The sequence below is a fragment of the Triturus cristatus genome, chromosome 10, assembly GCF_964204655.1.
Source record: "Triturus cristatus chromosome 10, aTriCri1.1, whole genome shotgun sequence".
Lineage (NCBI taxonomy): Eukaryota > Metazoa > Chordata > Amphibia > Caudata > Salamandridae > Triturus > Triturus cristatus.
The window spans coordinates 1,239,976,282-1,240,120,460 of NC_140593.1; the positions used below are offsets into that span (position 1 = coordinate 1,239,976,282).

Sequence of the window (144,179 nt, forward strand, 5' to 3'; positions counted from 1 at the left end):
GGTGTACCGGTTGTAAGCCTCATTTCAAGACCCCTTGCATTAACTATTGGTCCTTTTACTGTGGATTCACCATTCTTACTAACATCTAATTGTGGTGAAAACTTGATGGGTTTTGATTTGTTGAAGAAATTGCACATTACGATGTATTGTTCCCCGGTAGGTGTCTATATGACAATGGGTCCAGATGTGGTACATGCTAAACAGTGTTTCTCCAAAGATGTGCCTCTTCCTGTTGAATTTAAGGGCGTGCCACCCACTTTGTGGGTGACAGGCGACACAGACGTAGGACTGCTGCAGATACCGCCAGTTTCAATACAAGTTAGGGAGGATGCTATTTGGCCTCGTATTCCTCAGTATAAAATACTGCATGCCGGGGAGCGATCTTTATTGCAAATTATCCAGGATTTGATCAAGAAGGCGGTGGTTGAGGAGACGACTGCCAATATTTGTAATAGTCCTATTCTTCCCATTCTTAAAAGGGCACCTTTGGTTTCTCCAGATGACCATGAAGATGCTTATCGTTTTGTGATTGATTTGACCGAAGTTAACAAAATAGTGGTTCTCCAGTTTCCAGTACTACTCTTTTGACAATGATTCCTTCAACTGCTACATTCTTCTCTGTCATCGACTTTAAAAATGCATTCTTTAGTATCCCTATTCATCCAGATAGCAGGTATTTTTTGGGGTTTACACTAGCTGGTAGACGCTTCAGGTTCTGTCGAGCTCCTCAGGGCTATACTGAGAGTCCTGGCATTTATAGTCAGGCTTTAAAGTCTCAATTGGATTCCCTTTTGCTTCCTGCAGGTAACGTATTGGTCCAGTATGTTGATGACCTCCTTATCGCTTCTGATACTGAGCAGGGTTGTAGAGACAGTACCGTTGAATTGATATTGTATTTGGCCCAACATGGACATAAGGTGTCTCTTTCCAAATGTCAGTTCTGTCGACAGGAGGTCACCTATTTAGGTCACCTACTGTCGAAGGAGGGTAGAAGATTGACACCTGAACACATCAGTACAATCGTTATAAGGCCCATCTGTGAGAAGTTGGCCTGCCATATGCTGGTCAGTAGTTAAAGTGGCCACCTTGCACCAGTCCAATTCGACTCTTATGGTAGATAGGTTTAAGACAACCTTTTAAAGAAAGCTATCCTAGTGGTAGCTGTGGAGAGCAGCCTTCAGGCTAAGTCTCTGAGGAATGTAAAGCAGCTTGTTTTACCTTATAATCACCTGAATTACCAAATGAAAAGGACACCACACAGGTATATATATTAAATATATATGTATTTATTTCTAGATACACTCTACTAATCTCTTTATGAGATTAGAACCCAGATACACATTCAAATATCAACAGCTCTCAATAAATTAAGCACAAATATGGCTGTAGCCCTAGGGGCGTACCAGACCATATACTAAGAAAATGGGTTAACAAAGTCGACTTGCAAAATGACAAAGCCTAGGGCCTTGGGAATCGCTGGGGCTTCACTTCTGCAGTGTTAGCAGGTAAGTAACAAGCCCACGGGAGACGCGTGCAGTGTCTAAACAGAGCCGCGGGTTTCCTATAGGTTACAATGGAGGAAGTCGCGGTTGGTATTTTAAAGTTTTAGGGCACTTCGAAGAAGTCAACAAGCAAGCCACTTACAGGGTAAGTATTTCGAGGGCCAACACACACTTGGGCACCAGAGTGCACGAGTTACCTCACCCAGGGAAGCCGGGTGCATAGGTGTCTTTTAGTGTCGGGTCGCGATGCTGTTTTCAATGGAGACCAATGAAGACTTGCTGCTTGAGACGACTGAAGAGGTGTCCGCTGGAATCCGAAGGTGTATTGAAGATGAAGAGGACCTGAAAATTGAGGGGACAATGTTCAAAGTCACTTGCCAGTGACCGGTGGCCAGCAAGATGGATGACCACTGATGTTGCGCCGTTTCAGGTCGTCGATGGTGATTTCTCTCTTCGCTCACGAGGTCCAGGAGGGATCGAAGATGACCAGCAGCTGGATTCGGAGTGTCCCACAACGTCTGCAGATGATGACAGTGTCGGCAACTGGATTGGAACCAACAAGCCTTGGCAACTGCAAGTCTCGTGTGAACTGAAGATAGTCAGTGATGCAGACCAGCAAGGTCTGATGGACTTACCCAGTGAGGGTAAGTGAGGGCAGGCCCGGAGCAACCAGGAGAGCCCTTGAAGTTGGTGAGAAAGTCTTCGGGTGAGTCACTAGCCAACAGGCAAGTAACCGCAAAGACGCCTTTGCAGGAAAATTTTCACAGGAGCCCACGGTCACTCGGGATGGGGTAGGCTGCGGCTTTTCGGAACCAGACCTGCTAGGGACTTGGACTACAAATGATCCAAAGCACAAGTTCGTAGAACGTTGTTTAGGGTTTGCACTCGAAATCAGTGCTTGGTTCCCTGGTATTGCTCTTCCTCGTCACTCGTGGGGTCCAGATGCCACAGCTTCGCTGGGGACTCAAAATGGCCGTCGAGAGGTCAGGAAATCCACTTCAGGGGACGCAGGGACTTCGGACTCCGGCGGGAGCCGTGAAGTTTGCAACCGTCGATTGAAGTTACAGGTGCCTGCCAAGCAGGGGAGTCACTCCTTGACTCCAAGGGAGATTCTTCAGTCTTCCAGAGATAGTGGAACGTCGAAGGGCCAGGATTCTTCTTTGTAGAGCGTCGTCCAGGGTAATCTGAATTGCATTGGCAATGCTTGCTATCTTATAGTGAAGATAGGGGAGGGACTAGCTCTATGACCACTCCTCTAGGAGGGTCAGGGTAGTGGGTGGTAACACCCACTTCCCTTTGTCCAGTTTCATGCCTGAGCAGGGGCAGGTAGCCCCTGAACCGGTTTGAGCTGGCATATGCACAGAGGAGTCTACTGCTCCCCCAGTGCAGGACTTCAAAGCACTCTAAGAGTGCACCCACCCAGCTCCAATACACTAAATCCTGTCTGGGAGGTGGTGACACCTCCCTGTGACAGTATACCTTTTGTTGGGCTTCCTCCACTGAGAGTTTCGGTCAGCAGCAGGAGGGCAGCCCAGTGTCTGTGCTGGTGGCATCCATTTTGTGATGCCAGGGCTCTAGAAGATTTCTGCCGTTTAGTACAGTGGGTACATGTCATCCCCTCTAGAAGGGTGGGATCATACTCCCACACCAGTTACTGGTGTGGGGGTATGATTCCAAGTTGTTTGACACCAAACACGACATGTTTTGATGCAGTCATTCCAAAGTTAGCATTTACCGCGAGGTTATAATGTACTTAAGAGTATATGGTTTAACCGCATCCACAAACAGCAGCAGAGAATAGACTCTGCCAGCTGCAGAGGGGTCCTGCTCATGCAGAAGCACCCCCTCACATAGTAAACCAAGCACCCTGCCCTCAGGATTGTTAGGGCCTGCAATAGGGGTGGCTGATAAGTTTATATGTGTGTGTATGGTGAGATATAGGACCCTATACCTCAGTGAGGAGTGCTAGTACTACCTCACACAGGCTGCAGTAGCAGGCCTGTGGTGTCAGATTGTGAATGCTTCCCAGGGGTGGCATAATACATGCTGCAGCCCCTGGTAGGCCTGTGAAGTACCAATGCTCTAGGTACCTAAGGTACCATATACTAGGGCCTCATAAGGTACCACAGTATCGAATCACTAGTGCATCTAATATGCACACCAAGTTGTTTAGAGAGATCAGTGAGACTGGGGCCCTGATTAGCAGGGACCCAGCCAGACTATAGCCAGAAACCAGTGTATACATCAGAAAAAAAGTGGGGGCAAAGTGGGGGCAACATAAGTGCAGATCCTACTCTCCTACACCATCCCGAAGACTCAGAAAGATGTGCGCTCTTTTATAGGTATCACTCCCTACTGTAGGCAGTGGATACCTAACTACTCCTTACTAATCAAACCTTTGCTTGCACTAACCACTAAAGATGTGCATGAGCCGCAGCCTTGGACGCCTGACTATCAGCAGTCTTTTGAGCAATTGAAAACTGCACTTTGTTAAGCTCCAGTACTTGGCACCCCTGATTATCACAAATCGTTTGTGTTGTTCGTTCACAAGATGGCTGGTTGTGCGCTTTCTGTTTTAACACAAACATTTGGAGATAAGCAACACCCGTGTGCTTATTTCTCTGGTGTTCTTGACCCTGTCGCAAGAGACCTCCTTGAGTTGTCTAAGAGCGGTCGCGGCTGTAGCCATCTCAATAAGACAATCGGGTGGACTCGTACTTGATACTGTTCTCACAGTCATGGTACCTCATGCTGTGGATACCCTTTTGAACAAGACAAAGACACAGCACCTCACCAGTGCACATCTGACTGGTTATAAATTAACATTGTGTGCAAAACATATTACGATCAAAATATGTGCCACTCTGAATCCAGCCACGTTACTACCCCTCCCTTCTGAAAGTGATGAAGTTGACAAACATGACTGCATCTTATGGACAGAAAAAGAGACGAAAGGACGGGTAGACTTGACTGATGTTCCCTTATCTGACCCACAAGGGGAACTAAATGTCGATGGCTCTTGTTTTAAACTATCAGATGGCACAACAACTGCTGTGTATGCTATTACCATGCTGCATACAGTAGTTGAGACCTCCTGAGTCCCTTATCAGTCAGCCCAAGCTGCTGAGCTTGTTGCCTTAATATGAGCTTGCGGATTGAGTGGGAGACTGGTTGTCAATATTTATACTGACAGCCAGTATGCCTTTGAAGCTGCGCATAACTTTGGGCAGAGAGAGGGTTTCTTACTTCACATGGCACAAAGATGCAGCACGGTCACCTTATATTGAGGCTTTTGTCTGCTTTGACACTCCCTAAGAAATTGGCCATTGTAAAGTGTAGCGCCCACCGGAAAGTCACTGACGATGTAGGAAGGGGTAATGCATTTGCAGCTCAAATAGCTAAGGAAACAGCTTGGACTAAAATGAAAAGTAGGTTTGTAGCAGGCTCCGCCAGTTGGGTGCCTGAAGTTACCATGTTTGAAGATACACTTGAGAATGTGAAAGAGATACAAAGTGAAGCCACCATGGAAGAGTTAGCAGTGTGGCAGGAAAGCAGAGCACAACTGAACGAGGAGGGATATTGGAGTAACAAGTCAGGAAAACAGAGATGGATGTTGCCGGATGCATATGTTCTTCCTGTAGTCACACTGGCTCATGGCCCAGCCCATATTAGTGCTAAGGGTATTAGTAAGTTAGTAGACCCTTTTTGGCATAATGATAACATTTTGCAAACGGCTGCACATTTAGTGAAGTATTGCATGGTGTGCATGATGCACAATCCTGGTAAAGGTATCCCTACACCACCCGGTAATTTAGCACCACCCACTTTTCCTTTTGAAGTTCTCCAGATGGATTTTATTGAACTGGAGAGATGTAATAACTTGACGTATGTCTTGGTGGTTGTTTGTGCATTCAGTAAATGGGTTGAGGCTAATCCTACCAAAGATAATACAGCCATTACGACTACTAAGGTTCTCCTGAAGGAGTTCTTCCCTCGTTTCGGCTTGCCCCATTTGATCTGGAGTGACAATGGAAGTCATTTCAATGCTAAGATGATTCAATTAATTTGTGATGGGTTGTGTATTAAGCAGAAGTTTCATGCTGCCAATCATCAAGTCAGCAGGTTTGGTTGAGAAGGACAATGGTACTCTCAAACTGAAAGTGGCAAAAATTCAGGCGACCACAGGGTTACAGTGGCCAGATGCGTTACCGTTAGCTCTTTTGTCAACTAGAATGAAAGCTCATTCTAGAACAGGATTGTCACCATACGAGGTCATGTTTGGACGCCTGGCAAATGTCTGGGGCGTCCCGCGCCCTCGGCGGTTTTCTGATATTGAGTATCCATGGCTGATAGACTATCTCTGCCACTTACCAGAAAATGTGCGTTCTATTCACCAACAGGTTCGGGAGTCCCTACCAGCTACACCTGAGGGGCCTGGACACGATATTCAGCCTGGAGACTACATCCTCATACGAAATTTTCAGCAGAAGAAGAGTTTGGAGCCACGCTGGAAGGGACCAGAGCAGGTCCTCCTATCGTCACGTGCCGCAATCAAGGTTGCTGGCCGCAAGTATTGGATCCATGAAGCTCACTGTCGCGGGGTCCCGCTGCCTCTGCCCTATGACCAATGGACGAAAGATGGAGTAGGGGACTCCTAGTGTGAGATGGTGCCTCAGTTTGTTCCTTTCAATGATGCAAGGTTAACCTGGACCAAAACGGATGAGGAAAATGATAATGTGTTGAATGCAGCTGTTCCTCCGGAAATCCTAGTTGTTCAGGAGCCCCTTTTTGCTGGCCCTTCTGTGCCTGGAGTCACTAGGTACAATTTGCGCCCTCAGCTGAAAAACAGTGCACCAAAGGAGAAGAGAGATTAGTTAGGGATAGACTGTGTAAGTTAGGGTGTACTATGTTATAGTACCAACTGAATTAGTCTACGGTGATTTGTGCACTATTTGAACACTGGACAGGATAGCTCAAACGTATCCCCTTGGGGGTACATTATCCTGCTCAACGTGGGACATCTGAGCCGAGGACAGAGCAAGCTCCACCGCCGGTGCTCAAGAGCGCCAACCTTTTGATGGACAATAGGAGCCAGTACCAGTGAGGCTCTGACCGACACTGGGACCTTGTATATTCCCCTTGCTGGCTTTTCGCCCCTTTGTTTATCATTTGCTATGCATCCCTTTGGCAGAATGGTTGCTGATGAAGAGCAGCCAGGGATTTCCCCTGTTTATACACGTGTATTTTGATGTGCTGCTTGTGTGATTTTGCTGTTGCTGATGTTAGGCGGGGTGTCCTGGGTTTTGGACGATGGTCAGCGTGCACCTTCATTATTATGAGTAAGGTTCTTTCCCAAGCTCGAGAGAAAAGAAAACACCATATATTTCTTGATACACACAAAAGAGTCTTTGGAGAAGGTACTGCTTGTTACCCCACGGATTCTGTTACAAGTCTATGGACTGCACATCCTGTCTCTTTAGTGAATTATACATATACCGAACCCCCTGATTTTGTAGAGATAAAAGGAGTGTTTGGATCAGGTTATTCGGGACCATGTCACGGGGGGAGGGCTATCCTGGCTGCGATAACAACACCTATTGTGATAAATTCTATATGGAAGAGCAGAACATGACGTTGGGGGGTTGGCATTACAAACAGTTGACGGCCCCCCAACAGGCAGGTTATTATCCTGCTTGTCCTATTATCAATAGTACTTACACGTCATTGTATATAAATTGTTCTGGATTACTGATGTATAAAGAGACGATCTCTTTGGTAAGAGCGGACGATCCAAGCACTGTCGGAATGAATACTCGATATTCTGCTGTGGATTATGATAGACCGATTTATGCACGCCCAGGGTTTTTCTTTCTGTCAAACGGGACATATTCCAATATGCATAATACAAATGATGTGGCACTTGGTATGGTGCTCTCATTGGGGGTGCCCTGAAAACACAGCAAGCCTAAGGTAAAATGGGTTAAAAGGACTTTAACAAAGGAGTTTTTTGAGGGAGTGACAGATCTTGAAGTCAATAATTATAGGAATGGCATATATTCTCTCCTCCATCATTACCTTTGGTCGTACTGCCATGGCCAGGGGTGAAAAAGCTAGGGAATATTTTGGATGTAAGCTGCAGATATTGTTTAATTCTACAGTAGCAGCTTTGCGTGATATCACCACCCAAATGGAAAGTATGTGGATATATTCCGAACAGACTAGATATGCAGGCGATTGCATCCTAGCTAAGAGAGGTGGTGTGTGCATGGTAGTAGGAGACCAGTGTGTAGTCGGGATCACCAATATGGAAAAGAACATTACCCAAGACATTTTGGGCATTGTAGACAATGTTAAGGGAGTGGAAAGTGGGAACTGGAGTTTCCCTGCTCCCTCCCTCATGTGCTTTCCCAGCGCTCCGTGTTACTCTCGCCTTTGTGTGCTTCCGCTGTGCTCCATGTTACTCTCTCCCTCATAGGCTTTCCCTGCTCTCTCCCTTGTGTGTTTCTGCTGTGCTCTGTGTTACTCTCTCCCTCGTGTGTTTCCCCTGCTCCCTCCCTCGTGTGCTTCTGCTGCGCTCCGTGTTACTCTCTCCCTCGTGTGCTTCCCCTGCTCTCTCCCTGCGGATGACCATGTGATACTTGATCAAACGGAGCTAGGACTTCAAAGGAAATTAAATGTTTTAAGAACTATTGTGAGACAAAGTTTTTAACTGTAAATATGGAAAAAACAAAGGTTTTATGTTTTGGGAAAAGAGATAAGAATTTTAGCTGGTTTTTAGGGCAAGAGAAATTGGAGATAGTTAAGGAATATAGATTTTTGGGTCTATGGTTTGATAGTGCTCTAAAGTGGTATACCCACTTAGAGGCCCAAAAAGCGAAAGCTTTATCATCAATTTGTGGGCTGAAATTTTTTTAACAAAGAATATGGAGACATGTCGCATAGACCCCTGTTAAAGGCATATGTAGCAATGATCCCCTCGCAAGTACTGTATGGGGCAGAAGTTATTTACCTGAGTGGTAAATGTGAGTGGGATCGAGAAGAAGGGAAGATCTTAAAAATGTTATTGTCATTACAGAGTTCCACAATGATTCAGGCCATTAGAATGGAGTTAGGTTTAATAGCGTGGAGCGTTCAGAGCCAAATGTCTTTGCTAAGGTTTTGGAAACTCCAGGACCCAGGTGGGGTGCCGAAGGTCTCACAATGGTGCAGAGAGGAGATTCAACTTAGTAGCCTCAAATGGGCGAAGGATATAAGAAGGAAACTCCAGACAATAGGTGTGCGCCTCGAGGTGAGACTTTCGCAGCAGTCCATGGAAGGAGCCTTCACTAAGAGCACTCTCGGATACCAAGGGCCGATATATTCAGGATCGATGGAGCTGGAATATCTGAGTGTGAAAAAATCAGTTCAGTGTTTAAGGAATTCATGGGTAAACGAAGCCTGGTTTCCGTACCTGGATATCTTGCCTAATCAAGGGCTAAGGCATGAAATCCTAAGATTACGAGTTGGTATTAATCCTTGGCTGATGGAAGAAAAAATAAAAGTAGCAATGATACAGACCGATGGGATTTGTAAATGTGGGTTAGGAACTAGAAATGACATTTTGCACATACTGCTTGATTGTATTTCGGTTTTAGCCTTACGGAAACTGGTTTTATGCCCCATATTTTTAAAATATGAGATAAGATTTCGCGCCCAAGCGGTTCGCCTACTGGCGGAAATGCCATATCTTGATATTGCTATTGATCTGGGAAAATATATGAAAGCCATAAAATGCTTCGTAAGGGAGAAACTGAAGGAGGGGCAGTGATTTTTAATTCATTTTAGTCTTTTCCCATTAATATAAAAGTTTAAGGTGAAATTATAAAAATAAAAAAATTGAATGTTTATAATGAATTACGACTGTATATTGATGCCATTTTTGCTAAGTGTTTTATTGGTAATTTATTTGCTAAAGAATTTTTATTGACATCATTATTCTGGGTTCCTATTGTGTTTAAAGACTATGGTCTAAATAAACAGAGTTTTTCTCTCTCTCTCCCTCATGTGCTTCCCCTGCGCTAGGTGTTACCCTCTACCTCGTGTACTTCCCCTGCTCTCTCCCTCGTGTGCTTCCCCTGCTCTCCCTCGTGTGCTTCTCCTGCACTCCCTGTTACTCTCTCCCTCGTGTGCTTCCCCTGCTCTCTCCCTCGTGCGCTTCCGCTACGCTCTGTGTTTCTCTCTCCCTTGTGTGCTTCCCCTGCTCTCCTTGTTACTCTCTCCCTCGTGTGCTACCCCTGCTCTCTCCCTCGTGCGCTTCCCCTGCTCTCCTTGTTACTCTCTTCCTCATGTGCTTCCCCTGCGCTAGGTGTTACCCTCTACCTCGTGTACTTCCCCTACTCTCTCCCTCGTGCGCTTCCCCTGCTCTCCTTGTTACTCTCTCCCTCGTGTGCTTCCCCTGCTCTCCTTTGTGTGCTTCTCCTGCGCTCCCTGTTACTCTCTCCCTCGTGTGCTTCCCCTGCTCTCTCCCTCGTGCGCTTCCCCTGCTCTCCTTGTTACTCTCTCCCTCATGTGCTTCCCCTGCTCTCCCTCGTGCGCTTCCCCTGCTCTCCTTGTTACTCTCTTCCTCGTCTGCTTCCCCTGCTCTCCCTCGTGTGCTTCAACTGCGCTCCCTGTTACTCTCTCCCTCGTGTGTTTACCCTGCTCTATCCTTCGTGTGCTTCCCCTGCTCTCTCCTTCGTGTGCTACCCCTGCTCTCCTTGTTACTCTTTCCCTCGTGTGCTTCCCCTGCTCTCTCCCTCGTGTGCTTCCCCTGCTCTCTCCCTTGTGTGCTTTCCCTGCGCTCCTTTGTTACTCTCGCCCTCGTGTGCTTCCCCTGCTCTCTCCCTCGTGTGCTTCCCCTGCTCTCCTTGTTACTCTCTCCCTTGTGTGCTTCCCCTGCTCTCTCCCTCGTGTGCTTCCCCTGCTCTGCTTGTTACTCTCTCCCTCGTGTGCTTCCCCTGCTCTCTCCCTCGTGTGCTTCCCCTGCTCTCTCCGTGTGCTTCCCCTGCTCTCCTTGTTACTCTCTCCCTCGTGTGCTTCCCCTGCGCTCCCTGTTACTTTCTCCCTCATGTGCTTTCCCTGCCCGCTAGATGCCTCACAAAGGCCTGGCTGGCCCCAGGGTCCTCTGGGGCACTCAGACATGGGGAGCAGAGTGGAGCGGATGTGGTTCCTCCTACCAGAGAGGAAGCAAGTTTTTCCAGGTTCCTCAATTTTCGGTGTAAAAGAGACAAACCGCTCCGTCATTGCCCATTGGTCACTCTTTGGTCCACGGGTCAAGTGCAGAGACGGCTCTGTTTATTTGAGGTCTGGCTTCAGCTGCTCCTTGTGATTTTCTCTAAACTGCTATGTACAATGTGCATTCGGGCCTTCTACGGGAGCACATCCGCACACAAAGTAGTTCCCTTCAGTGACAGGGGATACTGTGGCAGTATGTGCTTTTTGGACTCAAAATAGAGTTCGAGGTTCAGCTATTGTGTTTCTATATCGAGGGGCGCGCTACAGCTTCTCCTTCAAAATGTATTTCTTTTTAGGAAAAAACCTGATAAAACAACACAAGCATTGAAAAAGCCAAAAGTTCGGCAGCCCGTGGGACTTGCAAAACTACAAATACCAGCATGCATATGTAAACGGGTCTGCCTACGTCAGCAGGAGGACACAAACGTCATGTTCCCCAGGTCCACGTGACTGGATGCTCTGGTCCGTGTTTTTTAGGTCTCGCCTGCGAACGCAGCGCGAAGCGCTGCTGTAGCAAGCGAGATCTATTGTTGCTGACTTGCCTCGGACGGGGGACAGGAGATGTGCACGCGCAGGCTTTTGGCGGATTTGAGTTGGTGTACGCGCCTACAGCCACGCGGCGTGCACATCTCCTGTCCCCCTTCCCTCGCAAGCCAGCATGCAGTTTCACTTTTGTCAACAGCACGTCCTAGGCAGCCTCATGCTATTTAATATTTTTTTAGGTCTCGCCGCCGCTGCCGACCCGGCTGCCTAACGCGCGCGCACACACCTCGTTGCTGACTTGCTCCACGGAGACGGCTTGTTGATCTTGGCACCGCGTGAATAACCTGGTGAGTTGATCACAAAGCAGTTGATCACAAAGCATAGTGCTGACCGTTACGTTTTTGAATGTTTGATCACCAGCCTTTGAAAACAGGGCGCAAGTTTAAAGAACTACTCTGTCTAACACGCAGTCAATACCATTTATATAACCCATGCAAAAGTTGCACACACGCGGCGGGGGTTATTCACAATTTGAGGCAAGCTGCGAGTAGAAATAATAGACGGCGTGCGAGTTACTTGTTTGGAGGGCCAGCGCGTCACAACGTGGGAGGCCTACAACGTCTTTAAATTGGAGTTCTTTTCCAACTACTTGGAGCTGTGTGGTAGGTTTCAGATATAGCACCCTGGGTATTTTGGCAGAATATTGTCTAGGGGCTGCAGACAGAACCCATCGGCTGTCTCCGACTCTCTGGGATGCTGCTCCTCCCAGCCCTCGCCTCTACGCTGCTGCCTTACCTTTGAACATCAACTGATGTGCCGTCTCTGCACGATTTTACCCCCGGGGTCGTCAGTGAAGGGCGATGTTCTTGAGTGATCGGCACACTAGGGCTTGTGCACCACAGACGAGCTACGCTGGCTTTTCTCGTGATGTACTCAGTGTCACAGCCTCGTCCCGGTGCGTCAATCCTGTGCCTTCCAGGCCGCTCACGCCCCCTCGAAAACCTCCGCATTGGGGCACTGTCAGCCCACAGACGCTCCAGTATGCCCCGATACAGATCACAATCGGGCAAGTCTCAGTAGGTCTGCTCCGATAATTACGTCCGTCCGGCGCTCTCCGCTACTTTATTTTCCGTAGCGCCCCCTCCTGCACTTTGTAGGCTGTGTTGTCAGGACTGTACCTTGCGTAGTCGGGCCGAACTTTTGCCCGATTCACTCAGTTTCTCGATCGGGTCACTCCAGACAGGCTCCAGTACAATTTCCGAAGGTCACAGAGGTATTCTCTATGGATAAATATGGGAATTTTGGCTTCAACGTGCGTGTTTGGTCGGAGCTGCTCTACTACGCAGGTCATCTTACTCAGCGGTTGGCCACGCCCCCTCTCATGCAGTCTTAATTAAAAGACAGAGATTGGTTTTGGAAGGAAAGCATTAGACTGGCTAAAGTATTTTCTGAGTGATCGCACCAGCACGGTGCAGTGAGAGTCCTTTGTCTCACCAACCATAGTCTTGGATTAGGGAGTGCCACGGGGATCTGTATTAGGTCCCACTCTTTTTAATATTTATGTGGCAACACTAGCACGAGTGATAAAATCCTATGGGTTTGAGGTCATCACTATGGGACCAAATCCAGAATCCACCAAGGAGCGGTTCTGAGACTGTATGAATGACATTGCCACATGGATGCAGCAAAACTGTCTGCAGCTTAACACAAGCAAGACCGAGATCGTTCTATGTGGTAAAGCCCACTCGGTATGGTCGGATGACTGGTGGCCGAATAGCCTGGGTGTAGTCCCAACTCCGAAGGTTGTGGGCAGAAACCTGGGCATCATGGTGGGTGAGGATCTTTCCATCAAAGAACATATTAACGACATCACTGGCGCTTGCTTTGGATAAAGCGCATGCTCAGAAAACTATCTGCGTGGCTACCACTTCAGTCAAGAGAATCCTTAGTCCAAGCTTTGATAATTAGTTGCCTCGACTATGGAAATTCGCTAATGGCTTCTATGAAACAAGCATTTGCAATGCATTAGGTCTCGCATTTACGCGAGTTTGAGCTATTGACATTGCAAATAACAATGCCTATTGGCATTGTCATTTACAATGCCAATAGCTTTAACTCGTGTAACTGCGAGACCTATTGCATTGCAAATGCTTGTTCTTTGCATGCTGGGGTTTGTAGTCCTGTTTCTCCCATTATAAAACAAGGACTACAAGACCAGGGGCGTGAGACCCGCGATAAATCACTATTTAAAAATAGAAGCCAGGAGCCGAAGGGCTCCCTGCAGGCGGTGTGTTTAAAATAACACTTCCGGATATGGCCCTCTCCGGCCCTCCCGCCCTGACTTCAGTGTCTTCGGGGAGCGGCCCTCGGACATCCGTGGCTGACCAAGATTTAAAGCACGGAAGTGACGTGGACGCTCCCCAGGGCCCCCTCCTGATCTGTAATCTTCATGTTTCCTCTTTTTTATGCACCGAACTCATTCTCACCCAAGATTTCAAAACCGGAAGCTCAGCCTTCGAGAAGCGAGTTCACTCCCTTCCTGCAGCTCAGTCTGTCCTGGGCCTGCTGTCGATCTGTGTGTAAGAGGCGCTTGGTCACAGGCTCCACCAGTAGTGAGACAGCTCAGCGGCTCAAAGCGCCTGTGGCAGAGATCGGAGCAGGCTGCCTCGGTGGATGTAGCGCCTAGTGTCGATCTGTGTGTAAGAGGCGCTTGGTCACAGGCTCCACCAGTAGTGAGACAGCTCAGCGGCTCAAAGCGCCTGTGGCAGAGAGCGGAGTGTACCTGGGAGTAAGAGAGCGGGCTGGGCACAGCAGGCGGCCGCAGGATGGGTGTAGCCAGCAGAGACGCGTGTCCTGCGGGGCACATGTCAGATCGCATTAAGATAGCTCACTCGGTTACTGCACCTGTAGCAGAGACCTGTGTTTGCACAGTTCCCACAAAGCTGACTCGGTTGGTTAACGCGCCAACGGCAGAGGGGGCGTATTGGGTAACACGCATGCGCAATAGCGTGCCGAGGTCCGGGTAAGTAACCTAGCTGAGTCGGTTCATGCGCCTCCTGCAGGGAGCTCCGTGCCACATGCTCCAGTCCTAGAGATAGTTCGTTGTGTTAACGCACCTGCTGCTCTGATCTCTCGCTCTCTCTGCGTCTGTTTAAACTCTGTCTGCAGGTCACGTGAGTGCGAGTGGGATAGCTCAGCGGTCTATGCCCCTGGTGCTGAGATCTCTTTGTAACCTGCAGGGTGCTGTCTGCACGCCCTGGAAGGTCAGCGTGGTGGGTTCAAGCGCCTCCTGCAGGGATGATCCGTGCCTCGCACGCTCTAGTAAAATAGTCCGTGGTGTTACTGTGCCCTCTGCTGCGGCCTCACTCTTTCTCTAGACATAAAATCCACAGATCCCTTGTTTGAGAAGTAGTAAGATAACTCAACGGATTACGCGCCTGCTGCAGAGATAGTCATGTAACCTGCAGGGTGCTGTCCAAACAGTGATAAAGATGCTGAGGGGGATAATGCGCCTGCCGCCTCCAAGGACAGCATGTTCCACCCCACCCAGTGCCAGCCCCCGGGGTGGTGCGCAGTCTGCTCTGGAGCGCGTGCCAGCCCGCCACTCTTCCCCTTCCCAGGGTGCACTGCGGCGAGGGTGTGCCTGTTGTGGGTGTCGCAGGCTCTGCCCGAAGAGGAGGGCCCGGGGCGGGCCAGGTTCAAACCTGCTCCTGTCAGGCAGCGGCTCCCCCCTCCTCCACCCTCCGCTGTGCGTGCTCTCCCTCACCCTCCTCCAGCGAACTCACTCTGCACTCCCTCCTCTGCCGCGCCCATCCAGCTGCCCGGTCTGTGCCAGCCTGCGCCTCTCTGGAAACGGGGTGCCTTCTGACCCCCTCCACCAGCCGAGACCCCGTGTGTGCCACCCTGCGCTGCCGTGTGACCCTCAACCCTCCCGGACCCTCCGGTCCCTGGTGACCCGCGCCCCTCCCGGACCCTCCGGTGATCCTCGCTGCCCTCCGCGGACCCTCGTGTGATCCTCTCCGTGGACCCCGGTGCCCACCCCACAAGATGTCGGACACGGGAGACCGGGGCGGGAGCGCGCCCAGCGGCCTGGAGGCCTTCACCTCCTACCTGAGAAGCACCAAGGGCATGATCCTGGCCATGGAGACGGTAAGTGCCCTGTGGGCACACTGCCCCCTCTCAGTGCACAGAGGGCGCACAGCATGTGCGTGGCAAGTTGGGGTGGGCGGGTGGCACTGTAAAGGGCAAGAGACCCCCAATTCAGGGCTGGAAGTGGGTATAATGAAGGCACATGCCCCAGCTGAAGTGTGGAAGGGGGTACTCTGTGTTTGTCGCCCCCAGTTGAGGCTGGAAGGCTGCGCATAGAGGGGCGCCTAGCCCGGTCCAGGAGGTACCGCCTGTGGGCCTTGCAGGTTTGGGGGGGCACGGGCAGACCTCCTGCGGTGCACCGGTTCTTGGGGCGCTTGGCATCGGATGAATGCCCACACAGTTGGCAGCCATGCCACTCTGGAGTGTTAATAGCCTCTTCCTCCACAGTGGGAGTAAATTAACTTTACAACATCGGGAGGGTGGGTGAGGTGCCGGGCGGGCACCTTCTGGAGTCTGAGAGCGGGGGGGGGGGGCAGCTGTAAGAGACCTGGTCTGGAAAGGAAGGCGCTGCCAGTCTAAGAGCCCTCCTCAACCCGCTGAATCTGGAATTGGTATTTTAAACACAACGCAGTCTTTCCAAGCCCCGCTCTGGCTCAGAGTGACTGGACTTAAAAGCATTACCTTTCAGGGGCCCCGAGAGCCTTTTCAGTCAGAGGTGCTCCCTCCAGCAAGGGGTGCCCCGCCTCTTCCTTGAGCCCCCCCCCCCATTTAATATTTACAGGTGCCCCCAACATAGGTTCCCCAGCGCTGCGGGTTTACCATCGTCTCCTATGAAGCTGACACTCGGCTCATCACCTCTCAGCCACACAACTGCCCCTCCCCCCCCATGGCCTTCTCCCTATGCCTGTAGAGGTCGCCATCGGGATACTATGCACACAAGCGAACATCTGGTCTAGGGCTTGGCGGCCTGGCCTCCTGGGTTTACCATCATCTCCTATGCCGATGACACTCAGCTCACCACCTCTCACCCACAGGACTACTCTCCTACAGCCTCCTCTCTATGCTTGTAGAGGTCGCCATGTGGATACTGTGCAAACAAGCTAATATCTGGTCTAGGCGGCCCCGCCTCCTGGGTTTACCATCATCTCCTATGCCGATGACACTCGGCTCACCACCTCTCACCCACAGGACTACTCTCCTACAGCCTCCTGTCTATGCTTGCAGAGGTCGCCATGTGGATACTATGCAAACAAGCTAATATCTGGTCTAGGCGGCCCCGCCTCCCCGGTTTACCATCATCTCCTATGCCGATGACACTCAGCTCACCACCTCTCACCCACAGGACTACTCTCCTACAGCCTCCTGTCTATGCTTGCAGAGGTCGCCATGTGGATACTATGCAAACAAGCTAATATCTGGTCTAGGCGGCCCGGCCTCCTGGGTTTACCATCATCTCCTCTGCCGATGACACTCAGCTCACCACCTCTCACCCACAGAACTACTCTCCTACAGCCTCCTGTCTATGCTTGCAGAGGTCGCCATGTGGATACTGTGCAAACAAGCTAATATCTGGTCTAGGCGGCCCCGCCTCCCCGGTTTACCATCATCTCCTATGCCGATGACACTCAGCTCACCACCTCTCACCCACAGGACTACTCTCCTACAGCCTCCTGTCTATGCTTGCAGAGGTCGCCATGTGGATACTATGCAAACAAGCTAATATCTGGTCTAGGCGGCCCCGCCTCCCCGGTTTACCATCATCTCCTCTGCCGATGACACTCGGCTCACCACCTCTCACCCACAGAACTACTCTCCTACAGCCTCCTCTCTATGCTTGCAGAGGTCGCCATGTGGATACTGTGCAAACAAGCTAATATCTGGTCTAGGGCTTGGCGGCCCGGCCTCCTGGGTTTACCATCATCTCCTATGCCGATGACACTCGGCTCACCACCTCTCACCCACAGAACTACTCTCCTACAGCCTCCTGTCTATGCTTGCAGAGGTCGCCATGTGGATACTGTGCAAACAAGCTAATATCTGGTCTAGGCGGGCCGGCCTCCTGGGTTTACCATCATCTCCTCTGCCGATGACACTCGGCTCACCACCTCTCACCCACAGAACTACTCTCCTACAGCCTCCTGTCTATGCTTGCAGAGGTCGCCATGTGGATACTGTGCAAACAAGCTAATATCTGGTCTAGGCGGCCCCGCCTCCCCGGTTTACCATCATCTCCTATGCCGATGACACTCAGCTCACCACCTCTCACCCACAGGACTACTCTCCTACAGCCTCCTGTCTATGCTTGCAGAGGTCGCCATGTGGATACTATGCAAACAAGCTAATATCTGGTCTAGGCGGCCCGGCCTCCTGGGTTTACCATCATCTCCTCTGCCGATGACACTCAGCTCACCACCTCTCACCCACAGAACTACTCTCCTACAGCCTCCTGTCTATGCTTGCAGAGGTCGCCATGTGGATACTGTGCAAACAAGCTAATATCTGGTCTAGGCGGCCCCGCCTCCCCGGTTTACCATCATCTCCTATGCCGATGACACTCAGCTCACCACCTCTCACCCACAGGACTACTCTCCTACAGCCTCCTGTCTATGCTTGCAGAGGTCGCCATGTGGATACTATGCAAACAAGCTAATATCTGGTCTAGGCGGCCCCGCCTCCCCGGTTTACCATCATCTCCTCTGCCGATGACACTCGGCTCACCACCTCTCACCCACAGAACTACTCTCCTACAGCCTCCTCTCTATGCTTGCAGAGGTCGCCATGTGGATACTGTGCAAACAAGCTAATATCTGGTCTAGGGCTTGGCGGCCCGGCCTCCTGGGTTTACCATCATCTCCTATGCCGATGACACTCGGCTCACCACCTCTCACCCACAGAACTACTCTCCTACAGCCTCCTGTCTATGCTTGCAGAGGTCGCCATGTGGATACTGTGCAAACAAGCTAATATCTGGTCTAGGCGGGCCGGCCTCCTGGGTTTACCATCATCTCCTCTGCCGATGACACTCGGCTCACCACCTCTCACCCACAGAACTACTCTCCTACAGCCTCCTGTCTATGCTTGCAGAGGTCGCCATGTGGATACTATGCAAACAAGCTAATATCTGGTCTAGGCGGCCCCGCCTCCCCGGTTTACCATCATCTCCTCTGCCGATGACACTCAGCTCACCACCTCTAACCCACAGAGCTCCTCCCTATGTCTTGTTGAGGTCGCCATGTGGATTCCAGGCAAACAAGCTAACATCTGTTCTACTGCTCAGCGGCCCGGCCTTCTGGGTCCACTTCCTAAATGTAAGGCCAAGAGTCTGGGCATCTGGTTTGATGAGAAACTCTTTTGAAAACCAAATCGCTGCACTTACAGGAAAATGTTGCTGGCTGCTAGATTCTAAAAACACCTTTCGCTTCCTGCCAGAGTCCAGTGCAGGCCCTGGCTATGGTCAGGCTGGACTGTTGTAATGCTCTGTACCTCGGGGTGTGCAGAAGGGGGCGACCGCCCACTGTGAATGTACCACAGCCGCCTCTATCCAGCAGGTCTCACCTGAAGCAGAGACCCTCTTTTAAAGCCCCCAACCCCTGCATTGAGGTCTTCACCACCACAAGCCGGGGTATCTCCAGTCCCTTATCAAACCCTATGTACCATCTGGGACCCCAGGACCCACCGGTGCCATGCTGGTTGCCACTCCCAAAGTGAAGTGAGCTGGCACAGGGGGCGGCTTTTGGAACCCTCTCCCATTGGCTGATTCTGAGGTAGCTGCCGCAGGAGTCTGGCCCTTAGCGCTCGGACACTTCATGTGAAGTACCTAGGCGCTTTACAAGCTCCAATATTATTATGAGTTAGTTAATTGACCCACTGGACTGAGCAGAGTGGGACCCCTTGCATGGGGGTGGGAGTGGGGGACATACGAGTAGGACCCCCTCCTACCCCCACCCATGGGAGGCAGAGGGAGAGCTTAGAATGGGTAAATAACTTATGGAGCGAGAGCCCACCACATGGTGAGGTGGGGGAGGGGCCCACGGGGCCCTGCCTAGTGTGCCGGGGCGCCGCCGAGTGTGCCGGAGCGTTGCTGAATACGCATGGGGCGCTGCTCAGTGTACCAGCGTGCTGTTGAATACACTAGAGATGAGGTAGACTGTACCAGGTGCTGCTGAATACTGTAGGGGCGCTGCACCGTGTGTCGAGGCCGCGAGGCGCTGCAGACTGTACCAGGTGCTGCTGAATGTGCCGCTGACCGCGGCCCCCGCAGGGGGCCAATAGGCGGTCGGTGCCTTAGTGGCACCGGTCACCCCTCCCCACCCCCTCCCACCGGGGGGGGGGCGGGGACGCAGACCGGAGCCCCCCTCCTCGGGTTTGGCCGGAAGTGGGCGTGAGTAGAATTACCAACGGCACGTGATCATAGAAAGAATCACCTGGAGGGCAGCAACGGCGGGCATCGCTCCCGCGCTGCCCGGCTCATCAGGCGGGCAGGCGACCCAGGTGGTTGCCTGCCCTTGGATCGCCCGTAAGATAACCCACCCATTACATATTCTGGAATTATGTAATAAACCTGCAGCATTTTGTTACCCAACACCAACTGTCTTGTGTGTGTCATTTGGGTAACCTATTATGGGGGAGGGGGGACAGCGGGGTGCCCCTGGGGGTATTATGATACAGGCGCTGCACTGTGTGTCGAGGCCGCGAGGCGCTGCAGACTGTACCAGGTGCTGCTGAATGTGATACAGGCGCTGCACTGTGTGTCGAGGCCGCGAGGCGCTGCAGACTGTACCAGGTGCTGCTGAATGTGATACAAGCACTGCACTGTGTATCGAGTTACAAAATAAAGGGGTAACCCCAAACACGTCACTAGGACCTGGGTGAAGTACGGTGCAAGAAAAAATGGTCCGAGTGGAAACCAACTCAAAAATGAAATATAGACATCTGTTAAACCATGATGTGCAAATCAAACATTTCGTTTCATATTTGAACATTAGATTCTTATGTTCAAACATCACATTTGTTGAATACAATTATGAAAAAGGTGCCCCAGAGGGGAGGCAGGGAAAGGTGCAGCAATGTGTGAGGGTGAAGGTAAGTGAGGGGGGGGGGGCAGTGAATAATATAAACATCCAAAGCATAGAAAAGCCGACCCGGGCTGGTTCCGGGCGAACTTATTTACAAAACCCTAAAACAACGAATTAACTGAGAAATCCTCCTGCCGCAGAAAAGAAAACATGAAGACAGAAAAGAAAACGGGGGCATGCATATCCGTTCCAGCCCATCGGACGTTGTTGTTGCTGCCCTGTGACCTGCCCCGAGTATCTCGGTGATGCCCATCAGCCAGAGGAGGGCAAAGCAAAGGAGGGCATGGGGGCCGGCCGGGATCGTTTCTCCTCCTGTCCTGGCCTTCACACAGTGCGGGCTACGAAGTGACTCCGGAGCTCCCTCGTCCAGTCTGCGCCTGTGAGGAGGAGCAGGAAGTGAGCGAGGCACAGGGCGAAGGAAGCCAACAACCAATTACAACCAGGAGGTGGAGCCAGCGCCTCCATTACGACCGCCACACGGCAGCCAGCCCTTCTGTCTCCCCCGTCACTCCTGTGCGCTGCTGTAAATGGTGAACCCCTCTCCGCCGGCGGTGGCCGGAGTTTTGCTGAACTCCGTGCTCCAACCGGAGCGCGGAATGGCCAAACTCCGCGAACTCCGCCAGCAGAGCGGAGCTCACCCTTGCAGTGCCGTATGTGCCAGACTCTCCTCTCAATGTGCCAGGAGCTGCAAAGAAAGCGCTGGTTGTGGGGTTGGGCTCACATGCCCTGGGGCAGAGGTGGTTTTGTGGTCTTGTGGCCAGGAGTACCATAGGGACGCAGAACAATTCAAACAGTTTCTTTCAGTGACCCCTAGGTGTGGCTTCATGCGCCAAGGGGACTGCTCAGAGTCTCAGGGTGCCTCTCTCTCTGCCAGCAGTGCCCCCAGTGCCCCAATGATGCTGCTCAGTGTCTCACAGGGTCTTTCACTGTGCCAGTAGTCCCATTAGTGTGTCCTGACACCTCTCCATGTCTCACGGGAGTCACTCTCTTTGCCTGTGATGGCCCTAACTGTGCCAGGCTTCACTGGGCTTCTTTCCTGTGACACTGGCTGCAGAGCCCGGCCCCTCTGGCCTCCCCCCACTGACACTGGCTGTAGAGCCTGGCCTCTCTGGCCTCCCCCCACTGACACTGGCTGTAGAGCCTGGCCTCCCCCCACTGACACTGGCTGCAGAGCCTGGCCTCTCTCCTGTGACACTCACTGCAGAGCCTGACCTCTCTGGCCTCCCCCCACTGACACTGGCTGCAGAGCCTGGCCTCACTGGCCTCCCCCCCCCTGACACTGGCTGCAGAGCCTGGCCTCTCCCCTGACACTGGCTGTAGAGCCTGGCCTCCCCCCCCTGACACTGGCTGCAGAGCCTGGCCTCTCTGGCCTCTCTCCTGTGACACTCACTGCAGAGCCTGACCTCTCTGGCCTCCCCCCACTGACACTGGCTGCAGAGCCTGGCCTCCCCCCACTGACACTGGCTGCAGAGCCTGGCCTCACTGGCCTCCCCCCCCTGACACTGGCTGTAGAGCCTGGCCTCACTGGCCTCTCCCCCCTGACACTGGCTGTAGAGCCTGGCCTCTCTGGCCTCTCCCCTGACACTGGCTGCAGAGCCTGGCCTATCTGGCCTCTCCCCTGACACTGGCTGAAGAGCCTGGTCTCTCTGGACCCCTCCCCCTGACACTGGCTGCAGAGCCTGGCCTCCCCCCTGACACTGGCTGTAGAGCCTGGCCTCCCCCCCCTGACACTGGCTGTAGAGCCTGGCCTCACTGGCCTCTCCCCCCCTGACACTGGCTGCAGAGCCTGGCCTCACTGGCCTCTCCCCCCCTGACACTGGCTGCAGAGCCTGGCCCCTCTGGCCTCCCCCCACTGACACTGGCTGCAGAGCCTGGCCCCTCTGGCCTCCCCCCACTGACACTGGCTGCAGAGCCTGGCCTCACTGGCCTCTCCCCCCCTGACACTGGCTGTAGAGCCTGGCCCCTCTGGCCTCCCCCCCTGACACTGACTGCAGAGCCTGGCCTCCCCCCCCTGACACTGACTGCAGAGCCTGCCCCCCCCCCCCCCCCTGACACTGGCTGCAGAGCCTGGCCTCTCTCCAGTGACACTGGCTGCAGAGCCTGGCCCCTCTGGCCTCTCCCCCCCTGACACTGGCTGTAGAGCCTGGCCCCTCTGGCCTCTCCCCTGACACTGGCTGTAGAGCCTGGCCTCCCCCCACTGACACTGGCTGTAGAGCCTGGCCCCTCTGGCCTCTCCCCCCCCTGACACTGGCTGTAGAGCCTGGCCTCACTGGCCTCTCCTCTGACACTGGCTGTAGAGCCTGGCCTCCCCCCACTGACACTGGCTGTAGAGCCTGGCCTCCCCCCCCTGACACTGGCTGTAGAGCCTGGCCTCTCCCCTGACACTGGCTGCAGAGCCTGGCCTCTCTGCCCCCCCCCCGCCCCTTCACTGGCTGCAGTGTATGTAGAGCCTGGCCTCTCGAGCCTCTCCTCTGACACTGGCTGCAGCGCCTGGCCTCCCCCTCCACTGGCTGCAGTGTATGTAGAGCCTGGCCTCTCCGGGCCTCTCCCTGTGACAGGGCCTGAAGTCGTCCTCCTCCCCTCCCTCCCCACCAGTGATTCATCTCTGCCCCCACCTCTCCTCTTCTATATATACATCCATGTGCTGTAGCTGGAGGCCGGAGGGTGTGCTCTGTCTGTGGGGTTCACAGCCTCCTGCGTGAATGTCAATGGCGCCTCTGAGCTCCCACAGCTCTGTCAAAGCACCTCCACTCGCCCAGAGGGTGCACTCCCCCCCCCCCCCCCCCCCACCTTGCCAGAGCTCCTCGGGACCTGCAGCTGCCGCCATGAACACCTTCACAAAGGCCGCATCTGAGGGGTCATCGGGCCTCCTTGTGTTCAGTCTCCTGGCTGGGAGCAGTCAGGAGCCTGGACTGCAGCAGAGGGGAGCAAAGGCTCACCCCTTGAGAGCCCTTCACACATGCTCAAGAGAGGCGAGTTTCACTGCCTTCAGGCCCTGTTGAGGAGAGATGCACGGGCTGCAAGAAGGTCAGATGCGTTGGTCTTTCCCAGTATTCACAACAAAACAAATGTCATTTATATAAAGCTTACTTCCTCTGAGGAGGCGTTGAAATAATGTAAGTACCACTATTGTATCTTGTATAGCGCTACTCATCCCAAAGCAGGGTGTCGGAGCGCTTTACATTAACACGTGCATATAACACGTACAATAAATTATATGTTTGTTAATGAATGCACAGGATGTGTTACATAAAACAGTGGGGGATTACAAGGTGTAGAAGTCACATATCTTCCATAGCTGACTGTGCTACAGTGATAGGATTACAGCGCAACCGCAAGTAACACATGGTTCAGTGTTCAAAGCAGTAACACACCCCGCTATCTGCATACATTCAAATCTGTCACTTGCACATTGCATCATGTGCTTTGCATGAGACACAATTAACCCTGGGCGTAGTTCGCGAAGTAGCACTTTGCGAAGCTAGGCAAAGTGCAGTTCGCACTACGCGAGCTACGCGTAGCACTTCGCGAACTGCGTAGTACCTTGTTCGCACTGTGCCAGATGTCGTTTTCAATGATTGCACAGTGCGGACAAGCAACCGGCACTGTGCAATAATTGAAAATAGCATCTTGCACAGTGCGAGCTGTAATTTTCTGCTGCTCGAGTAGATTTTTACTCGAGCGGCAGCTTTCTCAACGCGAACTGGTAGTTTCTCATCGCGAGCGGTCGCGAGCATACGCGACCACTCGCAATGAGTAACCTGACCTCCTCGCATTGGGAATCTCGCCTGGAGGTTTATTTTCCATGCTCGCAATCGCCAACTTGATGTTGCTGATCGCGAACAAGGAAAAAGTCTCGCTGGGATGTCATTTTGCTTGCTCGCGGTCGCCAACTTGACGTTGAGGACCGCGAGCAAGCAAAAAATGACCGCAGCACTACGCAACACTACGCTAGCGTGTTCGCACTGTGCTACGTGCAGTTCGCGTAGTGCGAAGTAGCGCGAACTTCGCAAACTACGCAAGCGTAGCGTAGTGCTTTGCCCAGGCTTACCCTCTATGCTACTTTGAGTCAAAACTGAGGCTCGACAAAACACACATCTTTCTAGCAAGTGCATTACCCTCCAGAGTTATCTTACAATTATTATTCACCGAGATTTTCTGAGAACCCAGGGATCTCTGCAGCAGGTGCCTTAACCCCATAAGATATTTTAAAATACCGTCTTTACAACCAATTAAGCAGAACAGATTTACTGTCAGTGTTCTTCTTGTTGCCACTTTCTGTGTGGCAGAGCTTAGAAAGAAATGTATAAATTGAGGCCCAGAATTTGCGTGAGGGTTATGACACACACGCAGAGACACGCACACTCACAGGAAAAGCACAGATACACGCACACTAACAGGAAACACATAGATACACATACACCAACTCATGCACACACACCCCCACACACAGGAAACACACACTTACAGGAAACACAGATGCACACACTTAAAAACACACACAGATATACACACTCACAGGAAACACACAGATACACGCACACTCACAGGAAACATACCGATACATACCTGCACGCACACATACCCCTCACACACACTCTCAGGAAACACACACTCACAGGAAAACACAGATACACGCACACTCACAGGAAACATACCGATACACACCTACACGCACACATACCCCTCACACACACACACACACACAGGAAAACACAGATGCACACACTTAAACACACGCAGAGACACATGCATACTCACAGGAAACACCCATCTACACGCACACTTACAGGAAACACATACATACACATAAACCAGCACACACACCCACACACAGGAAACACACACTTACACAAATATATGATGTTACAACGCATGCAGTTAAACGCATGCTTTTACAACGCAGTCTTTACATCGCAACTACCATTACATCACATGATTTTACAAAGCATGCCATTACAACACATTTTTAAAAACTACTATTACAACGCATTCCTTTACAATGTATGCCATTACAACGCATAATACTTTTAGGCCAACAATAGGGTAAGTGTTGGATAGTGTAGGGGTAAAAATTACTATTCCCACTCCAGTGAGTGCAACAGTAGGGTAAGTGTTCGATAGTGTAAGGGTAAAAATGACTATTCTCATGTACCCCAAATCCCATACTCGCCCTAAAACTAAAAATATCTCCATTACTTACCTTATAATGCATTGTAATGGTATGTGTTGTAGCGGCATGTATTGTAGTGGCATGCGATGTAAAGGCAGTTGATTTGTAACAGTTGCGTTATATAGGTAGGTTCTTGTAATGACTGCGTCGCATAGGTAGGTTGTTGTAATGACTGCGTTGTAATCGATGTTTCCCCACATACACACTCACAGGAAAACACACAGATACATACACACAGACGCACACTCACAGGAAACACACAGGTACACACACTCACAGGAAACACATGCATACTCACAGGAAACACAGATACATGCATACTCACAGGAAACACACAGATACACACACAGAGACACGCACACACAGGAAATTCAGATATACACACACACTCACAGGAAACACACAGACACACGCACACTCGCAGGAAACTCACAGATGCATACTCACAGGAAACACACAGATACATGCATACTCACGGGAAATACACAGATACACACAAACTCACAGGAAATACACAGGTACACACATCCAGGAAACACACAGGTACACGCATACTCACAGGAAACACACAGACACACACACACACTCACAGGAAACACATACTCACAGGAAACACACAGATACACACACACACTCACAGGAAACACATACTCACAGGAAACACACAGATACACACACACACACTCACAGGAAACACACAGACACACTCGCAGGAAACTCACAGATACATACTCACAGGAAACACAGGTACACACACAGACACATGCATACTCACAGGAAACACACAGATACACGCATACTCACAGGAAACACACAGGTACACACATACAGGAAACACACAGATACACGCACACTCGCAGGAAACACACACACACACACACACACACTCACAGGAAACATACTCACAGGAAACACACAGATACACACTCACAGGAAACACACAGACACACATACACTCACAGGAAACACACAGATGTGCGCATACTCACAGGAAACACACAGACACACGCACACTCACAGGAAACACACAGACACACATACACTCACAGGAAACACAGATGTACGCATACTCACAGGAAACACACAGACACACGCACACTCACAGGAAACTCACAGATACAGACACTCACTGGAAACACAGATACATGCATACTCACAGGAAACACACAGATGCACACTCACAGGAAACACACAGATACACCTATACTCACAGGAAACCCACAGATACACCTATACTCACAGGAAACACACAGATACATGCATACTCACATGAAACACACAGGCGTACTCACAGGAAACACACAGACACACGCACACTCCCAGGAAACTCACAGATACACGCACCCACACTGAGGAGTCCGAGAGATACTATCTCCTGGGAGACAGTGGCAGGAGGAGACGCCCAGCACCAGGACCATGTGCACCGGAAAGCTTCTCACATTAGTGAGATAAGGTGCGAGGGGCCACACCAGCTTCAGGACAGAAACTTCCTGAACAGGAAGCAGAAGTGACGCTGGTGCGAGGTGACGACACAGACAGTACCTGTGTGCGACACTTTACAACTTATAAGAACAACCCATTATTAGAGCGGTGAGGGACAGGGGCACTGAGGAGGGGGGGGGGGGGTCATTACCATGTCCTTGTAGGAGGAGGGGTGGGGGTCATTACTGTCTTCGTAGGAGGAAGGGGGTCTCATTATTATGTCCTCATAGAGAGAGGTGGGGGTCATTACCATGTCCTCATAGGAGGAGGGGTGGGGGTCATTACTATGTTCCCATATGAGGAGGTTTGGGGGTCATTACTAGGTCTTCGTAGGAGGAAGGGGTTCTCATTTCTATGTCCTCATAGGCGGAGGGGCGGGGTCATTTCTATGTCCTCATAGGCGGAGGGGCGGGGTCATTTCTATGTCCTCATAGGTGGAGGGGTGGGGTCATTTCTATGTCCTCATAGGCGGAGGGGTGGGGTCATTTCTATGTCCTCATAGGTGGAGGGGTGGGGTCATTTCTATGTCCTCATAGGCGGAGGGGCGGGGTCATTTCTATGTCCTCATAGGCGGAGGGGCGGGGTCATTTCTATGTCCTCATAGGCGGAGGGGTGGGGTCATTTCTATGTCCTCATAGGCGGAGGGGCGGGGTCATTTCTATGTCCTCATAGGTGGAGGGGTGGGGTCATTTCTATGTCCTCATAGGCGGAGGGGCGGGGTCATTTCTATGTCCTCATAGGCGGAGGGGCGGGGTCATTTCTATGTCCTCATAGGCGGAGGGGCGGGGTCATTTCTATGTCCTCATAGGTGGAGGCGCGGGGTCATTTCTATGTCCTCATAGGCGGAGGGGTGGGGTCATTTCTATGTCCTCATAGGTGGAGGGGTGGGGTCATTTCTATGTCCTCATAGGCGGAGGGGTGTCTTCAGAGGGGTTTGGCACTTGGACAGAGGTGAGATTGAGACGTGGTGAGAGGAAAGGGGGGTGCGTATTGTGTGACTGGTACCCTGTCTAAAAAGTGCAGCTTGCGCCATTATCCAGGTTACTGGATCTATGCGGTCAAGGGAGGACCAAATTATGTGGCAGGGCTGACTAATTTATATTGCAAGGAAATGCAAATTATGAGGCATAATGCGGGTCAATTTGTGACAGTATTCGTCATTTTGTCATTTTGCAGGTTAACACTGTCTGGATAAAGATTTCACTTTATTAGCACAAGTTTAACTCCCAAATACAGCAATATGTAACTGAAGGGTGCACAGCAACACGTTGCCATATTTTTTTAACTTTTGATCCTTTTGAGCTAGAAATAAAAAAAAAATGTGATCTACAAATTATAGTTTATGTGACAAATGAGGAAAATCCATAATTATGCAAAATACGGTGCAGAACCGCTTAATGCCAGTGTCTGTGGGCATTATCAATAAACAGACTGTAAACATGACACTTAAAACTGAAATCAAAATGGGGAATAACTGCCCGACAAACCCACAGCAGAAAGAAAGCACCTGCCGAGGCTGAAGTAGGTGACCAATAGTGCGTCGACGTTGCTGCCAAGTGTAATAGTTGGTGTCTTGAGTGTGTCATCTGAATTTACTCAAAGGTCTAGAGGAAAGTGCCCCGCAACAGGATGTGGAAATCTTGATCCTCTTGAACAAAGCCTGGGAGAGCAGGATTTCTAGACCCCTGGTAATAATAGGACTTTGTCGATGCGCCAACACGAGACAGAAATCCCAATGAGTTGCAACAACCGCGCAACCCACTGAGCAGTGATGCACTCTCAAGAACACCAGGAAACCATAGACCTAGCTGAAAGCTTTATTTTGAGATCCTATCCTAGTGCACACAATATGAGCATCAACTATAATAAAAACAAATGGACTGGCAGCTGCAATGGTGACGAGCAGTGTGAACATGAGTAAGTATCCCATCACTTTGGCTTTTCAGCTGTGGAATACTCCACCCTCGTACTTTGGGCTCCCGAGCTAAACTCTGCCACCACTGAAAAGCCTTATTCGCGCTCCAAAGATGGTTCACGCGCTCGTACCTGCTTCGAACAATGAAGTGACTGCGGTTCTCATCCAGGCTGCGAGGAAGGTTGATCGCCCCCGGCAAGTGAGGGCCGAAAGAGCCCCCCGTTCGCCCTCAACGAAAGGAGGGTGAAGCAAGTCTGCGTGCCCCGTCTCGGCTCAGACTCCTGGCAGGAAGCCCCCCTCTGGCCGCCGCACACTCTAGCAAGCTCTGATGACGTCATCTGGCCTTTCTTGGATATTTTAGATTAAACGATTCGCAGAAAGGGGCCGGGCGCCCTTTGGCTTCTTTTCATCCTGTGATTCTCTGCTCTTTGTGCAATAATCATGAATGAGGAATTAAATGTATTATCCATTGTAATGAAACCTTGTCCACAACTCAGCAATGATTATTTTAGCACCAGATGCAGCTCAGACTCCATACTGTGCGCATATCCATATAGGCTCGGTGATCACGGCGCAAGGAAAAGGGTATTAAACAAACATGCGCCCCATATTTGCCTTTCATAGGTAAATGATTCACAGATCCAGCTTGAAAGGGGAACCCCTCGAGGAGAAACTCATTCTATTTATACCAGTGTGCTGTCGGCCATTGCTTCGTCCTTGTTAGCTGCTTCATCCATCCTCCGATATCAGAGGGCGGGTCGGGTGGGGCGATTGGCAGGAATTCCTTTTTTTGAGCATTTAGTTTGAAGTGCTTGTGTGTCAACTAATTTTGAGTTTTTGAAGAGTTTGGTTAAGAAGCCGGATATCTTCAGAGGAAGAGATTTTCAAGTAGGGTGTGATGTGTGGGGGAGCGCATTGAACCCCGAGGGACCCCTAGTGTGACAGGTGAAGAATCGGAAAGGGACTGATTAACCTTGAATTATTACGTTCTGTTGTGGAGGAAAGAGGTGAACCAATCAGGACAGACCTAGAGAGCCCCATCCAACCTTCCAGTCATTCTAGGAGGCGGATGTGTTTAACCGTGTCAAAAGCTGACGATGGGTCAAGGTGAACTAGCAGGTGGGATTCATTTAGATCCAACACTTTTAGCCATCGCCTCCAATGTGCGTGCGAGCCGATTCAGTGCTATGTCCCTGTCGGAAGCCAGATTGGAACTGTTCTACTAGTTGGAATTGTTTCATGTGGTTGGCTAGTTGAGAGTGCACACACTTCTCCAAGAGCTTCTCCGGGGTTGGAATGTACGTGATTGGGCTCAGGGCACAAGTCCTAAAAAAAGAAGTGGGGGTACGCTGACGTCACAACAGGAAGTGACGTCACGAAAGGTGGCTTGCACCATCAGACTCATCACCTCCCCTCGCTCACCCCTTAGATGCGATTGCATCAGAGAAGCCAGCGCGTGAGCAGCGTTCTGAATGAGCTCCGATCTCGCCCCAGAGAGGCCAAAGAGTGAATGTATGGCTCCATTTGCTCCAGTTATCGAGCTCCCGGTAAAATAAGTGCAGGGATGCCGTCCACCCGCGTGGTACCCCGACTCGACCCCTGATTGGGCTGAAGTTGTTAGGGTCCACCTTGTTTGCCATGGGTTTCTTCAAAATAGGAGTAACCTGTCAAGACTTTACCACAAGGCGTTATTTTGGAAATAATGCCCAGAAAGGGGTGAAAGCTCAGAGATACAAGGTGTGGGGAGGTGGATATGTGGAGTGTCTGGAAGGTGCTACATTACTGTCCGCAGTTCAGTTTCAATTTGTAGGTCTCGCCTAGGCAGCACTTGCACTGTCTCTTCGAGATATGCTGTATTCAGGTATGGACTTGAAGCTCCACCCACATTCTGCCCATCTCTTTAATTGGCTCCTGTCCCTGTCCTTTGTAAATGTTAGCATTTCATTGGTCAATAGTCTTAGTAGTCCCTCTTTAGTACCGCCTTTTCTCATCTTGTAATAATCTCCCATGAGGACTTCCTCTGTTACATGTGCTATTACTCGGAAGGTTTTAATTACAGACTCCAAGAGCTATTTTGTTAAATTATTTTCTCCTGCCTGCAGTTGAAGGCAGAACTCGCTCTCTCGCACTGCTTTCTTTTTTTTAGGTCTCGCCTAGGCAGTGCGCATGCGCTGCTCTAGGAGGGCCTTTAGCCATCGGTCTTCACTTTTGAAGCACTACACTCGTGCTTGTGGCAGCATCCACCTTGCGGGAGCAAGCAGCGGCGCGGCCACGTTAATTACAAACATATGGCCGCTGCTCGCTCCTGCAAGGTGGATGCCGCCACAAGCACGAGCGCAGTGCTTCAAAAGAGAAGACCGCCGATCGCGATGCTGCTTGCGTGTACCATCACTTGTTATGTCTAGACTGCGGTTTTGTATTCCGTTTCGCCTTTTCCCACAAAGCGCTTTAAAGTTAGACCTTTTGATTTGCAGCTGTTGTTTACTAAAAGTGCATCTCTTGAATCGTACAAAGGTTCTTGTAAGCCTCTGCCAAGGATGTGCAAGGGAGGTAGGGCGGATGGGTTTACTTCCACGGAGGAAGCAAGGATGAGGTGTGTGCATTACAGGGTTATTCCCGTACAGGAAGCCGGGCAGGATACGAGCGGGGTGCGCACAGCTTTACTCTTTCACTGCAGGCAGAAGCGGCCTGTCAAAGAAAGGTGGGTGGGGGTGCACACACTGTTGGCGAGTAAGCAGGGGCAAGGTGTGTACAGCACGGTTTACTTGTGTACGGTAAGAAGGGATGTGACATGTATGTTACAGTTTACTTTCAGAGAGAGGGCACAAGGAGTGCATTGCAGATTTGAAGCAGGTGGTGTGTATATGACATTTTACTTGGGTAAATTATGTATTTCAGTCTGGAGTTGTACTTTTAGAAAGTAAGCAGGGCTCCGGTGCGCGCAGTACAGCTTTACTCTACCAAGGAAGCAGGAGGTGTGTACTTTACACCTTTACATGTGTGAGGTTGGCAGGGATGTGATGTCCTCCATACAGTTTCATTTTTGCAAAGTGTGTAAATAACGGTTTACCATTATAAATATAATATATGTTTGTCCGTTTTACTTATGTAAAATGAACAGGGCACGCTGTACATCGCTGTACTTTTGTACAGTATGCAGGTATACAAAGGATACATATCAGTTTTATGTGCGTACTGTAAGCAGCGCGTGGTGTGTGTGTGTGTTACCGTCATATTACTAGAGATTCAGAAAGCCAGTTAGGCTTTTGAAGAATGTGCAGTGTCTCCAAGATGGTTAGAGTGTGCCGAGAAAGAGTGAAGGTACTCCTATGTGGATCTGTAAGTGCCCTCACACACCCAAACAGGTGTATAGCATCATCATCGGGCTGGTGCTCCTCGTGGGGGTGGCGCTGCAGTCCCTCACGGGCCCGTTTGACGGGGCTCTTTGTCGGAGATCTTCAAGGAGTTTGCCGCATTTGTGCATGGGGGTGTGTGGGACTAAGTGTAAGTGGTGTGGTGATTGAGTTCTAAAAAGAGCCCAAGGACACTTGCAATTTATTAAGGGTGTCCTCGGGGTCCGGATAAAATATATCACGGGGATGGAGAAGCAATCTCAGTTGCCTGTGTGAGAGGGGAAAATGAAAAAATACAATCCCTCTTCTCTCACCCGTGTAGTGAATAAAGTGAGTGTGTCAAGGGGTCGACATGTTTCGCGCCATAGATAGTCCCTAGTGGATCTGGGGGCGCTTCATCAGGACCAAAAGAGTAAGGTATGTCAAATGGGAGTCGGGAAAGAGACACCCTATAAACCCATGAGTCCTAATTGTAGGAAAGGTAGTTGCAAAACAAGAGATAAGAGACACGTCGTCTAGCGTGTCCCTTGTTACGGCCTATAGAGGAGACAAAAAGCACACATAGGGGGAGAGAAGGGAAAGAGAACACAGTCCAAGGCCGTTAATAACAGTCTAAAGTCATGTGGATAGTATATCTCTGCATGCTGGTGTGTCGGAAAGTGCCTCGGTGGGGAACCTAGCTAGACACAAGCATGCAAGTGGATGGAGAGGGGCAAGGATGTCCCTGGAATGCTTAAAACTAAGACTCCAACATATCTAAGGGACACCACAGAAGTACTCAATTTAATAGAACAATTTGAGGAACCAGAATCGATCACACTGCTTGTCACCCTAGATGTAGAGGCACTTTATACCAATATTCCGCAAGATGCTACCTTGACGGTTTTGGAAAGTGCCCTACGCCAGCTCAACCCCTGGCCATCCTCTACTCCAATCAGTTTCATCTGTGATTGTGCCTCACTTGCATTGAAAGAAAACTTCTTTGCATTTCAAAACAAGATCTATCACCAAGTGCAAGGCACATGTATGGGCAGCACATTTGCGCCGAGCCTGGCATGTCTTTACATGGCCAGGTTCGAAGAAGAACATATCCTCACAGACACCAACCCGTTCACCGGCAACATCCTATTATGGCGCCGGTATATAGATGATATCATCATCTTTTGGAAAGGGGATGAGGATGCCTGTCGCTCTTTCAACACGATCAACCCCTTCCTGAAATTTGTTGGATCACTGTCATCGGATTCCATCCCTTTCCTTGATCTTCTGATATCACTGGAAGAGGGTACTCTAAAAACTACCAATTACAAAAAACCTACAGATAGGAACAGCTTGCTCCTATTTTCAAGTCACCATCCTAAAGCACTCAGGGAGAACCTACCTGTAGGCCAGTTCCTCCGCCTACGGAGAAATTGCAACACCAGAATAGAATTCGAGAAAGAAGCCGAAACTCTATCTACCAACCTGATCAGAAGGAATTACCCATCCAACATCATAAGACAGGCTCGCAAGAGAGCAAGAAACAACCACAGAGGAGCTCTACTTGAAGTAAAAGAGAAGAAGGAAACTGACAAACTAACCTGTGTGACATCATTCACCTCCTACTCCAATAAAATTCAAAAAATTGTCAAAAAACACTGGAAGATATTAGAAACAGGCAATGTATCACCAGGACCAATACCACTGTTCGCATTCAAAAGGACTGAAAATCTGAGGGACATTTTGGTACATACACGTCCAAAAAACAAAAAAACCAATCCGCAACCAACCCTCTGGACACTACCTCCCGTGTTGGGCCATCACCCATGCGGCACATGTACAGTCTGTCCTCAGACGACGGCAACCAAAGAACTGGAACTTGGACTTTCGAGACCATGGCGTCAGAATCGCCACACTAATTGCAATACCAAGAACTGCGTATACTTGATCACGTGTCCCTGTGGTTCACATTACATAGGTATGACAGCTCGACCAATAAAGATACGCATAGGAGAACATAAAAGTACGATCCGTTGCAAACGGTCAGCAACAAGACTACAGGCTCACTTTCTGGAGAAAAATCATCCCCCAGACAGCCTAAAGTGGACCATTATAGAATCTAACCCTCAATGGTCCATAACTACTTTGTTTGAACGTGAACAACGATGGGTCTTCAGACTTAAAAGTGACAGTGGTGGTCTCAACGATAACATACCCTGGGTCGATCTCACTAGGTGAACCCCCAAGTGGGAGCATCACACACATCATCTGTCTTAGACACAACATATATGACATAATATGTTCCCTGAGACTACTACTACTATAACCATACAATATACACAATAAATATATTACTCCCTCACATAACGGTTCCACTCCACCATCTCCTTTTGTGTACTACCCCACTACTAAGACTAGATACTTACAAAACTTCCAGGAGATATTGACCACATATCTCCAATTTTCATCACAGTCAATAGATCTTTATGTCTCCTGCTACACATATATATATATATATATATATATATATATATATATATATATATGAGAGATATCTTTACCACTTTGTCTAATGTCTGGCTCTAATACTAGCTCATAAACAGGACTTTGATACAACTTGCTGCCCCGATATTGCCATCCCCGTCACATTGGCTATCTCACTATCCGATCCCTGTCCATTATGGCTGCCCCTTAAGAACGCCAGAGAACAGTATCGCCACGTAGTTCCATCACATGTCATGTGCACTCCCCTGCTCCAATACCGTAGGGCGCTCATATTTGGATACTGCTGCCCCGAGTTACTGCCGGAATCTCACTTTCTGATCCCGCTCCAACATGGCCGCACTAATAGAACGCCAGACGACTACTTCGTCACCACGTTCCTACGCATGTCACGTGCACCCCCCTGCTCCAATCACGTAGGACGTGTATATTATGGATACCGCTGCCCCGAGTTGCCGTCCAGCAGCCGAAGCTACCGGGTAGGTGTTCCGGAGCACAGAAGAAGAGCACGCAGTGAGTACTTTCTCTAATTAGAATGACATTATCCGTCATAGTGTACAATGATCGATACCGGCCCTCCTTTCCTGACCGCCTCGATCTCGAGGGGCTTTAAGCACCGTTACTGTTCTTGCTAATTGTTCAGGGCAGTTTGAGTATTTCTCTGTACTGCTCTCCTGACCGCCTCGATCTCGAGGGGCTTTTAGCACCGTTACTGTTCTTGCTAATTGTTCAGGGCAGTTTGAGTATTTCTCTGTACTGTTACCGGTACCGGTCCGGTTAACCAGCCGTCTCCACATCGACCGGCCCAAAAGATCATAGCCACTAACCATATCCTTAGCGGCCTATATATCAGAGCCATACCGCCTGTGTGTATTTATTTCTTCCTGGCATACTGTATTATAACGTCATCGGTCCCGATTTGCGGGCCATTTTTTTTTCACATCTGCCTTCACTGCTATTTGGCTAAGCTGACGAGGCCTCACCTGGAACTAGGGAGGGTAGGCACAGCGTTGTTGTGTTTTACGGCATACTCACCCTCATAGTACATGTGGCTTTAAGAGCACAGCAGATCACTTTTGATCACACTCATGAGTCATGATTAATGATATTTGGACACCTCTCCCGTATGCACACTAGTCACACCATAGACCCGCGATGTCACTTTTTAGTGAGCATTCTTGCCACCTAGTCTAGCCGTACACATGGACCACTTGACCACTACTTATTTTAGTTTTAAGCATTCCAGGGACATCCTTGCCCCTCTCCATCCACTTGCATGCTTGTGTCTAGCTAGGTTCCCCACCGAGGCACTTTCCGACACACCAGCATGCAGAGATATACTATCCACATGACTTTAGACTGTTATTAACGGCCTTGGACTGTGTTCTCTTTCCCTTCTCTCCCCCTATGTGTGCTTTTTGTCTCCTCTATAGGCCGTAACAAGGGACACGCTAGACGACGTGTCTCTTATCTCTTGTTTTGCAACTACCTTTCCTACAATTAGGACTCATGGGTTTATAGGGTGTCTCTTTCCCGACTCCCATTTGACATACCTTACTCTTTTGGTCCTGATGAAGCGCCCCCAGATCCACTAGGGACTATCTATGGCGCGAAACATGTCGACCCCTTGACACACTCACTTTATTCACTACACGGGTGAGAGAAGAGGGATTGTATTTTTTCATTTTCCCCTCTCACACAGGCAACTGAGATTGCTTCTCCATCCCCGTGATATATTTTATCCGGACCCCGAGGACACCCTTAATAAATTGCAAGTGTCCTTGGGCTCTTTTTAGAACTCAATCACCACACCACTTACACTTAGCCCCACACACCCCCATGCACAAATGCGGCAAACTCCTTGAAGATCTCCGACAAAGAGCCCCGTCAAACGGGCCCGTGAGGGACTGCAGCGCCACCCCCACGAGGAGCACCAGCCCGATGATGATGCTATACACCTGTTTGGGTGTGTGAGGGCACTTACAGATCCACATAGGAGTACCTTCACTCTTTCTCGGCACACTCTAACCATCTTGGAGACACTGCACATTCTTCAAAAGCCTAACTGGCTTTCTGAATCTCTCTTACTTTATTCTTTAGGAACTGTTACCATCATACTGCTGTTGCATTTAACTTGGGAGCCCTGGTACAGGACCTTTTCTAATAGCTCCTCGTCCCCCCCTCCTTTGTTGATATACCGTCATATTACTACCTGCATTCCGAGGGTTACTTACCCTTCACTTCTAGTTACAAAGCATGGATGAAATGCGCACATTACAGTGTGAATTTTATGAAGTGTGCCAGGCAGCTTTAATCAGGTGTGCGCATTTCAGGGTTACTCTTGTAAGCAGGGCTGTGAGTGCACGTTCTATTTTTGTTTAAAGTAAGAACGGATACATTGTCTAAAATGACAGTTTTACTTATGTACCGTAATTAGAGAAGAGGCGTGTACAAAGCAGTGCAGCTCCCGTAAAGGAAGCGGGGATACGGAGTATTAATGTTAATACTTTGCTGTATATCCATGCTTTACTTCTCTAAAGTGATCAGACCTTGATGTGTGCATTAAAGTTCTACGTCTGTAAGCAGGGATGGGATTAGTTCGCTGCAGCGCCACTTGGGTCAAGTCAGCAGGAGGGACGTGTACATCCCAGTTTCATTGGTGGAAAGTTAGCAGAGGTAACAAGCTTACTTCTATAAAGGAAGAGGGGTAGGAAATAACACGCAACAGAGGCTAGTGAGTGTACGTTACAGCTTTACTCCTGTACAGTCAGCAGGAATATGAAATAACAGGTGTGACCTGAGACGACTGGTAGTTCCCATACCTCTCGCTAAACACTTATAACATCCCAAAGGCGAGACCTATTGGCTATGCCAATGCTTGTTCTTTCATGGCATGGCACGCCTCCGCTGATCTAGTGGCTGCCGGGCCTCTGGTTTGTTACTTGTGGCGCTGAACGCAGCCGCATGTTTTTTTTTCTTCTATTTATTAACTTTCGTGTTTTACAGCGCACCGGGATGCAGTTTCACTTTAATGGCAGCGGTGCCCCTTTCTTTAAACGTGGCTCCCCGAATTCACCTTCATAAACAAATCTATATATGTATATTTTTATAAGCGGCCCATTCCGCGTTTCACTATAATGGGTGCTGCGTCTCTTTCTTTAGACACGGCTCATCTAAAGAAAGGTGTGCGGCCACTATTAAAGTGAAATCGCGGAATAGGGTGCTTTTACATAAAAAAAAACATTTGTTTGTGAACTTGAGAAACGAATGCTTTGTTTTTGTAAAAGTGTCTTCTGCCGCGCTTTCACTTTAATGGCAGCCGTACCCCTTTCTTTAGACGCGGCTTGTCTAAAGAAAGGGGCGCGGCCACCATTAAAGTGAAAGCGTGGCAGGGGACGCTCTTACGACAAACATTTGCAATGCAATAGGTCTCGCATTTGTGAGAGTTTAAGCTATCGGCATTGTAAATGACAATGCCTTTTATTTATCTGTTTTGAAAACCAGCACATAAATAAAGGGCATTGTCGTTTACAATACCAATAGCTCAAACTCTCGCAAATGCGAGAACTTTTGCATTGCAAATGCTTGTTTTTTTGACTTTTCCAGGAAGGAGGTTTGGTTGTTGAATTGATCCAGTAGGTGAAGGGTAGGATTGACTATCCGATTGTAGCTTGACCAGCTCGAATAGATTTTTGGGTCGGTTTCTGGCATTATCCAGCGGATTTCTGAAGAAGTTCGCTTCTGATGTGTTTGTTATGTGTGTGCCTAAGTGATCTAAAAAGCTTCAAGTGATCGAGGGACGGCGCGAGTCTCCTCTTGTGTTCAGCCAGTCTCTGATTGCGTCTTTCTCTATTGATGCTCCCATTGTAACATGGCTTAGAGTCTTTGGTGGACGCTCATTCTAACTGTAGGGGAGCCATTGAGTCTAGGATGTGCGCGTGGTATTGTTGTAATGGTCCGTGAGCTCATGGCCATTCGATGTTTCACCCGGCGGGGGCAAAAGGTTGTTGCTAATGGCTGCCGGATCTTTCGAGTTGATATTTCTTAAGGTCCTTTTCCACTGTTTAGGTTTCTTGAGTTGAGCCTGGTTAGTTACCACCAGGTCAGTGATGAGGAAGTGATGAAGTGTTGCTCGGTCCGGTCACAGGGGACTCTAGATTAGAGCGGAATGGCATTGGCTTTAGCTATGATTAGATCGACGGTTGCACCCTTATTGTGTGTAGGACTGTCACAAAGCTGGACCAGTTTGAGGTCACCTAAGAAGGGTTTAAGGCTGCTCACTGCAGTCATTCGGTCATTCCAGTGGAGGTTAAAATCTCCAAGGAAGATGCGGGTGCCTTGTAGGCTGCGTTGGTTGAGATGATTTCCATAGTTGGTTCGAAGAATGTGACGTTACCTCCTGGAGGATGGTACAGCGCATGCAGTTTGCATAGTGGCCAGCTGTTGCCAGCAATATCAATTCATAGGAATTTGCATGAGGACAGAGCAACGGCTTGTGCCTGTTTCGCTGAGAGACTGCCACGACGTATGCTGGCGAGACCTCCCCCTGGCCTATGGGATCTCTCCGATCTTACGATGCCGTGATTGGGAGGAACTGTAAGCCAAGGATGGGTGCGGAGGAATCATTTAGCCAGTTTCAGTCAGAATTAAGAGGTCCAGTTCATGTGTAAGGATAAGGTCAGCGATATCCGCTGTGTCTCATGCTGCAATTGGCTAGCGTGCATTTCAAGTGAGATATGGTGTCCGCTGAGGTAGTCTGGGCCACGGTGACTCGCATGAGGTTGGAGTTATTAACTGCTCTGGAGCTGGGCCGAGGTCTTCTGTGAGGGTTCCCAGGAATGGTTTGGATTTGTCTGTGTTGCCAGAGGGTGTGGAATTGTATGAGAGGAGGAGGGGAGTGAATGTCTCTGGCAGAAAGGGCTGGGTGGGGTCATCGAGGTAGGGTATGGATTGTAGAGCTTAAGTTGGTTGAGGGAGGGGGTGGGACGCAATCCCAGTGCGGTAGGAAGGGGGTTGGGCATGGCTGGGTCTGCTCTTCCTAGGAGTCCTGTTGGACCATCGATTGTTCGTCGGCTCGAAGGTGATGCTTATAGGTCTTGAATGCGAGACGGATGGGTTTGAGACCTAGTGACGCGTTGTTTGCATTACTACGTCCTTGTAGGAGAAGGGCCATCTTCAGAGGGGTCTTGAATGTAAGAAGGATGGGTTTGAGACCTAGTGAGGAGTCGTTGGCATTACTACGTCCTTGTAGGAGGAGGGCCATCTTCAGAGGGTCTTGCATGTGGCACGTGATGAGACTTAGAAGCGGTGAGGGGAAGGGTTGGGTGTCGGTCACTCCTCCATGTGTGTCCGAGGAGGCGTCTTCAGAGTTGTGAACGTGGGACGAGTGAGAGGGATGTAGTGAGAAGGGTTGGGTGCCGGTCACTCCTCCATGTGTGTCAGAGGAGGCGTCTTCAGAGTTGTGAACGTGGGACGAGAGATGTAGTGAGAGGGGTTGGGTGCCGGTCACTCCTCCATGTGTGTCAGAGGAGGCGCGTCTTCAGAGTTGTGAACGTGGGATGAGAGATGTAGTGAGAGGGGTTGGGTGCCGGTCACTCCTCCATGTGTGTCAGAGGAGGCGCGTCTTCAGAGTTGTGAACGTGGGACGAGAGATGTAGTGAGAGGGGTTGGGTGTCGGTCACTCCTCCATGTGTGTCAGAGGAGGCGTCTTCAGAGTTGTGAACGTTGGACGAGAGATGTAGTGAGAGGGGTTGGGTGCCGGTCACTCCTCCATGTGTGTCCGAGGAGGCGTCTTCAGAGTTGTGAACGTGGGACGAGTGAGAGGGATGTAGTGAGAAGGGTTGAGTGTTGGTCACTCCTCCATGTGTGTCAGAGGAGGCGTGTCTTCAGAGTTGTGAACGTGGGACGAGTGAGAGAGATGTAGTGAGAGGGGTTGGGTGCCGGTCACTCCTCCATGTGTGTCAGAGGAGGCGTCTTCAGAGTTGTGAACGTGGGACGAGTGAGAGAGATGTAGTGAGAGGGGTTGGGTGCCGGTCACTCCTCCATGTGTGTCAGAGGAGGCGTGTCTTCAGAGTTGTGAACGTGGGACGAGTGAGAGAGATGTAGTGAGAGGGGTTGGGTGCCGGTCACTCCTCCATGTGTGTCAGAGGAGGCGTGTCTTCAGAGTTGTGAACGTGGGACGAGTGAGAGGGATGTAGTGAGAGGGGTTGGGTGCCGGTCACTCCTCCATGTGTGTCAGAGGAGGCGTCTTCAGAGTTGTGAACGTGGGACGAGAGATGTAGTGAGAGGGGTTGGGTGCCGGTCACTCCTCCATGTGTGTCCGAGGAGGCGTCTTCAGAGTTGTGAACGTGGGACGAGAGATGTAGTGAGAGGGGTTGGGTGTCGGTCACTCCTCCATGTGTGTCAGAGGAGGCGTGTCTTCAGAGTTGTGAACGTCGGACGAGTGAGAGAGATTGAGAGAGATGTAGTGAGAGGGGTTGGGTGCCGGTCACTCCTCCATGTGTGTCAGAGGAGGCGTGTCTTCAGAGTTGTGAACGTGGGACGAGTGAGAGAGATTGAGAGAGATGTAGTGAGAGGGGTTGGGTGCCGGTCACTCCTCCATGTGTGTCAGAGGAGGCGTGTCTTCAGAGTTGTGAACGTGGGACGAGTGAGAGAGATGTAGTGAGAGGGGTTGGGTGCCGGTCACTCCTCCATGTGTGTCAGAGGAGGCGTGTCTTCAGAGTTGTGAACGTGGGACGAGAGATGTAGTGAGAAGGGTTGGGTGTCGGTCACTCCTCCATGTGTGTCAGAGGAGGCGTCTTCAGAGTTGTGAACGTGGGACGAGAGATGTAGTGAGAAGGGTTGGGTGTCGGTCACTCCTCCATGTGTGTCAGAGGAGGCGTCTTCAGAGTTGTGAACGTGGGACGAGAGATGTAGTGAGAGGGGTTGGGTGCCGGTCACTCCTCCATGTGTGTCAGAGGAGGCGTGTCTTCAGAGTTGTGAACGTGGGACGAGAGATGTAGTGAGAGGGGTTCGGTGCCGGTCACTCCTCCATGTGTGTCAGAGGAGGCGTGTCTTCAGAGTTGTGAACGTGGGACGAGTGAGAGAGATGTAGTGAGAGGGGTTGGGTGCCGGTCACTCCTCCATGTGTGTCAGAGGAGGCGTCTTCAGAGTTGTGAACGTTGGACGAGTGAGAGGGATGTAGTGAGAGGGGTTGGGTGCCGGTCACTCCTCCATGTGTGTCAGAGGAGGCGTGTCTTCAGAGTTGTTAACATGGGACGAGTGAGAGAGATGTAGTGAGAGGGGTTGGGTGCCGGTCACTCCTCCATGTGTGTCAGAGGAGGCGTCTTCAGAGTTGTGAACGTGGGACGAGAGATGTAGTGAGAGGGGTTGGGTGTCGGTCACTCCTCCATGTGTGTCAGAGGAGGCGTGTCTTCAGAGTTGTGAACGTGGGACGAGTGAGAGAGATGTAGTGAGAGGGGTTGGGTGCCGGTCACTCCTCCATGTGTGTCAGAGGAGGCGCGTCTTCAGAGTTGTGAACGTGGGACGAGAGATGTAGTGAGAGGGGTTGGGTGCCGGTCACTCCTCCATGTGTGTCAGAGGAGGCGTCTTCAGAGTTGTGAACGTGGGACGAGTGAGAGAGATGTAGTGAGAGGGGTTGGGTGCCGGTCACTCCTCCATGTGTGTCAGAGGAGGCGCGTCTTCAGAGTTGTGAACGTGGGACGAGTGAGGGAGATGTAGTGAGAGGGGTTGGGTGCCGGTCACTCCTCCATGTGTGTCAGAGGAGGCGTGTCTTCAGAGTTGTGAACGTGGGACGAGTGAGAGGGATGTAGTGAGAGGGGTTGGGTGCCGGTCACTCCTCCATGTGTGTCAGAGGAGGCGCGTCTTCAGAGTTGTGAACGTGGGACGAGTGAGAGAGATGTAGTGAGAGGGGTTGGGTGCCGGTCACTCCTCCATGTGTGTCAGAGGAGGCGCGTCTTCAGAGTTGTGAACGTGGGACGAGAGATGTAGTGAGAGGGGTTGGGTGCCGGTCACTCCTCCATGTGTGTCAGAGGAGGCGTCTTCAGAGTTGTGAACGTGGGACGAGTGAGAGAGATGTAGTGAGAGGGGTTGGGTGCCGGTCACTCCTCCATGTGTGTCAGAGGAGGCGCGTCTTCAGAGTTGTGAACGTGGGACGAGTGAGAGGGATGTAGTGAGAGGGGTTGGGTGCCGGTCACTCCTCCATGTGTGTCAGAGGAGGCGTCTTCAGAGTTGTGAACGTGGGACGAGAGATGTAGTGAGAGGGGTTGGGTGCCGGTCACTCCTCCATGTGTGTCAGAGGAGGCGTGTCTTCAGAGTTGTGAACGTGGGACGAGTGAGAGAGATGTAGTGAGAGGGATTGGGTGCCGGTCACTCCTCCATGTGTGTCAGAGGAGGCGCGTCTTCAGAGTTGTGAACGTGGGACGAGTGAGAGAGATGTAGTGAGAGGGGTTGGGTGCCGGTCACTCCTCCATGTGTGTCAGAGGAGGCGCGTCTTCAGAGTTGTGAACGTGGGACGAGTGAAAGAGATGTAGTGAGAGGGGTTGGGTGCCGGTCACTCCTCCATGTGTGTCAGAGGAGGCGCGTCTTCAGAGTTGTGAACGTGGGACGAGTGAGAGGGATGTAGTGAGAGGGGTTGGGTGCCGGTCACTCCTCCATGTGTGTCAGAGGAGGCGTGTCTTCAGAGCTGTTAACATGGGACGAGTGAGAGAGATGTAGTGAGAGGGGTTGGGTGCCGGTCACTCCTCCATGTGTGTCAGAGGAGGCGTGTCTTCAGAGTTGTGAACGTGGGACGAGTGAGAGGGATGTAGTGAGAGGGGTTGGGTGCCGGTCACTCCTCCATGTGTGTCAGAGGAGGCGTGTCTTCAGAGTTGTTAACATGGGACGAGTGAGAGAGATGTAGTGAGAGGGGTTGGGTGCCGGTCACTCCTCCATGTGTGTCAGAGGAGGCGTGTCTTCAGAGCTGTTAACATGGGACGAGTGAGAGAGATGTAGTGAGAGGGGTTGGGTGCCGGTCACTCCTCCATGTGTGTCAGAGGAGGCGTCTTCAGAGTTGTGAACGTTGGACGAGTGAGAGGGATGTAGTGAGAGGGGTTGGGTGCCGGTCACTCCTCCATGTGTGTCAGAGGAGGCGTGTCTTCAGAGTTGTTAACATGGGACGAGTGAGAGAGATGTAGTGAGAGGGGTTGGGTGCCGGTCACTCCTCCATGTGTGTCAGAGGAGGCGTCTTCAGAGTTGTGAACGTGGGACGAGAGATGTAGTGAGAGGGGTTGGGTGTCGGTCACTCCTCCATGTGTGTCAGAGGAGGCGTGTCTTCAGAGTTGTGAACGTGGGACGAGTGAGAGAGATGTAGTGAGAGGGGTTGGGTGCCGGTCACTCCTCCATGTGTGTCAGAGGAGGCGCGTCTTCAGAGTTGTGAACGTGGGACGAGAGATGTAGTGAGAGGGGTTGGGTGCCGGTCACTCCTCCATGTGTGTCAGAGGAGGCGCGTCTTCAGAGTTGTGAACGTGGGACGAGTGAGAGAGATGTAGTGAGAGGGGTTGGGTGCCGGTCACTCCTCCATGTGTGTCAGAGGAGGCGCGTCTTCAGAGTTGTGAACGTGGGACGAGTGAAAGAGATGTAGTGAGAGGGGTTGGGTGCCGGTCACTCCTCCATGTGTGTCAGAGGAGGCGCGTCTTCAGAGTTGTGAACGTGGGACGAGTGAGAGGGATGTAGTGAGAGGGGTTGGGTGCCGGTCACTCCTCCATGTGTGTCAGAGGAGGCGTGTCTTCAGAGCTGTTAACATGGGACGAGTGAGAGAGATGTAGTGAGAGGGGTTGGGTGCCGGTCACTCCTCCATGTGTGTCAGAGGAGGCGTGTCTTCAGAGTTGTGAACGTGGGACGAGTGAGAGGGATGTAGTGAGAGGGGTTGGGTGCCGGTCACTCCTCCATGTGTGTCAGAGGAGGCGTGTCTTCAGAGTTGTGAACGTGGGACGAGTGAGAGAGATGTAGTGAGAGGGGTTGGGTGCCGGTCACTCCTCCATGTGTGTCAGAGGAGGCGTGTCTTCAGAGTTGTGAACGTGGGACGAGTGAGAGAGATGTAGTGAGAGGGGTTGGGTGCCGGTCACTCCTCCATGTGTGTCAGAGGAGGCGTGTCTTCAGAGTTGTGAACGTGGGACGAGTGAGAGGGATGTAGTGAGAGGGGTTGGGTGCCGGTCACTCCTCCATGTGTGTCAGAGGAGGCGTCTTCAGAGTTGTGAACGTGGGACGAGAGATGTAGTGAGAGGGGTTGGGTGCCGGTCACTCCTCCATGTGTGTCCGAGGAGGCGTCTTCAGAGTTGTGAACGTGGGACGAGAGATGTAGTGAGAGGGGTTGGGTGTCGGTCACTCCTCCATGTGTGTCAGAGGAGGCGTGTCTTCAGAGTTGTGAACGTGGGACGAGTGAGAGAGATTGAGAGAGATGTAGTGAGAGGGGTTGGGTGCCGGTCACTCCTCCATGTGTGTCAGAGGAGGCGTGTCTTCAGAGTTGTGAACGTGGGACGAGTGAGAGAGATTGAGAGAGATGTAGTGAGAGGGGTTGGGTGCCGGTCACTCCTCCATGTGTGTCAGAGGAGGCGTGTCTTCAGAGTTGTGAACGTGGGACGAGTGAGAGAGATGTAGTGAGAGGGGTTGGGTGCCGGTCACTCCTCCATGTGTGTCAGAGGAGGCGTGTCTTCAGAGTTGTGAACGTGGGACGAGAGATGTAGTGAGAAGGGTTGGGTGTCGGTCACTCCTCCATGTGTGTCAGAGGAGGCGTCTTCAGAGTTGTGAACGTGGGACGAGAGATGTAGTGAGAAGGGTTGGGTGTCGGTCACTCCTCCATGTGTGTCAGAGGAGGCGTCTTCAGAGTTGTGAACGTGGGACGAGAGATGTAGTGAGAGGGGTTGGGTGCCGGTCACTCCTCCATGTGTGTCAGAGGAGGCATGTCTTCAGAGTTGTGAACGTGGGACGAGAGATGTAGTGAGAGGGGTTGGGTGCCGGTCACTCCTCCATGTGTGTCAGAGGAGGCGTGTCTTCAGAGTTGTTAACATGGGACGAGTGAGAGAGATGTAGTGAGAGGGGTTGGGTGCCGGTCACTCCTCCATGTGTGTCAGAGGAGGCGTCTTCAGAGTTGTGAACGTGGGACGAGAGATGTAGTGAGAGGGGTTGGGTGTCGGTCACTCCTCCATGTGTGTCAGAGGAGGCGTGTCTTCAGAGTTATGAACGTGGGACGAGTGAGAGAGATGTAGTGAGAGGGGTTGGGTGCCGGTCACTCCTCCATGTGTGTCAGAGGAGGCGCGTCTTCAGAGTTGTGAACGAGGGACGAGAGATGTAGTGAGAGGGGTTGGGTGCCGGTCACTCCTCCATGTGTGTCAGAGGAGGCGTCTTCAGAGTTGTGAACGTGGGACGAGTGAGAGAGATGTAGTGAGAGGGGTTGGGTGCCGGTCACTCCTCCATGTGTGTCAGAGGAGGCGCGTCTTCAGAGTTGTGAACGTGGGACGAGTGAGAGAGATGTAGTGAGAGGGGTTGGGTGCCGGTCACTCCTCCATGTGTGTCAGAGGAGGCGTGTCTTCAGAGTTGTGAACGTGGGACGAGTGAGAGGGATGTAGTGAGAGGGGTTGGGTGCCGGTCACTCCTCCATGTGTGTCAGAGGAGGCGTGTCTTCAGAGTTGTGAACGTGGGACGAGTGAGAGAGATGTAGTGAGAGGGGTTGGGTGCCGGTCACTCCTCCATGTGTGTCAGAGGAGGCGCGTCTTCAGAGTTGTGAACGTGGGACGAGAGATGTAGTGAGAGGGGTTGGGTGCCGGTCACTCCTCCATGTGTGTCAGAGGAGGCGTCTTCAGAGTTGTGAACGTGGGACGAGTGAGAGAGATGTAGTGAGAGGGGTTGGGTGCCGGTCACTCCTCCATGTGTGTCAGAGGAGGCGCGTCTTCAGAGTTGTGAACGTGGGACGAGTGAGAGGGATGTAGTGAGAGGGGTTGGGTGCCGGTCACTCCTCCATGTGTGTCAGAGGAGGCGTCTTCAGAGTTGTGAACGTGGGACGAGAGATGTAGTGAGAGGGGTTGGGTGCCGGTCACTCCTCCATGTGTGTCAGAGGAGGCGTGTCTTCAGAGTTGTGAACGTGGGACGAGTGAGAGAGATGTAGTGAGAGGGATTGGGTGCCGGTCACTCCTCCATGTGTGTCAGAGGAGGCGCGTCTTCAGAGTTGTGAACGTGGGACGAGTGAGAGAGATGTAGTGAGAGGGGTTGGGTGCCGGTCACTCCTCCATGTGTGTCAGAGGAGGCGCGTCTTCAGAGTTGTGAACGTGGGACGAGTGAGAGAGATGTAGTGAGAGGGGTTGGGTGCCGGTCACTCCTCCATGTGTGTCAGAGGAGGCGCGTCTTCAGAGTTGTGAACGTGGGACGAGTGAGAGGGATGTAGTGAGAGGGGTTGGGTGCCGGTCACTCCTCCATGTGTGTCAGAGGAGGCGTGTCTTCAGAGCTGTTAACATGGGACGAGTGAGAGAGATGTAGTGAGAGGGGTTGGGTGCCGGTCACTCCTCCATGTGTGTCAGAGGAGGCGTGTCTTCAGAGTTGTGAACGTGGGACGAGTGAGAGGGATGTAGTGAGAGGGGTTGGGTGCCGGTCACTCCTCCATGTGTGTCAGAGGAGGCGTGTCTTCAGAGTTGTGAACGTGGGACGAGTGAGAGAGATGTAGTGAGAGGGGTTGGGTGCCGGTCACTCCTCCATGTGTGTCAGAGGAGGCGTCTTCAGAGTTGTGAACGTGGGACGAGTGAGAGAGATGTAGTGAGAGGGGTTGGGTGCCGGTCACTCCTCCATGTGTGTCAGAGGAGGCGTGTCTTCAGAGTTGTGAACGTGGGACGAGTGAGAGAGATGTAGTGAGAGGGGTTGGGTGCCGGTCACTCCTCCATGTGTGTCAGAGGAGGCGTGTCTTCAGAGTTGTGAACGTGGGACGAGTGAGAGAGATGTAGTGAGAGGGGTTGGGTGCCGGTCACTCCTCCATGTGTGTCAGAGGAGGCGTCTTCAGAGTTGTGAACGTGGGACGAGTGAGAGAGATGTAGTGAGAGGGGTTGGGTGCCGGTCACTCCTCCATGTGTGTCAGAGGAGGCGTGTCTTCAGAGTTGTGAACGTGGGACGAGTGAGAGAGATGTAGTGAGAGGGGTTGGTGCTGTTGGACATTGGAGGCGTCTTCACATGTCTCGAACAAGGGAGGTGATGAGTGAGACGGAGAGGGGTCGGTGGTCGTTCCCACTTCCTGGCCGCAGGGGGCGTGGCTTCATAGGGTCTTGAATGTCGTCACAGGAAGTGAGATCCCGCCTGGATGGCAGCACCGGAGCCTGAAGGGCACGGCGCAGGGAGGTTTCTGATTGGCCGCCGCAGTTTGCTATTAAGGACGGGGCCCAGGAGGCTGCGGAGGTGGTCAGGGCAGGATCCGTCACCCACCCTAATGACAGGACAGATCATGTATCTTCAGGGTCCGGTGTCTGCCCTGAAGGCGACAGTATGAGGGAGGGTCTGCTGGGGGCATGAGGTGGGGGATTCCTCCGAAGGTGCGATGAAACGGGGGCATGCCTGAGGTCACGGGGCCCAGCTGAGGGTCACTGGGTCCGTCTGAGGGTCCTGGGGTCGCGGGGCCCAGCTGAGGGTCACTGGGTCCGTCTGAGGGTCCTGGGGTCACGGGGCCCAGCTGAGGGTCACTGGGTCCGTCTGAGGGTCCTGGGATCACGGGGCCCAGCTGAAGGTCATGGGTCACGGGGTCCAGCTGAGGGTCACCGAGCCCATCTGAGGGTCCTGGGGACACGGAGACCAGCTGAGGGTCACGGGGTCCATCTGAGGGTCCTAGGTTACGGGGTCCAGCTGAGGGTCACCGGGCCAATCTGAGGGTCCTGGGGTCACAGGGTTCATCTGAGAGTCCTGGGATCACTGGGCCCAGCTGAGGGTCCTGGGTCACGGGGATCAGCTGAGGGTCACGGGTCCATCTGAGGGTCCTGGGGTCACAGGGTCCGTCTGAGGGTCCTGGGATCACGGGGCCCAGCTGAGGGTCACTGGGTCCGTCTGAGGGTCCTGGGGTTACAGGGTTCATCTGAGGCTCCTGGGATCACGGGGCCCATCTGAGTGTCACCGGGCCCATCTGAGGGTCCTGGGTTACGGGGTCCAGCTGAGGGTCACCGGGCCCATCTGAGGGTCGTGGGGTCACAGGGTTCATCTGATGGTCCTGGGATCACTGGGCCCAGCTGAGGGTCCTGGGTCACAGGGATCAGCTGAGGGTCAAGGGGTCCATCTGAGGGTCCTGGGGTCACAGGGTCCGTCTGAGGGTCCTGGGATCACGGGGCCCAGCTGAGGGTCACAGGGTCCGTCTGAGGGTCCTGGGATCACGGGGCCCAGCTGAGGGTCACGGGTCCATCTGAGGGTCCTGGGGTCACAGGGTCCGTCTGAGGGTCCTGGGATCACGGGGCCCAGCTGAGGGTCACTGGGTCCGTCTGAGGGTCCTGGGGTTACAGGGTTCATCTGAGGCTCCTGGGATCACGGGGCCCATCTGAGTGTCACCGGGCCCATCTGAGGGTCCTGGGTTACGGGGTCCAGCTGAGGGTCACCGGGCCCATCTGAGGGTCGTGGGGTCACAGGGTTCATCTGATGGTCCTGGGATCACTGGGCCCAGCTGAGGGTCCTGGGTCACAGGGATCAGCTGAGGGTCAAGGGGTCCATCTTAGGGTCCTGGGGTCACAGGGTCCGTCTGAGGGTCCTGGGATCACGGGGCCCAGCTGAGGGTCACAGGGTCCGTCTGAGGGTCCTGGGATCACGGGGCCCAGCTGAGGGTCCCAGGGTCCATCCGAGGGTCTCTAAGTACAAGCGAGGGTCCTGAGGTCCCTCTAAGCGTCCAGCTGAGGGTCCCGGGTCACAGAGAGGCAGGGCTCTCACGTTTCCAAGTCCATGTGCGAGGAGTTCATTCAGTGGAAGTTTTGTGCTGCATTCTGGGACTTGTAGTCATGCCTGGTTTAACAAGCATTGGCATAGCCAATAGGTCTTGCCTTTGGGACCTTATACGTGTTTAGCCATGCAACAGTTGCATAACTAAATACTTATAAGGTTCCAAAAGAGAGACCTATTGGCTATGCCAAGCGTGAGGCCGCGAAAGTGATCGCGATCAAACATCAAAGCGGCCGCGAAAGTGAAAGTAATCGCGGTAAAGCGCGGCGCGCGCGCACATGCACTGTAGCTCTAGGCTGGCCTGGTAGCACTTTTTGGAGCCCTCTCGATAAGTCTCGCCAGACCAGCGCATGCGCTGGGTCAGGCGAGACCTAAAAGTCGGCTTAGCACTACACACCCCAGATCTGAGGGAAACGGCAGAACTGGGTGAGCCACTCACAGACGTTGGAACTCAGTCACATCCCCGACAGACCGAGAGACACACTGACAGCACCCGATATGCATGGATGACGCACACAACGATAAGAAACACATACTGCTAAACACACTGATGGATACTCACTGATAGACACGGGGATAGTGACACACACACTGATAGAGAAACAAGCGGATAGTAATACACACTGATAGACACACACTCACACACACACACACTGACACACCCTCTCGCTCCCCACACACACACTGATGGACAGCCACAGTGATAGACACACACACTGATGCAGACGCACTGCTAGAGAGGCACGCGGATAGTAACGCACTGATGGGCAGTCACACTGCAAGAGACACGCGGATAGTAACGCTCTGACGGGCAGTCTGTCACACTGACAGGCAGTCACACTGATAGAGAGACACGTGGATACTAACTCACACTGTGAGAACCCTTCATAGATGCACTCACACGGATGGACAGCCACAGTGATAGACACACACACTGATGCAGACGCACTGCTAGAGAGGCACGCGGATTGTAACGCACTGATGGGCAGTCACACTGCAAGAGACACGCGGATAGTAACGCTCTGACGGCAGTCTGTCACACTGACAGGCAGTCACACTGATAGAGAGACACGTGGATACTAACTCACACTGTGAGAACCCCTCATAGATGCACTCACACGGATGGACAGCCACAGTGATAGACACACACACTGATGCAGACGCACTGGTAGAGAGGCACGCGGATAGTAACGCACTGACGGGCAGTCACACTGCAAGAGACACGCGGATAGTAACGCACTGACGGGCAGTCACACAGATAGAGAGACACGCGGATAGTAATACACACTGATAGACACACACACACACACACACTGACACACCCTCTCGCTCCCCACACACACACTGATGGACAGCCACAGTGATAGACACACACACTGATGCAGACGCACTGCTAGAGAGGCACGCGGATAGTAACGCACTGATGGGCAGTCACACTGCAAGAGACACGCGGATAGTAACGCTCTGACGGGCAGTCTGTCACACTGACAGGCAGTCACACTGATAGAGAGACACGTGGATACTAACTCACACTGTGAGAACCCCTCATAGATGCACTCACACGGATGGACAGCCACAGTGATAGACACACACACTGATGCAGACGCACTGCTAGAGAGGCACGCGGATAGTAACGCACTGACGGGCAGTCACACAGATAGAGAGACACGCGGATAGAAACCGTGGCCCCTTCTGCAGGGGCCCCATAATCACGCGCCACTGGTGAAACATCACTAAATTATGTGGCAGGGTCGCCTGAGGCAAGCAGCGCGGAAACGTGAATTATTTGGGAACTATTGAGGCAGTGTGCCACATAATATGCCGTTGCAGGCCGAGTATGCGGCACGTTCTGAGGCACCGGTGCCTTTTTGACATCTCATCACTCGCATCGGGGCAAACCTAGGATTGCCGCCTGACTCCATGGCCCCAGGCCGCTGTTTTCAGTACTAGGCGTTCATTTTACAACCTAGTGCATTATGGGCGTTGTAGTCCAGGCTTGCCTCCAAACGCTGACTTTCACCGGGAAACCCTCGTCGTGGAAACGGGGTGTGTTCATGACACGGAGCGAAGGGACCGCCCCAGACAACATAAAGCGAAACATTACAGAAAATGAATATTTCTTTAATCTCAAACGCTGCATATTCCGCAGATGGCAAATGAAACTATTTCCCAGCAATGAATGTTTTTCGCTTGCAAAGAAGGACAGCAGCAAGACTGTGTATCAACAGATTCCCAGAGTAAAGCGCACGCCGTGTGACCCTCGGCAGAGAACAGACCTCCGTCTGCGCACTCTTGTGATAATAAAAGGTGCGCCTCTTTTATTCTGCCACCGTGGCTGGTGCTCTCAGCGGGGACTGCCCTCTTCCCAGGCAGACCCCGTTACTTCACACATGTGTGCTGTCCGTGTCCCGGGAGGAGGCAGAGCCCCGGCTTCAGACCTTTCAAGGAGATGGAAAGTTTCCCGGGTGTGTCTGAGCCGCCCCCTCTCCAAACAGCGGCTCTTTGAGTGAACATGAACGCACACGCAGAGACGCCCGGTGAGACAGAGGGGCCTTCTCTGCACCTCGGCTGCATTACTCAACATGTCGAGTTTTAAGCTGCCTCAGACGGGCCTGAGACCAGACTCTCAGCCGAGGTGTCGAGACAGGGCCGCGGATCTTCCTTTAAGTGAAACACAGCGCAGGAAGGGGGGGCGCTGCCCTGTGTCTGTGCGCACTCCCAGGGAAGAGACGGCCTGTCCCAAAGAGCACCGCAGGAGCCCAGGGGGGTCTCCAGCTGGGACGTCAAGCAGCAGCTTCTCAGACACTGACCCCTGTTGACAACTTTGTCTCCAGTCTAGAGAGACAGACTGGGGTCTCACTGACAAGGGCCCAGGCAGTAAAGAGACGGACAGGGGTCTCCCTGAGATTGCCTCGGGCAGTGTAAAAGAGACAGACTGGGGTCTCCCTGAGATTGCCTCGGGCAGTGTAAAGAGACAGACAGGGGTCTCACTGAGATTGTCTCGGGCAGTGTAAAGAGACAGACAGGGGTCTCACTGAGATTGCCTCTGGCAGTGTAAAGAGACAGACAGGGGTCTCCCTGAGATTGTCTCGGGCAGTGTAAAGAGACAGACCGGGGTCTCCCTGAGATTGCCTCTGGCAGTGTAAAGAGACAGACAGGGGTCTCCCTGAGATTGCCTCGGGCAGTGTAAAGAGACAGACAGGGGTCTCACTGAGATTGCCTCTGGCAGTGTAAAGAGACACAGGGGTCTCCCTGAGATTGCCTCTGGCAGTGTAAAGAGACAGACAGGGGTCTCGCTGCGATTGCCTCTGGCAGTGTAAAGAGACAGACAGGGGTCTCCCTGAGATTGTCTCGGGCAGTGTAAAGAGACAGACGGGGGTCTCCCTGAGATTGCCTCGGGCAGTGTAAAGAGACAGACAGGGGTCTCACTGAGATTGCCTCTGGCAGTGTAAAGAGACACAGGGGTCTCCCTGAGATTGCCTCTGGCAGTGTAAAGAGACAGACAGGGGTCTCTCTGCGATTGCCTCTGGCAGTGTAAAGAGACAGACAGGGGTCTCCCTGAGATTGTCTCGGGCAGTGTAAAGAGACAGACGGGGGTCTCCCTGAGATTGCCTCGGGCAGTGTAAAGAGACAGACAGGGGTCTCACTGAGATTGCCTCTGGCAGTGTAAAGAGACACAGGGGTCTCCCTGAGATTGCCTCTGGCAGTGTAAAGAGTCAGACAGGGGTCTCCCTGAGATTGCCTCTGGCAGTGTAAAGAGTCAGACAGGGGTCTCCCTGAGATTGCCTCTGGCAGTGTAAAGAGTCAGACAGGGGTCTCACTGAGATTGCCTCTGGCAGTGTAAAGAGACACAGGGGTCTCCCTGAGATTGTCTCAGGCAGTGTAAAGAGACAGGGGCCTCCCTGAGATTGCCTCGGGCAGTGTAAAGAGACACAGGGGTCTCCCTGAGATTGCCTCTGGCAGTGTAAAGAGACACAGGGGTCTCCCTGAGATTGCCTCTGGCAGTGTAAAGAGACACAGGGGTCTCCCTGAGATTGCTTCTGGCAGTGTAAAGAGACACAGGGGTCTCCCTGAGATTGCCTCTGGCAGTGTAAAGAGACAGACAGGGGTCTCGCTGAGATTGCCTCGGGCAGTGTAAAGAGTCAGACAGGGGTCTCCCTGAGATTGCCTCGGGCAGTGTAAAGAGTCAGACAGGGGTCTCCCTGAGATTGCCTCTGGCAGTGTAAAGAGACACAGGGGTCTCCCTGAGATTGCCTCTGGCAGTGTAAAGAGACACAGGGGTCTCCCTGAGATTGCCTCTGGCAGTGTAAAGAGTCAGACAGGGGTCTCCCTGAGATTGCCTCTGGCAGTGTAAAGAGACACAGGGGTCTCCCTGAGATTGCCTCTGGCAGTGTAAAGAGACAGACAGGGGTCTCACTGAGATTCATTGTTCGCTGAAGCTAGTGTAGGTGATCAAACTCTACGTATGCCGGTGCCAGGCCGCTGCTGTGGCCTCGCTGGCTCCGGGTAGAAGATTTGGCCCTGTTGCGTTGTTAATAGACCCTTGCCGCTTTGAGTCGGATTATTTGACCCTTGGACAGTTCTAGCAGACTTGAGCACCATCGTTGTCTGGCCCGTTGTGGAGCAATGAGAGTTAGGTTTGTCCCTGGCTGTCTTGGTTTTTCCAACTCTCTTTGGATTAGGGGGATCGGTGGAAAAGCGAATGCACATGTCCCTGACCAATCTAGTGACGGGGCATTCCCTCTTGACCGGTGGTGATTAAACTTGGAGGCAAAGAACCGTCATTTCTTGTCCTGAGTTGTCGCAAACAGGTCTATCACTTGTGTCCCCAGAGTTTGAAGATGTATTGTACTGTTTTGAGCTTCAGTTCCCACTCGTGGGAGCAGCTGTCTCGCCTGCTCAGTGGATCTGCTGTCGTGTTGCCCACTCCCGGTAGGTGTATTGCTTGCAGGCTGATACCTTGAGGTACTGCCCAGTGGCAGATCTGTTGTGCTAGTTTGCTTAGCGGAAATGATTTCGTACCTCCCGGTTTGTTCAGGTAGAACCTTGTGGTGTTGTCTGTTTGAATCTAGACAGTCCTCTTGCGAGTGTGTTTCTGGAACGCACTGTTTTCATTTCCAGGTAATTGATGTGTTTTATGGCGTCGCGGTCGCGCCACTGGCCTCCTGTCATCAGTTGTTGGAAGTGGCTCCCCATCCGATGAGGATGCGTCTGTAGTGATGGTCACAGAAGGAGTTGGATTCGTGAATGGTCTGCCTTGTGATATGTTGCTGGATGCCCATCATTGTATCTCTGCTTGCCGCTTGGGCGTAACACTATATCCTCCCACCTCCCTGTGGCTTGAGACCAGTGGTTGGAAAGCCGTTCCTGGAAGGGGCACATATGTAGGAGGGCATGAGGGACGAGTGGGGTGCATGACGCCATCGTGCCCATCAGTTTCATGTCTCTCCTCACTGTCAGAGGTTGACCCTTTTGGTAGAGCGAGGTTGCTTGTTTGATGACCTGTATCCTCTTTTGCGTTGGGTAAGCTTGTGCGAGCTTTGAGTTGATTCTTGCACCTAAAAATGTTTTCAGTTTCTGGCCGTATGGAGGATGTCTTGTGATTTCTCGAGAATCCTAATCTTTGGCTTGTGTGGACCGCTGTTGAGACATTTCTGTTTTGTATCTCCCTCATATTGGTGGTACCGGAAGGACGCGTACAAGTGCCGAAAGAATACGATTGCATTCTGTCCATCAATAGTTCTTTTTGCATTTGTCACCCCGAGTGGGACGGGTATGCTCAGACATGGGTCCCGTGCTCTCCATGCCACTGGAGTCAAGCTATCCTGGCTGAAGAGGGGTGAAACCCCGAAACCGGTCCCAGGATGCTTGTTTCCAGTCCAGGGAGGACCTAGCCTGGCAGTTCAGGCTGGACTGTTCCCATGAGGCACAGGGTCAAGACTGATTTGCATATGGCTGGGTCCAAACTGGAATGGCATGGTGAGCAAAACAACCATGGATTTAGGCCCAGATCTCTGTACTGGGGTGAATGTATGACATTGTTCTGCATTCTGTCCATCAACAGTTCTTTTTACGATTGATGACGGGCAGAATCTTTAGAGCACAGTGATATATGTTTAAACTCCGAGAGCAACAACTTACATACTCTGTCTCTAATTGAAGGACACCGTTGGCCGATTGGTTATCCCGATTGGTTTATCTCAATTGAGGTGAACCCATGACTAGGAATCCGTTTAATCCCAAGGAGATTTCCCTGAATTTACTCAAGGATTATTAGCAATACCGGACGGGCCAGCCCGGACGGCGGATAAGATTGGTTGCTTTTACATATACACGTTGAGAGTCATTATTACAGTCTTGAAGATGGTTTAAACTAGGATGATACGATCGAAACGCGTCGACGCCATTGACCCATAATCCGTGTCTTTGGTTGGCACAACAGATGAAATATCTGGAATTCATCGAGTTCCATCCTTAACTTAGTCCCGTCGTGGATAGTTTTTGTTGATGACAAAGTGTATTGCCTTGTTTGTACTCTTTCTTTCATTCTTTTTATTGTCTTTTTCCTATTATGTTCTGTATTCTATATTTGTAGTACCTGTAGGGCACTCCTTTGTACTTGTATGTAATATATGTGATCTGATTCTCTCTGATATTGGGTTTTATTTGTAATGAATTGATTATATTTTTTTATATGTTTTAAATAAATCTATTTGTACAACTCCATACGTGCATCTGCGTAGTGGCACGCTATATTTCCAAAGCATGGTATGCTCCACTTTGCGCTTTCATGTATGAAGTAAGGTGTGTGTGATTGATGGATGTGAGGGATCGTTTGTAATATACGGTCTACCAAAGGAAAAAACAACGTTTTTTGAGTCAAACGGGGAACCCTATTCCGTTGGCGTAAAAGGGGTCCCTCTCATTTGCTCCCGGTCTGCTTTTATAAGCCAGTCGTCTAGATTAGGGTAGGCTTGTATTCCATCTTTCTGCAGATGTGCCACGACTGCGGCTAGGCACTTGGTGTAGACAAATGGTGCTGATTTTATTCTGAAAGGGAGTACTTTGAACTGGTAGTGTGTTCCTTCGTGTAGGTACCAGGGATATTTTCTGTGGCTTTAGTTCATGGGATGTGTAAATGGGCGTCCTTGAGGCTTATTGTTGCCATGTAATATCCCCTTTGAATTTGTGGGATTATTTCTTGGAGTGCAGCCATTTTTAAATGTTGCGTCAAAATGAATTTGTTCATGGCTCTAGGTGGATGTCTCTCAATTGCGAGCCATACCGGCGTGAATCCTGGTTAGGCAGAAGCCAGTAGGCCCCCTGTTTTGCTAGAAATGCAGTTTGGAAGGTTTTGAAGTCTGCAACATTTAGGCCTCCCTGTTGTTTGTCTAGTCTTAGTTTTTTCAGGCTTATTCTCGCTTTTTTGTCCTGCCATAAAACTATATAAATCGTCTTATCTATCTTGCGGTGGAAGTCATCAGAGAAGAGGGAGCAGACCCAGCAGAGAGGTGATCATCGGGGTGATCATCATCATCTTAACTGTTTCTATCCTTCCCCCCCCCCCCCATGTTATAAATTTGGGGGACCAGGACTCTAACAGTGTCCTCGTCTTCTCTAACAGTAGCTTTTCATTCTGGGCAAGTGTGGTTCTGAGGTCTTTGCCGAAGTGTACCCCTAGGTATGTGATGAAACCCGTTTGCCATGCTAGGCCCGAGTTCCCCAATATCTCTCTAGTGGTGTGGATGTTAAGTGGTTTGCACTCCGACTTATCCTTGTGGCGCTTGTATCCAGAGCGTTTTGAATTTGTTCCTATGGTTTCCATCAGAGCCGCGATGGCGGTCCTGGGTCGCTCTGTCACTATGAGGATGGTGTCCGCGTGCGCAGCTAGTTTGACTGTGACCTCATTGATGGTGATCCCCCCTCACCTCCTCATTGGCCCTGACATCCCTGATCAGGGGTTCCAAGGCCGGCAGGAATAACTCCTCACAGCCAATAAACACATACATGCTTCCAATCCAATACTCAAAAATACCAAACATGCCCTGCTTAAAATAGATCAAAAAATGGAGTACAGTGTAAAAAACTAAATGTGGGCAAACACCAAGGTTAAGTACAGGGGAAACCTCTCTCCATAGACACATGGAAGATGCTAGGAATCTGCTACCAGCGCAGCTGGAAGAGGGGGGAAGCCCCACCACCTTCACCATGTTAAAAACGAAGCATAAACTACCGGACATAGAACTGTACAACTTCCTGAAAATCAGAACAGCCATGACAAAAAGCGAAATTAGCGAAGCACAAGCCATCAATCATTAAATACATGACGGATCTCAACAGAATAGGCCATCTGGGAGCGCATCCCTACAAGCTACTGCGCCCCCCCTCCCCCAAAATGAATGACCAAGCAGCCACATACTGGGAAAAACAACTCGACACCACACTCTGCGAGAGAGAACTCTATCTCCTCTGGGCCTCCCCCTCACAAAACAAAATCTCCTCAGTATTAGCACAGACACAATTCTAGCTACTACACAAGACTTACTGGACTCCGGCTTGCCTGGCGGCGCTGGACCTCAGGGAAAATGACCCATGCTGGAACTGCGACAAAGAAAAGGGGGACCTAGCACACCTTATCTACTATTGTCCCAAAGTTAAAAGATTCTGGGAGAAAATATTCACCTTCATAAATAAAGCGTTGGGGTGCACACTAAAGTCAGATGTCTCTACCCATACCACCGCGCTCATGACGGCAGAGCTAGACTCGCAACACGACAGAGACCTATTGGATCTCTTACTGACAGCGGCAGTGAAAATAGTACTCACCAAATGGAAAGACACAGCCAAGGCAACTTTCAAGGGTTGGCTCAACTGGGTGACGTATCGGAGGTGCCGACGGCACTGCCCTGCGGAACTCACCATGGAGACAAACCTCCAGGGGAATGTGGGTTTCCTTGGACGAGTCCCGCGACCCCTACGAACCCCCGTGAGCAGACCTAGAAAAAGGGCCCAAATGGCCTTAAACACCCCCACAAGACCAGAACGCAAACACCAAGGAAGTAAACTTCTTGTATACCATGTCTTCTTTTCTCTCCCTTATTCTCTATCCTTTCCCTTTTCACTCATTCTTATTCTCTTAGCGGGACAGTGGCTAGGGGGACAGACAAACAAATGTACTGTGTAACTGTATCCTCAACAAACACAGCCAGTGTGGGCTGCCACCTGTAACGACAAAGCGTTGATGACCATATGTGTAAAAATCAATAAAATATGTTGGAATTTAAAAGAAAAAAGAATTTGTTTATGAACCTTCGGTCCAGGATTGGCCTTTGTGAAAGGTCTTGTCTGGGGACCAGGAAATACGGAGGGTAGTTTCCTTTGTAAAGGTCTTGCTTTGGCGCAAATTCGATTGCTTGTTTTTGAAGAAGCTTCTTGATTTCTGAATTTAACTCTGAGTTCTGATTTGAGGAACTTTTTTTGTCCTGGTGGGCGGGGGTTGCTGGTGGTGTCTTTGTCAGTCTATGCAATACCCGTATTTTACTAAATGTAATGTCCAATTGTCTGTGGTGATTTTTCGCCACTGTTGTAGGTATTGTGATATTCGGCCTCCCACTAGTGTTGGGTGTGGGGGTCTTCTCCTGTGCACGAGTCAATTTGATCCATTCCCTCTTCCTCTAGAGGGCTGGCCTCGAAAGGGCAGCTTTGGCTGTTGTTGCCAGTTCTGGTACCCGGCCTGTTGATTGGTTTGTTGACCATTTCCTTGGCCCTGTTGTTGGTGAGACTTTTGCTGTCCTTGAGCCGTTTCCTCTCTTCCTGTGGGTTTTCTTCCGTTAAACCCTCCTCTTCTGAAGGCCCCTTTCTGTTGCAGGCTCCCATGGCTCTTGCAGTCTCGTTGTCCTTTTTAATTTGCTGGAGACATTCATGTACTTCTTTTCTGAACAGTGCGTTCCCTGTAAACGGTCTGTTAATGATGGAGGTTTGAACCTGCTGCTTAAAGCCGTAGATTCGTGCTCCGGCGTGCCATCTTAGTGTGGTGCCTTTGCACATGTCTGCTTGCCGAGTCTGCTGCGTCTAGCGCCGATGTAAGGCATGTGTTTGCCATGTTTCTGCCTTCCTGGACAATAGCTTTAGCCCTTTCCTTGTCCTCCTCGGGTAGCTTGTTGATGAGCTCCTCGATGTCGCCCCATTGCTGGTAGCCATACCTGCTCAGCAGGGCGTTGGAGTTTGCGATGCGCCATTGAGTCGCTGCCTCTTTCTCAATTTTTCTGCCCACCATATCCATTGGCTTGCTTTCCTTCTCTGGAGGTAGTCCGCTGTTAGAGAGGTCATTTGCCTCCTTCTTGCTGTGGCGACAGTAATGGAGTCAGGTACTGTCTTTCCTTGGATGTACTTAGGGTCCTTGGAGGAGGGTTTGTACTTCTTTTCGACCCTTCGTGTCACCCCTTTGGCTGAGGCGGGCGCTTTGAAGGCTTCCTTGCCTTGATCCAGGATGCTTGGCCGCATTGGAAGGTACCTTGTGCTCTTGTTGGCAGGGGCTAATGTTTATCGAGGACACTAGTTTCCCCCTTCTCCTCTTCGAGGGCGGCCCTGAAAGCGCTAGCTGCTCTCATTAGAAGGCCGTTGTAGAAGGCCATGTCATCCGGAGGGGAAGCCTTTGAAGGATAACCGCATATCTCCTCCTCTGGGCTTTCTGTGTCAAGGTCGTTCCATTGATCCTCGAAAGTTTCAGAGGATTCTTCTTCCTCTGGTGCGTCGATGTACTCCTTAAGGTCGGCAGCGCGTGGTTCAGGGGTTGGAGGTGACTCGAGGATCTCTTCATCTTCCCCTTTGGCATCCTCTGTCCCTTCGGCGTCGACATTGTTGGTGTCGACAACGGGAATCGTGGGGAATCCCTTGAGCGATGCGTCGATCTCCTTTGTCTTCTGGAGGTGTGCCGCCATTTTGGCTTCAAGGTGTTTCTTTTTCTTTTTTACCTCGAGGGCTTTCTCGGTGTCTGAGATGGAGATTTTCTCTTCTTGGGAGTACTGGACTCTGCCTTCGAGGGCTGCGTAACTCCTTCCTGGGGTTCGTGTTTGACCCTCAGTTTTGGTGCCTTGAGAGATCATCCCTCGTCTATGTGCTTAGGTAGGGTTCCATGGGGTTCCTTGGATCGCAGCTGGCCTTTGATTGCTTTTTAGGTCTCGGCTAGCGAAGGCTGCGCTTGCGCAGTCTCGCTCTCGAGATTTAATGACTTGGAGAAGAGGGGCTTGAACCCGTCCCTCTTCTCCATTGGCTGGCCTCTTGAATGCTGGCCAGCCATTGGAGAAGAGGTTTGTCTCTCCGAACAGGCCCCGTCCTTTTCGGATTCGGGGGCGTGTTTGTTGCTACTTTTCTCATTCTCTCCTCCAGCCAATGGCAAGAGGAGAGAAAAGAAAAACACGCCCCCGAATCCGGAAACGCCGCTGCCTTTCTCCGAGGCATTTCTGCTTCGCCTCGGAGAAAGGCGGCGGTGTTCAGGGCGATTCCCTTCGCTTCAAGCTCGTTGCCTGCCATATGCTGTTCCTGTCCTAGCGCACATCTTCACTCCCCTCCCACACTGCTTGGCCGCTCTCACCACCCCTTCCAGGTCGCTAACTGCCCCTCCCAAATCTCCCCGTCGCTCCTTGTTAAACTTCAACTGAAGCGCGTCGAGAGGGAGCTGCGACCACCATTGTTCGCTATGCGCAATTGTTGTTAATCTAAAAGGGTGCCCGCATGTCATCTGTCGGTAAACTGCTGGAATTTAGTTTACACTCCTTGTACTATTCGCTGCCTTATGTGACGACCTCCCCTACGCAAATGGGAGTCGCACGCCTTTCTTTTACTTTTACAGCTCGCTAAACTTTTTATTTTTATTTTTTATTATCCTATTTCTATAATGCCCATTCTTCAAATCTCGATGCAGCGGCTCCGCCACTTTCGGGAGGCAAATAATGTGCGGGCCAGCTGGTGTTGCAGGATCGGTTCGCTGGACCTTGTGCGTTGGCAAAAGTTGCTGGCCGAGTCATGCGTGCCCCAGCTGACTGTGCTTGCTGCTGGTCGCGCTGCTTAGAGTTATAGGTAAGCGACACTGCGCGCCCCATACTAAGCAGTTTGTGAGCCCCCAGCCAGCCCTGTGAACTCCATGGAAGAAGGTGGGGGAGGTGAAGTACCACAGAGCTCACCTTCAGCGCTGTCTGGAAGTACTTTCCGGCCCGCCCAGCGAGTAGTTAGGGATGCTGGGTGCCGTGCAGAAACTGCAGGATAACTCATTATCAGCACTTGGTGGGTGTTCCCTTACAGTGTCCCTGCATTGTGGATCAGTGCTACGAAAGCTTGGAATTGGTCTATGTGGACTCGCTATAACTTTCCCTAAGTTTGCTACTGCCAGAGCCCTTGGAAGGTGCAACACGGCAGAATTTGGGTGTTCGTGTTCATTGAAGTAGGCCGAGCAAGCATCTTCCGCCATGTTTCGTGCTTTTGTTTTCTTCAGTGATTTAATAGCTGTTGTGGTCAGGGAGCACCTTCTAGTTTATCATGTTTTCGACAACCGTCTCATGATGCTAGGATTTGTTTTAAACACAAGTTGGTCTGTGTCATTTACTGAAACTCGCCGAGATAGAAACGGATGTCTCCGCGGGCTGAGTGCAGAGCGGGAACCTCGTCCGAGGGATTGTGGTGACGTCACCTAATGGCGTTGTGTTCGAGGACATAGATGCAGTCACGCGGCGGCGGCAGTACCTGCTTTTGACTCGATGAACCAGGCAGAGGGACAGACCAGTGGTATTCATCGAGCGTACAATGAGTTTGCCTTTAGTGGTCTATTACGCGGGTACGCGCAGTTTGTTCTTTTAGATTCTCAATGAACACGAGTCATGCAATGCTCTGGTTGGAATATCCCACTGCTCATTGCATTTTAATTTTTCTTTAACATTAGGGGCCCTTAATAACCACCGGTCCGGTTATTTTCATCATTGCATGTATCCATCGTTGTGATACATTAGATGCAACACCCAGTACCGTACCCTTTGGGTATGCTTTAGAGTACTTACTGCATCCCTTTGGACCAACGGCATCGGCCTTTTGTTGGGTTTTAACCACAAGTTTTCCATCTATTGTAGCATGGCTCGCGGATGCTGCTTTTATACAATGCTTCATATAGTATAAATGTACTCCCTAGAACTCGCACAACTTTCACAATGTTTCAGAAATGTAAAGTAAGGTTTGAGATCATGTTAACCTGTTTACTGTTTTCAACCAGTGTGTAAGGGCCGTCACCAGCTGTTTGTGTTGTTGCTTGCAAAACATAAAGCGGATCAGATCGCTCTACATGCATGTGTTTTGATTTCCCAACCTGCCAAAATGTAGTAGAGCTTCGAATCAAGCTGATCTCCAATGATCAGCGGCCCTATGAAGCCGCACAGCCAAGAACAACAGTGACTCTGTCACTGAGGTCACAGCACCCTTGAGAAGGGCCAGCTCTAGGGCAGTGCAACTGGTGAGACCGGGCGCTGACTTTGGGTGGAGACATTATGTTTGCAAGTAAATTAAGGTTTTACAAGCGCTTGCTGCCTCCTTCCTGGCCTCCAGCAATTTTCGTCAACAATAAAAATGTCATGACGAATCTGGTGTTTAATGTTCTTCCGAGAGAGAGATCGGAGTTTTGTCTAGTGGAAGTTTTGACTCCTGGAAAGGTAGCACATAGGGTTAATGTGCCTGCAGCAAATAACATGTACCATGCAGATCACAAAGTGCACATAATGTAAATAGGTCAGTGGGCTACTGCGTGTGTGTGTGTGTAGGTAGCTCTGTGGGTGGCTCTATTTGTGTGTGGGTTGCTCTGTGTGAGTGGCTCTATGGTTGGCTCTGTGTGTGTGGGTGGCTTTGTGTGTGTGGGTGCAAATGCAATATGTAGGAGAGTAGGGTCTGCTATCCTATGGTCACCCCAAATTTTTGCTTTTTGCTTCACTGGTTTTTGACCTATTGAGGCTGTGGGCCTGCCAATCAGACCCCCAGCCTGCTGGTCTCTCTACTAAATTAACACTATGCACCCTAGGTGCATAACCAATTGGAAGTGGATCACCCTGTCAGCCCCTGTACCAGTGTACACTAGGTACCCAGGGCATTGGTGTACCCAAGGCCTGCCAGGGGCTGAAGCATGTATTATGCCACCCCAGGCTTGGCCTAACAAACTGACACAACTGGCTGATCACTCAGCTGGGGTAAGTTGGTGTAATCACCTCTTACTTAGGTGTAGTATACCTATACCTAACCTTAAATGGGACACCTGGTAACCTATAAGTCACTCCTATGGCAGGCCTTAACAATCCTGAAGGCAGAGTGCTTGGTTCCATGTGAGATGGTGCTCTGGCATGAGCTGAGCCTGTCTGCAGTGGTCGGAACAACTTCCTTCTACTGTTTCCAGATATCGTCATACCATATACTCTTAAGTGCATTATGAACCTCGCGGTTAAATGCTATCTTTGGTTTGGCTTTATCAAAACATGTCAAGTAAGGTGTCATACGAATTGGAATACTAACCCCTCGCCAATTCTGGCGACGGGGTTAGCATTCCACCCTTCTAGAGGGACACGACAGGTACAGTACCTGAAACCCGGGTAAAATCAGACATAGCCTCAGCTCCACAAAATGGATGCTGCCACCACAGACACAAGTCTGCCCTCCTGCTGCTGGGAGTCCTTCCAGCTTGGGAGGTGTGGACAAAGGGTTTCCTGCCAGGGGAGGTGCGTGCACCACCCCAGACAGGATTTTGTGTATTGGTCAGGTAGGGCTTGAAAGAAACCAGACATGCCTGTGGCTCACAAGGAGCCTCGGTGCATATGCCAGTTCAAACCGGTCCTGGGGCACACCAGTCCCGGGCCTGGGGCGAGCTGGACAAAGGATTGGGGGTGTAACCACCCCCCTTCCTGGTCCCACCCTTAGGGAGGGACCTAGCAGGTAGTCCGGCCCCTAGAATCCGCTTAAAGGTAGGAGCTGTGTCCTAAGACCTCAGACATCCTGGAATCAACTTGAAACTAAGAAGAAGACGGGAACTTCGACATTCTGCTGCACAGAAGACTGAAGGAAATCTCCCCTGTGGTCAGGGAGTGACCACCTTGCTAATGCAAGCACCATCCAGCAAATCAACGTCTGCTTTGCCGCCGCCTCCCGCCGGAGCCCGAGCCCAGAGACTGACAAGACCTGGACCTCCAGACCTCTCACCGCCCGATCCACAGTCCCTGAAAAGAGGAGACCCGTGGAGGCACCGAGACACGTGGAGCCAGCCATCTTGGAACGACGACGACAAGCTGCAAGCGCAACAACCGAGGCTCCCTCCAAGTTGTGCTTTGGGATCTGAGAAGCCCAACCCTCGAGCAGCATCTGCACCAAAGGTGAGCCCTCCAGCATCTCCATGATCTGCGTGGGGCCCTTCTGCATTTTGCCACTCGACGCGCCTAACCGGTTGCTGGCCCGCTGGCTAGTAGCCATCTTGGCAACGAACTTCAAGAAATACACTGCTGGTCTGGTTGCTCCAGACTGGCCCTTGCTCCCCTCCAAAGGAGCAGTCCCTCTGACCTTGCTGGTCAGAACCATCAGCTTATTTCATCTCCTACAACAATTGCTTTTGCCAAGGCTTGTTTGCTTCGATCAAGTCGCCGACACCGCCGACAGCGAGAGCCTGCGTGGGACAGCTCGAGAACCGACTCCTGGACGTCGTCAACCTCCAGGGACCACGTGGCTGCAGAGACAAGCTACACCTTTCTTCCTGTTTGCACCCGACATTGCCTGGTACCCACCTGGTGCCACGCTGGTCACTGGCTAGTGACTGTGAACACTGTCCCCTCTGCTTACAGGTCTTCAACATCTCCGATCCACTCTTGGATCCACCGCATCTCTCCCGGACCGACCGCCTGCAGCATCTTTGTCCACAGGCTCCACGGAACAGATAGAAGAAACCCGACGCACTTCGAGGCCTATGCACCCGCTTCCTGTGGGTGAGGTAAAGCTGGCACTCCTGTGCCCAAGTGTAGTATTACATCTCTAGTGCCTGTGTTCCAAATCTTGAGTTCCTAGTCCATCCGGAAGATCCTTTTTGCAGTAACTTTGTACTTTTTACGCACCCATTGAAACCTATGGGAGCACGCGTGTGACTATTTGCTCTGCACACGCCACCCGTGGACCTCCTGGTCACTAAATGAAGTTAGCTCCTTGTAGGCCCAGCGATTCTAGAGGCCCTAGGCCTTTTCCCTTTTCTGTTCGTGGTACTTATACCACTATTTTAGTATATGGTTTGAGCGGCCACCAGGGCCTATCCATATAAAGTGCAACTTCTGTGTATTCTACTGTAATCTTGTTTGACGATTTGTGCTCCTGTGCTCATAAAGAGACTAGGAGTTACTTTGAGAAATAAATACATATATATTTTGAATATATATTTGTGTGGTGTCCTTTCATTGGTATAAAAGGGGGTTGCATTTGGTAAAACAGCTGGCTTAACACGCTTCACGAGTTTAGCCTCAAAGACTGCTTAGCCTACGCTACCACTAGGGCAGCTAGTCCGAAAAGGTTGACTTACAACCACACCATAAGGGTTGCTTGGCATGGTACAAGGTGATCACTTTAACTAGTGAGCATCATATACCAGGCCAACTTCTCACATTGGTGAGCAGCGGTTGGATTTGAGCTTGCTGTGTTTTACCATTGTAATCTCTTGGTTACCAATTGAAAGATCACATAGGTACCTGTAGGTACATATAAAACAAGATTAGATATACATAAGTTCTACTGAACTTAGTTGTTGTAGAGCAAAGGGAGTAGCACACCCTGACTACAACTACTAGATAGGTTTAGTAGGTAAACCCAAGTGTAGGTAGATTGCAACACATCCACCCACACTTAAGAGCAATGGCTGGGGCAGTGGGGTCCAATGTACCCATCTCTGTTGAGAGTGACCCCCAGAGGGCACCATCCATCTTTGCTACCCTAAATCAAAATGAGCTCAGGCAGTTGGCAAATATCAGGGGCCTTAAACAGCCCAAGAACCCAAACTCTGCTGAGCTCAGAGAACTCTTGCAAAATGATGAAAATCAGAGAGAGCTCAAGAAAGCTTCCCAGTTAGCCCCCTTAGGGTCAGGAACAGGAGGCCCCCCTTCTGAAGATGCTACAGAGGTACCCCTTTCCAATAGCCATCCCTTAGATGAGAATCATACTACAGAGGAGGAAAGTGGAGAGGATACAGAGAGTAGTGATGATGAAGGGAGAACTAGCCCAGTGCCAAGTGTTATACGTGGCCCAGCTAAACTAAGGCTATTGGGGACTGACAATGGGATCATCCCATTGGATCTCCCCAGTGGACTTAACCAGGGGCTTGGGAGGCAAAGGAATCGCTCAGGTGACTCTAATGCTTCTCATGCCTCTAGAGGCTCTCAAGGTCACTCCAGGAGAAGGATGACCACCCCTCAGAGGAGGGAACATGAGGCCAGAATGCAGGAAGCCCAGCTGAGGATCAGGAAACAGGAGCTAGAAGTAGCCCTGATGGAAGAGAAACTGAACAAGGCTAGGCAACCTAGAGAGAGTGGGTCTATACCCACTGGTGGCAGCATTGTCCCTAAGGACAAAGATAGGGTCTTTGATAATAGGAACCTGTCTAAGGTTGTGCCCCCCTACAAAAGTGGGGATGACATCCACAAATAGATAACTGCTCTTGAGAGAGCCTGCAAAGTACAGCAGGTTCCTGAAGACCAGTGGGCAGCAATCCTCTGGCTCTCCTTTGAAGGAAGGGGCAGAGACAGACTCCTCACTGTTGGAGAAGAGGATGTCAGAAATTACAGAGTCCTGAAGAGTGTTCTGGTAGATGGGTTAGGCTTAACCACTGAACAGTACAGGTTAATGTTCAGAGACACCCAAAAGACACAGACTCAGGACTGGTCTGAATACATTGAATGTGCCACTAAGGCTTTGGAGGGTTGGTTGCTGGGAAGTAAGGTATCTGATTTTACAGGATTGTATAATTTGATGATGAGAGAACAGATTTTAAATAACTGTCAAAACCAGCAACTGCATCAACACTTGGTTGACTCTGATCTGACCTCTCCCCAAGAATTGGGAAAGAAGGCAGACAAATGGGTCAGAACCAGGGTTAAGCAAAAGAACCAGAACCAGGGCCAAGGGGGTGATCAGAAGAAAACAGACCAAAAGGGTGGAGATCAGAAATCTAAAGACCAGAAGTCTTCAACAGGGCCCTAAACTACTGCTAAGGAGGGTGGGTCCCAACAACAGTCCAAAAAGAAGAAAGAAGGTCAAAAGAAACCCTGGTGCAATCATTGCAAGAATACAACTCACTGGACTAGTGATTGTCAAAAGGGTGGAGCCCCCAACACTGTTGCCCCTAAGGCACCTGCTCCTAGTACTACTGTTAGCAGTGTTGGTCCCCAGACAAAGGGTGTAGTGGGAATCACTATGGGAACTGAAGGAGATTCTGACTTAGACAGAACCCTGACACAGGCAGTCTTGATCTGTGATGGGGACATTGATTTGTCCCTGACTGTGAGCCCCAGTAACCTGGGCAAGTACAGACAGACTCCTTTAATTAATGAAAAAGTGGCTCAAGCCTACAGGGACACATGTGCCAGTGTCACTATGGTGACACCAGGCTTTGTGGACCCTGGACAGTACATACCAGGTGAGAATTACCTGGTGACCAATGCCAGCAATGCCACTACTTCACATAGTGTGGCAGTTGTTAACTTCTCATGGGGAGGGGTAACTGGCCTCAAAAGGGTTGTGGTTAGTGCAGACCTCCCAGTAGAATGTTTGTTGGGCAATGACCTAGAGAGTTCTCTATGGTCAGAAGTGGAGTACAGGACTCATGCCGAGATGTTAGGTATATCATCACATGTCCTTGCTGTGACCAGGTCACAGGCCAAAAAGTGCCTCACTGAACCTCAGGTCTTGGATCCTGGAACAATGGACCAAGCACCTACCAAGAAGAAGAACAGGAGGGTCAAGGCTGTGCCTTCCCCCCTGCCTCAGAGTGATGATCAGCCTTCCCAGGAAGCTGATCTAGAGGACCCTGAAGGAACTGTCCCTGAAGAGTTTGAACCTGATCAGGTTGAGTTTCTGGGGACAGGGGGACCTTCAAGGGCTGACTTGAGGCAGGCTCAGTTATCCTGTCCCTCTCTTGAACCCCTCAGACAGCTGGCTGCTGCTGAGGCTGCTGGGAATGCTCAAGGTACCCATAAAGTGTATTGGGATGAAGGGCTCCTTTATTCAGAGGCTAGAGACCCCAAGCCTGGTGCTACCAGGAGGTTGGTTATACCTCTGCAATTTAGGGGCTTCCTTCTTACCTTGGCCCATGACATTCCTTTAGCAGGACACTTAGGCCAGAACAAGACCTGGGACAGGCTTGTCCCTCACTTTCACTGGCCTCATATGAATGAAGATACAAAGGAGTTTTGTCGCTCCTGTGTGACCTGCCAAGCCAGTGGCAAATCAGGTGGCACAACAAAGGCCCCCCTAATACCACTACCTGTGGTGGGGGTCCCCTTTGAAAGAGTGGGAATAGACATAGTGGGTCCCATGGATCCTCCCACTGCATCTGGGCACAGCTTTATACTGGTGGTAGTGGATCATGCCACCAGGTATCCAGAGGCAATTCCCCTTAGGACCACTACAGCTCCTGTTGTGGCCAGGGCCCTGCTGGGAGTATTCTCCAGAGTGGGGTTTCCTAAGGAGGTAGTTTCTGACAGAGGTACCAACTTCATGTCAGGATACTTGACAGCTATGTGGAAGGAATGTGGTGTCAACTACAAGTTCACCACCCCTTATCACCCACAATGCAATGGGCTTGTTGAGAGATTCAACAAGACCCTAAAGGGTATGATCAAAGGATTACCTGAAAAGCTCAGGCGAAGATGGGACATCCTTCTACCCTGCCTTCTGTTTTCTTACAGAGAGGTCCCACAAAAGGGGGTTGGCTAGAGCCCCTTTGAATTGTTGTTTGGGCACCCTGTAAGAGGCCTACTGTGTTTGGTGAAGGAAGGATGGGAGTTACCTCTCAAAAAGCCTAAGCAAGACATAGTGGACTATGTACTTGGTCTCCGCTCCAGGATGGCTGAGTATATGGAGAAGGCATCCAAAAACCTTGAGGCAAGCCAGGCCTTACAGAAAGCTTGGCATGACCAAAAGGCTGTCTTGGTTGAGTTTCAGCCAGGACAGAAGGTATGGGTGTTGGAGCCAGTGGCCCCAGCAGCACTCCAAGACAAATGGTCTGGACCCCATACAATCCTGGAAAAGAAGGGAGAGGTCACCTACTTGGTGAACCTAGGAACTCCCAGGAGTCCCCACAGGGTACTCCATGTTAACAGGCTTAAAGCATATGTTGACAGGGCAGACATGGGCTTGCTCATGGCTACAGATGAGGGACAGGAGGAAGAGAGTGACCCTCTCCCAGACCTGTTGTCTCAGAACCCTGAAGATGGCTCAGTTGAAGGAGTGACCCTTGGAGGCAACCTCACTGCCCATCAGCAGACTGAATGTAGACAGGTTCTACAATCATCTTCACATATGTTTTCCTTGATACCTAGTCAAACTGACTGGTGTACCCATGTGGTGGACACTGGACTTACAACCACACCATAAGGGTTGCTTGGCATGGTACAAGGTGATCACTTTAACTAGTGAGCATCATATACCAGGCCAACTTCTCACACAATAGGTCTCGCATTTGAGAGTGATTAAGCTATTGACATTGTAAATAACAATGCCGTTTCTTTAAATGTTTTAAAAACAAAAACATAAACAAAAATAATGTCATGAGCAATGCCAATAGCTCTAACTTTACCAATGCCGAGACCATTGCATTGTAAATGCTTGTTTCTTTGGCGTCGGGACTGCTTTAGTTCTGGCTTATTACCCCCAGGTCCCTCCGTCCTCGACACAGTCATGGACAAATGAGATTTACTATCTCACTGACAGAAAAAAGAACGAAGGAATGCTGGATCTACCCTTCCCCCTCCCACTGGGAGTACTTAAGGAGTACCGTCCCAGCATTCCTCCTGTTCTTTTTTCTGTCATCCTGACAGTGTGAGGACGCGGCAGGAGCGGGGGCGCTCCTGCCTTCTTTCTGGATCTTGCGTTGTGGCTGCTGGTTCTTACCTGGTGCCGGCGGCCCTTCGTTGTTGGCCTCTCCCTCCCTGCTGGGCTTGGGGGGAGTGGCGCGGGCCTCTCCATTTTCGTCAGCCTCGCGGCGGTGTAATACCGCGTTGGTTACATCTTGGCCCGATGGCCGCCTCCCCTGGCCTGCCGGGCTTGCTAGGGGTCGCGGCCGAGCTGCTCCTCTGGATTGGTTGGAGCTCCTTCCCCGGCCGGAAGTCGTCATGCCTGACTTCCGGTTTTTGATCGTGTGGACGGAAGTCAGGCGCCTCGAGGTTACCGGCTTTGGGAAACTCGTTATATACGAGCGTTTGGGGTGAGTACCGCATAGCGGTTGTTATCTCTGGCGATTTTGCTGTTGTTGGTGTGTTCTTTACGATGGGAAAGCATTCCAGGAAAAGACATCACCGGGAGAGGTCGTCCTCTTCCTCTAGTGCTTCCAGGTCTCCCTCTCCTGCCAGGTCCCGGCGCCGTGATGCTGGTGCTGATGCGCATATTAAGCGCTTGATCAGGGAGACGTTGTCTGAGATGGGTGATGCTGGATCCCGTCGCAGGTGTCCTGCTCCTGTTTCTTCGGACTCTAGTGGCGATGAGTCTGCGGGTTTGGGAGATGAGGAGTTAAAGGGCAAATATGTGGACAAGGAGACTATGACCACGATTGTGCAGCATGTTAAAGAGAACATGGGGTTCCCTGACGGAGACGCGACTAGTACCTCTAGGGGCCCTTTGTTGCGACAATTTCAGAGTGCTGCCACTGTCGATGTGCCTGTCCATGCCTTCATCAAGGATGTTTTGAAGCGCGAGTGGGCTGACCCGGATCGCATTCTGATTCTGCGATTCATGACTAAACTCTATCCTCTGCAGGATATGGCTGCTGAACTGCCTGATTCAATTCCTATTTACTCGTTTGTGGCTAGTTTGGTGGGGCGTACTTCCCTTGCTGAAGATGCTGTGCTGAAGGATCCGGTTGACAAGAAGGCGGATGTGGCGCTCCGTAAGGTGTATTCTGGTTCCCACCTGGCCTTGAGGGCAGGCATCTACGGGACTTATGTGTCGCAGTCCCTGTTGTCTGACCTGAAGTCTCTCTATCAGTCTATGGATAATGCCACGGACTGTTCTGGTTTACTTCAGCAGATTGAGCGTCAGGTGGAGCTGCTGTCTGATGTCTCCTTTGACGTTGTGCGTGCTTCTGCTCTGTCCGGGGGGGCTTGTGTGGCTGCACGTCGCAGTCTTGTCCTTAAGGACTGGAAAACTGACTCTGCGCAGAAAGCATGCGCTTTGAGGTTGCCCTTTCAGGGTACAATGTTGTTTGGGGGGGAGTTGGAGGCGTAATTGCACAAATTGTTTAAGGAGAAGAAGCATTCTTCTTCTTTTAAAGTCTCTGCTACTGCTCCTGTCCCTTCTAAACCCAAATCTTTCTTTCGCCCTGCTTCTCGTAGGCAGTTTGTGAGGGGCCAGGGTAGGTTTGCTTCTGGCCGTGGTCGGGACCGTAAGGCTAAGTCCCCTCCTCCTGCCAAGCCACGTTCCTGACTCTTTGGCGGTGGTTCCCGGGTTGTTGGTTGGAGGGCGGCTGCGCTTCTTCCTGGATGCCTGGGTTCAGTCTTGTTCCGACGTCTGGGTGTTGGACATCATTCGCCAGGGTTATGTTCTGGAGTTTACGGCTCCTCCTCCAGACTCGGGTGTTCGGCCGACTCCTTGGCCTTCGAGTCGTGTGAAGCGGTCTCATCTTTCTCTCGGGATTCTGGACCTTCTTCGGAAGGGTGCCATTCAGGAGGTTCCTCCGTTGGAGACGGGGTTGGGTTTCTATTCCCTGGTCTTTCTGGTTCCAAAGAACACGGGGGGTTTCCGCTTGATTTTGGATCTGCGGGTTATGAACAAATGGGTGGCCAAGATCCCTTTCCGAATGGAGACTTTGCAAAGCGTGATTCCGTTGGTGCTGCCGGGTCACTTCATGTGTACCCTCGATCTTCAGGATGCGTATTACCATGTCTCGGTCCATCCTCGGTCCCGCAGGTTTCTGCGGTTTTGTGTTCGGGGGCGTCATTACCAGTTCATGGTGTTGCCATTCGGTCTCCGGTCGGCGCCAAGGGTGTTTACGAAGGTGGTGGCGCCTTTGGTCGCGTGGCTTCATCTCCAAGGGGTGATGGTGTACCCCTATTTAGACGACTGGTTGGTCCATGCTCCATCTCGGGTCCTGTTGCTGGAGGCCAGGGAGGTGGTGTGCTCGGCGTTGCGGGCCCATGGTTTCCTGATCAACTTGCCCAAATGTCAACTGACGCCGTCCCAGGACATGGTTTTCATTGGGGCCCGCTTCCGTTCGGATCTGAACCGTGTGTTCCTCCCCGAGCCTCGGGTTGTGACGTTGGTGTCCCTTGCTCGTCGTTTCCGGGTGGGGGGTGCCTTTCCGGTGCGCCTTTGGTTGCGTCTTATGGGTCTGATGGCGGCAACAGTTTTTACGGTGGCCTGGGCGCGTTTTCATCTGCGCCCCCTTTGGGTGTACCTCCTGTCTCTCTGGGATCCCCTGTCCCGCGACTTGGATGTTCTTATTCCTGTGTCTCCGGTGGTCCTCCCGGTTCTTCTTTGGTGGTCTGTGAGGGATCATCTGTCTTTGGGTCTGCCCCTGCAGTCTTCTCCTTCTCTGGTCTTGACGTCGGATGCCAGCGCCTTGGGTTGGGGGGCGACCTTGGGGTCTCGCTCCCTTCAAGGTCGTTGGTCCCTCCTGGAGAGCCGCCGGTCGTCCAACTGGAGAGAGCTCACGGCGGTGTCCCGAGCTGTGATGGGTTTTCGAGATCTGTTGCTCGGTCGGAACGTGTTGGTGCGGTCCGACAATATGGTGACGGTGGCTTATCTGAATCATCAAGGGGGGATCCGTTCGGCTTCTTTGAATGCGATAGTGGTACCCCTGTTTTGTTGGGCGGAGGGCCATCTGCTGTCTCTGACGGCGGTTCATCTTCGGGGAGTGGACAACTTTGTGGCGGATGCCCTGAGTCGGTGCTTTCCGGATTCTCTGGAGTTGTCTCTCACCCCGGTTGCGTTTCGGCTTGTGTGCGGGAGGTTTGGGCGTCCCTTTCTGGACCTCTTTGCCTCCCGGCACAATGCTCAGCTCCCTCGGTTTTGCTCCCGGTTTCTGCAGGAGGGTTGCTGGGGGGTGGACGCTCTGTCTCTCCCGTGGCCGTCGCGTCTCCTCTATGCCTTCCCCCCCCTGGCTCTGGTTCCCAGGTTTCTGGCCCGTTTGTGTCCGGAGGATCGGGAGGTGGTGGCGGTGCTGCCGTTTTGGCCTCGGAGGTCTTGGTTTCCGACGGTGCGTCTTTTGGCGGTGCAGGGTCCTTGGTTTCTTCCCCTGTCTCCGTCTCCTCTGCGGTCTTCCCCATGCCTGTCTCTTCTCCGGTTGCGGTTGTCGGTGTGGAGGTTGAGAGGCAGGGTTGGCGACGGCGCGGTTTCCCGGAACATTTAGCGATGGCTCTTCAGCGTTCCCGGCGGCCTTCTACCCTTAAGGCTTATGATCGGCATTGGGGTAATTTTGATCGTTGGTGTTCTGCGTTGGGCGTCTCCCCTTTGTTCTGTTCCTTGCCGGTTGTCCTTCAGTTTTTGTGGGAAGGTTTCGAGAAGGGTTTGGCTGTTTCTACGCTGCGTGCCCAGTGGGCCGCTGTTCGGGCTTTTCGTTCCCCGTGGGGGAATCTTTCGGATATTGATGACTTGGTCTCTCGTCTTCTTCGCAGTTTTACTGTTTCTCGGCCTGTGCCTCGCCCTTCTTTTCCCCTGTGGGACTTGCCTTTGGTCCTTCGGGTTTTGATCGGTCCTCCTTTTGAGCCTTTGGATGAGGTGGATTTGAAATTTCTCACCCTCAAGGTGGTTTTCCTGGTGGCTGTCACCTCTGCTCGTCGTCTTGGGGAGTTGGGGGCCTTAATGGCGCGTGCTCCTTTTCTGTCCTTCACGGAGGGTGGGGTGGTCCTCCGCCTGGATTCTTCCTTTGTGCCGAAGTTTTCTTCGCAATTTCACAGGTGCCATGAGTTGGTGTTGCCCTCCCTGGGATCTGTCTTGGATTCTCCTGGTGGCCCCCGGTGGTCTTTGTTGGATGTGTGCAGGGCTTTGCGCATTTATCTTGACCGTACTGCGGTTTTTCGCAAGTCGGACTCCCTTTTTGTCTCCTTTGGTGCGGCATCTCTTGGGTGTAAGGCTTCTTCTGTGTCCATCGGCCGTTGGCTGAAGCAAGCCATTTCCTTGGCCTACTCTCTGTCTGGTTCTCCTCCTCCTTTGGGGGTTCAGGGTCGTTCTACGAGAGGGGTGGCTGCTTCTTGGGCGGAGGTTCGGGGTGTTCCTCTCTCTGAGATTTGCAGGGCTGCCACGTGGGCCTCTTCTAATACTTTCATCAGGCATTATCGACTCCTCAATCTTTTGGGGGATGATGGAGGTTTTGCATTGGGGGTGTTGAGCTCTGTTCGCTCCTAATTGTTTTTTCTGTTTGTTCCAATAAATCTCTGGGTTTGTTTGCTATCCTGGTGGTTTGTTGTGTTTCTGGTATGAATGCCGGGGTTTGCTTTGGTATTTCTCATTTGTCCATGACGGTGTCGAGGACGGAGGGACCTGGGGGTAATGTCCTAATACTTACCGGTAATCTTCATTACTCCAGGTCCTGTAGTCCTCGACACCGTCATGACTTCCCTCCCTCCCTCCCTGTCTGCCGGCCTTCATTGGGGCTTGGTATTTCAGGAGGAATGCTGGACCTGGCAGGTGAGGGAGACCTGGAAGCACTAGAAGAAGAGGAAGACCTCTCCCGGTGATGTCTTTTCCTGGAATGCTTTCCCATCGTAAAGAACACACCAACAGCAAAATCGCCAGAGATAACAACCGCTATGCGGTACTCACCCCAAACGCTCGTATATAACGAGTTTCCCAAAGCCGGTAACCTCGAGGCGCCTGACTTCCGTCCACACGATCAAAAACCGGAAGTCAGGCATGACGACTTCTGGGCGGGGAAGTAGCTCCAACCAATCCAGAGGAGCAGCTCGGCCGCGCCCCCTAGCAAGCCCGGCAGGCCAGGAGAGGCGGCCATCGGGCCAAGATGCAACCAACGCGGTATTACACCGCCGCGAGGCTGACGAAAATGGAGAGGCCCGCGCCACTCCCCCCAAGCCCAGCAGGGAGGGAGAGGCCAACAACGAAGGGCCGCCGGCACCAGGTAAGAACCAGCAGCCACAACGCAAGATCCAGAAAGAAGGCAGGAGCGCCCCCGCTCCTGCCGCGTCCTCACACTGTCAGGATGACAGAAAAAAGAACAGGAGGAATGCTGGGACGGTACTCCTTAAGTACTCCCAGTGGGAGGGGGAAGGGTAGGTCCAGCATTCCTTCGTTCTTTTTTCTGTCAGTGAGATAGTAAATCTCATTTGTCCATGACGGTGTCGAGGACTACGGGACCCGGAGTAATGAAGATTACCGGTAAGTAATAGGACATTATCGTCGCCCTTCGGTTCCGACAGATGTGGGTGTCTTACCTTCTCCATCTTCTTTTCTGTGTCCTTCGCCACCTTTTTGTGGGCGCAGATTTTTCTGAGTCTCCCTCGAGAATGTCGACGTCCGATCCTTCGTGCGTCGATTCTGCTGGAGCTCCTTGGCCCTCCTCATCGCTGGAAAGTCCTAGGTCGTTCAAGGAAGGGTTCTTCGGTGCCTGGGACATTGCTGTGTAGTGGGCCTCTCTGCTTTCGGCGTGTCCTGAGGGTCTTCGGCAGGCATACCGCGCAGGCCTCCTGTCCTTGGCCAGGCAGAGGTTGCACACGTCGTGTGGATCGCGTTGTGTGAATTTGTGGTGGCTCTCGGGGCAGAGTTTGAAAGAGGTATTTTCCATGGCCCCTAACTCGCCATCTGTCAACCCATGTGCGTCGTCGGTTAGTGGGGGTGTTCGGCGGGCAGTGGGGGTGTTCTGCGGGTAGTGGGGGTGTTCTGCGGGTAGTGGGGGTGTTCTGCGGGTAGTGGGGGTGTTCTGCGGGCAGTGGGGGTGTTCTGCGGGCAGTGGGGGTGTTCTGCGGGTAGTGGGGGTGTTCTGCGGGCAGTGGGGGTGTTCTGCGGGTAGTGGGGGTGTTCTGCGGGTAGTGGGGGTGTTCTGCGGGCAGTGGGGGTGTTCTGCGGGTAGTGGGGGTGTTCTGCGGGTAGTGGGGGTGTTCTGCGGGTAGTGGGGGTGTTCTGCGGGCAGTGGGGGTCGCGAGGTCGATTTCCGATGTTGGTTTTTTAGTCAAAATGTCGAGTTTGAAAAGTCTACATGACGCAGGGCACGTCCCTGGCCCCAATGGTGTTCGACGACACCCAGAAAGAAAAACCAGAAACCCCCTAGAAAGCAGAGTAATGCACAGCATGTGAATCCAGAACAGGATTCACGCTGCAAAACAACGATCTTTGCCTTTCTGGCCCCTTCTTCTCGCTGATCCTGCCTGCGGGTGCTCGGCGGGGGCAGTAACATCCCCTCTACAGTCCTGCAGTACAACATTCAGACTCGTGCAAGGCTGTGCCGATGCTGGGGAGTGACATGCACTGAGACTGCCAGCAGGATGTCACATGTGTGCATCTCATGTTCACGCGTGTGCAATGACTGCCACCCTAGGGCACCCGCCCGGCTCATGCAGCTACCTCTCAGGTGGGCTGTACTGTGGCACGGCAGGAGGTAGCTCCCAGGAGATGGCATCTGCTCCCCAGTGGTAGCCACATCACCTGCTGACTACGCCAGCCCTGTGTTAGGGGCCCCGAATAGGGCCCTGCTCAGGGTGCAGGGCCTGCAGTGGCTTCTAAGAGCTGCGGGGCTCTGAGACTTGCTTACTTTAGGTCTTCAAACTTGTTCATGCCGGGCCCCCCAGTGAAAAAATTAAAATCGTCAGGTCCCCCTCAGAATTTTCACAATTATTCAATTAGATTGGAAATGTTCAAATATTTCTCGACTTACTTAAACATTACAGGTAAGTCCTGTTACCGTTTCAAAAGTGCAATCAAGTCCGTGATTACCAAACACACTGTCCTGGGCCGGCGGGCCTTACTAACCTGTAAGGTCAAACACACTATCCTGGTCCGGCGGGCCTTACTAACTTGTAAGGCCAAACACGCTATCCTGGTCCGGCGGGCCTTACTAACCTGTAAGGTCAAACACGCTATCCTGGGCCGGCGGGCCTTACTAACCTGTAAGGTCAAACACACCATCCTGGGCCGGCGGGCCTTACTAACCTGTAAGGTCAAACACACTGTCCTGGTCCGGCAGGCCTTACTAACCTGTAAAGTCAAACACACTGTCCTGGGCCGGCAGGCCTTACTAACCTGTAAGGTCAAACACACTGTCCTGGGCCGGCGGGCCTTACTAACCTGTAAGGTCAAACACACTATCCTGGGCCGGCGGGCCTTACTAACCTGTAAGGTCAAACACACTATCCTGGTCCGGCGGGCCTTACTAACCTGTAAGGTCAAACACGCTATCCTGGGCCAGCGGGCCTTACTAACCTGTAAGGTCAAACACACTATCCTGGGCCGGCGGGCCTTACTAACCTGTAAGGTCAAACACACTATCCTGGGCCGGCGGGCCTTACTAACCTGTAAGGTCAAACACACTATCCTGGTCTGGCGGGCCTGACTAACCTGTAAGGTCAAACACACTATCCTGGTCCGGCAGGCCTTACTAACCTGTAAGGTCAAACACACTATCCTGGTCCGGCAGGCCTTACTAACCTGTAAGGTCAAACACACTGTCCTGGTCCGGCGGGCCTGACTAACCTGTAAGGTCAACACACTATCCTGGGCCGGCGGGCCTTACTAACCTGTAAGGTCAAACACACTATCCTGGTCTGGCGGGCCTGACTAACCTGTAAGGTCAAACACACTATCCTGGTCCGGCGGGCCTTACTAACCTGTAAGGTCAAACACGCTATCCTGGTCCGGCAGGCCTTACTAACCTGTAAGGTCAAACACACTTTCCTGGGCCGGCGGGCCTTACTAACCTGTAAGGTCAAACACACTGTCCTGGGCCGGCAGGCCTTACTAACCTGTAAGGTCAAACACACTGTCCTGGGCCGGCAGGCCTTACTAACCTGTAAGGTTAAACACACTATCCTGGGCCGGCGGGCCTTACTAACCTGTAAGGTCAAACACACTATCCTGGTCCGGCGGGCCTTACTAACCTGTAAGGTCAAACACGCTATCCTGGGCCGGCGGGCCTTACTAACCTGTAAGGTCAAACACACTATCCTGGGCCGGCAGGCCTTACTAACCTGTAAGGTCAAACACACTGTCCTGTTCCGGCAGGCCTTACTAACCTGTAAGGTCAAACACACTGTCCTGGGCCGGCAGGCCTTACTAACCTGTAAGGTCAAACACACTATCCTGGGCCGGCGGGCCTGACTAACCTGTAAGGTCAAACACACTGTCCTGGGCCGGCGGGCCTTACTAACCTGTAAGGTCAAACACACTATCCTGGTCCGGCGGGCCTGACTAACCTGTAAGGTCAAACACACTATCCTGGTCCGGCAGGCCTTACTAACCTGTAAGGTCAAACACACTTTCCTGGGCCGGCGGGCCTTACTAACCTGTAAGGTCAAACACACTGTCCTGGGCCGGCAGGCCTGACTAACCTGTAAGGTCAAACACACTATCCTGGTCCGGCAGGCCTTACTAACCTGTAAGGTCAAACACACTATCCTGGTCCGGCAGGCCTTACTAACCTGTAAGGTCAAACACACTGTCCTGGTCCGGCGGGCCTGACTAACCTGTAAGGTCAACACACTATCCTGGGCCGGCGGGCCTTACTAACCTGTAAGGTCAAACACACTGTCCTGGGCCGGCAGGCCTTACTAACCTGTAAGGTCAAACACACTGTCCTGGGCCGGCAGGCCTTACTAACCTGTAAGGTTAAACACACTATCCTGGGCCGGCGGGCCTTACTAACCTGTAAGGTCAAACACACTATCCTGGTCCGGCGGGCCTTACTAACCTGTAAGGTCAAACACGCTATCCTGGGCCGGCGGGCCTTACTAACCTGTAAGGTCAAACACACTATCCTGGGCCGGCAGGCCTTACTAACCTGTAAGGTCAAACACACTGTTCTGGGCCGGCAGGCCTTACTAACCTGTAAGGTTAAACACACTATCCTGGGCCGGCGGGCCTGACTAACCTGTAAGGTCAAACACACTATCCTAGTCCGGCAGGCCTTACTAACCTGTAAGGTCAAACACACTGTCCTGGGCCGGCAGGCCTTACTAACCTGTAAGGTCAAACACACTATCCTGGTCCGGCAGGCCTTACTAACCTGTAAGGTCAAACACACTATCCTGGTCTGGCGGGCCTGACTAACCTGTAAGGTCAAACACACTATCCTGGTCCGGCAGGCCTTACTAACCTGTAAGGTCAAACACACTATCCTGGTCTGGCGGGCCTGACTAACCTGTAAGGTCAAACACACTATCCTGGTCCGGCAGGCCTTACTAACCTGTAAGGTCAAACACACTATCCTGGTCCGGCAGGCCTTACTAACCTGTAAGGTCAAACACACTGTCCTGGTCCGGCGGGCCTGACTAACCTGTAAGGTCAACACACTATCCTGGGCCGGCGGGCCTTACTAACCTGTAAGGTCAAACACACTGTCCTGGGCCGGCAGGCCTTACTAACCTGTAAGGTCAAACACACTGTCCTGGGCCGGCAGGCCTTACTAACCTGTAAGGTTAAACACACTATCCTGGGCCGGCGGGCCTTACTAACCTGTAAGGTCAAACACACTATCCTGGTCCGGCGGGCCTTACTAACCTGTAAGGTCAAACACGCTATCCTGGGCCGGCGGGCCTTACTAACCTGTAAGGTCAAACACACTATCCTGGGCCGGCAGGCCTTACTAACCTGTAAGGTCAAACACACTGTTCTGGGCCGGCAGGCCTTACTAACCTGTAAGGTTAAACACACTATCCTGGGCCGGCGGGCCTGACTAACCTGTAAGGTCAAACACACTATCCTAGTCCGGCAGGCCTTACTAACCTGTAAGGTCAAACACACTGAACTGGGCCGGCAGGCCTTACTAACCTGTAAGGTCAAACACACTATCCTGGTCCGGCAGGCCTTACTAACCTGTAAGGTCAAACACACTATCCTGGTCTGGCGGGCCTGACTAACCTGTAAGGTCAAACACACTATCCTGGTCCGGCAGGCCTTACTAACCTGTAAGGTCAAACACACTATCCTGGTCCGGCAGGCCTTACTAACCTGTAAGGTCAAACACACTGTCCTGGGGCGGCGGGCCTTACTAACCTGTAAGGTGTCCAGTGTGGCTATCGGATGAGGGAGGGGGTGATGAATATTTGTAGGTCCTTCTTTCCCCTGTTGACACACACTTCCCGCTGGGGTATAAATAACAAAATGTTAGTGATGGCCCATTATCATTCCCCCCCCCCCCCTTACCCCCCCCTGTAATAATTACTATCCAGCTTAAAACAAAGCACTGCTATCAGCACAATGCTTCGTTTGTCTAGACTTCCCCCCTCCCCATCACTTGAGGCCCCCCAGTTTGAAGACCCCTGCTTTAGATCCAGAGGTGTCCAGCACAAGCCCAGGAGGGCTGGCCCTGTGCCTGTGACGTCCGAATAAGACACACTTGCACAGTTAATAGACCTGGCCCCTGTTTACAATGTCAATCAATGCGGCTTCTGATACTGGGCATCTTTGACCCCCTCATGCCCCTCCCCCCCTCGAGTCAGCCGAGGAGTGAGGAGGGGGGGGGGCAATGTAGTGAGCCACCCGGTCGCTGTACTACATTGTTGCACCCCCAACTCCCTAGGACTATAAATAAACGGTGACGTCAGAATGTGTATATTGCTGCCGCAACCCAGTTAGGCCTCCCCTGCTATTTGTCCCTTTTAGAAGTCGGCTGACCGCCCCCAAGCCGCAGGATCCCCCCCCCCCTCCAGCACTATCAGGGGGGTCGGATGCTAGGTCGGCCCCGCCTTCCTCTGGGGACTCGTCATGCACTGGGTGGTGGAATCCATCCTGGCCCCAGAATCACAAACATGCAAATGAGCGCCGGTGACGTCCTCTCTGTGCAAATGTCCGCGCTCAGACTGATTATGGGGACTCGACATCCTGCCTGGAGCCAACCCCACTGGCTGCTGCCGACGTCACCGCTGCCGATTACTGATCTGTGCTACGTGAATGGGTGTTTGTGTAGCGCCCTCTTTGCCGATCACTGGTCCTCTGGGCGCTGTGGACAGACTCCGTTCTACTGTTGGGGATTATACAGTGGGTTTCACACTCTGTAATCCTTCCCGGACCCCGCTGGTCTGGTTGGGGGGCTTGGGGGGGGGGGGGGGTGCATTCTCCTTTAGAGAGCAGGGTGCTGACCTTTCAGCCTCACCCAAGTGACGGCCAAGCGCCCTGGGCGTGTTTCTATGCGCTGGTTTGCAGTGGCTGCTCAGATCTGGCCGTCCTCTGCCTGGGTCCTCGCCGCATCCTGCAGGGGGCGCTGTTGTATACTAGAGCATGTGACTGGACTGAGGTGATACGGTTCTGGGCCAGGGGCTGCCGTCCACCCGCCTTCACTTCATTCCTAATGCACAATCCGACGCTGAGAGCCTGGCCCCCAGGGTTCTCTGTCCTAGCGCTTTGAGTCCATAGCGCCTCAGCCTGGGCCCGGGGGTCCACCTTCTAGATCCAGCTTCTGCTCTTGGGATCTGCGATCCTAGGTTCGGACTGGAGAGTTAGGAGATTCCAGCGTTCACGGTCCTAACCGGTGAGGGGGGGGGGGGGGTGTTCTCTTCTAGCCCCTTCTGAGGAGATTTCAGGAAGTGCCCCCCTAAAGTGAGGTAGACTCTGTCCATGAGCAGGACTTGAGAGGGTGAGGCTGTAGGGGACAGATGTCAGCCAGAGGTGACCTGCTGAACTGTTATCCTAGGCTAGGGTGTGAGGTACGGATGGACAGATGTCAGCCAGAGGCAGACCTGAGCTGTTAGGTAAGGATGGACAGATGTCAGCCAGAGGCGGAACTGCTGAGATGTTATACTTGTATAGCGCACTACTCACCCGCAAGGGTCTCAAGGCGCTTGTACGAATACCCGCTGTGGAACCCATCCTGGCTTTCCCTGTGAGGCGTCCACTCCTGGGCACGCCCAAGGTGGAGGCCAGGCATCCTTAGCGTTGTGGGGGCCGTTGTGGAGATTAAGCAAGCTATTGCCCAGAGTTGCAGAGTGGGACTCCATGATTGAAATAGGCACCGAGGCAAGAATTGTCAGGTCCGTGGAATTTTTGAGCCCAAGACCCGCCAAGGCGGGGAATTGAACCCTGGTCCCGGGCTAGACCTCTGCATCATGGTCTGCCGCTCTAATCATTGAGCCACACTTCTCCACTAAGGATAGGTAAGGATGGACAGATGTCAGCCAGAGGTGGAACTGCTGAGATGTTATCCTGGGGTGTGAGGTAAGGATGGACAGATGTCAGCCAGAGGTGGAACTGCTGAGATGTTATCCTGGGGTGTGAGGTAAGGATGGACAGATGTCAGCCAGAGGTGGAACTGCTGAACTGTTATCACTCCGGTGTCTTCCTTATCGCGTTCGAGGGGACAGTCTCCTCCGCTCTCAGTCATTGGACTGCTATGAGGGGCAAAGAGCAGGTGATGGACCTTTACGCAGTCCCAGGTAGAGGGTCCTATCTCCATTCGTGTGGCTTGTCTTTGTCTGACCAGGTGTTGACGTGTTCCAGGGAGCAGAGGCTTCCTGGTCTTAAGGTGATCAAAGTGACGTCATCCTCCTGCGTCTTCGTCTCCTCCCCCTAACGCCAATACTTGAAAGTGCTTAAAGACGCCAGCAGAAGGTTTAAAATACAATGTTTAGGTAACCTGATCCTCTTACCGCTTGTCTTCATTTTTTGTGTCTTGCGCCAGCTGTCTGCTACAGACCGCTGTGTATTGTAATTGCATTTATATAGCGCTTGTTACCCTGATGGGGTGTTGAAGTGCTTTTTTTGTCTAGTAGCACGCTTCTCCGGGAACCCATAAAGGATTAGTGGTGAATTAGTATAGTGAAATATGAAAGTAATTTGAGTGGTGGATATGTTGGTCAGTTATTTAGATTGAGGATAGCGAGGGATAGAAGGGGAGAAAGGTTTGCATTTATATAGCGCTTGTTACCCTGATGGGGTGTTGAAGCGCTTTTTTTGTCTAGTAGCACGCTACTCCAGAGCCCATGAAGGATTAGTGTTGTGGATACAATACTTCACAGAGCCAATCCTTAATCCAAATTGGATGGCTTTCGAGAGAGTCGCAGTTTCTTTGCTCTTATCTGTTGTTTTCCCCTCTTTCTGTGTTTGACCCACTCGCTGGAGCTTTTTGGTTCGGCTGTTGGTAGATCTGTCACTTGGCCTGCTCTTCTGGCACCAGAGCACCCGTTTGTGCTATTTTAGTCATCAGGGGAAATGCAGTAGAAATGAGGACGACGCAACAGTCTTTACAGACATCCAGGGATTTACAGGAGGGCTGAAGTTGTGCCAATTGTGGAACAATTTTAGGTAAAGAAAACTCTGCTACTGGGAACCAGGTTAGCAGGAATCCAGTACACGTCAGTCAAAGGTGCCTCAATACCAGGCAAAACATGTGTAGGGGGGTCTGCAACAAGTACCCAGCTTCCTACACCCTCCCTAGCCCCTACCCCAATCTCTCCCCAGCCCTCACCCTCTACATTACCCAGTAGAACGCCTCCCTGGCTCCTTCCCCGATCTCAACCCAGCCCTCACCCTCCTCAGTGCCCTGTAGAAAACCCTTACCCCAATCTCACCCCTTCCCTCACCCTCCACAGTGCCTTGTAGAACCCCTCCCTGGTCTCTCCAGATCTCACACAAGGCTCTCAACCCCACCTGTGCCCTGTAGATCCCCTCCCTGGTCCCTACCCCAATCTCACCCCTTTCCTCACCCCCTACAGTGCCCTGTTGCTCCCGGCCAGGCATGTGCTGTGTAAACATAAACCCTGGGCGTAGTTCGTGAAGTAGCGCTACGCGTAGCTACGCAAAGTGCACTTCGCACTACGCGAGCTACGCATAGCACTTCACGAACTGCGTAGTACCCTGTTCGCACAGTGCAAGATGACGTTTTCAATGATTGCACAGTGCGGACAAGCATCCGGCACTTGAAATCATTGAAAACGGCATCTTGCACAGTGCGAGCTATAGTTTTCTGCCGCTAGAGTAGATTTTTACTCAAGCGGCAGCTTTCTCAACGCGGACTGGTAGTTTCTCATTGTGAGCGGTCGCAAGCATACGCGACCATTCGCAATGAGAAACCTCACCTCCTTGCGTTGAGAATCTCGCCGGGAGGTTTATTTTGATGTTGCTGATCGCGAACGAGGAAAAAGTCTCGCCGGGATGTCATTTTGCTTGCTCGCTGTCGCCAACTTGACGTTGAGGACCGCAAGCAAGCAAAAAATGACCGCTGCACTACGCTACGCGTGTTTGCACTGTGCTACGTGGAATTCGCCAAGTAGCGCAAACTTCGCAAACTACGTGAGCGTAGCGTAGTGCTTTGCCCAAGCTTAGTAAACATGAACATACAGAGGTGTACAGTAGAGCACGAGCGGCTTCTGACTGTCGAATAAAACTGACATTGGGCTACTGAGCAACTTTTTTTGTGATGATTTGAGCCACCTCTTCACTGGTTCTATTTAACCCTCTCTCTGTCTGCTCTTCATTCACTCACTCACTCCGCTCCTCATTCGCCCCTCCACTCTTCACTCACCCCCTCCGCTCTTCATTCGCCCCCTCCGCTCTTCATTCGCCCCCTCCGCTCTACATTCGCCCCCTCCGCTCTTCATTCGCCCCCTCCGCTCTTCATTCGCCCCCTCCGCTCTTCATTCGCCCCCTCCGCTCTTCATTCGCCCCCTCCGCTCTTCATTCGCCCCCTCCGCTCTTCATTCGCCCCCTCCGCTCCTCATTCACTCACTCCTCAGCTCTTCATTCACCCACTCCTCTCCTCATTCGCCCCCTCTGCTCTTCATTCACCCCCTCTGCTCTTCATTCACCCCCTCCGCTCCTCATTCACTCACTCCTCAGCTCTTCATTCACCCACTCCTCTCCTCATTCGCCCCCTCTGCTCTTCATTCACCCCCTCTGCTCTTCATTCACCCCCTCCGCTCTTCATTCACCCCCTCCGCTCTTCATTCACCCCCTCCGCTCTTCATTCACCCCCTCCGCTCTTCATTCACCCCCTCCGCTCTTCATTCACCCCCTCCGCTCGTCATTCGCCCCCTCCGCTCTTCATTCACCCCCTCCGCTCTTCATTCACCCCCTCCGCTCTTCATTCACCCCCTCCGCTCTTCATTCACCCCCTCCGCTCTTCATTCACCCACTCCGCTCGTCATTCGCCCCCTCTGCTCGTCATTCACCCCCTTCGCTCTTCATTCACTCACTCCTCCGCTCTTCATTCGCCCCCTCCGCTCTTTATTCCACCCTCCACTCCCGGCGCCTGACCTTCTGCTTGTGTTTTCCTCAGCTGCTTTGCATCGTGGTGCTCATCTGCTACGGCGCCTCCAGGTATGCGGGGTACACCACCGTGCCCGTGGTCGAGATGATCTTCTGCATCATCTTCTTCATCATCTTCATGCTGCGCCTGGACCGCACCATGTCATTCATCCATTGGCCCTTCACTGTGAGTATCTCTGGGCGGGGCTAGAGGGCCCGAGGGGCCACGAGCTGTGAGTATCACAGAGGAAGGCTTGAGGGTGTGAGGGGACAGGCCGTAGGGTCTGAGGGGCCATGAGCTGTGAGTATCACAGAGGAAGGTCTGGGGGGACAGGCCTGAGGGTGTGAGGGGACAGGGCTGAGGGTGTGAGGGGACAGGCCTGAGGGTGTGAGGGGACAGGCCTGAGGGGCCATGAGCTGTGAGTATCACAGAGGAAGGTCTGGGGGAACAGGCCTGAGGATATGAGGGGACAGGCCTGAGGGTGTGAGGGGACAGGCCTGAGGGTGTGAGGGGACAGGCCGGAGGGTGTGAGGGGACAGGCCGGAGGGTGTGAGGGGACAGGCCGGAGGGTGTGAGGGGACAGGCCAAGGGTGTGAGAGGACAGGCCTGATGGTGTATGTGGACAATCCTGAGTGTGTAAGGGGACAGTGCTTAGGGTGTGGAGCCAGGCCTGAGGGGACATGAACTGTGACTGTCTCAGAGGAAGGCCTGAGGGTACAGGCCCGAGGGGCAGGGGTGAGGGTGTGAGGGGACAGTCCTGAGGGTGTGCGGGGACATGGCTAAGGGTGTGAGGGGACAGTGCTGAGGGTGTGGGGGCCAGGCTTGAGGGGACATGAACTGTGACTGTTGCAGAGGAAGTCCTGAGGTTGTGAGGGGGATAGGCCTGGAGGACCAGGGCTGTGAGTATCTCAGGAAGGTGTGAGGGGACAGGTCTGAGGGTGTGAGGGGCAGGCCTGAGGGGACATGAGCTGTATCACATCACAGGGTAAGGCCTAAGGGTGTGAGGGGACAGGCCTGCGGGTGTGAGGGGCTGGCCTGAGGGGACATGAGCTGCGAGTATCACAGGGAAAGTCCTGAGGGTCTGAGGGGGCATGAACTGGGGAAGGCCTGAGGGTGCTAGGGGACATGAACTGTGAGTATCACAGGGGAAGGACTGAGGGTGTGAGGGGACAGGCCTGAGGGGACATGAACTGTGAGTATCACAGGGGAAGGCCTAAAGTTGTGAGGTGACAGGCCTGAGGGGACATGAACTGTGAGTATCACAGGGGAAGGTCTGGGGTGTAAGGGGACAGGCCTTAGGGGACATTAACTGCTAGTTTTGCAGTGTGAATCCTTTTCTGGATTCACATGCTGTGCATCATTTCGCCATCTAGTGGTTGTGTCCGGAATTGTCTTTGTTTTTATTGTTGTTTGTTTTGTTTGCTGTCGACCACCATTTGGTGCCGGGTACGTCCCCTGTGTGACGTCAGGCGGTATCCTGGAGGTCGACGTGTATGGTGGCCATCTTCAGATTATTTTTTCCGCAGTTGGGTTTGGAAGCCAGACAGGAAGCTCCAAAGAAAGTTTTTAATTTCCCTAAATATCTCCAAAAAGAAGATTATCACAAAAGATCATCGAAAAATCATCGATCACCGTCATCGTAGCAAGAGGCAGGAGCAGAGCAGCCATTCAAACTCCAGAGAACCACTCCAGTCCACAAATGGTGAGGTAGGGGTCATGGAGCATACCCCTTTCAAATTCTGCCCCAAGTGCCACCACAAATACGCACAACGCGACCCACACGACGTGTGCAACCTTTGCCTGCCCGAAGATCACCAGGACAAGGACTGTGAGGCCTGCGCAGCTTTCTTGCCGAAGACGCTCAGGACACGTCGAAACCAAAGACAGGCCCACTACACCACAATGTCGCAGTCGACGAAGAAACCTTCCATGAGGGACCTGGGTTTCTCTAGCGACGAAGAAGAGTCGACACACAAAGGATTGGTCGTCGAGATCCTAGAGGAGGACTCCGAAAAAAACCACGCCGGAAAGAAGGCGAGGGAGTCGAAAAAGAAGACGGAGAAGGTAAGACACCATAAAGATCCCTCATAACTGAAGGGCCACGAGCATAAGACTCCCAAGGCACCCCCGACGCCGAGCAAAAAAGCGATTGAGGGTCAGCCGCGCTTAAAAGAACCCCACGGAACCCTATCAAAGATTACCGAGGAGAGAAAATCGCCGAAGGCACCGAAGCCAAGGGTCGACAACGAACGCACATAAAAGGGCACAACACCACTGAAGACTAACGCCGACCCTGGAAGAAGAGAAAATCTCTGGCCTCCGATGCCGAGAGGGCCCTCGAAGTCGAAAGTAAAAGAAGACTCGAGGAGGAGATGGCTACACTCCTACAAAAGAAAAAAGATTTTGACGCCTCACTGAAGGTTTTTCGAATCCCTAAGACAACGGCTGCCGAACCGGAGAGCGTCAATGCCGAAGAGGCTGAAGACGCAGAGGGTGAGGAAGAAGGGATCTTCGACTCACCATCAATGCCGGAACCTCGAGGTGAAGACCCCGAGGAATACGGAGATGTCCCGGAGGAACTCAGAAAACTTCGAAGACACATGGAACGATCTCAACACCGAGAGCCTAGAAGAGGAGATTTGCTGCTACCCCTCGAAAGCTTCCCCCCCAGATGACATTGATTTCTACAATGACATTGTAAGGAGGGCAGCAAATCAGTTTGGTGTACCCTTAGAGGAAGAGAAGGGGGACACATGTTTCTTACTGGAAACCCTGGTACCTGCCACAAAAGGAACACAATATCTTCCTATGTTGCCCAGTATCCTGGACCAAGGCAAAGTAGCCTTCAAGGACCCAGCCTCAAACAAGGGGGTAACCCCCAGAGTGGAGAAAAAGTATAAACCCTCCCCAAAGGACCCAAAATACATTCAGGGAAGTACAGTACCGGACTCCATTATTGTCACCACTGCCAGAAGGAGAGCAAATGCAGTCTCCAACACCGGACCTCCACCAGAAAAAGAAAGTAAAAGGATGGATATGGTGGGGAGGAGAAGGAGGCAGTGGCGCAGTGGCGCATTGCTAACTCCAATGCACTGTTAAATAGATACGGCCACCAGCAGTGGGATGAGATAGAGTTGCTAAACAAACTTCCTGAGGAGGACAAAAGAGGGCAAAATCTATCGTCCAGGAAGGAAAAAATGTGGCTAACGCCTGCCTAAAGTCAGCTCGAGATGCAGCAGATACTGTGAGCAGTCAGATGTGCACAGGAGCCATCCTCAGAAGGCATGCCTGGCTCAGAATTTCTGGTTTCAAGCAGGAAGTTCAAACCTCCATCATTAACAGACCGTTCAACGGGGAAGCTCTGTTTGGCAAGGAAGTGGATGAATCCCTTTAGCAAATTAAAACGGACAACGAAACCGCAAGGGCAATGGGGGCCCTACAGCAAAGAGGTTTGTTTAAAAGAGGAGGTTTCAGTGGCAGAAAGCCCACAGGTAGAGGCAGCTTTAGTCAAGGACAGCAGAAGACACAACAATCCCGAGGACAGAACCCAAACCAACAATGGGCCAACAGTCTAGCTACCAAGCTTGCAACAACAACAAAAGCAGCCCTTTCGAGGAGGAGGCAATGTCAGAGGAAGAGGCCATTCCTCTAGAGGCAGAGGAGATGGGTCTAACAGACTTCATCTCGAAAAAGGACCCACACAAAACACCAGTGGGGGGAAAGATATCCTTTTCCCACAGACAATGGAAAAGGATCATAACAGACAATTGGATATTAAATGTGATAAAAGACGGATATTGCACAGAGCTCACAAAAACACCACCTGCAAACCCGCCCAAAACAAAGATGAACCAGAGCAGAACATGCACTGCTGAGCTGTGACTATCACGGGAGGGCCTGGGGGTGTGAAGAGACGGGCCGAGGGTGGTGAGGGGACCGGCTGCGGGTCTACAGTTCATCCATGAAGGTGCTGGCCCGGTGCTTTCAATGGACCTGGCTGAGTGTTACCTTTGAGGTGAGCTGTGTGCGCATGCGTGGGACTGGCCTGGTGGTGCACTGTGAGGATCTGGGGACCCAGGCCTGGCTACATCGTTTGTAAGGTGCTCATTCTAGGGGCGCTGTGGGTGGACATCACTGGCTATCATATGTGTGTGTATGAGGGACCGGCCTGTTCTATGGGGGGGAGGTCTGGGGTACACTGTGAGTGTAAGGGGATTATTCTGGGCAGGCATGGAGTATGTGGGGTCCCAGCTCATCTTGGGGACAGACCTTAATTTCTCAGGGTTTAGCCCCCCTCCTTATTGTATCTGAGGGGACAGGCCCGGGCTGGTGCTAGGAGGATCTAAAGGGACAGGCCCGGGCCTTCACCGGGAGTATCTGAGGGGACAGGCCCAGGTCTTCTCTGCTCATCGGTGGGGACAAGACAGGTTTGTACTGAGAGTACCCAGAGGTTTGTACTGAGAGTACCCAGAGGTTTGTGAGTACCCAGAGGTTTGCACTGAGAGTACCCAGAGGTTTGCACTGAGAGTACCCAGAGGTTTGTGAGTACCCAGAGGTTTGTACTGAGAGTACCCAGAGGTTTGCACTGAGAGTACCCAGAGGTTTGCACTGAGAGTACCCAGAGGTTTGCACTGAGAGTACCCAGAGGTTTGCACTGAGAGTGCCCAGAGGTTTGTGAGTACCCAGAGGTTTGTGAGTACCCAGAGGTTTGCACTGAGAGTACCCAGAGGTTTGTACTGAGAGTACCCAGAGGTTTGTGAGTACCCAGAGGTTTGTACTGAGAGTACCCAGAGGTTTGTGAGTACCCAGAGGTTTGCACTGAGAGTACCCAGAGGTTTGTACTGAGAGTACCCAGAGGTTTGTACTGAGAGTACCCAGAGGTTTGTACTGAGAGTACCCAGAGGTTTGTACTGAGAGTGCCCAGAGGTTTGTGAGTACCCAGATGTTTGTACTGAGAGTACCCAGAGGTTTGTACTGAGAGTACCCAGAGGTTTGTACTGAGAGTGCCCAGAGGTTTGTGAGTGCCCAGAGGTTTGTGAGTGCCCAGAGGTTTGTGAGTGCCCAGAGGTTTGTGAGTACCCAGAGGTTTGCACTGAGAGTACCCAGAGGTTTGCACTGAGAGTACCCAGAGGTTTGTGAGTACCCAGAGGTTTGCACTGAGAGTACCCAGAGGTTTGCACTGAGAGTACCCAGAGGTTTGCACTGAGAGTACCCAGAGGTTTGTGAGTACCCAGAGGTTTGTGAGTACCCAGAGGTTTGTGAGTACCCAGAGGTTTGTGAGTACCCAGAGGTTTGTGAGTACCCAGAGGTTTGCACTGAGAGTACCCAGAGGTTTGCACTGAGAGTACCCAGAGGTTTGCACTGAGAGTACCCAGAGGTTTGTACTGAGAGTACCCAGAGACAGGCTTTGTTTCTCACTGTGGGTATGAGAGGTCCCGCCTCACTGTGCTTTGTGAGTATCTGCCTAACTCCATCCTCCCAGTGACCCCGCCTCCTTGTCCTCCCACAGGATCTCTTCCGAGCTGTGATTGGTGCCCTGTGCTTCATCATCACCGCGCTGATAGCCATGATTGGCAGCCAGGGAAACGGAGCAGCCATCGCAGGGGGGGTGAGTATCTGTTACCCCTACAGAGGGCAGTCACCGGGAAACTGGGGCAGGTGCCACCCTCTGTTCCTCTCCATTACCCGGTGTGTGCTCCCCCTCACCAGGAGACAGGAACAGACCCCCTTTCCCCCCCCATGTGTACCCCCCCTTCACCAGGAGACCGGGACAGGGGCACAATACGGTGCATTCCTGTCCTTTCTCATTGCGCTGGTGCTGTTTCGGCAGACTACCGCCAATGCAGGCATCTTTGCACCAAGGTGCAAGGGTGCCTGTGTTGCAGGCAGGATTGGTTTTGTGCGGGAAGGGATACCTTCCTACACAGAAACAATCCGAAGAGGCAATTTCCACTTTCTATGTTTGCTGCAGAATGCAGCACATATAGAAAGAGGGAAAAACGAGGAGAAAAAACATATTTCTCATTGTTACACCTCACCTCGGGAGGCATAAGGATTTGGCGCATTCCCAAGTTTACATGATTTTGTAAATATGGGGCAGCATCGAATTCCATGGGTTTTGTGTGGAAAAACACACTGCACCACCCATGGAATGCCTCCTGGACGTAGAGTAAGGCCACGCAGCGATTTGCGCTGTCGCCTTACTCATGATTTATGAGGTCACTCAAAGCTACGCACGGTGGCTATGCATTTCTTAATAAATTGGATTCAGAGCCCTGCGTCATTCATGTACCACTTTATGTGGTGCAAAAGTGACCCAGGGCTCTCACAAATACCCTCATTGGTCCCCTGCAGACCCCTGGTGGGTGGGTGGCGAGGGTGCACCTCCCCATTTCGCTGTCTAGTACGGATGTCCCCTGCCCAGACTCCCCAGATGACGTGCAGGGTCCTAGAGCAATGACCTGAGACCAGTCCAGACTGGTCGGATGGAGGACCTTGAGAGGCCTGTGCCCTGTTGATACCACGAGCCCCAGCCACTGTGATGTGGCTGTACTGTGGATCCGTGCTGAGACCCCCTACAAGGACAGTTAGGGGGAGCTGACCTTGGGCCGATACCTTACACCCCTCCTTCCCTCTCCTTGCTCACCTGTCTTCCTCTCTGCAGGTCTTCGGACTCTTGGCAGGGATACTCTTTGGGTACGATGCCTTCACCATCTTCCAAACCCTGAGGAGGGCGCACCAGCCGGCGGCCACGTCAGCCTCAGGTAGGTGAACGATGAACAGACTCTTCTGGGCAATGCACCTTCTGCGCAAGGGGTACCCATCAGCGCTTCGCGGGAGCTGTTCAGGGCACAGTGCTCACAGCTGACATCAACCAGCACCCCCGCTGAGTGTCCACAGGTGACCACCACACGCCCTGTCTACATGTAAACACAGGATCACCGCTGCCGAATACAAGTGCTTCATTTCACCACCCGCATATGCCTCTCCACAGTCTGTACACTGATGGCAACAGCACCACCTCTATCCGCACGTGTAGCCCTCGGATAGGTCCATAGGGGACCACTGCACTCAGTCTGTCAGCATCCTCACACGTTCTAAGTACACCACCAGGGACCGTGGTTCACCTGTCCAGCATGGTCCACCACCATGGGTTCACCAGTGAGCACAACACCACCTCTGTCAACATCCTACACTCTGGATACACAACCTCTCTCAGCACGTGCAGCCCTCGGATAGGTCCTTTGGTGGCCACTGAACCACTTCTTTCAGCATCCTCCTACACTCTGGGTCCACCTTTGACCACTGCACCGTCTCTGTCAGCATCCTCCTACACTCTGGGTACACCGGTGACCAGGGCACCGCCTCTGTCAGCATGTGCAGTCCACAGATGGGTCTCCTGGGGACCACTGCACACCCTCTGTCAGCCTCTTCCTACACTCTGGGTACACCGGTGACTATGGCACCACCACTGTCAGCATCCTCCTATGCTCTGGGTACACCGGTGACCACTGCACCGCCTCTGTCAGCATCCTCCTACACTCTGGGTACACCGGTGACCACTACACCGCCTCTGTCAGCATGTGCAGTCCACAGATAGGTCTCCTGGGGACCACTGCACACCCTCTGTCAGCCTCTTCCTACACTCTGGGTACACCGGTGACTATGGCACCACCACTGTCAGCATCCTCCTACGCTCTGGGTACACCGGTGACCACTGCACCGCCTCTGTCAGCATCCTCCTACACTCTGGGTACACCGGTGACCACTGCACCGCCTCTGTCAGCATGTGCAGTCCACAGATAGGTCTCCTGGGGACCACTGCACCGCCTCTGTCAGCATCCTCCTACACTCTAGGTCCACCAGTGACCACTGCACTGCCTCTGGCAGCAATCTCCTACACTCTGGGTACACCAGTGACCACTGCACCACCTCTGTCAGCATCCTCCTACACTATGGGAACACCAGTGACCACTGCACCGCCTCTGTCAGCAACCTCCTACACTATGGGTACACCGGTGACCACTGCACCGCCTCTGTCAGCATCCTCACACATTCTGGGTACACTAGTGACCATGGTTCATCTGCTCAGCATGGTCCACCACCATGGGTACACCAGTGACCACTGCACCGCCTCTGTCAGCATCCTCCTACACTCTGGGTACACCGGTGACCACTGCACCGCCTCTGTCAGCATGTGCAGTCCACAGATAGGTCTCCTGGGGACCACTGCACCGCCTCTGTCAGCATCCTCCTACGCTCTGGGTACACCGGTGACCAGGGCACCGCATCTGTCAGCATGTGCAGTCCACAGATAGGTCTCCTGGGGACCACTGCACCGCCTCTGTCAGCATCCTCCTACACTCTGGGTACACCGGTGACCACTACACCGCCTCTGTCAGCATGTGCAGTCCACAGATAGGTCTCCTGGGGACCACTGCACTGCCTCTGTCAGCATCCTCCTACACTCTAGGTCCACCAGTGACCACTGCACTGCCTCTGGCAGCAATCTCCTACACTCTGGGTACACCGGTGACCAGGGCACCACCACTGTCAGCATCCTCCCCCAGGATAGGTTCACTGGTGACCACTGCACAGCCTCTGTCAGCATGTGCAGTCCACAGATAGGTCTCCTGGTGTCCACAGCACCACTCTGTCAGCATCCTCACACATTCTGGGTACACTAGTGACCATGGTTCACCTGCCCAGCATGATCCACCACCATGGGTACACCAGTGACCACTGCACTGCCTTTGTCAGCATCCTCCTACACTCTGGGTACACCAGTGACCACTGCACCACCTCTGTCAGCATCCTCCTACACTCTGGGAACACCAGTGACCACTGCACTGCCTCTGTCAGCAACCTCCTACACTATGGGTACACCGGTGACCACTGCACCGCCTCTGTCAGCATCCTCACACATTCTGGGTACACTAGTGACCATGGTTCATCTGCCCAGCATGGTCCACCACCATGGGTACACCAGTGACCACTGCACCGCCTCTGTCAGCATCCTCCTACACTCTGGGTACACCAGTGACCACTGCACACCCTCTGTCAGCATCCTCCTACACTCTGGGTACACTAGTGACCACTGCACCGCCTCTGTCAGCATCCTCCTACACTCTGGGTACACCGGTGACCACTGCACCACCTCTGTCAGTATCCTCCTACACTCTGGGTACACCAGTGACCACTGCACCGCCTCTGTCAGCATGTGCAGTCCACTGATAGGTCTCCTGGGGACCACTGCACACCCTAAGTCAGCCTCTTCCTACACTCTGGGTACACTGGTGACCAGGGCACCCCCTCTGTCAGCATCCTCCTACACTCTGGGTACACCTCTTGCGCTGCGCATGGTGCCATTTGCGCTGATTTTCCAGTGCTGGACAAACACTGGGCAATAAAAATCAGCACGAACGGGGCCACCTAATGCACTCGGCCGCTTGCAGAACTCTGCGTGGCGGTGTTTTTGGTCACTTCGCGGAGTTCCGCTTAGCGGAAGTCTGCGAGCTCCACCCAGGCCTAGTCATGTGTCCAGAACCTCATATCGCTGCTCGACTAGTTCGTTACTGTAGAGGTGGATCTCATAGAGACTGGTTGTAAGAAGTAAGAGACAGTGTGGCAGAATGCCCAGGTTAGTTCCTGTTTGGAAGGGCAACTCGTCTTACTGGTTGTCCAATGTGATAAAGCATAATGGACACCTCCTTAACTTGACCCCACAAACTAGTGATGAAAGATGGTTACATCAGCTCCATGTGAGCTCCCCGAGGGAAGCTTGGAGCCCTTTGCACTTATCAGGAGACCATGAAGAAGCCCTGTATGGAAACGCCTCTTTTTGTATGGCCACCCCCTAGTATTGACTGCTGCTGCTGCTGCTGCTGCTGGTTTTTTGACTCAGATTGCACTGAGGCATGCTAGCCAGATGTCAGTGCCAGTGCCCAGACCCTAAAGTGTATGTCGAATTGGCTGTACGCAATTGGAAATGGCTAACTTACCTGTAAGTCCCTAGTAAATGGTACCATGGCACCCGGGGTATGTAGGTTAGATATAGGGGTACCCCAGGGCTTGCAGCACTGATTGTGCCACCCTGGAGGTCCCCCAAGTATAGCACGTTCCCCAGTCCGCCACTGCAGACTGGCAGAGCAGTCCTCCACTGCAGACTGGCAGAGCAGTCCGCCACTGCAGACTGGCAGAGCAGTCCGCCACTGCAGACTGGCAGAGCAGTCCTCCACTGCAGACTGGCAGAGCAGTCCTCCACTGCAGACTGGCAGAGCAGTCCTCCACTGCAGACTGGCAGAGCAGTCCTGCACTGCGAGCCTGACTTTGCCATTGAAAGCGATGGCAAAGCCACCGCTCCTCCTGTGCATATGAGTAAGTCACCCCTCTGGCATGCATCCCGAGTCAGGCAGTGGGCAACATATGACACAGAAAGGACATGTACTTTACATGAACTGGCAGTAAAACATACATAACTACCATTTTACTGTGGAAAGACTTGGTCACCCAATTGGCGAGTGCAGGGTTACACGCTGACCCCTCAGCTGTGCTGACTTCTGAACGGCACGATTCAAGTGGGTCATCCAAGGTATCAAACAACTTGTTACATTAAGCCCGACTTGTATCTCAAGTCGAAATTAATGTAGCTTGTTGCTGTGTGCAGCTTTAGCAAACCTGCCACTTTGTTGCCTTTAAACCTGCTGTGCCTTCCCGGGCACATGTGGAGCCTGTTCTACGAGACCGCTTTCTGGCCTCCTGGAGAGATGTGCTAACGACGTGCTAACAAACACCAGGCATAGTGGTGTCGTGCACACCAGGCCGTAAAAAAACAAGCTAAAAGTTTGCGGCTCTTCTAAACGATCAGTCTCCTCTTCAAAGACCTTTTGCCTGAAGACAGGGCCTGTGTGAGCACATGAATGTGCACACACAGGACCAAGAATGTGCACACACGGGACCAAGAAGTCCTCTTTCTTTCTACCTTGTTTGAATTGTATTTAAATCTGTAGGTTTCATATAATACGGTGGGCAGGTGCAGGGCAGATGGGAGATTAGTGAAGTGAAGGCCTGAGTGGAGAGAAATGACAAAACAGAGGTGGGCTGGCAGTGGGAAGAAATGTACAGGAAGCAGGGGGGTCATTGGGCAGGTACATGGGCACAAGGGAAGGTGGTGGAATGTGGACTTTGCTCGTCACATTCTAGGGGTGAGTAGTGCCATGATGTGAAAACAAGACGAAAGCAAGGGGTCGTGTAGGCAAGGACAGAGACCTCGAACCCATGCCTGCACCTGCCACCACACTGCTGCACCCATCACTGTGCAGGCGCCCCCCCCACACAACACAAGCACCCCATTCTCACACGCTCACCCCAAGCACCCTTCCTTGACACCTGAGCTCACCAGCTTCTTCTCTTTCTTTCAGACTCTCCGGACGCCTAAAAAGGAGTGAACAGGGACCAGAGGGCGAGATAAGAGGCCCGAGCACGTGACTGCACCACCAGTGCTGCCATTTTGTAACCTCTGTAAATTGTAAATAGCTCTGCGAATCCACTGGATATGAGGACTCCTCCGCTCTGACCCACAACCCTTCCCCTCTCAACATAAGTCCTCCCCACCATCACTCCGTCCCCTCACATTCCTCTAATCCGTCCCCGCCTCTGCTCACCGTGGTCTTAGCCAGCTCAATGTTCAGAGCTCAGGTACAATCTCCAGACAACCACCTACCAAAAGTGAAGTGTGACCGCTAATTCAACCAGAACACAACCAGCGAGCAGTCATGGACCGAGAACCCAGCCAAAAACCACAGCAGAGCAGAGCAAGACAATTAATCGTTGGGACAGTCAACAATCCGTTGAGTTCAGCCAAGGATCAGGGGCCTAGACAGCAACCACAGTAGAGCATACCACACATCACAGGCCAAACCAGCACCCGGCGGAGTGCAGCTGTAGACTCAGGCCACACTCCAAAACCATGGTTGAGCAAGACCACCACTCACTGGGCAGCTATTATTCTGGCAGAGTGCAACAATAGACTATGGCCCCAGACAACAACCAGGGTAAAGCATACCACATCATTGGTGAAGCCAGCACCCGATGGAGTGTAGCCGTAGACTCAGGGCACAGCCAAAAATCATGGTTGAGCAAGACCACCACTCACTGGGGCAGCCAACAGTCTGGCAGAGTGCAGCCATGGACATTGGGCTCATGACTATAGCACAACATACTACTGACCGCTGGTCAACCAACAACCCGATGGAGTACAGCCAAGGACTGTGGGCAAGCCAACACACAAGGCAGAGCATGTCACAGACCACAGGTCAAGCCAACACTTGATGGACTGGAGCCATGGACTGCGGACCAGCCAAAAACCACAGTGAAGCACAGTCACTGATCAGTGAGACAACCAACACCAGGAGAGCAGCCAAGGACTGTGGTTCTGCCAACATCCAGGCACAGCATACCTCAGACCACTGGTCAAGCCATCACCCAACAGTGTGCAGCCGTGGCGTGAGGGCCAGACAAAACCCAAGCAGAGTGCAGCCACCTGTCACTGAGACAGCCTACACCCAGCAGAGAACAGCCAAGGACTATGGTCAAGTCTACATCCAGGCAAAGCATAACAAGGTGCCGAAACTATGCAAACAGTCCAGCGGTGTGCGGCTATAGTCAATTGACCCTGACAACAACCATTGCTGAGCAAACCACACACCATGGCCAAACCATCACCCAACGGTGTGCACCAAGGACCCAGCCAGAATCCACATGAGTGTGACCACCAATCAATGGCCAAGCCAAGTCTGGTGAAGAGCAGCCATGAACTGTGTGCCCAGGCAGCTCTCGGGCCACATGCAGGAACGCGTCATATGCCAAGCCAATACCCGAAGTGGAGCACAACCATGGACTCTGGGTGCGATTAACCACAAATGGGCAGCGGGTGGCCTGGCATAAGTTTACATTGGACTTGCACAAGTGGGTCAGGTGGCATAGAGTTCCCGCCAGTATGTTTTTGCCTGCCCCTGGTACCTGGAGCTCCATGGTGTGCTAAAGCGGTCTCAAGGTCTCCTACGTGCCATGAGTCCAGGGCCTACTTGGTGCCTTATTTACTTGTGTGTCGTAAAAGGTAGCTCAATGTATCCGCAAGTGCCAGAGTGTGACAGGCAGTGGCAGAGTGCCTGGGAGTGAATGCATGTTTCAGAGAGTGCCCGATCATGGGGGAGTTGCCGGGTGTGTCATGGAGCACCCAGGAACGTCAAGAATTCCTCAGTGTGACAGAGTGAACACGAGGGTCTATCAGAAAGTGCACACGTGTCAGGAGAGTGGGGCATGACTATCTTAGTTGATGGGCAGTGCCCAAGTCTGACAGGTAAAGCTGGAGTGTGTGCCAGTTAGTGCCTGCTTGTGTGATGAAGAGGAGTGCCCGAGTGTGACCTGTAGTTCCAGGGTGTGTTGGGAGTGATCAAGCGATCCCTGCATGTGTCCTTATTACAGAGAGTACCAGATCGCGTCACAGATCACTTGAGTGTGCCAGGGAGTGCCCAGATGGTTGAGAGAGCAGCTGAGTGTGACAGGGAGGGCCCAAGTGCTTGAGACAGCAGGTGAGTGTGCCAGGGAGGCCCCAAGTGCTTGAGAGAGCAGCTGAGTGTGCCAGGGAGGCCCCAAGTGCTTGGGAGAGCAGCTGAGTGTGCCAGGGAGGCCCTAAGTGCTTGAGAGAGCAGCTGAGTGTGCCAGGGAGGCCCCAAGTGTTTGAGAGAGCAGCTGAGTGTGCCAGAGAGGACTCAAGTGATTGAGAGAGCTTGTGAGTGTGCTAGAGAAGCCCCAAGTGATTGAGAGAGCAGCTGAGTGTGACAGGGAGGCCCCAAGTGCTTGAGAGCAGCTGAGTGTGCCAGGGAGGCCCCAAGTGCTTGAGAGAGCAGCTGAGTGTGCCAGGGAGGCCCCAAGTGCTTGAGAGAGCAGCTGAGTGTGCCAGGGAGGCCCCAAGTGCTTGAGAGAGCAGCTGAGTGTGCCAGGGAGGGCTCAAGTGATTGAGAGAGCTTGTGAGTGTGCTAGAGAGGCCCCAAGTGCTTGAGAGAGCAGCTGAGTGTGCCAGGGAGGCCCCAAGTGCTTGAGAGAGCAGCTGAGTGTGACAGGGAGGCCCCAAGTGCTTGAGAGCAGCTGAGTGTGCCAGGGAGGCCCCAAGTGCTTGAGAGAGCAGCTGAGTGTGCCAGAGAGGCCCCAAGTGCTTGAGAGAGCAGCTGAGTGTGCCAGGGAGGCCCCAAGTGCTTGAGAGAGCAGCTGAGTGTGCCAAGGAGGGCTCAAGTCATTGAGAGAGCATGTGAGTGTGTCAGGGAGGCCCCAAGTGATTGAGAGAGCAGCTGAGTGTGCTAGCGAGGCCCCAAGTGATTGAGAGAGCAGCTGAGTGTGCCAGGGAGGCCCCAAGTGCTTGAGAGAGCAGCTGAGTGTGCCAGGGAGGCCCCAAGTGCTTGAGAGAGCAGCGGAGTGTGCCAGGGAGGGCTCAAGTGATTGAGAGAGCAGCTGAGTGTGCCAGGGAGGCCCCAAGTGCTTGAGAGAGCAGCGGAGTGTGCCAGGGAGGGCTCAAGTGATTGAGAGAGCAGCTGAGTGTGCCAGGGAGGCCCCAAGTGCTTGAGAGAGCAGCTGAGTGTGCCAGAGAGGCCCCAAGTGATTTAGAGAGCATGTGAGGGTGCCAGGGAGGGCCAAAGTATTATCAGAGGGGGCTATGCATGGCCAGGAGTGCCAGTGAGTTTTAGTGACTCATCATGCTTAAGTGTGATAGGACGTGTGCGTGAGTGCCTGCAAGGGCTGCCGCAGAGTGCCATATTGGACTGGGCAGTGCCTGTGTGTGACAGTGATTCAGTGTATCAGAGAGTGCCCGAGTGTGACAGAGAGCATACAAGTCTGCCACAAAGTGCTGAAGTGTGACAGGAAAGCGTGGGATGGGAGTGCCTGAGAGTGACGGCAGTGCCAGGGGTGACAGGAAAGCGTGGGATGAGTGCCTTAGACTGACGGCAGTGCCAGGCGTGACTGGACAGCGTGGGATGGGATTGCCTGAGAGTGACGGCAGTGCCAGGTGTGACAGGAAAGCGTGGGGTGGGAGTGCCTTAGAGTGACGGCAGTGCCAGGGGTGACAGGAAAGCGTTGGATGGGAGTGCCTGATCGTGACGGCAGTGCCAGACGTGACTGGAAAGCGTGGGATGGGAGTGACTGAGAGGGATGGCAGTGCCAGGCATGACAGGAAGGCATGGGATGGGAGTGCCTGAGAGTGACAGCAGTGCCAGATGTGTCAGGAAAGCGTGGGGTGGGAGTGCCTGAGAGTGACAGCAGTGACAGGCGTGACTGGAAAGGCCTGTGTGCCATGAGTGTGTGGATGTGTGACAGAGAACCTAGATGTCTCCATAAAATCATGGGTGCTAGTAGGGTTGGGTACATGTATGTCTCCCACAAGACGTGGGCGTGGCCTTAACCCCTCCTTTTATTGCCTATCTAGTGAGTGCCTGGGTGCTCACTGGGAGTGACTAGCATGCGTGGAATTGTTTTTACAAGTCACATTTTATAGCCTGTTGGAAACTCCTTGTGGTTGTTAATAAAATACTGTATTAAACAAAACTTGTCTACCCTTAATATTGGTAAGTGGGCGGAGCCTGGACATGGAGGGAACCAGTCCTCGGGCTGAAGGAATGCTGCCTCTGGGGCAGGGATCATCAAGACATGGAAACCGAGGGCAGCTTTGGCAGTGTGAATCTATTCTAGATTTACACGCAGTTCATAATTCAGCTACTGTGTTTCTTAATATCATCTGTGTAGTGCTTACTACCCCTGACAAGGCGACCAGGAGCTTTATGGTGAGCCAGCATGCTGCCCCTGAACCCAAGGTTAGTGGTTCATCCAGTGGTCAATGTTGGTTTTTGGGTCAGTCTTGTGTGCTCAAGGAAGCCGTCCTCGCATTCACTCTTGTTTCTTTGTGGTAGATTCCATTCATAGGGGCTGCCTATGGTGGCCCACCAGTGGGTGTGGAGGATGGCTCACCAGTGGGTGTGGAGGGTGGCCCACCAGTGGGAGGAGTAGACCGGCTCCAGGAGGTCAGGTGCGAGGGTGCATGCAAGAAGGAAGGTGAGGCTGTGACCTGTGAAGTGGGGAGTCTGCAGAAATGCAATATAAGTGAGGGAGACAGGACAGGCATGCTGCTGAAACTAGGCTACACTCCGAGGAGGAATGCAGGCGAGGGAACAACCAAACCTTTGAAGTGCTGTTCAATGTTTCATGCAGTGGTTTGTAGGTATACTGGGAGGGGCTTTATGAGGTAGCATGCAATCTGAGGATGTAAAACTGTAAAAGGAGCAGCGTTCTTGTCTGGAGAGATAGTGACCGAAATAGCTTCGATATGATACGGAGAATGTATGAGACACTGATGCTGGTCGGATAGGGGTTCTGGGTACTGAGGTGAGTTTTTTGGTACACCACAAGTCACTGAGGTCCTGGTTTCCTGTGCATTGTTCTGTGCATGAGCAGAATCCCCGCAACATGGTGCACCTAACGTTTTGGTCTTATGATTGAGACATCTTAATAGTGCTTGTATTTGTCCACAATACCCTCACTCTTGTTTCCGGTTGACGGGAGTGACGGTTTAAACCTACCTATATAGTTGACTTATAGGTTCATTCAAGCTTGACAATTAAAAAGGTTTCTTTTTGAATTACTGACCCTTTTTGTGCTACGGTTTAATATAGATTGTTTTTCTTCTCTGCGTCCTTGTGGCTGAAGTTGCTATTGCAGCACATAGTCGCGCACCTCTCCGGCGTCATTTAACGCAGTTCGGGGTGCCAGACGATGGAATGTCTATTATCTTTGTAGTGAGTGCCGATGCATCATTCCCCTATGAGCTGTTTTACTCTTCGGTTACTTTTCCGGAGGTGAATGCGGACGATAAGACGTTTCACGCATACACTCCTACGGCAGTTCCAGCTAATTACACGTCATATAGGATGCAGGAAATCCTGATTTCCGTTTGGCAGCATCGTATTTGGTTCAATGGCACCCTCCCCCCACACCGTAACTCCGGTTCGGTTAGGTCCCCTGTCCATTCCTGGGGCCACTTGGCCAGTCTTGACCGGGTTCACACCACATCCACGATATTTGCTAGCCCCCCTGGATGACTTACGTCAACTCCACACCACCTTGATTGCGGTGCATAGGGCTTTAGTGCAATACGTCTCCCGCAATGTCCAGGTGGGGCACCTGGGGTTGCAACGCAACCAGTTGGACCGGCCGGGATCACTATTAGTCCTGTCATGGTTAGTTCGGTAATGGGCAAGCACCCCAAGAAGAAGGACGATATGCCTTATTGGCTTGCTGAGACATTTGACCAGCTGGAAGCAGTATTTCCTAATTCTTCTCCCGTGGAGAAACACAGGATCCTTACCATTAGTTTGCAGAAAGACTTAGTCCCTGAGGTAACAGATTGTGAGAACTGGGGTAAAGTGTTTGCAGCAGTCTACGCAAAGTGCTTCGGTACACCGTCTATGACTGTACTGCCCACGGTGATCAAGCGTGTTCAGGATGAGCAAGGTCCGGAGGCGGCGGTCAAGTTGGGAATGAGGCTTGTCAGCGTGTTCGACATAGTGGCTGATGTCATCCTTGCTAACGTCAAGGGAGATGCCGTTAACTTTCAGGTGTCGAATGCACTGCGCCTCGTCGATGACGTCGATAAATCCCTGCAGTTATCAAAAATTGTGGCGGAGGCTTATAAGACCATTGACCGCAATAGTTTGGGAGTGAAGCCTTTTGCTAACACAACAGCGCAACCGCAAACTCAGATGGTTAAGTCTACTAAAGACGACAGTCCAGCATTTCCTAAACAAAATTGGAAAACTAAGAAACAGGGAAAGCAGCAACAGAAACAGGGGTCTCGTCCCGCGTTACCAATACCAGTGACTACTGAACGCACATATGAATTACGCGATCGCACGAGAATTAGGTCTCCTGATAGATTTCAGGTTCCTGAACAACATTCTCCTCATTCTTCACAGGAAACATCGGTCTCGCAAGCCGGAGGAGGTGAACGTGGCAGAGGTCGGGGTGCCCCACAAGGACGTGAGCAGCCCCGCCCGGCTGATGTTAAAGGCAAGCAGGACGAATTTGCACGTCAGCGACCTCCGTTTCAGAAAAAGAAAGTTGCTGCACTAACAGCGAGGTATTCCACAGATAGTGAGAACATAGCTTCGGAACCTGACATGGGCACTAACGCTGCTAGACAGAGCAGCGGAGGTTACAATAGTGCGGCAAGCACTGCGTCCATATCTGAAGGCGACAGCAACTGACACATTTATTACTGTAGAAACTGCTGACACTAGAGCGGCTCCCCCTGACAGACTATATGACATAGTCCTTTTAATTGAAGGTGACATACAACGTACCATAAAAGGGATTTTTTGGGAAAATCTGACCTCTACATGTGACATTTTGCTAGCAGAGGCGGACTGGCCTCCAGCTTTCGTTTTGGACGCTCCCAGAGGGGAGGAGGTTCTCCTCCCATCTTTCGCGCACACTGTTCCGAAGGCGCAAGCTCAGAACTTTGCAGAAGAGTGGGCACAGGTGCTGGCTCCGGCGTTGTACCGTACTCAGGTTGGGTGGGATAAATTATCACCAAGCTATGAGATTCAATTACGGTCTATGCCCCAGCCACAGCCCCAATATCCCATGCGCCGCAAAGCTAGATCTCACGTCTCAGAAATCCTTAAACAATTGAAACATGAATAATCCTCTTTTTACTGTAACCAAACCAGATGGGTCGTACCGCCTAGTTTTGGATTATCGGCATTTGAACTCTCATTGTCGGACGTGCGCTACAGAATACCCACAGGTCTGCCCTAGTTGATAGTCTCGTGAGAAAAAGGTTTAAGACCACACTTGACATCTCCAATGGCTTTTACAGCCATAACCTGTCCTCTATTAGTAGTCAATGGACAGCCTTTACTTCTGGCGGCAAACAGAAACAGTTTAAAAGATTAGCCATGGGCTATAAAAACAGCCCTGGCGTCTTTGCCGCATGTGTTGTCTCTCTGTTAGAGAGCATTGACCCTGATGCGTACTCGTATGTGGATGATATTTATCTCACAGACGACGAATTATGGCCGCATCTGTGTCGCGTTGACCGCATCATTGTTATGTTTTCGGACTTCGGTTACAAATTTAACTTAGCAAAAATCACACATTGCAGAGTATTCAGTGTTGTTTTTGGGCTATGAACTCAACAACGAAGGTTGTTTGGCACCTCACTTCCTGGAGAAATGGGCATGTCTGCGCGCTCCCACAACTCTGAAAAAACTACAATCTTTGCTGTTGTTTTAAAAATTTCGGGCGTACTTACATTCCCGATTATGCCCAGCGTATCAAGCCGCTATATGCCTTGGTACAACCTACTTTTTCCAAATCGAGCTGGCTGCCAGAACATTCAGCTATCCTGCAATCTTTGCAGGCTGATCTTCTTGCTTCTAAATACTTATTGACACGTGATAACCACACAAACCTCGAATCAGAATAGTGCCTGGCGCAGTGGGTTTCACGTACTTGACGTTTAATGAAGGGGACACAGTCCCCATTGCTTACAAGTCACTTCGGCTGAAATGCGCTTTTCCACAGTAGAAAAGGTGTTAACTGCAGTACATATGGCGATTTTGAAAGAAAGAGCACTATCACATGGAAAAAGCATGTTGGTTGTTACTCCGTATCCTGCCCTAGAGGCGGTGACGAAAGCCAGTGTACCGAATTCTAAAGCTTTGCATCCACGTTGGATACAATGGGCAACTTCTTTGACATCTCCGGTGTTGGACCCGGCCTCGTAGAATGGCCCTCCGTGCCCCCGCACCACCGAAACCTGGTACCTACAGCCCAAGCCCCCGGCCCAGCCGAACCTCCCCACCAGGACACACGCACCGACCCGGACATCCCCGTCCCTGGCCTCTCCCCTTTCGGCCACCCCGGGCCCGCGTGCCCACTTCATGCACCAAGATGGCCGCCCGGCCCCAGCGCGACCCGGGCATAGAGGCGCCACTCCGGCTGGAGGACATCACGCTTCCAGGGGATGAGAGAGGGAGGAGCAGTTTCTATCGCACCTCTGAACTCCCCCGGGACGATGGGTTTCGATCGGCCCTCCGGCCTCCCTGAGGGCTGGCTCCACGCCTGCTGGGTGTCTGGGACTCCTCCCGACCCGGCCCTGAAAGGATCAAAAGACTATAGCAGGAAAACCCGACAAGCGACCCCCAGGTGACAAGACCCCTGCCTGCACAGACTCCGGACATCAAAGAGGGGTCGAACTATAACAAGGGGTGCTCTGGGGCTGTCCGGCAGATTCGACGCTGGAACAACGAGAGCCTGCTGACGTGGTCGCGGCTCCTGGAACTGGAACTCACCTGAGCCCTGCTGAGTGACTCGCGGCTCCCTGAAGATCGTAAGACCTCCGAACTTGTACCTGAGCCCTGCTGAGTGACTCGCGGCTCCCTGAAGATCGTAAGACCTCCGAACTTGTACCTGAGCCCTGCTGAGTGACTCGCGGCTCCCTGAAGATCGTAAGACCTCCGAACTTGTACCTGAGCCCTGCTGAGTGACTCGCGGCTCCCTGAAGATCGTAAGACCTCCGAACTTGTACCTGAGCCCTGCTGAGTGACTCGCGGCTCCCCCAGACTCTCACGGTCCCGCCGGACCCCAACTCCGACCACGTATCCCCCAGCTCGAGGATTGTGAGCTGTGCGCCGGGTACGTCCCGGCTTTGAACCGTTACCAGAGACAGTCCCGCTACCCCCTACCTTTCCGAGACTCTTGAGCCCGTGCTCACCTTGTACATATTTGCAGTGATACCTGTTCGATAAAGCTTGTTCTGAGAATACCCAGTGTGGACCCTCTGTGTCGTGTGGTGCCAGAAGTACGATCCGAGTTGCGAGAGTCCTCCCCCTGGGGAATCTCCCGCCAGTGCCCGGCTACGATACTTTGAGGGTGGGTCTCAGGGTAGTCAGGATCCCTTTCCGGCTCCTCTGAGGTCGCCGTCTAACATTGGTGGCAAGCGACGGGATTCGGGCCCATCACCTAGAGATCGTACAGTAAACGACGGACGCACGACCAACAAAGATGGCAGAAGGAAGCGCCACGAGCTCCGCAGAAACCAACGCCAACAGAGTGTTCCAGGTGGAGCATCTGGAAGAATACACACACAAAGAGCTAAAACAATTTTGCAAAGAACTTAAAATCGCTACCACTGGCCTCAACACTAAGGAAGACTTGCAGAAAGCACTGAAAACTTGGGTGGAGACCGGGGCCTCCCGCCCGGAAGGCACGGGGGAGCGCCCCGACGAAACCGAACCCCCCCAAAATGAAAGCAGTAGCAATCAGGTGCGAGGCATCGTACCAGACGGGGGCCTATCCCCGGAAGAGCTCGCGGACAGAGAGAGAAGCCACAGTCATGAACTCGAGTTAGCCAAACTCAAAATCGAGGGCGGAGCACGAACGGAGCTTAAAGGAACTCGAGCTCAAGGCCCGAAATGAGGACGGGAGGCCCTCGGGGAACCGAGAGACGGCCCCCCCCAGCGGAACAGAAGGTCCACATCCCCAAGGATGTGGTCAAAGAATATTATAAAAACGATGACATTCAGCAATGGTTTCGGGCCTACGAGGTCGCCATGACCTCCCATCGGATTCCACAGAAGGACTGGGGGGTGGGGTTGTGGGGACGGTTTCTGAGCGAAGGAAGGGACACCCTGCTCGACCTACCCCTCTCCCTGCAGACCTCCTACAGCCACATGAAAGAGGCTCTCCTCACAAGATACGGCCTCACCCCAGAAATGTACCGCCAACGGTTCCGGGACTGCAGGAAGATCCCGGGCACCACCTGGGTGGAGTATGTAAACTTTTTTAGTCGGGCCTTCGATGGGTGGGTCAAGGGCAGCAAAGTCACCACCCTTGCCGAACTCACTGACCTCATGTTATGGGAACATCTGGCTGCGAACTGCTTCGTAGAGCTACGTCAACATCTGCTGGATAGCAAGCTCACAGATCTCCGGAAGCTGGCCGTGGAGGCCGACCGCTGGACCAACACCCGGGTCTCCCGGGGCATGGTAGGAGAGTACCCCCGAACCAGTCAGGGACCACCCCGCCAGAGAGGGGGAGGGAACCCGGGAGGGCCGAGGGAGTCCCAGCCTAGCCCCCCGAAGACACCACCTCCACCTTTCCCGGCGCCCCCCCCACCAGTAACAGGGCCCCCTGGGAGACGGGGACACCGGGTGACCGTCACCTGTTTCCGCTGCCAGAAACCCGGGCACTACGCCAATGACCCAGAGTGCCCCATGGCCACCCAAGTCACCCCTGCGAGACAGATAGCCAACGTAGCCCTAGGGGAGGAGGTTGAGGAAGCCGAGGAGTGGGAACCAGCCGCGATGGCCCTAGTACCCCTGGGAGATAGGGAAATGATCCCTGGTAGCCTCCTACCGTCCAACACACAGAAATATGGGCAGCTCGTCAAGATCAATGGCCACCAGGTAGAGGCCCTGCGGGACACCGGGGCCAGTATCACCGGTGTCCTCAGGCACCTAGTTCCCGAGGAGCAGATCCTCCCCAATGTCTTTTGCCCCGTAATATCTGCAGACAATAGGGAAAGTATGTGTCAGGTGGCCCTGGTGCCATTTGAGTGGGGAGGGGTGATAGGCAAACTCAAGGTGGCCGTAAGAACCTCCCAGCCGGTCGACTGCCTCTTAGGGAACGACCTAGAGAGTTCTCCCTGGAAGCACGTAGAGCGCAAGGCCCACCTAGGAATGATGGGACTCCCCGAGTGGGTGTGTGCCACCACCCGATCTATGACAGCCCGACTCACTCCCCGGAGAGAAATCGAGAGCACCCCGGTCGAAGTAGCCAGCACCGTCCCCGCCGAGGGTCCTCCCGTTCCCCCATCGGAAGGGTCCGTCGCCAGCGACGAACCCGCACCATCCGACCCCGCCCCGGTCCCCGAGTTGGGGGATCTACCCGAGTTGGCCCATTGGCGCCACGAGGGCGGGCCCACCCGAGAAGAATTTTGCCGGGAGCAAGCCACCTGTCCTTCCCTGGTCGGGCTGCGGCGCCAGGCCGAGGGCCAAGCCGCAGGTGACCAGACCGGAACGCACCGAATCTATTGGGAGAATAACGTCCTGTATAGTGAGCAGAAATCAGTGGAGCTGGGATCCGGACGGGTACTGGTGGTACCTCTCCGCTTCCGGGATTTCCTCCTGGGCTTAGCCCACGATGTCCCCCTCGCCGGTCACCTGGGTCAGGACAAGACCTACAGCCGTCTCGTGACCCATTTTTATTGGCCTAAGATGAAAGCAGCGGTAGAGGCCCACTGCAAGTCCTGCCCCACGTGCCAAGCCAGTGGGAAGAGTGGGGGGAAGCGCAAGGCTCCCCTCCAACCCTTCCCGGTCGTCAGTACCCCCTTCGAACGAGTCGGGATCGACATCGTGGGGCCACTGGACCCCCCCACCTCCCAAGGTCACCGTTTCATCTTGGTCCTAGTGGACCACGCCACCCGCTACCCAGAGGCTATTCCCCTACGCACCATTACGGCCCCCGTGGTGGGCCGGGCCCTGATGGGGATCTTCTCCAGGGTGGGTTTCCCCCGCGAGGTCGTGAGCGATCGCGGAACTAATTTTATATCCAGGTATATGACGTCCCTGTGGCAACAATGTGGGGTGTCCTATAAGTTCACCACCCCGTACCATCCCCAAGGGAATGGCCTAGTAGAGAGGTTTAATAGGACTTTGAAAGGGATGATCGCTGGCCTAGAAGAGCCCCTCCGGCGTAAGTGGGACGTCCTGCTCCCCTGCCTCTTGTTCGCTTACCGGGAGGTCCCCCAGAAGTCCTTAGGGTTCAGCCCGTTTGAATTACTCTATGGGCACCCCGTCCGAGGTCCCCTCAGTTTAGTTAAGGAAGGGTGGGAGGCAGCACCCCAGACCTCCCCCCGAGATGTGTTCCAATATGTCCTGGCCCTCCGGAACCAGACCAGGAGGTTCCGAGAACTGGCCGAGGCCAACCTGGAGGCGAGTCAAGAAGAAATGAAGCGCTGGTACGACCAGAATGCTACTCTGGTCGAGTTCCAGCCGGGCCAGCAGGTGTGGGTCATGGCCCCCGTGAAGCCTGGCGCTCTCCAGGACCGATGGACTGGGCCCTACAAAGTGGTCGAGAAGAAGAGCCAAGTCACCTACTTGGTGGACGTCCAGTCGCCTCGGGATCCCCTCCGGGTCCTACACGTGAACCGCCTCTAGCCTCACTTCCAGCGGACAGAACTGAGCCTCCTGCTGGCCACCGATGACGGGGCCGAAGATGAGTCGGATCCCCTCCCGGACCTCCTGTGTATCAAGGAGCAGGATGGCTCCGTGGAAGGAGTGAACCTCTCCCCAGCCCTCACTGCCCAGCAGCAAGCGGACTGCCGCCAGCTCCTAAGACAATTTTCTGACTTCTTCTCCCTGACCCCCCGGGTCACCAACTGGTGTGTTCATGATGTGGACACCGGGGACAGCCCGCCGGTGAGACACCGAGCCTACCGGGTTCCTGACCGGGTCCGGTCCTGCATTCAAGCGGAAGTCTCGAAGATGTTGACCCTGGGGGTGATCGAGCCCTCTGACAGTCCCTGGGCCAGCCCCGTGGTCCTGGTCCCGAAGGCAGCGGCCCCCGGTGTCGCCCCCGAGCTCCGATTCTGCGTGGACTACCGGGGGCTCAATGACGTTACCCGAGCCAATGCCCACCCCATTCCACGAGCCGACGAACTCATTGACCGACTAGGGGCAGCCCGGTTCCTCAGCACCTTCGACCTCACCTGCGGATACTGGCAGATTGCGCTCACCGAAGGGGCCAAAGAGCGGTCCGCTTTCTCCACCCCCGATGGGCACTACCGCTTCCGCGTAATGCCCTTCGGGATGAAAAATGCCCCGGCCACTTTCCAGCGACTGGTGAATAGAGTCCTGGCCGGGCTAGAACAGTTCAGCGCGGCATACCTGGACGACATCGCTGTCTTCAGTTCAGAGTGGAGTGAGCACCTCCAGCACCTCCGAAGGGTGCTAATCGCCCTGCGCCAGGCAGGCCTCACAGTAAAAGCCAGCAAGTGCCAGATCGGGCAAGGATCCGTGGTCTACTTGGGGCACCAGGTCGGGAGTGGCCAGGTCGCCCCGCTACAGCCAAAGATCGACGCCATCCTGGCCTGGGAACCACCCATCACCCAGACGGAGGTCCGAGCCTTTCTGGGACTCACAGGCTACTACCGAAGATTCATTCGGGGGTATGGCAGCCTTGTCGGCCCTCTCACAGAACTCACGTCTAAAAAACAGCCAAAGAAAGTGCAGTGGACGGCTGCCTGCCAGGAAGCGTTCGATGCCCTAAAAAGGGCCATGTGTACTGCCCCCGTCCTCCAGGCTCCCGACTACGCCAAGGAGTTCATAGTCCAAACCGATGCCTCCGAGCATGGCATTGGGGCCGTCCTGTCCCAAGTAAATGACCAAGGCCTAGACCAGCCCGTCGCCTTCCTCAGTCGGCGGCTGTTGCCCCGAGAACAAAGATGGAGCACCATAGAGCGCGAAGCCTTTGCCGTGGTCTGGGCACTCAAAAAGCTACGACCCTACCTGTTTGGCACCCATTTCAGAGTCCAAACTGACCATCGGCCCTTACGTTGGCTCATGCAGATGCGAGGAGAAAACCCCAAGCTACTGCGGTGGTCAATCTCCCTCCAGGGGATGGATTTCACCGTGGAACACCGCCCTGGTACGGACCACGCCAATGCTGACGGCCTCTCCCGGTTCTTCCGCCTCAGCGAAGAGAACCCCCCAAGCTGATGGGCAGTTCTCTCCGGCTTTCAGCTGGGGGGGACGCGTGTTGGACCCGGCCTCGTAGAATGGCCCTCCGTGCCCCCGCACCACCGAAACCTGGTACCTACAGCCCAAGCCCCCGGCCCAGCCGAACCTCCCCACCAGGACACACGCACCGACCCGGACATCCCCGTCCCTGGCCTCTCCCCTTTCGGCCACCCCGGGCCCGCGTGCCCACTTCATGCACCAAGATGGCCGCCCGGCCCCAGCGCGACCCGGGCATAGAGGCGCCACTCCGGCTGGAGGACATCACGCTTCCAGGGGATGAGAGAGGGAGGAGCAGTTTCTATCGCACCTCTGAACTCCCCCGGGACGATGGGTTTCGATCGGCCCTCCGGCCTCCCTGAGGGCTGGCTCCACGCCTGCTGGGTGTCTGGGACTCCTCCTGACCCGGCCCTGAAAGGATCAAAAGACTATAGCAGGAAAACCCGACAAGCGACCCCCAGGTGACAAGACCCCTGCCTGCACAGACTCCGGACATCAAAGAGGGGTCGAACTATAACAAGGGGTGCTCTGGGGCTGTCCGGCAGATTCGACGCTGGAACAACGAGAGCCTGCTGACGTGGTCGCGGCTCCTGGAACTGGAACTCACCTGAGCCCTGCTGAGTGACTCGCGGCTCCCTGAAGATCGTAAGACCTCCGAACTTGTACCTGAGCCCTGCTGAGTGACTCGCGGCTCCCTGAAGATCGTAAGACCTCCGAACTTGTACCTGAGCCCTGCTGAGTGACTCGCGGCTCCCTGAAGATCGTAAGACCTCCGAACTTGTACCTGAGCCCTGCTGAGTGACTCGCGGCTCCCTGAAGATCGTAAGACCTCCGAACTTGTACCTGAGCCCTGCTGAGTGACTCGCGGCTCCCCCAGACTCTCACGGTCCCGCCGGACCCCAACTCCGACCACGTATCCCCCAGCTCGAGGATTGTGAGCTGTGCGCCGGGTACGTCCCGGCTTTGAACCGTTACCAGAGACAGTCCCGCTACCCCCTACCTTTCCGAGACTCTTGAGCCCGTGCTCACCTTGTACATATTTGCAGTGATACCTGTTTGATAAAGCTTGTTCTGAGAATACCCAGTGTGGACCCTCTGTGTCGTGTGGTGCCAGAAGTACGATCCGAGTTGCGAGAGTCCTCCCCCTGGGGAATCTCCCGCCAGTGCCCGGCTACGATACTTTGAGGGTGGGTCTCAGGGTAGTCAGGATCCCTTTCCGGCTCCTCTGAGGTCGCCGTCTAACATCCGGATGTCGCATTCATCTTTGATGCCTCATTGCAGACACAGGAGTTTGCAGTATGAATTTGTTCATCCGGCTCCTCTGTCCTTGCACCTTCTTGAGGATTACCATTGTATCATTTACACTGACGGTTCGGAGCAACCAGCGACGGCTTCTAAGTATGTTTATTCAGCGGCCTGCGCAATAGTGGCTGGTACTTTTGTGAATGGAGAGTTCAAGTCTGATGTTGTACATACGCAGATATTGGGTGATTGTACCGCCCAATTGGCAGAGCTTCGTGCTCTGGTGCTTGCACTGGAGTTTGCTGATCCTTGAGTGACTACGCTTATTGGGAGTGACTCTTTTTACTGTGTTCAGTCTTTCAAGGACAATTTATTCTTTTGGTCTCAAAATGAGTATCGTGATTCCAAAGGTAGCACAACCAAACATAAAATGCTTTGGGTTTGAGTCGCAGAACTTAAGCAACGTCTGCCGCTCGTGAATGTAATTCATACTCTTGGTCACCAGCGCGTAGGTGTCCACGCTGTTGGCAACAGTTTAGCTGATGAAGCAGCGAAAACAGCAAAAACAGCAGTGGCAACATATCTGGTAGTAGCAGTTACAAGATCCAAAAGTAAGATTGATGATGACATCTTGGCAGCTATTGCTGCTACAGAGAAGGGTGATAATTACCCTCAGGGTTTCCCTTCTAAATACTCTTATCATTTAAGACCTGATAAAGTTCCCTACGTGAGAATTAACGACGTTGGTGACAGATTGAATCCCAATGCGGACTGCAGGCTTTCCTTGATAACAGCCGCTCACGAAGGTATGGCTTCTGCCCATGCAGGCGTTTCAGCGACTGTTACTATCTTGCAACAACGTTACTGGTGGCACGGATTGTATAAACAGACTCGTGCTTATGTCCTTACTTGTGACATTTGCCAGCAGATTAAACCTTTGACTGCTGCGCGTCCACCTCAAACACAGTTGTACATATCTAATAAACCACTTGGGTGTGTTTATTTAGATCACTGTGGTCCTTTCTCTTCTGATACTGCGTATAAGTACATCTTAGTTGCAGTGGATTTGTGCACACGTTTTCTATGAGTCTGGCCACAAAGGAGTGCTGATGCTCGAACTGTCATCAGGGATTTGCGTGTCTTTGAGAATTTTTGCATGTGGTACCCTCCATTCGGACCAAGGTCCGGCGTTCACCTCTAAGGCGTACAAGGATGCCATGAGATCTTTGGGGGTCCAAGTCAAATTTTCGGCTCCATACCAGCCTGAGGGCAATTCTGTTGTAGAGCGAATGAACCGTGACTTAAAGCAATCCTTGACGGCTAGGGTTTTAGGCACTGGCAGGAACTATTTGGCCCACTTGTATAGCGTTCAACGTGCACTTAATAATCTCCCTAGAAGGTCTGTGGGTGGGCGGACCCCATACGAAATGCTCTTTGACATAAAAATGTTTGTCCCGGACCTTGATGGTTTAGACATGGCGGTGTCGGTCGCACCCTTTGACGTAGATGATCATTTTGCTGTGTTATAGAATCTACAAGAGACCCGAGACAGTCTTGCAAAGGAACACTTGCCCTCCACAACTGATGCTGAGCTTCAGATTCCGGTAGTTGGCTGGCTACCTCGAGTTGGTGACCTGGTCCGTGAGAAGGTGGAGAACAAGGAGGAGTTCGGCCCCTCCTATCGTGCACCTGTTCCAGTGCTTGGCGTGCAGGGTACAAGAACACTAATTTTACCTCCACTTCCTGGTCGCAAGGATAACAGTTACTGATGCTAATCGGATAGGGGTTCTGGGTACTGAGGTGAGTTTTTGGTACACCACAATTCACTGAGGACCTGGTTTCCTGTGCATAGTTCTGTGCGTGAGCAGAATCCCCGCAACAGCTGTAGGGATGACTTACAAATATTATGTGCAGTGTTAGGGGACATGGCACACAAGTGAGTGCTATGCTGTGTTTTCACTTTTAAGAGCACCTTGTTATGCAGCCTGCAGTGGCAGACTGTACGAGTTTGGTGAGGGGCCCCTTAGAGTGGCACATGATATGCTACAGCTCTTAGGGACGCTCTTTACTACTTATGCCCTAGGTCCAGGGGTACCACTTACTAGGGACTTAGAGGTACTGAAAGCCTGGCCACTTGGGGGTCAAGTGACCAGTTGTCTTGTGTAGGGGGAAAGAACACTGGCACTGTGGACCTATGTTACGAAAGAAAATCCAATTATCACGCAGGTAATTATGTTCATGTACAGGTTTATTAATATTTGGAGAAAAACAAGTACTCCCATAGAGAGAGCAATGCCAGCCCGTATCCAACGGCTCACTCAAGCAACTGTCACCCCCCAACATTCTGCCTCCCACATCACGTAACCCTCACCAATCTTCTACCCACAACGTTCTACCCCAATGTTCCACACAGCTTTCCCCCAACACATTATAACAACAAAAAGGAAAATGGCAAGATTATTGATTATATACACAAGTATTTACAAGAGTTGATGCACAAGGCATGTACATCACTAACACAGTTCTATAAAATCACTAGACATCTTAAACGTCTCTATTCCATCATGAACTCTTTAAAATGTCCTGCCAATTTGTTTTCCCTCACCCTACGACGTACTCACACTTCGGGAACACTTTGAACTCCATCACCTTCCACCACAACTCTCCCACTTTCACACCTCTTATTCACCCTCAAATTGGGTTCATTCCCTGTCCCATCACCCATCAAATATCCACTCGCATCCTCCTGAAAATTCCCTTCCTGACCACCATGCACGCGAACCCCTTACATAAACTCACATGACAAAAATTCCGCACCCTTCCATCCTCAAGTCTTACAGCACCTTCCAACACACTTACAATCTTTAATGGATCTGACCAATGAGATGTTCCCTTCTCCTCCAGGCCTGGTTTCCTTACTCGCATGTACTGACCAACAGAAATACTCTGTATTTTCTTGCCTACGTTGACCTTCTCCTTAACATGCGTTTGATACCTTTCCATCTTACATTTCATCCAAAGATTAACCTCTGATTTATTTTCCTCTCCCTTCATAAGTCTCAACCACCATGGTACAAGTTGTGAAGAAGGCTTCCTTCCTCTCAATACTGCAAATGGCGTTCTACCCATTACAGAGTGTGGCGTAATCCTGTATGATAACATACTTTGGAGTGCTTTCCTCTATGACAACCCAGACTTAAGTGCTTAATGTACGGCTTCCTTGACCACTTTATTGAACCACTCAACTTGACCATTTTGGGATGCTACAATGAAGCCCTCACATGCTTAATTCCACATTTTTCCAGAAACAATTGCATCTTGTCAGACGTTGAATTGTTCACCGTTATCAGACACCAAAGTTTCTGGTACACTTTCTCTAGAAAAAACATCCTCCATAAAATCGATACCTACCTCCCAGGTCTCACTACCAACCATCCGTACTTCCAACCAGCGAAGACTTCCAGCAGTGCAGTTACCCTGACATCGCTCTCGCACATCGAGACGCCATATTTGCACAAGAAGATGCAATCATCACGCAGGTAATTATGTTCATGCATGGGTTTATTAATATTCAGAGCTAAATGAGTATTCCCATGCAGAGAGCGATGCCAGCCCGTATCCAATGGCTCCCTCAAGCAACTGTCACCCCCCAACGTTCTGCCTCCCACATCACACAACCCTCACCAACCCTCTACCCACAACGTTCTACCCCAATGTTCCACAACCTGGTTAGCAGGAACTCAGTGTACTTCAGTCGAAGTTGCATCAAATACCAGGCAAAAAGTATGGGGACTACTGCAACAAAAACCCAGTTTCCTACAGTCAGGCAATGTAAGATGGCAGCCACTTTGATCAGCAAATGTCTGACCTTTTTGGGACACATCAGGAAATGTAGGATGGCTGGTGTACTTCGATCAGTAAATGCCTGAACTTGTTTGAGACACGCCAGGCAATGAAAGATGGCCGCCGTACTCCGATCAGCAACATACCCAGAATAGCGGCTGGACCTGAGCACTAGACGCAGTTGCTCAAATATTTATCAGTCAGGAGGTGGCACACGGTGCCACGACACATCCATCGCCAGCAGACACAGCAACAACAGCCGCCTGTAAACCCACAAAAACTGCGACCTGAATAGGAGTCGCCAGTCTGCACTGCATGGCAGCTTGACTGGTACGCCCAGGAAAACTCCACGATGGTTTGAACGGCTCCTCCTCGTCGCAAGTGTTTCAAGGAGACGGCAGAGGCAAGTAGTTAATAAAGTTTTTTTTTCTTTCAGTATGGGTCATAGGTTTTACAGGCAGCTGATAACACACTCCAGCGCCTCCGTCAACTCCAACCATCGTCTACTCGTCCAACCTTGATAACACGGAACGCCGGTATGAACGTTCCCTGAAAGCAAAGATGCTACAAGCCAAACCGGTACAGAACTGTCACAAGCCTGCACGGCAAAACACATTCGGATATACCAGTTACCCACCCGCCTCAAGGTAGAGTCTCCAGTTACATGGTGCAACCATTCATCGCTGATCACTTCCTTTATATGCCAATTTAATTGGTTATATGATGTTACAATGCATGCTTTTACTCCGCATGCTGTTGCAACGCAATTTTTTACCCTGATTTGCTGTCGGGGTGCGCTGGATGTTGGAATAGTATAATTTACTATTCCAACTCCAGTCTGTGCAATAGTAGGGAAGGTGTTGGAGTTAAATTTACGATTTTATTTTATTTACGCTTTAAATCCAACACCTTTTACCCCCTACAGCAAGCCATTTGCTTTGTAATGGCATGCAGGGTAAAAGCATGCATTGTAACTCGTGCGGTGTAACGGCTGTTTCCCATTTAATTAAACCCACAAAGGATGTGTTTGTCACTGCCCCGTGTTGGGACAGGAATGTCCCCTGCTTGGTATACAGATGCGTAGCTCTGCCGCGATGCCTGTGAAATTATGATCCTGTCTTTTTACTTTAACAACTGACAAGCAAATCCATTGTGTGCTGAGGCAGGGCCAAACCTGCTCTGTGTCCTGCATGGGAGCACCACGCGTGCACTCTCTGGTCCATATGGGACACAGTGTGGGTATATTCTCAAGAACGTGTGATAACCATCGCAAAAGTTACTTAACGCAACCATCAACATCGTAGTCCATCGTGGGAAATTGAGGAAATATGAATTTTGTGATCAGTTATGTCCCCTATCGTAGACCCCAACGGCTCCATGTGCATGCTATAAGTACATGTATGTTCCCTCCTGCTCCAGTTCTGAAGACGCAAACATATGTGCGTCCACCGTCAACATGTCCTCTTTCAGATCCGCCATGAATGGGTCAGATATTCCATTCCTAAGTATGAAAGGCCACCGACTTTATGTGGTTCACTTTCCACATTTCACAGATTCAGGCGAGTAGGCCCGAATTCTGTCATCGAGCCTTTTCCTGCCTTCTGCCTCTGAAAGCTCCAGTCTGAGCCCGCATCCGTGACCATGAACTTTGTCTTACTCCCTGCGCGGCTAACGGTGCCTGATCCACCATATTGCCTGCCAAAAACTGTATTTCACCTTCGAGATTATCTCCTTCGCTCCTCATCCGATGCATTCCTGTCTAGCAGTTTAGGTAAACATTCCTCCAGCTACCATGCAAAGGGGCCAGGCTTCGCTGTCCTCCTGCAAGTAATTCATAGCCCCGTTACCATGGAATATTCCTATCCCCTCGCATCTAGTGTAGACACTTAGACGCTTGTACACGCACTAACAGTCAGTATAGTCAGTATAGAATAAGATTCTATCCTAAGAGACCTTTCCTTTTGGATAACACAGTTCTTTAAACATAGGATATTAGATATGATTTGGAATTAGGTTGACATAACCCCAGACTTCTGTCTCCACATGTAGAGCTAAAATGTCAAGTCTCCTTCACCCTCTAGTTGCACGTCGATCACACGTCATGCAGCTGCGCGCGCATCTCTGCCACATATCTCTGCTGACATTGCAGGATTCTTTTATGGATCCACCCACTTGTAACATCATGTTTAAATGACGTATTTTAGTTACACCCATGTTTAGTTACGTATGTACAGTTTATCTGAGTTATCAGCTATCACGCCTCTTGCATCTGTTTCACTGTAATGCATTTTCTATAAAACCGCTTAACTGTCAATAATATATGTTCCCTTCCTTCCTGAACTTTCGTGGTGATGGAACAGAAGGCCCACAATTCGAATTGTCTTCCTTTGTATAGGAATAAAGCATTTTTAAACCTCTAATACCACGGATTCTGCCTCTTATATTTACTGAGTTATTCTTGATAGATTTTACCGCATAAAAAATAGTACCGGTAACGAAATATTTACCACATAAATTGGCGCCCGAATAGGGACACTTTCTCATCTCACGCGCCGGCGGTGCGTTGCAGGCCCGGTCTCCTGCCACAGCTGAACGGACAACAAAAACGCGTATCTGCAGGATTTCCTGTGTCTCCTTCCGGCCAAGCGGGGACGACTGAGGCTGCGATCAACACCCAGACGAGGCGGTGAGAAGTGCGAAGTATCCCGACCAGAGCCTAGCTGAGAGAGCAAGATCCGAGGTATACAGAGACCCGCCAGGTTCCGAAGTTCCGAGTACAGTCGAGTCGAATCCAGTCCGGTCCAGTTTCAAGTTCCGTTCCGAGGCCTTCCGTTCCGAGCTACCCGGTGAGTACCATTACCGGGGAGGCATTTAACGTGCACATAGTCTGTGCCGGTCAAGACGGGTTTGGGTACACAAATCCGGTCTGCACTGTTCTAGCAGTGTATCTGTACTGTTTAGCAGTATATATAGTAATAGAGTATGTCTTGCATATAAATAAGTATTATCCAGTGTCAGTATAATGTCAGTAACCAGTTTTCTATTAGTTATCATTGTTCATAAAAACTGTTAAACGTTAAATGTTTTAAATACGTTTTATATATTGTGGTGTGAATGACTGTTCATTATTGTGTTTTTTTTGTATAAAGTGGGTTCTAGAAACAAGATCTAAAAATGCCGCTCTTTTCGAAACTAAGACAGATCAAAACTAGAAAAGGTGTACTCGAAGAAGCTGTTCCCATTCCACCTAGGGATACTCCAGGATACTTCATGTATCATAAGCATGGCCTAGATGCCGTATTATTTCTTGATTTATGGGTAGATTACACCAAAGAATTACCAGAGAGTCAGAGATGGCCCGCAGCGGGGACCTGGGATGCAGATTGCATCATGAGAGTAGAAGAAGAATTATGGAAAAAGAAAGCCAGACAGTCACAGAAAGATGCCATTGAATTATGGCGTAAAGAATCATATAGACGTACAGAAAAAGCACACCGACAGGAAGAGAAAGGTAAGGAGAATACAAATAAAGTCCGAGAAAATCTATTACTTGAGGAAGGTACCCGAGTAAAATCAGAACAAGTAGATAGACAAAGAAACGCTCTTATGAATGGTATGTATCCACTTCTGGCCGAAGGGTTACCTAAGGCTACTCCGGAAATACCAAAAGACTTGCCAACCCCATTGTTTCCGATAAAAGCACATCCCAAGGGACATCCCAGAACCGCAGAAGATGTTTTCCTCTCCCGCTATTTAGATGACGCAGCTCCCGAGTATGCTAATACCGCACCACATAGACCGCTTGCCGGTGATGCTCATCACCAAGATCTTTCGTCTGTACCTCCGCAACAACACGCTTCGACACACATTCCGACAAGCACATCTGTTTCTACAGCTTTTCCCACAACGACGGTTGCTGTCTCACCCTCAACAAATCCTTTCACGTCCAGCACCCCAGACGGTGCTACAGGAGGTACGACAGACATTTTTTCTACACCACCCAGAGGAAATAAATTTTCCCTTAGAGATTTAGCCCTCCAACGTACGCCCAAACTAGCCACTCCCGACATGCTTAAGGAACTTCTAGTAGATTGTAGATATGACCCTGTGCCCGGTAAACGGGACGAAATGCTGCTGTCATCATTACGTATCCGACGAGCTGCAATATATTTAACGAAGTTACCAGGAATGAATACACATTTAGAAAATATATATCACTTTGTCCAGTCAGGGCGAGGCCCTGAAAGTATTAGCAGAGCCATGGAGTACCAGAAAGCGGAGGTACAGGGACAACTGTTACGTTTTCTCATAAACTGTGTAATTAGAAATCAAGACCGGCCTGGGGTAAATCCGGAAGAAATGCAAACACTTGTCACTTGGGGTCGGAATATATCAGAAGGAAGACATGATAAACAGTTATGTATAATAGCTATGTACCGAAAGATCCGCAAAGAGGTAGAACGAATACACGAAGAAAGATTAGAGGTAGATGCCGCTGATCTAAACAGAGAGGAGGAGGAGCAAGAATCAGAGCAAGTAGACACGATAGCTTATGTAGGTAAAGGAAGACCCCATAATAATACCAGAGGTTTTAACGACCCAATACGTCCAATACGTCCAGAATATAATAGACATTTTCCAAACCCTATGCTAAATACGAAATCCCCTGAACACCTATTCCAAGCTGCTGATAAATTACTCCGAGATCGAAGGGGGTACCACATGCTCGATTCCATGGACGAACAAGAATTAGCCAGGTCAGCAGTACAATGGGCTGACAGTCCCGGCGAATACAATGATGATGTACTTGCACACACGTTTCTGAATCTAGACCCATATGAACAGCGTTTAGCTAGTATATACATGATTCAACACCTCCTTATATTATATAAAAGCCAACACTCCGATCCAGGACCCTTACCTGACATATTGACAGAACTACTCACGAACATATGGAGAGGGTCAGGTACTGATTTGATTAAGGAAATACTAGAATCCCGAAACCAATATTTAAATTTCGTATGCCCAGAACACGTTCCAGTTCCCATAATGGGAAGAAAAATGTATCACATAGATAGACAGAACCCGTTACGCGAAGTGCACCCGATCAGAGGTGCCGACGATAATTTCACACGTGTGTTTGTGTACACGCCTATAACTAAACTGGAATTATTAGAAATGAAGAAAGTAGTACCCAGTCATGATAAAGATCCAGCAGGTTTCCACCGTGAGATAAAAGACATGTTACTCATGGGAGAGTATACCTACCCCGACATTATGAAAATATTAAAAGTCCTATTACCCGCAGGAGTTTATGAAAAACTCAAAGAAAAAGAATGGGAGGTAGGAGACCAAAAGATAGATTGGACAGCATTAGAAAACGAAGAAAAGGCCCGAGCTGCAGGAGCAGGGCTTGGGGATAAGACTACAGCACTAGCAGGACTACTAGTACAGGTATTGCCACGTTTATTAACTACGAAAAAGGAAGACTGGGGTGCAATCTGAGCCTGTAAACAAAAACCAGATGAAGACACTAGTGATTTCTATTCCTGATTTGAAAAATGTTTCAGTATAAATAGTGGTATAAAAGCCAGTAGTGAGTCATATCCACATCTGTTTGTGACAAAATTAGTTGAAAATTCTCTGCTACAAGTCAAGAATAGAGTATTGAAATTCGAAAGTACCTGGCAAGGTAATACCCCATCACAGATGCTACAGATGTTACAATATCACCACAATAGAATTAGAGAAGAACAAGAACACGAACAAAGACGTATGAAAGATACAAAAATGAAAATGCTTGTTGCACAGTCAGTTCCAGCCGATAGTCATCAAAAGGGTGATTCCGCAGGCCCTGCGAAAGGGACATGCAACTATTGTAAACAACCAGGTCATTATATACACGACTGTCCAGTCCTGAAACATAATATTGCTACAGGTAGAACACATGAGAGACCACGTCCACCTAGACAGGATCAGAATCAACAACAGACGCCTCAGCAGGCACAACCTAGGTTAGCTCCGCAACAATTAGCTCCGCAACAGGCAGCTCCACAACAAATTGTAGTACCACCACAAGCGCAGCCTACTGCTGCAACTCAAGCAACAACACAACAAATGTATCAGTATGCACAAACAGATTATCCCGATTATCAGCGATACTCATGAGATAGCCTAGAGAGGGAAGTTGGCTTACCCCTTATTGAGGTTCCTGTAGACCAAGAGGGACCTTATGTACATAGTGAACTATTAGGGGAAGACAGAAAGTTTTTACTTGATACAGGGGCAAGCAGAACAACTATAAGACGTAGTGAAGTTCCAGGGGCACCCCTCTCAGGCTCACAGAATATTTCCCTTGGATTTTCAGGAAAACCTATAATTAATGATGTAACGCAACCTCTTGCACTCACAGTAGGTCCATTAACACGTACAACAGATTTATTGCTTACTAAATCATGTCCAGAAAATGTGTTAGGCATAAAAACATTGAAAGCTCTAGGAGCCATAATATGTTGTTCTCCGGAAGGAGTACGACGATTTTTACGTGACTTTAAAGGTCACTACGTATCCAGAGACATGGATCACCGACTGCAGAATTTACCTACACATTTATGGGCACAAGGCCCCACTGATGTTGGTTGCATGAACATTACACCATATCGAGTTACACTGAAAACAGGAATAGTACTACCCCGAATGCGACAATACAAGTTACCACCAGATGCTGTAGTGGCTTTACTGCAAATCATTGACGAGCTCATTGCACAAGGAGTAGTTGTCGAAACAGACTCCAATGTATGTAATTCTCCGATAATTCCGATTCTTAAAAGAACGGATCCAAAAGCTCCGCCAGTATATCGATTAGTTATTGATCTGCGCGAATTAAATAAATGTATTGTGCCACAATACCCCGTAGTTCCAGATATCTCTTCATTACTCACAGCTATTGACTCAGAAGCAACGTTTTTCACTGTAATTGATCTCAAGAATGCTTTCTTTAGTGTCCCAATCGATCCGGAAAGTCAATATTTGTTCGGTTTTAGTTTAAATGGACGAAGTTTTAAATTCACACGCGCACCTCAAGGATTTACAGAAAGCCCCAGCATCTATAGCCAAGCACTGAAACGAGAACTTGACAGTATCCATATGCCAGTTAACACTGCCTTGCTTCAATATGTCGATGATCTGCTGATCACCGCTCGAAGCGAACCTGAATGTGAAAAAGCGTCACTGACGGTTTTAAAATTTTTGGCTGACAAGGGGCACAAGGTGTCCCCTTCTAAGCTGCAATTCTGTGTCCAGCGAGTTGTTTACCTTGGGCACTCGCTGTCCAAGGAGGGAAGGCAGCTTACACCCGACCGCATACAGTTAATCGCTAACATGCCACCACCCAAGACACAAAAGGAGGTACGGGCTTTTATAGGCCTCACTTCATACTGTAGGCCGTGGATCCCTCAATATGCATTTCTAGCAAAACCACTCATCCAGTTGACAACACAGGAGGCAGCCATATCGACTGTCCTCCCTTGGACTCCAGAACATACACACGCCTTTGAAAGCTTAAAGAAAGCTTTATGCCAAGCACCTGTCCTAGCAACACCATGTTACAGTAAACAGTTTACACTCTTCGTTACAGAACGCGAAGGTACTGCTTTGTCAGTACTCACTCAGGAACAAGCAGGATCACATAAACCATGTGCTTATTTCTCTAGTACATTAGATCCAGTAGCTCAGGCACTTCCAGTGTGCCTGAAATCAGTGGCAGCAACAGCTTTAGCAATCAGACAAAGCGATGCCATAGTGTTAGGACATCCATTGACAGTACAAGTACCACACGCAGTAGAGGTTCTCTTGAACCGCACACAAACACAACACTTGACGATAGCAAGACTCACTGGTTACGAATTAACACTGTTTCAGCCACATATAGAAATCAGACGTTGTAATACGTTAAATCCTGCCACACTGTTACCAGTGGGCGGAACAGATCCATTGGCACATGATTGTGTCGAAGTCATTACTATCACGACGAAACCCAGACAAGACTTGACAGATATCCCTTTGACAGATCCAGACTTGACATTGTATGTAGATGGGTCATGTATGAGAACAAGTACAGGAGAGTTAGTGGCCGCTTACGCAGTCACAACAGACACTGAAGTCATTGAAACAAATTGTATTAACACTTTGTCAGCTCAAGCAGCAGAGCTCACCGCTCTGACACAAGCCTGTATTCAAGCCAAAAATAAAAAAGTCAACATATACACAGATTCACGTTATGCCTTTGGAGTTGTCCATGACTTCGGCGTACTGTGGCGAGAGAGAGGTTATTTAACTTCTCACGGTGCCCACATTCAACACGGACCCCTCATTCAAGCCCTATTAGACGCGATTCATCTACCTACTGCAATATCGATTATGAAATGCAAAGCCCACACAAAAGTTACCGATATCATTTCTCAGGGTAATGACCTAGCTGACAGAACAGCTAAACAGACTGCTCAGAATCAGACTCACACAACTGACATGACAAAGACAATAGTTCCGACACCAACCCATTGCATGACAGTTAAGGATCCCGCCCTTGATGTAATCGACATACAGACACATGCTACACCAGACGAAATAAAGAAATGGACTGAATTAGGAGGGATCCAAACAGATCAAGGATGGATGACGAAGGAAAAATCTATATGGTTTCTTCCCGACTCAATGGTCCAAGTCATCATTAACACTATACATAGTCCAGCGCACCTAGGAGAAAAAGCTATGCTAGACAGCATTCAACACATTTGGTTCAACAAACATTTATGAGCCGCAGCTAAACAAAAAGTTCGTACCTGTATGATATGTTGTCAGTTTAATCCAGGTAAAAGCATCCCCGTAGAACAGGGTGGATTCCAAACTCCCGATCATGCTTTTGAAGTCCTCCAGATGGATTATATCCAGATGGAACGATGTCGAGGATTCAAATATGTTCTCGTAGTTGTCTGTGCTCTTTCCCGTTGGACAGAAGCATACCCGGTTTCAGATTACACTGCCCCGACTACTGCCAAACAGTTAGTTCGAGAATTCTTCCCACGGTACGGTTTACCACGTGTTGTCTACTCAGATAACGGCCAGCCGTTCTCATCCGAACTAATGAAACACGTTTCCCTTCTATTAGGGTATCAATGGAAATTTCACTGTGTCCGACATCCCGAGGCAGCAGGTCTCGTAGAACGCCATAATCAAACTTTGAAAATTAGATTGTCCAAAATATGTAGAGAAAAAGGAGTCGATTGGATAGTAGCCTTACCAGTTGCGCTCTTTTACATGAGAATGGTAGCACATTCTCGAACAGGGCTATCCCCGTATGAGGTGATCTTCGGTAGACCACCAAATATGTGGGGGACGCCTATACCTCGTAAAATCACTGACGTTGATTGTAATATGCTGACAGATTACCTGGCTTCCTTGATGTCTGCACTACAATCTTGTCGTTCACAGGTATCCGCAGCTTTTCCCGATAATACTGAGGTGAAGCCCCATGACGTGGTTCCTGGGGATCTGGTGCTGGTCAGGAACTTTGACCGGAAGACCCAACTGGATCCTAGGTGGAAGTCACCGAAGTTAGTTTTACTTACCACCAGGACAGCCGTGAAAATCGAGGGAAGAAAAGGATGGTTGCACTCGAGTCATATCAAGAAATTTTATGGACTACCATCCAATATAGAGACTAAACCCTGTATTTCCTCAAAGACAGACTCAAAGCTCCCCTTGGTTGAGCAATCGAACTCAGAAATCTATAAGCTAAAATTGAGGTCTAATAAGTCAGACAATTTGATTGTTTAAGTCCTCTCCAAGGTGAATCGGTTGAATTTGTCTCTGACATGTATCCTCTAGACCGAAAAAGAGAAAGAAATCAGCGAAAGCAGCTGAAAAAGCAAGCGTATTGTAAATCATTTCGTAGTCATTGTACAGTAACATTATTAATTTTGTTTTTTCTAAGTCTTTTTATCATCATTGTCAGCATCCTATTGCACATGTATTATCCTATTCCTAAGCATTCTTATAATATAACTGCAGAACATTCTTTTAGCGAATTTCCTCCGCATGAATTGTCCTATAGATTTGCGCTGCGCAATAACACTTTCATTAGTATGTTACATCATTCCCATCAAACCAGCAATGCCACAAATTGTTGGATATGTGGCCAGCTCCCTCCCTATCAGAACTATAAGGGAGTTTTGCCCCTCTTTCCCTATCCGTTCACACACAATGGCTCCTGTGGAGCATGGTTTAGTTTGATTAATACCCTAGATTCAAATTCCGCAGTTTATCAAGACAACTGGGTATGGGGAAACCTGAACCTAGTTTTGCTTAAAGTCTGCTACCCTAACAAAGAGGGACTTCCCAAAAGAACAGGAACTGATCTAGAAAATGAAGTATATGGATTAGGTAATTTTACACTTAACCTCATGATCCTGAACGTTGAATCTGAAGCTACACCAATCTTGCCCGCCATGTCAGTATTCCCAGTAAAAGGGGAATTATGTATAAGAAAGAATGGTTCCATACATATGGGCCATAGTAAATGCACCACTGTAATAAAATTCAGTGATCAAGGCAAGTCTACATTTAGAGCTTCTCATCATTCCTACTTTATATGTGGCCAGACCGCATATATACGTCTACCTTTAGATTGGGATGGTACCTGTTACATAGCATTCCTTCTACCACCTGTTTTCCTAGCTCCTCCTGATTATCATAGAAATACTCATTTAGTACACAATAGACAGCAGAGAGATCTCCCAATTGTCGATTACACTGAAACAGCATGGGAGAAATACACAGATTTCAATAAAGGTTTCTTTCCTTATATAGGTACAGTCACTAATAGTAAGCTGATACGTAGATTAACCAGAACCCTTGAAGCAGTAGTGAACGAAACTATTTCCGCCTTAGGCAATTTAACAGAAGAACAGTCTGCCATGCGGATTGTTGTGCTTCAAAATCGTCTTGTCCTTGACGTCATCCTGGCCGATAGGGGCGGAGCTTGTAGGGTCATCGGATCAAGTTGTTGCATTTTCATACCAGAAAATTCGCCGTCAGTATATAAAGCCATAACCCGCCTTCATAAGATTGTAAGCCAGATACACCAGAGTCCAGGCACCTGGACTTGGTCCGGTTGGTTCTGGGGCGTGTTGTCAGCCTGGGGATGGAGAATACTATCCTTCCTAGGTATTGGCTTTCTCATACTATTCAGTTGCTGCTTATGTCTACAATGTGGGCCAGCGATTTGTGGTCTGTGTGCCACCTCGTGTATCCCACATCCAAGTTTTCGTTCGAGATCCCGGAAGAAGAAAGAAGAACAAATGATGCTATATGAACAGATCGATGGATTGATGAAGATCGATATCTCCTAAGGGTCCGAAGGGGACAAGGAGGGAATGAGGAAATATGAATTTTGTGATCAGTTATGTCCCCTATCGTAGACCCCAACGGCTCCATGTGCATGCTATAAGTACATGTATGTTCCCTCCTGCTCCAGTTCTGAAGACGCAAACATATGTGCGTCCACCGTCAACATGTCCTCTTTCAGATCCGCCATGAATGGGTCAGATATTCCATTCCTAAGTATGAAAGGCCACCGACTTTATGTGGTTCACTTTCCACATTTCACAGATTCAGGCGAGTAGGTCCGAATTCTGTCATCGAGCCTTTTCCTGCCTTCTGCCTCTGAAAGCTCCAGTCTGAGCCCGCATCCGTGACCATGAACTTTGTCTTACTCCCTGCGCGGCTAACGGTGCCTGATCCACCATATTGCCTGCCAAAAACTGTATTTCACCTTCGAGATTATCTCCTTCGCTCCTCATCCGATGCATTCCTGTCTAGCAGTTTAGGTAAACATTCCTCCAGCTACCATGCAAAGGGGCCAGGCTTCGCTGTCCTCATGCAAGTAATTTATAGCCCCGTTACCATGGAATATTCCTATCCCCTCGCATCTAGTGTAGACACTTAGACGCTTGTACACGCACTAACAGTCAGTATAGTCAGTATAGAATAAGATTCTATCCTAAGAGACCTTTCCTTTTGGATAACACAGTTCTTTAAACATAGGATATTAGATATGATTTGGAATTAGGTTGACATAACCCCAGACTTCTGTCTCCACATGTAGAGCTAAAATGTCAAGTCTCCTTCACCCTCTAGTTGCACGTCGATCACACGTCATGCAGCTGCGCGCGCATCTCTGCCACATATCTCTGCTGACATTGCAGGATTCTTTTATGGATCCACCCACTTGTAACATCATGTTTAAATGACGTATTTTAGTTACACCCATGTTTAGTTACGTATGTACAGTTTATCTGAGTTATCAGCTATCACGCCTCTTGCATCTGTTTCACTGTAATGCATTTTCTATAAAACCGCTTAACTGTCAATAATATATGTTCCCTTCCTTCCTGAACTTTCGTGGTGATGGAACAGAAGGCCCACAATTCGAATTGTCTTCCTTTGTATAGGAATAAAGCATTTTTAAACCTCTAATACCACGGATTCTGCCTCTTATATTTACTGAGTTATTCTTGATAGATTTTACCGCATAAAAAATAGTACCGGTAACGAAATATTTACCACAAAATGTACGCCGTGTTAACCAGGTATTCACAACACGACGATACCATGCAATATTCCCCAGATAACGCGTTAACTGACCGCGATTAATTCAATGCCACGCTGCAAAAATGCGAAACGCGAATGCAAAAAAAGCTGCGATGAGGCCAATCGCAATACAAAAATCAGCGAAAACCAGCCACAGGCCTGCAATGCACATGAGTCAGGCGGGAACAATCACCATAAAAGTAGAAAAAAACCAGACAAACAAATGCCAAACAACAGCCAAGCACAATGGATGTTGCTGGAGCAAGTACGGAGGGGAACCAGAACCCCACAAGCCCCCCGGAGGACCTGCCTGGGACCTCGGGGTCAGGGAAGGCCAAGGAGAATAAGAGTAGGAAGAAAAGGTTCAGAACGCAGGAAAACAGGATCCTGATAACAGAGGTGGTCGAACACCATCAACTACTGTTCGTCACCTCCACTGTCATTGGCAACAAAAAATGGCCTATGGCAGGCCATCGTGGACAAGGTGAATGTAGTCGGATTGCTGAAGAGGACAATGGAAGAGGTCAAGAGGCGCTGGAATGACGTCAAGCGCAAAACTAAGCTGAAACTCGTCAACAACCGGAATGCAGCAATGCAGACTGGAGGTGGGAGTCCAGCGCCACAGGAAGAGCTGGACGAGATGGAGGAATTGGTGTCCACAGTCATCAGTGGGGAGACGGTGGCTGTAGTCGGGGGACCGGACCCTGCTCAACAGGACCGGACACAACAGCACCAGGGTGAGTAACGACCAGGGACTGGGGGGACGGGGGGAGATGGGCACTATGGCACACATGCACAATTGAGCTGAGCACATCTGCGGACAAACCATGCCCCAGACCCCAACTCTCACCAAGAGACCAATGTACCCAAGTATCCAACATCTCTGCACTGTACAAGCACAAAAGTCAAAGGCACATCACATGAAAGGGATAAGGGGCAGCAAAACAGAGGAGCAAGGACACATAACATGCAGAGCACATCAACACTGACAACAAAGTGGCACAAACCCCAACACGTCCACAACAGAACACAGGACACAACTGGCACCCACTGGGTGTGGACACTGACCAATCACAAGTGGCATTGCAGGGAAATGTGAGTAGACCATGCACAAGTTCAAACACACATCCGTGATGTTGTCGAAATGTCCACTGTCCCGCAGCAAATATGCAGCCCCTCCAAAACAGCCACGATGTACACAGTCATGCAGTCTGTATGTGAACATGTACAAGCCAACAACACACGTGAACACATTGTTAAACTGCATCTCCCCTTCACATTGCAGAGGGACAATCAACACCTCCTGCAGAGCAACCCGAACCTCTCTTCTCTGATGACTAAGAGGATCACCACAGTTTCGACTCCGACGCCCTCCGAGAGTTCATTGACAGTCTCCGCAGCACACCTCCAGGAGCAGCTGGCTGAACAGGTGTGGGTAGGCTTCGACCGCATGGCAGACAAACTAGATGCCATACGTGGGTGTTTAAGTCCCATCAGGGACCACTCACAGTCCCTAACGGACACCCACAGTCCACTCCATGCACTCCAACGAACCATGGCTGACATAGCCAGAGTTCTGACTCTGAGACTAGAACGACTGTCTAGTACGAGTGGCTCCAGTGAGCTCGCCCTGGAGTTGGGACTCATGCGGAGGCTCATGGAGAACATGGAGCGGGCCAATGCGGAAAGAGCGGCTGCCACGGCTGCACACCGGCGAGAGGTAGCTGGGTTCCACAATGACCTCAAAACCATCCTCATGGCATTTCTGCCACAAGCCCTGGCGCCGATGCATGCTGTTGCTACCACTACATCCACATTTCTGCCCCATGACGTGTCAGTGCCACACAGTGCGGTGGACATTCCACCTCCGGCCCCTGAGGTGTCACTGCCACACAGTGCTGGAGAAAGGCCAGCACCACCCACACGTGAGGCACATGAAACAGAGGGTGAAGAGGCGGATGAAAGCGCCATTGTGGTAAGGAGGACGCAGTAGCATTCATCTCCACCATATGGCCGGTTTCAGCTTGGTTCTGCCCTCTGCATCATCACCTTCCACTGTCCCCCGATGCACTTTGCGACACTCACCTTGGACCTCGACATGGACTGTCATATTCTGTTTGATCGCCAATGACACAGCTATCAGACTGCGGACTGAACTCTTCCACGTCCTTTGGACTTGACATTCCCTGAATGACTCTGGCTGGCCCTCCACAGGCCAACATTGTCATGTGGAGTTTGCACGGCCCTGTACTGCTCCAGATGCAACACTCCACTGAATGTGCATTAAACATTCATAATCACACAGATGTGTCGTCTCAATGGTCTTTCAGGTGTGGTAGTATGGATGAATGTAGGGTCAGTGAATTCCTCTTGCGTCCATGTGGCTCACGTCATTGGACTTGGGTCACAGGGTGATACATTGCCGAATGTTGTCTGGGTGGCGCCGATGCAACCACAGCGACACACGCATTTGTTACTTCCTTGTCCAGCCCCGTACGGAAGAACGGCCAGAGCCCGGGGGTCATTGTTCAAACCCTTACGCTGGACTGGCATACGCCAGGCCAGCCTACTCCGCCTACGCTCACAGGGGGGACAACAACGCTACATGTCCCAGGTCTTCCCTGTAGGGGTCTGCTGGTCACAGGTCTAGTTGTCAACATGCCACAGCCACTCCCTCACGGCTGGTGTACACCCACTCCACACCCATCCAGCACATGCATCACAGCACATGTGATCCTGCCAATAAAAAGGGCCTGGCGCACGTGCTCATCGCCATTTCCAACCTCTCTCGGGGTGTATCCGTGTGGTGTGCATGTAGGCAATGGGGCCCAGGGGCCTGCGACACCACATTCCGCAGGCCCGAAGGTGACAGGATGGCGTCCGCACCACTTGACCCAATCATAGAGGGTCCATGACTTGCAGGGCACAGACTTGGTGGCACCGGATACACTGCGGCCAGCACAGGCAGACCGCCACAGGACGGTGACTTTCGGTACACTGAGGTAGGGGCACCTTAAGTGCTGAGCGGGTGTGCAGCCTGCGATGAGGCCGGGTGCACTGGTATGTCCTCTGCCATGGCAAAATCAAGACCCAGCACCAAAAGTGAGACCTGGTGGCCTGCGGAGCAGGGCTGCATGATGTGGAGGGTGGCATGTCCACGGGTCCCGGGCTTGTGGCTTGCAGCGGCATGTGGTGGGCCCTCATTGCTACACGCCAAGGGCGGAAAGTGAGCAGTGAGGTCTGGGTGCGTAGGGGCAGGCATGCACCGCTGGGCGGCGGGAGGTGGCTGGGGTGCAACTGCCTGGGTGCGCAGGGGCGGGCATGCACCGCTGGGCGGCGGGAGGGGCTGGGGTGAAGCTGCCTGGGTACGCAGGGGTGGACAGGTGATGATGTTGTTTGCACTTGCATGTACTGTGCCATTCATGTATCTGGACTCTATTACAGATGACGGGTCTGTTTCAGATGTGGGATCAGGTGAACTGCACTACATACCGGCACATGGTTGGAGACACACTGAGCAGTGTGGCCTGGGTGCGCATTGTCAGCACTCTCTCTCTCCCTGTCCATCTCTTCTGTTATCTGTGTTTCTGCCCCCTCTCTGTCCGTCTATCTCTCTCTCTCCCTCTCTCCTTCTCTCCTTTGCTCTCTCTCTGTCCCTTGATGTGCGCAGGACACACTTTCTCATCATTTTTGTCTTGCAGGCTGTGACCTACAGAATGTCCCGAAAGGAGCCGCCATGTGCCTTCATCTCTGTTCTGTGTTTATTATAATACATTTTCATTTGTTGCTTCGAAGGTGAATGTGTGATGCTCATTTTTGTGATGATACATGCATGTTACCAGGTGTGATTGTGCAACATCAGGTGGATTATTTGGTACATGATTCCATGTAGTTGATGTGGCATGTCTTTGGCTTGGAGGGGGGGGTGCCTGGGGGTGGTGGCGGTGGGTGTTGTGGCCCTCTTGGGTGTCCGGCACACATGTTCCGTGGCTCCATGGTGTTAGAAGGCGACCTCAGAGGGGCCCGGAGGGGGCCCTGACTGCCCTGAGACCCACCCTCGAGGTATCGTAGCCGGGCACTGGCGGGAGACTCCTCAGGGGAGGAACCTCGTATCTAGGATCGCACACTCGGCACCGCACGACAGAGAGACACCACACGAAGAGTTCTTAAGAGCAAATCTTTATCAGATCGGAGTGGTAGGATCTTTATGATCAGCAAGGCAGAATATATACAAGTAGAGCGCGGTCTCACAAAGTCTTGGAGGGGGGTTAGGAGGTAGCGGGACAGTCTTTGGGGGTATGGATCAAATGCAGGAGCGTACCCGGCGCACAGCTCACAATCCTCGAGCTGGGGGATACGCTTGTCGTCGTGGGGTCCGGCGGGACCTAGGGAGTCTGTGGGCGCTGCGAGATACTCAGCAGGCTCGAGTACAAGTTCGGAGGTCTTACGATCTTCGGGGAGCCGCGAGTCACTCAGCAGGGCTCAAGCACAAGTTCGGCGGTCTTACGATCTTCAGGGAGCCGCGAGTCACTCAGCAGGGCTCAAGCACAAGTTCGGAGGTCTTACGATCTTCAGGGAGCCGCGAGTCACTCAGCAGGGCTCAAGCACAAGTTCGGAGGTCTGACGATCTTCAGGGAGCCGCGAGTCACTCAGCAGGGCTCAGGTGTTTCCAAAGGCGAATCTGCCGGACAGACCCAGAGCACCCCTTGTTATAGGGCGACTCCTCTTTGATGTCCGGAGTCTGTGCAGGCAGGGGTCTTGTCACCTGGGGGTCGCTTGCTGGGGGTTTCCTGCCATGGTCCTTTGATCCTTTCAGGGTCGGGTCGGGAGGAGCCCCAGACACCCAGCAGGCATGGAGCCAGCCCACGGGGAGGCCGGCGGGTCGATCGAAACCCACCTTCCCAGGGAAGCGCAGACGTGTGATGGAAACTGCTCCTCCCTTTCTCATCCCAAGGGGAGCGCGATGTCCTCCAGCCGGAGTGGCGCCTGTAGGCTAGGGTCGCGCTGGGGCCGGGGGGCCATCTTGGTGCATGAAGTGGGCACACGGGCCCGGGGTGGCCGAAGGAGGAAGGCCACGGACTGGGGAAGTCCGGGTCGGGTGTGTGTGTTCTGGTGGGAAGGATCGGCTAGGCCAGGGGCTCGGGGCTGGTGTGAGGTGCAGGGGTCAGGTCTGACTATGTTACGAGGGCCGGGTCTAACACGCGTCCCCCCCCCCCCAGCTGAAAGCCGGAGAGAACTACCCATCTTCTTGGGGGTTCTCTTCGCTGAGGCGGAAGAATCGGGAGAGGCCATTGGCGTTGGCGTGGTCCGTACCAGGGCGATGTTCCACGGTGAAATCCATCCCCTGGAGGGAGATTGACCACCGCAGAAGCTTGGGGTTTTCTCCTCGCATCTGCATGAGCCATCGCAAGGGGCGATGGTCGGTCTGGACCCTGAAATGGGTGCCGAACAGATAAGGGCGTAGTTTCTTGAGGGCCCAGACTACGGCGAACGCCTCGCGCTCGATGGTACTCCATCTCTGTTCCCGGGGCAACAGCCTTCGGCTGAGGAAGGCCACGGGCTGGTCTAGACCCTGGTCATTTACTTGGGAGAGGACGGCCCCGATGCCATGCTCGGAGGCATCAGTTTGTACCACAAACTCTTTGGAGTAGTCGGGGGCCTGGAGGACGGGGGCCGTACACATGGCCGTTTTCAGGGCATTGAACGCCTCTTGGCAGGCAGGGGACCACTGTACCTTCTTGGGCTGCTTCTTGGACGTGAGTCCCGTGAGGGGACCGACCAGGCTGCCGTAATTCCGGATGAATCTCCGATAGTAGCCCGTGAGGCCCAGAAAGGCTCGGACCTCTGTTTGGGTAGTGGGGGGTTCCCAAGCTAGGATGGCGTCGATTTTGGGCTGTAGAGGGGCGACCTGCCCGCTTCCGACCTGGTGCCCTAGGTAGGTGACCGAACCTTGCCCAATCTGGCATTTGCTGGCTTTCACTGTGAGGCCCGCCTGGCGTAGGGCGGTTAGCACCCTCCGGAGGTGCTGGAGGTGCTCACTCCACTCGGAACTAAAAACTGCGATATCGTCGAGATATGCAGCGCTGAATTTTTCCAGCCCGGCCAGGACTCTATTTACCAGTCGCTGGAAGGTGGCCGGGGCATTTTTCATCCCGAAGGGCATCACGCGAAAGCGATAGTGCCCATCCGGGGTGGAGAAGGCGGACCGCTCCTTGGCTCCCTCTGTGAGCGCAATTTGCCAGTAGCCGCAGGTGAGATCGAAGGTGCTGAGGAACCGAGCAGCTCCGAGCCGGTCAATGAGCTCGTCGGCTCGGGGAATGGGGTGGGCATCGGCTCGGGTGACCTCATTGAGTCCCCGGTAGTCCACGCAAAAGCGGAGTTCCGGGGCGACCCCGGGGGCAGCTGCTTTTGGGACCAGGACCACGGGGCTGGCCCAGGGGCTGTCTGAGGGTTCGATTACGCCTAGGGTCAACATTTTCGAGACTTCGGCTTGGATACAGGACCGGACCCGATCAGGGACTCGGTAGGCTCGGTGTCTCACTGGCGGGCTGTCCCCGGTATCCACATCATGGACACACCAGTCGGTGACCTTGGGGACCAGGGAGAAAAGGTCCGGAAACTGCCCTAGGAGCTGGCGGCAATCCTCACGTTGCTGGGGAGTGAGAGACGGGGAGAGGTTCACTCCCTCTACGGAGCCGTCCTTCTCCTTGGTGCACAGAAGATCAGGGAGAGGATCTGACTCTTCTTCGGACCCGTCGTCAGTGGCCAGCAGGAGGCTCAGCTCTGTCCGCACAAAGTGGGGCTTGAGGCGGTTCACGTGGAGGACCCGGAGGGGGTCCCGGGGTGACTGGACGTCTACCAAGTACGTGACCGGGCTCTTCCGCTCAACTACTTTGAAGGGCCCGGTCCATTTATCCTGGAGAGCGCAGGGTTTCACGGGGGCCATGACCCACACCAGCTGGCCCGGCTGAAACTCGACTAGAAGCGCTGGTACGACCAGAACGCCGCGCATCTCCTCCTGACTCGCCTCCAGATTGGCCTCTGCCATTTCCCGGAACCTCCTAGTCTGATTGCGGAGGGTCAGGACGTAACGGAACAAGTCTCGGGGGGTGCCTCGGGGCGCCGCCTCCCACTCTTCCTTGACCAGGCTGAGGGGCCCCCTGACGGGGTGTCCGTAGAGTAACTCGAAGGGGCTGAAACCCAAGGATTTCTGGGGAACTTCTCGGTATGCGAATAGGAGGCAGGGGAGCAGGAGGTCCCACTTACGCCCGAGGGGCTCTTCCAGGCCCGCGATCATCCCCTTCAGAGTCCGGTTAAACCGCTCTACCAGGCCGTTTCCTTGGGGGTGGTACGGGGTGGTGAATTTGTAGGACACCCCGCACTGTTGCCATAAGGACCTCATGTATCGGGAGATAAAGTTGGTACCGCGATCGCTCACGACCTCGCGGGGAAAACCCATGCGGGAGAAGATCCCCATCAGCGCCCGGCCCACCACGGGGGCCGTGACGGTGCGCAGGGGGATGGCCTCAGGGTAACGAGTGGCATGGTCCACCAGGACGAGGATGAACCGGTGCCCCTGGGAAGTTGGGGGGTCCAGAGGTCCTACAATGTAGATCCCGACCCGCTCAAAAGGGGTACTGATGACAGGGAAGGGCTGGAGGGGAGCCTTGCGCTTCCCTCCACTCTTCCCACTGGCCTGGGACGTGGGACAGGACTTGCAGTGGGCTTCTACATCCGCTTTCATTCTGGGCCAGTAGAAGTGAGTCACGAGGCGACTGTATGTTTTGTCCTGACCCAAGTGGCCTGCGAGGGGAACGTCGTGGGCCAAGCCCAGGAGGAGGTTTCGGAAGCGTAGGGGTACCACCAGCACCCGGCCGGACCCTAGCTCCACCGACTTCTGTTCGCTGTACAAAAGGTCATTCTCCCAATAGACCCGGTGCGTCCCCGTCTGGTCGCCTGCGGCCTGGGCCTCTGCCTGTTGCCGGGGCCCGACCAGGGAGGGACAGGTAGCCTGCTCTCGGCAGAACTCCTCTCGGGAGGGGCCCCCCTCGTGGCGCCACTGGGCTAATTCGGGCAGATCACTTAACTCGGTGTCTGGGGTGGAGTCGGAAGGCGGGGGTTCGTCACTGGCGATCGACTCTTCTGGTGTGGGGATGTGGGGGCCCTCGGCCGGGACCATCCCATCTTCAGGGGTCGGGGCGTCGTCGACGTCCCTCAGGGGGGTCAGTCGAGCCGCCATGGATCGAGTGGTGGCGCACACCCACTCAGGGAGGCCCATCATCCCTAGGTGGGTCTTGCGCTCAACTTGCCCCCAGGGGGAACTTTCCAGGTCATTCCCCAGTTGACAGTCGACGGGCTGGGATGTTCTCACTGCGACCTTCACTTTACCGACCACCCCTCCCCACTCGAAGGGTACCAGGGCCACCTTGCATAGGCTTTCTGTGTTGTCGGCTGAAATGACAGAGCAAAATACGTTGGGGAGGACCTGGTCCTCGTGGACTAAATGGCTGAGGACACCGGTGATGCTGGCCCCGGTGTCACGGAGGGCTTCTACTTGGTGGCCATTGATCGTGACGAGCTGCCCATATTTCTTTGTGTTAGAGGGCAGGAGGCTCCCAGGGACCATCTCTCTATCTCCTAAGGACACTAGGGCCATAGCGGCGGGTTCCCACTCCTCGGCCTCCTCAACCTCCTCTCCCAGGGCTACATTATCTATCTGTCTAGCGGGGGGTGCTGCCTGAGTGGTGCGTGGGGCCATGGGGCATTCGGGGTCATTGGCGTAATGCCCGGGCTTCTGGCAACGGAAACAAGTGATGGTTACCCGGTGCCCCCGTCTCAGGGGGGGGCCGGATACAGCTGGTGGGGGTGCCGGGAAAGGCGGAGGTTGGGACTTCGGGGGACTAGCCTGGGGCTCTCTCTGCCCCCCCTGGTTTCCCCCCCCTCTCTGGCGGGGTGGTCCCTGGCTGGCTCGGGGGTACTCCCCTACAGGGCCCCGGGAGACCCGGGTGTTGGTCCAGCGATCCGCCTCGACAGCCAGCTTTCTCGGGTCCGTGAGCTTGCTGTCGAGCAGATGCTGGCGTAGTTCCACAAAGCAGTTGGCAGCCAGGTGTTCCCATAACATAAGGTCGGTTAGTTCTTCCAGGGTGGTTACCTTGCTGCCCTTGATCCACCCATCGAAGGCGCGGCTGAAGAAATTCACATATTCCACCCAGGTGGTACCCGGGATCTTCCTGCAGTCCCGGAACCGCTGGCGGTACATCTCCGGGGTGAGGCCGTACCTTGTGAGGATGGCCGCTTTCATGTGTTCATAGGAGGTCTGCATGGAGGTGGGTAGGTCGAGCAGGGTGTCTCTTCCTTCGCTCAGGAACCGTCCCCATAACCCAGCCCCCCAATCCTTTTGCGGGACCCGATGGGAGGTCATGGCGACCTCGTAGGCCCGAAACCACTGCTGAATGTCATCATTTTTGTAATATTCCTTGACCACATCCTTGGGGATGTGGACCTTCTGCTCCGTCGGGGCGGCCGCCTCCCGGTTCCCCGGGGGCCGCGCTTCTTCGCTTCTTGCTTTCAGTTCTATTTCCTTCAAGCTGCGTTCATGTTCTAGTTGAAGTCTCCTTCCCTCGTGTTCTCGTTGGAGTTTCTTCTCTTCTAGTTCTCCTTGTACTTGCAACTGTTCTACTGCTAGCTTCTTCTCGGCTAATTTCAACTCGCCCTCAATTTTGAGTTTGGCTAATTCGAGCTCGTGATGGCGACTTTTTTCTCTGTCTGCAAGTTCCTCCGGGGATAGGCCCCCGTCTGGTACGAAGCCTCACACCTGGTTGCTGCTGCGTTCTCCTTGGGAGGGTCCAGCTTCGTCGTGGGGCTCCACCGCTCCTTCTGGGCGGGAGGCTCCAGAATCCACCCAAGCTTTCAGTGCCTTTTGCATATCTTCTTTGGTGTTGAGACCAGTGGTAGCGATTCTGAGTTCTTTACAGAATTGCTTTAGTTCTCTGTGAGTGTACTCTTCCAGCTGTTCCACCTGGAACACGGTACTGGCGTCGTCTTCTATGAGAACCACGGCGTTTCCTTCTGCCATCTTTGTCGGTAGTGCGTCAGCCGTTCACGGTACGATCTCTAGATTATGGGCCCGAATCCCACCGCTGCCACCAATGTTAGAAGGCGACCTCAGAGGGGCCCGGAGGGGGCCCTGACTGCCCTGAGACCCACCCTCGAGGTATCGTAGCCGGGCACTGGCGGGAGACTCCTCAGGGGAGGAACCTCGTATCTAGGATCGCACACTCGGCACCGCACGACAGAGAGACACCACACGAAGAGTTCTTAAGAGCAAATCTTTATCAGATCGGAGTGGTAGGATCTTTATGATCAGCAAGGCAGAATATATACAAGTAGAGCGCGGGCTCACAAAGTCTTGGAGGGGGGTTAGGAGGTAGCGGGACAGTCTTTGGGGGTATGGATCAAATGCAGGAGCGTACCCGGCGCACAGCTCACAATCCTCGAGCTGGGGGATACGCTTGTCGTCGTGGGGTCCGGCGGGACCTAGGGAGTCTGTGGGCGCTGCGAGATACTCAGCAGGCTCGAGTACAAGTTCGGAGGTCTTACGATCTTCGGGGAGCCGCGAGTCACTCAGCAGGGCTCAAGCACAAGTTCGGCGGTCTTACGATCTTCAGGGAGCCGCGAGTCACTCAGCAGGGCTCAAGCACAAGTTCGGAGGTCTTACGATCTTCAGGGAGCCGCGAGTCACTCAGCAGGGCTCAAGCACAAGTTCGGAGGTCTTACGATCTTCAGGGAGCCGCGAGTCACTCAGCAGGGCTCAGGTGTTTCCAAAGGCGAATCTGCCGGACAGACCCAGAGCACCCCTTGTTATAGGGCGACTCCTCTCTGATGTCCGGAGTCTGTGCAGGCAGGGGTCTTGTCACCTGGGGGTCGCTTGCTGGGGGTTTCCTCCCAAGGTCCTTTGATCCTTTCAGGGTCGGGTCGGGAGGAGCCCCAGACACCCAGCAGGCGGGGAGCCAGCCCTCGGGGAGGCCGGCGGGTCGATCGAAACCCACCTTCCCAGGGAAGCGCAGAGGTGTGATGGAAACTGCTCCTCCCTTTCTCATCCCAAGGGGAGCGCGATGTCCTCCAGCCGGAGTGGCGCCTGTAGGCTAGGGTCGCGCTGGGGCCGGGCGGCCATCTTGGGGCATGAAGTGGGCACGCGGGCCCGGGGTGGCCGAAGGAGGAAGGCCACGGACGGGGGAAGTCCGGGTCGGGTGTGTGTGTTCTGGTGGGAAGGATCGGCTAGGCCAGGGGCTCAGGGCTGGTGTGAGGTGCAGGGGTCAGGTCTGACTATGTTACGAGGGCCGGGTCTAACACATGGCATCTGTTGTTCTTCAGGTGTGGCTCTGGGCTGGGCTCCCTTTTCTGTTGCAGGCTGCCGTCTGACTTTGCACCAGGTCAGAGCATGTGTTAATTTTCTGCTGCTAACGCGCCTTATTGTATGTCTTTTCGTCGAAGTGGCTGGTCCAGTAGCGGTGTGTCCATTAGGGCGTTGGGGCGTAGCCCCACCGCCCGCAGCGTCGCCCACACGTCTGCGTCTTTGAACTTAAGTAAACTGAATCAGTTTACTTAAGATCAAAGAAGCAGAGGGAGAACTGACCATCATGTCAGTCAGCATGAGGTCGGACCGCCCACCCCCTTCAGAGTCTGAAGGGGGTGGGCGGTCCGGCGTCATGTTGACTGACATGATTGTCAGACGGACCAGGCAGGGGCAACAGGCAGCAGCACAAGTGCGCATGATTGGGGAAGGTGAGCGAATTTTCGCTCCGTGCCCAGTCATGCGCACTAGTGTCTGCTCTGGTTGGTGCATGCCCATTAGGAGACCGAGGGTTGAGCAAAGGCTCAAACCTCGGTCTCCTAATGGGCAGGTGGGCGAGCAGTAACAGTGCCCTAAGCCAATCCTGGCGCTACTGGCAGCGCCAGGATTGGCTGAGAGCCTGAGAGGGGCTGAACAGCTTTAGGTGCCAACGGACGGACCCGAGGCGGCGCGGACATGCAGGTAGGAGAAGGATTTTTTAAAATGTATTTTAACACTCCCCCCGTGAGATGGCAAAGAAAAGAGACAACAACAAAAATCAGAAAAGGAGAACGTGTATAAAAGCCTTGATTGAGGCAGTAAGGACTGATAGGTTTTCTTTTTTGTGTGCAGTTTTCTATAGCGCGAACTCGACCCCAAGGTATCGCAGCCTTTATATGAGTACCGGTTGCATTAAAGACGGACACATTACCTTTTTGTCAGGCACGAGGAGGTAAAGTGATTTGCCCAGAATCACAGGAAGTTGGAGCCTCCCACCAGACTCGAACCCGGTTCCCCGATTCAAAGTCTGCTGCTCTAGCATTAGCCTGTTGAGTGCGGTATTTACCGGCGCTCTGTAACCTCCGCTAGGAGCTCTGTCATTCGGAATGGGGATATCATAGTAATGGTGCAAGTTTTCATCCTTCAGAATTGCAAAAACGTGTGGTCTGTTCTACTTTCCATGTAAAAATCCTGCCAGGTTGTACGTGGCTAAAAAGTGTGGTATTATTGTACCAGTTGCGATCTTCATTTGGGCACACACGTTTCCCACAAACTCAGAAGGGCCTTAGCGCATTTCAGATTTCTTGACAGATAACATGCAGGTTTTACAGTTAGTGTCTGGAAAACCAGTGACATCTTTCACTCTGTTGTTAATTTAAAAGATTCATCAGTGCTTACTAGGTGAGAGATAACATGACGTGTATTTGTAAAGAGCACGTTCACTCGTAGGCCTCTTGGCGCTGAATAACAGAGGCTTATTGTTGCCCAAATCAGTGGTACTCCTTTTACAGTGACCGTGCTGCATGCTGGCGCAGGAGGCCTAGCTTCACTGGTTAGGGTGGAAGGTCACAAGACCCACTACTTTATGGAGCACCCAGTTGAGATAAGCCCACACTCTCCAAACCACCCACCAATAGCAATGTGGATAACATCCGCTGGATGAATCACAACCGCAGGCCATAGTCTGCACAAGCAACAAGAGGCCGTGTAACTGGCTAATGCTGTGCTTTAAAAGTAACCACAAACATCTGGTCTCCTCCACTTGCTTGAAATCATGCGATCCTGAGTGAATCACTCCACAACCCACCCACAACCCCCACCTCCGCGTGACATCCCCCCTGTTGGAGCCGGCCTCGTGGCGTGGTCCTGTTCCCCCTCGCCAAGCCGCATGAGGTCCCCTGCACCTCGGGGCTCCTCCATTTTGGATTGTACGTGACTCTGCGCACCAGCCTACGTGACCCCGCTCAACCCGGCCTCGGCCCCAGCAAGCCCCGACATCAAGGCACCAACAACTGGCCAGGGGGTACCACGTGAACACTTCTCCACTCCCGGCGGAGGGCAGTATCGATGGGACCCCCAACCGTCCTCCCACACCTAGGTGCGATCGCCCCACAGCTCTCCTGGGCCTGGAGCCTCTCCTGCTGAGCATCTGGCCGCTCCCGACCCGGCCTCTCCGCCCCCCCGGGCGCAAGGGTCCGGACATCAAAGGGCTCCAGACCTATATCTGGGGCGACCCTGCAACAGGACAGCAGTTGTATCCCGGAGTCAAGAGCCCTGCTGATCGGATCGCGGCTGACCCTACGGAGAAAGACTCATCCTGGAACCACGCTCTGAGCCCTGCTGACTACGTCGCGGCTCCACCGTGCTTAAAGACCTTCACAAACCTTTGGGGCCCTGCTGACACTGTCGCGGCCCGACCTTGTTGAACTTGCCATCAGAGCCCGGCAGACCTCGTCGCGGCTCGACCGAAGCGGACCTACCACCGGAGCCCTGCTGACTGTGTCGCGGCTCGACCCAAGCGGAACTACCACCCGAGCCCTGCAGACACCGTCGCGGCTCTCCACGTCCGAGCTGCTTTGAGACCAGCACCTGCCGCTCCGATCCCCGGAGCCACCTTCAGCCTAACGCAAGGTCTGGCGCAGAGCTTCCCCGTACCAGGCTGGTACTAAGACTGTCCCGCTACCCTGTCCCTACAAAGACATTGAGACTCTTTCTGGATCTCTCGATCCCCCTGTAAATATTTCGAATGTGCTACTATTGATAAAGTACCTAGATAAGCAACTGATACGGAGTCCTGTGTGGTGGTGTTACTGGGCCTAGTACGATCATCGGAGAAAGACCTCTCCTAGGAGGCTTCTCAGCGGCGCTCGGCTATAACTTTGCGGTAGGAAGGTGCCCCGGAGTGGGCCCCCGGACTCCCCGGTGGTCCTCCCTCCAACATTTGGTGG

At 52.2% G+C, this 144,179-nt stretch overlaps 1 protein-coding gene across 1 annotated transcript; it reads left to right on the forward strand.

Moving 5' to 3' along the window:
• The first annotated feature begins 14,885 nt into the window (after positions 1-14,885).
• PLP2 (proteolipid protein 2) lies at positions 14,886-101,919 on the forward strand. Its single transcript, XM_085629881.1, has 5 exons — positions 14,886-15,386; positions 86,353-86,508; positions 91,832-91,930; positions 92,987-93,086; positions 97,743-101,919. Exons 1-5 carry the CDS (start codon positions 15,285-15,287, stop codon positions 97,757-97,759), a joined length of 474 nt encoding a protein of 157 aa, XP_085486007.1. The 5' UTR covers positions 14,886-15,284; the 3' UTR covers positions 97,760-101,919.
• Positions 101,920-144,179: the final 42,260 nt, after the last annotated feature.

Coding starts and splice junctions, on each gene's coding strand:
- PLP2 (XM_085629881.1), top strand. CDS start 15,285: ATGTCGGACACGGGAGACCGGGGCGGGAGCGCGCCCAGCGGCCTGGAG. Junction 86,509..91,831: donor TCATCCATTGGCCCTTCACT/GTGAGTATCTCT, acceptor GTCCTCCCACAG/GATCTCTTCCGAGCTGTGAT. Junction 91,931..92,986: donor GAGCAGCCATCGCAGGGGGG/GTGAGTATCTGT, acceptor TCCTCTCTGCAG/GTCTTCGGACTCTTGGCAGG.